The sequence below is a fragment of the Bos indicus x Bos taurus genome, chromosome 7 (assembly GCF_003369695.1).
Source record: "Bos indicus x Bos taurus breed Angus x Brahman F1 hybrid chromosome 7, Bos_hybrid_MaternalHap_v2.0, whole genome shotgun sequence".
NCBI lineage: Eukaryota > Metazoa > Chordata > Mammalia > Artiodactyla > Bovidae > Bos > Bos indicus x Bos taurus.
Genome location: NC_040082.1, coordinates 89972086 through 90109314, shown reverse-complemented (window position 1 = coordinate 90109314; position 137229 = coordinate 89972086). Strand labels below are relative to the sequence as shown.

At 52.0% G+C, this 137229-nt stretch overlaps 3 protein-coding genes across 10 annotated transcripts; all 3 read right to left on the bottom strand.

The window, feature by feature from the left end:
* Positions 1–41607: 41607 nt before the first annotated feature.
* On the bottom strand, positions 41608–93009 carry CELF5 (CUGBP Elav-like family member 5). 7 transcript variants are annotated; one of them, XM_027547179.1, is made up of 13 exons: positions 92678–92966; positions 74310–74392; positions 63296–63347; positions 61370–61498; positions 59766–59845; positions 57964–58110; positions 56914–57055; positions 56664–56810; positions 54804–54866; positions 53920–54003; positions 50821–50964; positions 44875–45042; positions 41608–43518 (listed from the first exon to the last, which is right to left on the bottom strand). In XM_027547179.1, the coding sequence occupies exons 1-12, from the start codon at positions 92934–92936 to the stop codon at positions 44915–44917; spliced, it is 1458 nt and encodes a 485-aa protein (XP_027402980.1). In that variant the 5' UTR covers positions 92937–92966; the 3' UTR covers positions 41608–43518; positions 44875–44914. The 7 variants fall into 7 exon arrangements, with proteins under 7 accessions (XP_027402980.1, XP_027402983.1, XP_027402981.1 ...); XM_027547182.1 differs by having other exon boundaries at positions 41608–45042; positions 50821–50923; positions 92678–93009; XM_027547180.1 differs by having other exon boundaries at positions 41608–45042; positions 63299–63347.
* A 10452-nt stretch (positions 93010–103461) lies between these two features.
* Positions 103462–117447, bottom strand: NCLN (nicalin). Of its 2 annotated transcripts, none has more exons than XM_027547178.1 (15): positions 117151–117447; positions 111673–111863; positions 111437–111581; positions 110505–110599; positions 109592–109672; positions 109196–109299; positions 108222–108310; positions 107999–108138; positions 107602–107780; positions 106581–106668; positions 106451–106489; positions 106201–106361; positions 105259–105312; positions 105089–105167; positions 103462–104994 (listed from the first exon to the last, which is right to left on the bottom strand). In XM_027547178.1, the coding sequence occupies exons 1-15, from the start codon at positions 117332–117334 to the stop codon at positions 104938–104940; spliced, it is 1686 nt and encodes a 561-aa protein (XP_027402979.1). In that variant the 5' UTR covers positions 117335–117447; the 3' UTR covers positions 103462–104937. The 2 variants fall into 2 exon arrangements, with proteins under 2 accessions (XP_027402979.1, XP_027402978.1); XM_027547177.1 differs by having other exon boundaries at positions 104846–104994; positions 106201–106364; positions 117151–117446.
* Positions 117448–122602: 5155 nt separating this feature from the next.
* On the bottom strand, positions 122603–126030 carry S1PR4 (sphingosine-1-phosphate receptor 4). Its single transcript, XM_027547176.1, has one exon. It carries the CDS (start codon positions 125212–125214, stop codon positions 124057–124059), a length of 1158 nt encoding a protein of 385 aa, XP_027402977.1. The 5' UTR covers positions 125215–126030; the 3' UTR covers positions 122603–124056.
* Between the last annotated feature and the right edge of the window lie 11199 nt (positions 126031–137229).

The window sequence follows — 137229 nt, the reverse complement described above, 5'->3', positions numbered from 1 at the left end:
GTCCCGCTCCCGGGCCTTTGCACGTGCCATGACTGCTGCCCTGACTCCTCTCCTTCCAATGTGGCTTTTCCTCTGCATCTTCACTTCCTTAGTGCCCGGCACATGGCAATTGTTCAACAAGTATTTAGTGAATGACTTACTGAACGTTTAAGTATAATTCCGGCTTTGTTAAGGCGATAACAGCCCAAGAGCACACATCTGAGCAAAGATCTCCCTCAAACCAACTCTGAGGCCCACAGCTTAGGAAGCACCAGCAGAGGGATGTCTCTAAGGGACCAAGAGGGGTAGATTTGGCGGCCTAAAGGAACCCACTCCGAAACCCTTTGCTGGGCCAATGGGCTTCACCTGGAGATGGGGCGTGACTTGTTGGAGCATTGTCATTGGCCAGCATATACCCAGGCATGTTCTGATAGGCCTCGCGGCCAGGCGCAGGCTGATTGGCTACTTCCTCTCCACCCACCATACCCAGGCCCGGGATTCCACTGTTTGTGCTGGTGCCCAGTTCTGAGTTGCATTTTCTATCCTGATGGTGCCCTCAGGGCCAAGGCAGTGGCACTGCCCAGGCATGCCGCCCTCAGATTTTGCAACTGTAGCATGCCTTGGGCTCCTTCTACCAGTTCCTGGAACCCTGGCATGGCCGATCGCATTGACTGCCCAACCCTCCCCAGGTGGGACTAGTGTCCTGAGCAATGGGTTGCCCGGGGAGACTGTAGAGCCTGGTTGCACCCTGATGTGCTGTGCACTCTCTCTGAGCCTGAATTCTCTCCTCTGCTAAAGGACCTCTCTGAACGTGAGGGTGCTAACAAGGCTGTAGGGTTCTCAGCGGGGCGGTTCTGTCCTCCAGAGGACACTGGGCTGTGTCTGGGGACATCTGTGGTTGTCATGATGGGGGTGGGGGGTGGAAAGGATGCTGCTCCTTACTCACAGTGCCCAAGACAGCCCCACAGAGAATGACCCCCCTCCCCAAATATCCTCAGTGTCCACGGGGGAGAAACTCTGCAAAAGAGGGCTAGGTGTTTTGGAAACTGGAAAACATTGTGTGCAAGAAAGTCTGCCTGATGGTCACGATTTACTCAACAAGCATATATCCTCCTGCCGCGGGCCAGACCTTTACAGAATGGGCTTCACTTATCTTCCTGACAGCTAAGGGATGTGAGGACAATGAAAGCAGGACAGTTTTGTTGTGCACCTACTGTGTGCCAGGTACCTCCCATGCCTCTTCTACACGTGACCATCTCACATTCTACCCCTGCCACCGATGCTTCCATTACTCAGCCCATTTCACCGATGCACAAATTGAGGCACCTGCCCACAGTCACCACAGGTAGCATCTTTGCCTCTGGTGCCTGTGATGTAGACAGACTCACTCACTTGTATCATAATAAGAACATCAATAGCCAATGGGGCCCGACTTTGTGCTAACTCTTTTACAGACTCAATGCAGTAATTCTCAAAGCTGCCCTCTCAGGGGTGTAGGACTGTTGCCTCCATTTTATAGATGGGGAAATTCAGGCCCAGAGACAAGAGGGTCTGTTCCAGGGTTCTGTGCAACATACGGCTAGCTTCCCAGGTCATTTGTACTCATACCCCTGTTTCTGCTAAGCTAGGTCTGCTCCCCGGCCTTTCACCCTAATCTTCCCGGAAGGTGGGAGGCAGTGCTGTTGACCCACTCAGGGTGCAGTTCCTCCAGCCCCCCAGCTTCTCTGGGCTCATCCCTGCAGCCATCCAAACAGGAGGCAAGGGAAGCAAAGCAGCAAGAGAGACTGGGGTTAGACACCTAGTGGCACTTCCTGGCTTTGGAGACTGGTAGAGCAGGAAATGTACCTGAAATATTCCCCCTACTGGAAACATTTCATACCCTTGGAGCAGAGCAAAGAGCAAGTGAGTGACGACCCTTCTGGACAAGACAGGGAGACTGCAGTTCCAGGAGGCATGACCATTTCCCCATGGGCAGGGGATGCCCAGCAGCTGGGAAACTGTATCCCTGAGGGCTTTGATATTGTCCAGATGCCTTGGCTCTAGAGTCAGGCTGAACTGGGTTGGAATCCTGGTTTGGTCATTAGTTTGCCTGGTGACTTTGTGGGGGAGCTTGCCATTGCTGGGGACATTGAGAATGCCATGGAGGGTGGTAGCCGGAGTCAAGCCCAGACTTCCACAGAGGCCATTGGAGAAGGCCTCCACCCAGCACCTTTGCCAGAGGGCCTGGCACAGGCACCTGGGTGTGGACTCGGGCACCGCCTGGCACTCTGGAGCCTGCCCACACATGCCGACCTGGGCACAGCCTCCAGAGTCCCACTCTTGTGTCTCTGGCATCTCTCCTTCGAATGGAGAAACTGAGGCTGGGACCTCGTGAGGTGGGAGCTACTGACCAATTCAGGATGGCCATGGGGACACAGCCTACCTGGCCCCCATGACCGCCCAGCTCAGGGCTCCCCAGGCTGCTTGTCTCCCGCTGTTGCATGGGAACTCAGACAAGTTGCTGTTTTCTGGTCCTCGGTTTCCCCATTGGTCTGAGAGGAACTCACTGACGTGCCTGGGGGCGCTGCTGCAAGTAACAGATATCATGCACTTCCGTGCAGCAACAGGGGCAGGAGTGACACTGTGATTTCCGGTCCCACAGGGCCCAGGAGGCCTCTTCCCCTGAATCCCACCTGCCAGGCCCCAGCAGTCAGGCCACTGAAGGCTCAGACCCCAGCTCTGCTGCTCGAAGATGGTGAGGCCTCGGGCAGGAGGCATCCTCGTCTCAGTTTCCCCATCTGTAAAATGGGCACATCCACATGATGATCACAGTTGCCACTCTTTGCAGGCTGCCTTGCTGGCTAGAGGAGGGCCCCAGAGACAGACCTCCCACATCCCCTGAGTAGGGTTGGGGGTCTCCTCTTCCCACCATGGGGGCTCTCTCCCACCTCCTGCCAGCTGCTCGTAAAAGTCCTGCCAAATGGGAGGTTTCTTTGCCTTCTAAAAATTAGGGGGCAACTCCTGCTCCTCTCAGTCTTAAAAGGGAGCTCCTTGGACTTCGCCCTTTGCCCTCCGGACCTCCAGCAGCCAGGTAGGGGGAACCCAACAAGTAGGGAGAGCAAGTCAGAAAGGTAGTAGGAGCCTGGTAATTGGGCCCCAGGTCACACCCAAGTAGATGTGCCACTTAGGGGGGCGTTTCTTGGGAGTGGGAGCCTCAGGTGAGGACTGAAGTCCTAGCACTGCAGCCTAGGCTGGGGGGCGGGGAGCGGGTGGCTGGCACCCAAGGTGGGTCATAACGGCAGGAAGTCGGTTACAGAGGGAGAGAGTCGTTGGCACTGTGATTTCCGGCTGTGCTGCTGGGTTATGTAAAGGGCAGAGCCGCGGGGTGGGGAGGGCGGGCACCTCAACATTGTTGCCCACCTGGCCTGGCTGACAATGGAAGGACAGAGTTTCAGAGTAGGGGTTGGCACTAATTTGAATCGGACCATGGGGACTGATGCCCTCAGCTCATTTCTCCACCTCCTCAGCCTCCCATCCACTGGGCACCATCAGGTGGAGGGGTGGGAGGCAGCCCTCTGGGTTTCTCAACTCTCCCGGCCCTGCCCCAGAGGCAGGGGACCCCAGTCTTGGTTTGCCGGTCTGTGCAATAGGCCTGGCTTGCATATTTATTTACTTTTGTTGTTGTTCTTTCTTCTTTTTTTTTTTCTCAAGGATAAGAGACTTTTTAATTTATTTTAATTTTTTTTTTTTGATGACTACTATATGTTTGGGCTTCCCAGGTAGCTCAGTTGTAAAGAATCCTCCAGCAATGCAGGAGATGTGGGTTCAATCCCTGGGTTAGGAAGATGCCCTGGAGAAAGAAATGGCAACCCACTCCAGTATTCTTGCCTGGAGAATCCCATGGAAAGAGGAGCCTGGCGGGCTACAGTCCATGGGGTGGCAAAGAGTCAGACAAGACTTAGTGACTAAACCACCACCATCGTAACCACCATCACCACCACCGTACATTTATCCATCATATCATGTAGATACAAAGTTAAAGAAATAGAAAAAAATTTTTTTCCTTGTGTTGAGAACTCTCTGAACAGACTGGGCTGAGGGGAGGTGGCCTCTCCACTTCACAAAGGAACACAGTGAGTCTTGGTGAGGACCACCACAGTCATGAGGCCTCACGTCCAGTCCCAAGCTGTCCTGGCCCCAGTGTGGATCCCACCTCTTGGTTCATCAGCCCGCATTAACTGAGCACCTGCTATGCATTCACTCCTTCTGGGGCTTTCTTCACAACCTGGAGGCCAGGACCCCCACTTTCTGGAAGAGGAAACTGAGGGGACAAATCTGGGGTCAGAGAGGGGCCAGAGCCTGACTTGGGTGTCCTCACTTTAGGCCCTATGATTCCATCCTTGGTAGCTCAGTTGGTAAAGAATCTGCCTGCAGTGCAGGAGACCCGGGTTCCATCCCTGGGTTGGGAAGATTCCCTGGAGGAGGAAATGGCAACCCACTCCAATATTCTTGCCAGGAAAATCCCATGGACAGAGGAGCCTGGCGGGCTTTACAGTCCATGGGATCACAAAGAGTCGGACACGACTTAGCAACCACCATCACTACTCCCATCCCTCAGACACGCGCTGCACCCACCACGCCCAGCCCACCACCCCTGTGCCCCTTCCACCACCTAAACCTGGATTTGGGGGTGCGCAGAGGCCACTGAATCTTCACGGAGTGGGGGTGGGGCGGTGGCTAAGGTCAGGCTACAGACCCCGCCCCCTTCTGGGAGGGGCCTGGCCAAGAGCTCCGTTAACAGCGCGATTAAAGAATGACAGATGCGGGGGAAAGCCTGAAAGAATTAAGCCCGCGCTTGGAGAGGTTGGTTTATATAATCTCGGGTACGACGTGTCCTCTGGAGCCAGGATTAGGTGCTGCCGTTTCCCAGGCAGCCTTGGGGGAGGTAGCATTCCGCTCCTGCTCTGCCCTGCTCCACTGGGGCTACCCCCTCCCCAACCCAGCCCTCCTGGACACCTGCTGGGGGAAGCTTGGGGGCTGCAGGGGCCGGTTCCCCTGGGAGGGCGCCAGCTCTGCCCGAGGAGGGGGAGACGGGTCTAGGAAGTGTGCCACCTGGCAGATCCACTCCCAGGTTCTGCCTTGCACAACCGGCTCCTGACCCTGGACAAACCCGAGGCCTCACGTTCTCTTCTGGAGAATGGGTTTTGCAGGTTTAAACATTTGGAGCATGGTGTACAGTTGGTGCTGAATAATCCTAGACCTTGGGAGGCCTTGGAAGCTGAAACGTGGGCTAGCCACATTGTCCATTGGCTATCAACATTGCTGACGGACTTCCCTGGTGGCCCAGTGGTTAAGAATTCACCTGCCAATGCAGGGGACATGGGTTTGATCCCTGGTCTAGGAGGATTCCACATGCTGCTTGGTAACTAAGGCTGAGGGCCACAACTACTGAGCCTGTGCTCTAGAGCCTGCCAGCCACTGCAGTGAGAAGCCCTCACACCACAACTAGAGAGCAGCCCCACACCCACGGCAGCTAGAGAAAGCCCGCACACAGCAGTGAAGACCCAGTGCAGCCAAAAATAAAAAATATTTTAAAAACGAATGCTGACTGCAATAATAATAAAGTCTAACAATCATTTCAGTTTTCCTTATGCCATTCAGTGTCCCTTGATAGTATGTGTTGTTTTTCCTCTGTAGTCTGTCTCTCTCCCTGGAATGCCAGCTCCACAGGCACCCAGGAAGCACCCTGCATACAACTGCGGCGCTGTTCATGTGTACTGCACAGCCACTCGGGAACATGCTCTGTGCTGGGACGCTCACATGGGAACCCCTTGGCAACCTCACAAAACCAGGAAGGGGTGTTTTATGGCTCCTATTTCCCAGAGGCAGAAACTGATGCTCAGAAGGGGAGGCTCACCTGCTCAAGGTCATCCTGCAAAGAAGTGACGGAGCTGAGGTTCTCATCCAGCTCCCTTTGCCGTCCAAGGCTCCTGGCCAAGTTGCTGCCTGGCTCCTCCTGGACTCATACGCTTGCAGGACTAAAGCGCAAGGAAACATGGGGCAACCAGAGATGCCTGGACCTTTGCGTCCACCCATCAGGCCTTGTGGGGAGCTACAAGGGGGGTCAGCAGTGTCACTTTTTTGGAGGGCCTGTGTTGGGGGACTGTGGGCGCAATAGGGGATAGACAGTGCAGGAGGAGGGGAAGAGGAAACTTGTTCCCATCACACATCACAGCCATGGTACCCTGGCCTCCAACAACCAGGCTGGGGATCCAGAGTGACTCCCACCCCCAAGGAGGATGCGCTGCAACCACTCAGCTTTTTCCGGTAACTATTACTCAGCTCCGGCATCTGGGAGAAAGGTCAGGGATGTGGCCAGCAGCAGTAACTGGACTGGATGAGGGAGAGGGTGGAATTCCCACTCCTCCCAACTCCCGGGCTGGCTTCCTGCTGCCTCCTTGCAGGTGTTGGATGTCCCCAGAGGCAGGGAGGGGGCAGGAGAGACTCCCCGATCTCTATATGGCCCAGACAGTCATACAGGGCAGACTCCATGCTGGTCCAGCCCATGATCCGCTTCCTCCCATGCTGGCCACCTGTCGCCAGCCTTCGGGACACACACTCACCACTGTAACTGAATCTACCAGGCAGCTCTGTGGATCCCCCCACCCTGTGACTGGCGCAGACTCAGGGAGAGTGAGATGGGAGGGGGCAGGAGGGGCAGAGCAGGAGTTGGCAAGCAGGGCCAGGCTTCAGTCCTTCATCCTCTGCTCTCTCCCTCCTCCTGCTCTTCCATCTTCCAGATGGGCAGTTACCTAATTTCCTCCACTGCTCATAGCCTGTAACACCCCTGTGGGTCCACTGTGCGTGGGGCACTGACCGGGCACACATGGTTTCTAACTGCTCAGGATAGACCCCCGATCTGCCTCTGACTTTACAACCTGTGGGTATGAACATTCCACGCGCTCTTGCTTTGCTGTGGGGTTAAGTGGATTTCATGGGTCCCATTTTACAGGTGGGGAAACTGAGAATCTGAGAGGTGAAGAAATTTGCCCAGTGGGGGCTGATTCAGATCCTCTCTGGTTTCCTGGATTTCAGTCCTGCCTCCACCCAATCCCATCTGAAAAATGTCCCCCAATTTCTCTATGGCTCCTCATCGCCCTAAGAATAAAATCCACGGTCATCTTCACGGCCCAAGACCCTGCATGACCTGCCCCGTCCCCTGCCTCCCCTCCCCTCCTCCCTCTCTCCCCTTCACTCACTCTGCTTGCGCCTCATGGGCTTCCTTCCTGTTCCTCCAATACACCAGGACCAGTCCTTTGCCCAGACCTTTGCACAGACTGTGCTTTCTGCCAGGGACACATTCCCCCAATGTCTTAAAGCTGGCTTCTCATCTTTCAGGACACTTTCTCTATAAGGCCTTCCCTCCCTTCACCCCTTCCACTTGCCACCCACCTATCGTCCTAGTTTTGTTTGTTTGTTTGTTTCATAGCCTCAGCATTGTTAGATGCTGTGTCTGTGTACACCTGTCTTGGTCACTGCTGTATCTCCAGTGCCTGGAACAGGGCTCAACACCCAGTAGGAGTCTGATAAACATTTAGGCCAGTGATCAGCAGACTATGGCCCAGGGACCACATCCAGCCCACTGCTTGTTTTTATAAATAAAGTTTTATTGGCACAGACCAATCCCATTTAGGTACATGTCATATATGCTGCTTTTATGGTACAACTGCAGGATTGAGTAACCGTGACAGAGGCTGAATGGTCCACAAAGCTAAAAATATCGACTATCTACCTTTTAATAGAAAAACTTGTGACCCCGTCCCCCTCCCCCTGCTTTACAACTAACAGATGTAACAGAACCAAAGAAAACAACCTGCCCAGCTTCCGGTCCTGACTCTCCCCTTGGCCTCTGACAGTATGACTTTAGGAACTGTCTTCCCTCCCCCTGAGTCTCAGTTTCCCCCACTGTCAAATAGAGTAAGCTTTCACATCTCACCAATTGCAGCCAGTGGGTCAAGATGTTTAAAACAATCAAATGATGGGACTTCCCCGGTGGTCCAGGGCTTCAGAATCTGCCTTCCGATGCAGGGGATGTGGGATCGATCCCTGTTCTGAGAAGACTCCACTGCCCTGCAGGGCAACTAAGCCTATGTGCCACAACTACTGAAGCCCGTGTGCCCTAGAGCTCCTGTTCTGCGACAAGAGAAAGGCCATCGCAACGAGAAGCCTGCGCCCCACAACTAGGGAGTAGACCCCACTCATCACAACTGGAGAAAGCCCGGCCACAGCAACAAAAACCCAGGACAGCCAAAAAATTAACAGTAATTATACTAAAATACTCAAACAGACTCATCAGAGACATTTGAGAGCCTAGAGGTGTGTCCTCGGACATCTGCAGACGTGACATCACAAGCCAACAAGGAAAAGACTAGGGCGGCTGGACAAATGGTCTTGGGGAAAACTGACTTGCTCCATGAGAAAACTCAAACTGTCCCCCTGGCTGATGTCACCTACAGATGGATGCCTCCCTGGATTAAAGACCTAAATGTGAAAAAAAAGAATGGGACCATTGGCAGAAGAAGATGTAGGAGAAGAACTTTAGGACCTGGGGGTGGGAAATGACTCTTGGGATCCTGTGAACTGTAGCCTGCCAGGCTCCTCTGTCCATGGTTTGCTCCAGGCAAGAATATTGGAGTGGGTTGCCATTTCCTTCTCCAGGGGATCTTCCTGACCTAGGAATTGAACCCAGGTCTCCCACATTGCAGGCATATGCTTTACCAACTGAGTTACATGAGACAGCAAAGGATGTGTAAGTTCTAGGACATTAAAATGAAAGATTTCTGTTCCTAGGACACTAGGAACAGAGAGAATAGAGAGATGATGGGACAGGAGGAGAAATGGCAGGACCAACAGCTGGAGTGTACAGGAACTCCTAATCAGGGCTGCTGTATCGCATGTGGCAGGTGGAGTCATTCTCACTCTAGTCTAATTGAGTTCCAAGAAAATGTTTGCCCTGGAGGTGTACAATATGGTGGCCCTGCTCCTCAAAACCATTTCAAAAAGATGGTACCCCTAGAGCAGAGTGGACAATGTGTATGAACCAGCAGCTTTCAGAGGAGAGGAGAAATAGTCTGCCATAAGCAGGGCAGAGTAGCACAGTTGTATCATTTTACACCTGTCAGGGAGGCAAAAATGAGAAAGAGGGGGGATGCTGAGGGTTGCTGAGAGCCTGTGTGTGTGTGAGGGTGTGTGTGTGTGTGGACTATGGCAGCCCCTCTGGAAAGCAGCCACTTACTACCAGTTGACATAGGTAGATATATACAGCAGTGCAGCATCCCGCAAGAAGACATGCATAGGAATAGCCATAGCAGCTTCGCTCATTAAAAACCCCAAACTGGAAACAACCAAACGTCTAATCAGTCGAAGGATCCAATTGCAAATGCTGAGGTTTCCTGGTGAAAGGAGGAATTCTGCCACAAAACTGTCACACAGAAGTCCTGCCTGTCTTCAGCCTGCCCAGCTTGCAGATTTCAGACTCAAGGATGCAACATCATTTCTTAACTGAATTTCCAGCATGCTGGCCTGCCCTACAGATTCCAGACTGGCCAGATCCCACAGTACATGAGGCAATTTCTTAAAATAAATGTATTTATCTACTTATACCTATGTCTGTTTATGTCTACACACCCACACACCCCCTGTTGGTTCTGCTTTTCTGGAGAACCTTGACGAATAGGTAGCCCAGCCCTGCCTTTTATAAATAAAGTTTTATTGGCACACAGCCACACCATTCACTTTTGCATGATTTTCCCAGGCTTGTTAGCTTCCCTGGTGGCTCAGACAGTAAAGAATCCACCTGTAATGCAGGAAACCCAGGTTCGATCCCTGCGTTGGGAGTATTCCCTGAAGGGAATGGCAACCCACTCCAGTATTCTTTCCTGGAAAATCCCATCGACCTAGGAGCCTGGGGGGTTACAGTCCATGGGGTTGCAAAGTCAGACATGAGTGAGCCACTAACACTTTCACTATTCACTTTCACTTCCAGGCCTATTACCTATATGTGCAGCCTAACAAAATACATTTTCAAGGACACACAGACGTAAAGAAGATACACATTGACACTTAAGACATTTGCCTATGGAGGGACGGGGTTAGGAAAAAAGGACAGAAATCCAGAGGTAAATAAAACAAAGATAGGAAACAGAAAGGAAACCTTCGATAACGTGGGAATACGGATCAAAGGGTTAGGGCAGGTCTCCCGGTCACGTGCTGCCCTCTTGTGGGATCCATAAGCATTGCGGCCTCTATCACTTGGTTTGTCCTAACAGACGGATTCTACCAGGGCTCAAGCAGTAAAAATCTGTCTGCAATGCAGGAGATGCAAGAAACGCAGGTTCGATCTCTGGGTCGGGAAGATGCCCTGGAGGGGGAAATGGCAACCCACTCCAGTACTCTTGCCTGGAAAATCCCATGGGCAGAAGAGCCTGGTGGGTTACAGTCCACGGGGTCGCAGAGAGTTGGACACACCTGACGTGCAAGCAAGAGATGGTTACCGATCAATAACCAAAGCAACTTGTTAAGCATGAAGTCCACTGCATGCTGCTGCTGTTAAGTCACTTCAGTCATGTCCGACTCTGTGCGACCGCATAGACGGCAGCCCACCAGGTTCCCCCATCCATGGGATTCTCCAGGCAAGAACACTGGAGTGGGTTGCCATTTCCTTCTCCAATGCATGAAAGTGAAAAGTGAAAGTGAAGTCGCTCGGTCGTGTCCGACTCTTCGCGACCCCATGGACTGCAGCCCACCAGGCTCCTCCGTCCATGGGGTTTTCCAGGCCAGAGTACTAGAGTGGGGTGCCATCGCCTTCTCCGACTGCATGGACGCACCTTAAAAAATTGTGGTAAAATACATAGAACATAAAATTTACCATATTAATAATTTTTAAGCACACAGCTCAGTGGCATTAAGCACATTCATATTGTCATGCAAACCATCCCTGCCATCATCTCCAGAACTTTCTCATCTTCCCAAACTGAAACTCTATCCTCATTAAAAACTGACTCCCCGTCTCCTCCCCCAGCCTCTGGCCCCACCGCCTACTTTCACACCTGGAGAGGGTGTGAAGAAAAAGAAACTCTTCTACACTGTCGGTGGGAATGTAAATTCATACAACCACTATGAAGAGGAGCATGGAGGTTCCTTAAAAAACTAAATAAGAGTTACCATATGATCCAGCAATCCCACTCCTGGATATATATCCAGAGAAAACCCTAATTCAAAAGATACATGACAAACTTCTCTGGGGGTCCAGTGATTAAGAATCCACCTTGCAATGCTCAGTATGAGCATTTGATTCCTGGTCGGGGAACTAATGCAACTAAGTGTTTCAGAGCAACTAAGCCCATGTTCCTACTGTACATGTACCTACTGTAACTACTGAAGCCCACGTGCTCTGGAGTCCACACGCAACAACTAAAGACTGTGTGCCACACTGAAAGATGCCTCAGGACACAAGGAAGATCCTGCGTGCCACAATTAAGACCTTTGTCGTTGTTCAGTCGCTCAGTTGTGTCCGACTCTTTGCAACCCCATGGACTGCTGCACGCCAGGCTCCCCTGTCCTTCGTTATTTCCCATAGCTTGCTCAAACTCATGTCCATCGAGTTGGTGATGCCATCCAGCCATCTCATCCTCTGTTGTCCCCTTCTCCTCCTGCCTTCGATCTTTCCCAGCATCAGGGTCTTTTCCAAAGAGTCAGCTCTTTGCGTCAGGTGGCCAAAGGATTGAAGCTTCTGCTGCAGCATCAGTCCTTCCAATGAATATTCAGGGTTGATTTCCTTTAGGATTGACTGGTTTGATCTCTTTGCAGTCCAAGGGATTCTCAAGAGTCTTCTCCAGCACGACAGTTTGAAAGCTTCAATTCTCCGGTGCTCATCGTTCCTTATGGTCCAAATTTCACATCTGTACATGACTACTGGAAAAACCACAGCTTTGACTATATGGGCCTTTATCAGCAAAGTGATGTCAGCCAGCAGAGGGGGAATAAAGATGCTTGAGCTTGGAGAGATGGGAGTGCGTGACCACTTTGTCAGCCACATTATTTACATGATATTTATTAATATTCCTTTATTCATTTTTCAATACATAATTTCAGCGCCTCCTGTGTGTCATGCCTTATTCAGAACACTGGGAACCCAGAGAAGGCCAGGGCAGAAATCCCCGCTCCCACTTGTGGCACAGTAGGGATTACAGAATTACACAGAATATAATTGCAACGTGTGCTTGCTGCATTCAGGAGAATGGGGGAGGAGTAAGGACAGGACAAAAGTTGGGAAGTGGGGCTTTCTGAGGGCCATTTGAGCTGAAAACAGAGGAATGAAACTAAGCCAGCTTGGCAAAGGGGATATGAAACAGCATCTAGGGCGGAGGGCACGGTCCGTGCAAAGGCCCTGGGGCAGGGCTGTGACAGGTTCATTGGTGGAAGAGAGAGGGGCACTGTGTGGCTGGAGCAGAGTGAGCGAGGGGGAGAGGGAGGAAGGAAGGGCAGGCAGGCGGTGGGGCAGGTTATGCAGGACCTTGCGGTCCACAGGGAGGGCTTGGGTTTTCCCCCCAGGGAGTTAGAAGCCCTGGAAGTCTGTCGGGAACAGGGAGGGGCCGTGGTGGAGGTGTAATCTGACTCGGATGCTCACTGCCTCCCTCTGGTGGCCACTATGGGGATAACAGACTGTGGAGACCAGGATGGGAGCTGGGGAATCAGGACTGAATGATACAATGATGGTATCAGGTCAGTTTATCCAACTGTGGGTCTCAGTGACCCCCCCCCCACCGCCCCAAATGGCACTGCCCAGCATTTAGTACGTGTTCAGTAATTACCAGTTTGCCCTGAATAGCTCACTGAATCCTCCCAATAGCTCTATGAGGAAGGAGTTATTCTCATCCCTGTTTTACAGATGAGGAAAAGGAGGCGCCGAGAGGGAAAGTGACTTACTCAAGGACACACAGCTGACGAGTGGCAAAGTGAAGTGCTTGCTCTTAACTCCCTTGCATAAGAACCAGGGGGCTAAGATTATACACACGGGTGGGCAGGGCAGATGTTTCTAAGAGTGAATGACGGGAGTAGTGGATCTGGTCTGGGAGGACTGTCTGGAGGTGGTGGACCTGAGACTTAAAAGATGAGCTGAAACTACCAGGCACCTTTGCAGGAGGCACTGCAGGGCAGAGGTCCCAAGGGAAGCCCCACCAGGATGCGCAGCCCAGGTGGGTCCATACCTAGCATCCAGCGCCATCTTTTCCATGATATGGCCCTTCCCCTCTCCCCGACAGCGCTGCTTCCAGGGACCACCCTCTCCCTCTCCCTTTCAGATTGGGTGGCTTGGTGCTGACGCCCCCCCACCCCCGCCACCAGCCACCTCCAGCTGGTAACAATCCCCAGAAAGGGGTCATTAAGTGGCCCAGCTGAGGCCTCCGATAACCAGCACACAGGCACTAGTTTAATTTTCCACTGATTTGTGTGCGGTGGGCCCCCCAGAGCTGAGCCATGTGTGTGTGTGGAGAGGAGCATCCAGCCCCACAGCCATCTACAAGGAGGGACGGCAGAGGAGAGGGCCTGGGGGGCCTCACTGAGAGACAGTTAGGGGGCAACTAACATGATTTATGCCCCCCCAAACCTCACCAGCCTGGCCCTGCAGTGGGGATTTCCTGGGTTGTACTGGGTCCTCTGTCCTTCACACTCTGACAGCCACTTCTGTCTTCAACCTCCACCCACCCATCCATCCATTCAGCCATCCAGTTGTCCATATGTCCATCCATCCATCCATCTATCATCCACAATCTATCCATCCACTTATTTCCATCCATCATCCATCCATCCACCCACAGTCTATCCATCCATCCACTCATTCATCCATCCACCCACCCACTCAATCATTCATCCACCCACTGTCTATCCATCTACCCACCCACTCACTCATCCATCCATCCACCCACTTGTCCACCCCTCCATCCCTCTATCGCTCCCTCCCTGACCCCTTGTCCCTCCCTGCCATGGATAAGCAGTAACATGAACCAGGCACTACTTTGGGCCCCAGTGGTTTTCTCCACACCTTACCTAGGATCCCTCCCAGACCATCCCTTAGGGTCGCTAGACTCAACATCTTCCTCCACGGTCCTGCCTGCCCACTATGCTCCCATCTCAGGAACAATTCCACCCTTGCTTTCCGTCCCTGAAGCTGGGATCCCAGCATTAGCCTCACATCCTCCCCCATCTCCCACTCCACAGCTTGTGGCCCCCCCACATTCTTCCCATTCACCCCCTTGGGGCTCTCTCCCACCCATGCCCAGTTTTCATTTTCTGCCATGTGTATCACCACGTCCATCTCCCCCTGGCCTCATTCCAAATCTCACACCTGCCTGAAATCTGGTCACACCCCTCCATGTTCAAACACCCTCTATGGCTCCCTGCTACCCCAGAAGGAAGGCTTTGCTCTGCATCCCGGCAGGCTAGGCCCACCAGGATCTGGCTTCACACTCCCCTCTCGCCTCCCTCTGCCACCTCATTTCCTCCCCACCTTAGCTCGGTCACACCCAGCACATCCCCACTGCCACACCTGCTTCTGCATGGCTCCTTCTGCCAGGAATGCCCTCCTTATCATCTCTCTGAGCTGAAAGCCTTGGCATCCCCCCGCCCAGGCTTGGCTCACATGCCACTTTCTCCAGGGAGCCCTCCTGAACAGAGCCTGTTCCCTGGGTTTCCATCTAAGGACCAGCCTCTTCCACCCTGCCTTCGGCTCTGCCCCTCAGGTCTTCAGAGCCTCACAAGGCCACCAGGTGTAGAGGTGGACCAGAGCACCGTGTCAGCAGCTGGTGTGGGGCCAGGGTGTGACACTTACCACCTGGGTGACTTGACCTCCCGTAATAGCAGCCACTCATGGATGACAGAGACAGAGGCTGCTTCAGAAGCCAAGCCCTGCTCCACTATGTCGCCCTGGCACATCTCTGCATCCTCATACAGCTACCGCCCCTCTCTGAGCCTGTATCCCCATCTGCAATGTGGGGAACAAGCCTCCTTCGTGGGCTTGTTGGGAAGACTCCAGTTGGTTATTATCTTGAGCTGTCGGCTCAGCATTGTGAAGTTATGGCAATTTGCTGTGTGACCTTGGGAAAAGTGCTGTCCCTTTCTGGGCCACTCTGTCCCTTCTCTTGACTTCTAGAATGAGCAGCAGCCAGCTCTACCCTGCTCCTGGAGGGGCAGCCTCAGGAGCCCCCAGGGGACGGTCTTCACACCCCACATTTGCCAGCCCAGGAGAAGAAAGGATGGAAGAGAGGAAGGAGTCCTAGAAGGTAGGAAAGTGCTGGAATTTGGAGCCAGGGTGGAGGTGGGGGGGTTCATGCATGTGGTCAGGGACTAGTTGTCTCGGGCTGAAGTGAGAGGCGGGGCTGGCAGTGTCAGCTGCCTTCATTCACTCACTTATGAGACCATTCATTCATTCTTTCTTTCTTTCATTCATTCACAAAATATCACACTGACTTCTTTAGCGGTTAAGCCCCCAGGCTCTGCAGCCGGGTGGTCTGGGTTCGAATCCTTATGCTGCTTCAACCCTAGCTCTATGGACAAATCCATTTACCATCCCGTGCCTCAGTTTCCCCCTCTGTAAAGTGGAGGGTGGCATACTGTGACCCCTTCTGCCCTCTGTGCTGTCCGGGTCTGCACTGCCCAACCCCCCGCCCCGGCCCTGCTCTCTGTGTCTCCCCAACTCTCTTCTCCGGGGCTCCCCGCCCTTCCCCTCCTCACCGCCGACATTCCCGGCCCGGGCGCTCCGGGAAACATTCCGTGGTTTGCAGCAGACTGTCCGGCTCCTCAGTCCCTCAGATGTGGGCAGAGTGGGCGGCGGCCGGGCGGGCGCGGGCCGGGGGCTGGGGAGACTGCGTGCCCCCCGAATCCCACCCCAGCGCCGGGCACACGGCGGGGGAGGCAGCGGGCGGCACTCGCAGACTGGCAGAGAGACCTCCTCGGCAGATGGGGAGGCCCTCCGCTACTCACAGCCCTCCCAGGGCTCGCTAGTGTCCCTTGCATAAAACCCCAAGTCCTCCCCACAAGCCCACAAGGCCCTGCACGACCTGCCCCGTCCCCTCCTCCCTCTCTCCCCCTTGCTCGCTCTGCTCCAGCCAAAGGGGCCTCCTCGCTGTTCCTCCAACACACCAGGCACAGTCCTGCCCCAGGGCTTTTGCATGCATTGTGCTCACAACCTCCAGATCTTTAGTCCCTGAGATCACTCAGGTTGCAACTCAAAGAGACCTTCCTTGCGCACCCGGCTTCCTGGTCAGGTCCGATGCTCTCTTTGCTTAGGTCTTTACAGCTTCCCTGTCAATTTGAAATTATCTCCTGTGCTTATTCATTTTCTCTCTTACTCCCCACCCCCACCCCAAGCTGGACCATGAGCCTAGAAAGGGCAGGGCTGGGTCAGCCTGGTTCACTGCTCACACGTAGTAGGCACCCACTGAATAGATGGAGTGAGCAGCCATGGAAGTCCTCCTCGACTCTAACCACAATCTCTCCTGCTTTAGCTGTGTGAGTATCACACAGTTCCTGACTTGGGCACAGCCCTTAACAGCTTGCCAGACACCTCCACCGTCATAAGCTCATTGGATTTCCCACAAAGACCCTGTAGGAGAGAGGCCTTATCATTCATGCTCCCCTCCCCCATTTTACAGGTGAGGAAATTGAGGCTCAGAAATGTTAGCTAATTTGCTCTCTGAATGAATGAACAGAGTGAACAAACAGAGCTGCATTATGACTTTTGAGGGCCCAGTGCATTTTGCCTTCCTCCCTAAAAATAAAATTATTAACAATTATGCTTCCTGGCTGCGTTGGTAAACACATAAACATTATCTGGGCTACATTCATTGCTATATGTTCATTATTATCATACTCAGTGTTCTTCTGATTATTAAAAGAAAAAAAAAAGTTAAAATATTTCTGAGGACACTGGCAGTCCCACGGACCCCGGTCACTGTAGGAGACGTAGAGTCTGCCTGGGCCTGGGGACTGAGACTGAAATCTTGGACACCTCCCCACACTCCCCTGTCCAGACCCACATTTTGAATGCTGCCTGGTTCCTTCACCCACCTTGCGATCTTTGAAGCTTTGAGAGTAAAGGGACCTTTTTAGACTTGCTTGGTCCTCTCCACTTAAGAGGATGCAGTTCCCACCAGGTGGGGCTTGGATGCCTCCTGTGATGGACGCCTTATTACCTTTCAGCCTCCTTCCTAAGGATGAGCTGACCCTTGCAGAGGCTGAACCCTGCCCTCTGGCGTTAGGCAGACCTCAACCCCCTCCCCCACAACCTCCTCGGCTCCCAGTGCCCAAGGGCAGCCTCACCTGGGGAGATTTAAGACCTATCTTGGGTCTCACTGTTTCAGCTCTTGTGTTGGGAGCTCCATGTGGGTGGGGCTGGGGCAGATCTTCTGTGTGGGGCCCAGGTAACCAAGCTTGAGACTTGAGTCCAGAACAAGATGGTGAATTTGACCAAATTTGCCCAGGCTTTTTAGGGCTGAGGTCCCAAGTCTCAGTCTTTGCCTGCAGGCTGTTGAACCCCATTCTCTTTCCTCTTCCGGATATATCCTGGTTTGATACCTGTCCTTAGCTGATCCGTGAAAGTGAAAGTTGTTCAGTTGTGTCCCATAGACTATATAGTCCATGGAATTCTAAAGGCCAGAATGAGTGGATAGCCTTTCCCTTTTCCAGGGGATCTTCCCAATCCAGGGATCAAACCCAGGTCTCCCGAATTGCAGGCAGATTCTTTACAAGCTGAGCCACAAGGGAAGCCCAATAGCTGATCCATAACCTCCCCTGTATTGGGGCTTCTACCTCTATTGATAAGACCTCAAGTTTGCACAGAACCATTTTTCTTGTCACAAACTGCCAGTTGTGCTTGACTTTCCCAAGTTCCTGGCGGTAGGTGATGGGGAATTGCCCCCTCACTTCTGACTTTCAGCCCCAGCTCTCTCCAGTTTCCAGCTCTGCCTGCCACTTCCTGGGTGACTTTAAGCAAATTATGCCATTATCTGAGCTTCCAATCTAATCACCAGGTTCTCGCTTTTCTTCATCTGCAACCCACCCACTTCCCTCCACCCTCCAGGCGCCCATCATATCTTCCCGGCCTCCCCTTGGTACCAGCTGCCACGTCAGTCTCAGACAATCCCTTCTCCCCACAGAAGTCCAAGGGAACTTTAAAGAATGTAAAACAGGCCCCATCCCTCCTTTGTCCATAGCCCTTCAGGGCTCCGACCTCCCTCGGGGTAAAAGCCCGAGTCCTCCCCATGGCTCCCAAGACCCTGCACGACCGGCCCCATTCCCTCCCTGCCCTCCCTTCCTCCCTCTCTACCCTTTGCTCAGTCTGCTCCACACGGCCTCCTTACTGTTCCTCCAGTACACCAGGCACAGTCCTGCCCCAGGGTCTTTACATGGGCTGTGCCTGCAGCTAGGGCCACTCTTCCCCTTTTCTCGTCTAATGAATTCTGTCATCTGCCTGGTCTCAGATGATATGTCATCTCCTCAGTGAAGCCCTCCTAGACTGGACAGCCTAACTCAAAGCCTCCAGCTCCTTAGAACCCCTTCCACAATCATAACTAAGTCTGATTTTGCACACTGATTTTGCTTTTTTCCTTTATTGCAACATCAGCCCCAAGAGGAAAGGGGTCTTTGTCTGGGTCACTGGTGTGTCCTCAGCAGCAGAACAGGGCTAGAGGCACAGTAAGTGTTTAATCAGTGTTGGCTAGATGAGGAATGAAAAGTGAAAGTAGTGCACAACACTTCTCAGGAATGTGGGGACACCTCTGAACTGGTGGACCCCAAAACCTTCATACTCCAAGGTCAACCAGCTCCTCCTGCCCCCAACCAACTTGAGTCATCTCAACTCCAGGGGGCCTGTAATGAGGGATCAAAGGAGATCTCCCATCTAAGGCTCAGTTCTCCTTGGAGAACACTGGCTGCCAAGCCTGAGATGTCCAGGCCCCAAACCGTTTCCCTGATGGACCTGATGAAACCTGAAGACCAGAGAGGGCAAGTCACTGGCCCAAGGTCACACAGCACGCCCAGGTTCAGACCTAGAACCGTATAGGTAGGTAGAGGGTTTCACAATTCCACTTCGGGTGGTGGGCCAGCTGCTGGAGGGACAGATGGATAGATGGACAGTGGGGCAGACAATGGTGCACTGGCTTATGGCCTCATGCTGGTCAGAGAACCGCAGCAAATGTCCAGCCCCCAGCCCCCAGGTGCCACAGCCTACCCTAGAATGTCTCCTCTCCCATCGGCTGGAACCTGAATGTGGCCATCTACCTCGAAGCTTCCAGAAGGGTGCCCAGTCCTAGGAGCAGATACTATGGGGTGCCCATACCCTCTCTTAGGTCTGGGAGGACAGAAACGGGCAGAGGTGCGGCTGGGGTCCCACAGTGGCTCAGATCACAAGGCTCCCGCCTTCTGTCTGTTGATCTGGCCCCCAGAGCCCCCAGACCCCATACTTTCCTGCACTCAGAACTTCCCATCGTAGGCCCTGAGGGCAACTGAGTCTCGGCCTCTGCAAGGTTTCAGGTCCAGTCAACTCGCTGAAAACCTTCTCAGAGGATGGCCTCTCTCGGCGCCCTTGGCCACTCTGGACACAGTCGAATCTGGACTCTCAGCTGCCTCTGGGCAACCCGGCCATGCTTCCAAGTGGAATGACTTTCTCTCCATCGTCTGGCCTTGGTTTCCCCGCTTCTGATCACTTTTCCCCATTTTCCAAACACTCAGGGACGGGTCACCGCCAACCATTAACCATGCCTGAATTCCCTTCACCAACGTCCAAGTGTCCCCAAATCCGAGAGGCTGGAAAATGAGGCAAGAAGCGCCTGTCTGCCCGCCGTCCCCTCTTGCCCCCCGAGACGGCGGTCTGAGCCCCTGCCCAAGCCCCTGCCCGAGCCCCTGCCCGGCAATGGCGGGCACCTCCTCACTCACCATCCACCACATCTTGGCCGTCATGTCGTAGCAGAGCTGCCATTTGACCGAGGTCTCGCCCGGCTTGCTGGACACGAGGGGCCCGGGCACCTCCATGCTCGGACGGAGGGGAGGGCGGCCCGAGCCGCCTCACTCAGTCAGAAGCGCAGGCTGGGCCGGCCGCCAGGGGTGCAAGTCCGGGGTCCGGGCTTCCATAGCCCCCGGGGCGAGGGGCTTTCTCCGAGGGACACTCAGAGCTGGAGATCACAGGCTTGAGGGGGAGAGGGAGGGGCGCGGATGCACTGGTCTGAAACACACCAGGCCAGTCTCTTGCAAGTGGCCACCCACACCCCGAGGAGGCCGTCGCAGGCCCTGTGTGTGTGTGAGTGTGTGTGTGTGAGTGTGTGTGTGTGTGTTCATGTGTGTGTGTGAGCAGTCAGCACTGTCATACCAACCAAGGATTTGTGAATGAGCCTCTGATTGGGAATCCCCCTCCCACCCCCGGAAGGAGCGTGGCTTGTCTCCCCCCTCCCCTGCCTACCAGCCACCCATCAGCTCTATCAGGGAAGAAAGGCTGGACTGGGAGGGAGCTGGCGTATGTGCAGTGGGGGGCGTCAACCCCCCTGCCCTCCCACACACCCACCACCCTGTGCTGGATGCTGGCTGGGGTGGTGCTGGGGCCCCAAGCCTCATTAAGTCCAGGTGGGGCCCTGAAGCCAGGGACAGCAGATGGTACCTTTAGAGAGCTGGGGAGAGAGAGGCACTCCCGGTGCACAAACAAGGTGACATCCGAGGCTGGCTGTGTGATCCCAGACCAGTTCCTGGGCCTCTCTGGGCCTCACTCTCCTTGTCTTCAAGATGTCAGATGACGTCACTGAGGACAATGGTGGGGTGGGAGTGGGTGATGGGACAAAACACAGAAGCCCTTAGAAGGGGGTGCGATCGCCACTGGTCGACTTTTTCCCTTTCTTCTCCCAACTTCTGAGCAGAAGTTAGCCACGGGGATCCCTTTGATCTCATCATCTAATCATCGCTGTGCATTTATGGAGCACCGAGTGTGTGCCTAAACTCCATGAGAAGCGGCCAGTCGATTCTCTGTGTGAGTCAATGTCCTAGCCTCACTCTGGCAGCAGGAGAGACTGGCAAGACTTCCCAACCCGGCTAGGGGCTGCCAGGAGCTCTGAAGGGGCAGAGGTGAGGTCCAGCTGGAGAGCACAGGGCCACTAGGTTTCTGCTGGCCCTTAGGGCTTCCAATTAGGAGTGGATGAGGGAGGGGGAGGCGGCAGTGGGACTGGGTGCAGCCGGCACCGGAGCTGGCCCCCATGACACTGTGAGCAAGCAGAGGGGCACGCTGGGAGTGTGGCTGTCCCAGGCCCGCCTCTTCTGCCCTGTCTCCCACCAGCCTGGAGGATTCTGACTAAAACATGGCTCTCATGGGTTCTCTTTCCTGCCTGCCGCCCTCCATGCTCCCCAGTGTCCCCAGGTTAAGTCTCCCCCGCCGGGAATGGGACTGACTTCCCCCTGGCCTCTCTGCCTGACACACTCTTCCTCTTTGCATTACCTGTGGACTCCTATGCATCCTTCAAAACCCAGCCCAATATTTCCCACCTCATCCTGAGGGTGAAAGTTATACAGAGACAAAAAAGAAACAGAGATTCTCAGGGAGAGACAGAGTGAGTGAGAGAGACAGAGAGACCCAGCCATGCCCAGTACACTGTCTGGACTACACACTCTTACCACCCACCCTAAGAGGCTTGGACAATCAGCCACTTTTTTCTTGATGGAAAGACACTGTATGACACATACCTGCTGGCCCCAGGTTCCAACCCCCAAGCACACAGGACTGAGTTTCTGGGTCTGGCTTGGGGGCTCCCAGAAGACAGCACCTGGGTCCAAGCCCTCACTGGGACTCCAGTGAGGCACGCAGCAGGAACTAAAGATCGCTGACCAAGTGCAAGGGTGTAGATTAGACCAGATGATTCCAATCACCGCTATTGACACAAACTGCAGGCCAGGAGCCATGCAAGGTCAGTACAGACAGGAAAATGGAGGCTCAGAAAAGTTAAGTCAGGAGCCTCGGGACACACAGCAAGTAGGGCTCACTTCTGCGATTTCAGGGGGATGCTGGACACCTACCCAGCTTCCACCTTCGCCTCCTCAAGTCTCAGCTTAGATGACACCTCTGAGGAGCCCACCCAGCACCCGCCCACACCCGCCATTTAAAAGTACTCCCCACAGGACATCTCTGGTGGTCCAGAGGCTAGACTCTGAGGTCCCAATGCAGGGAACCTGGGTTCAATCCCCAGCCAGGGAACTAGATACCACATGCCACAACTAAGAGTTTGCATGACGCCACTAACACCCAGAGTAGCCAAATAAATAAATAATAAGACAAATATTTTTAAAAATTATTTAAAAAGTGCCCCTACTGTTCATGAGCATCCCCCCTCCCAATTTTAGTTTTCCTTTATCATTTTACTTATTGCTCATCTGTGGCCATCCCCTGGGCATGGGGGGAGGTGGGGAAGTCAGCTTTTGTCTGTCTTCTTCACAGCTTTGGCCTCAGTGCCTGGAACATCGCCTGGCACCGAGTAGGCGCCCGGTAATCTATTTGTTGAATGAATGAATGAATGAAAAACCGGTCAGGGTTTTGCAAACACTGGCATTTCCTGCTGACTCTCCCCAAAGGCATTTTCCTCTTGGCGCAAAAGCTGCAGGTCTGGCAAGGGGGTGGGGGTGGGGAGGGACGAGGGGCTGGGCCTGGCTGCTGCCAGGGCCCGAACAAACCAAAGGAACAAACGGGGCCACGCCTTGGCCAGCTAGCCCAGCTGAGGCCAGCAGGGCCCAGCCCAGCGGACGCGGGTTCGCCCACATGGAGGCCCCCGCCCCGTAACTATAATTTGCCTCAGTACCTTGTGGTCGTAGGAGACAATTACCCCACAGATGTGTGGTTGGAGTGAGGCATTCAGACGGCGGGTCAGAGCCCGGGCCTTGGCGGAAGACAGATGTGGGAGGCGGCTTTCAAATGGGAAGGGAGAGAGGGCAACTTCACAGAGAGAGAGAGAGACAGGGAGAGTGAGACAAAGAGAGACAAACTGAGCAAAAGACACACACACACAAACAGAACAAGGAAGACCTAGAGACCCAGCCAGGCTTCCCTGGTGGCTCAGATGGTAAAGAAACCCCCTGAAATGCAAGAGGCCCAGTTTTATCTCTGGGTCAGGAAGATTCCCTGGAGAAGGGAATGGCAACCCACTCCAGTATTCTTGCCTGGAGAATCCCGTGGACAGAGGAGCCTGGTCGGCTGCAGTCCATGGGGTCACGAAGAGTCGGCAGGACTGAGTGACTAACTCCTTCGCTTCACTTTTCAGAGACTCATCCACTCCCTGTTCATCAGGGTAGATGGTTGGGCTGCTGGGTCACCTACACACCAATTGAGGGGTCTGGTTTATCAGCTGCGCTTCCATCCAGGGAAACTGAGACCCCTGAGGGTCAGGGGATGCCCAAGCCTTCGGCACCAGCTGAGCTGGACTAGAACCCAGTGAGGGCCTCCCAGCACCTCCCCTAATTTCCCATGCCCTGATCCCGAGGGCAGAGGGCCAGGGTCGCTCTGAGCCTGTTTCCCTAGTTGCAAAAGAAGGAGCTTAGGGGGCTTCCCTGGTGGTCCAGTGGCTAAGACTCCAAGCTCCCAATGCAGGGGGCCCAGGTTCTATCCCTGGTCAGGGAACTAGGTCCCACATGCCGCAACTAAGAATTCGCGTGCTGCAACTAAAGATCCCACAAGCCAAAACTAAGACCCTGGCATAGCCAAATAAATAAATAAGTAAATGTGGTGACCCAAGGATGAAAGAGCAGATAAAGCCAAGGAGGGTCTTGGAATGCAGGAATGGAAAAACCAGACCCTTATCATCCTTCCCTCCAGCATATCGTAACTATTAACGGATTTCAGGTCCTCCTGAGCAGTACAACCTGTCTCCCCTCCTACCCTATAGGGAGAAGGTATTTGGCTTACTCTTCCCCACAGCCAGTATACGTGCCTCACCCAATCAGCAAATGACCCACAAGACCCCTATCCCACTCCTTGTACCCTGGCTACGGACTAAGAAAAAAAAAGTGGAGTAAGGACCCCTGTTCAATATTGGTTTTCTCTTGAGCTGGCCCACTGTTCTAGCAGCGCCTCCCACTCTAATAAACTTTATTTCCCTCTCACTCTGTCTCATGTGTGGAAATTCTTTTTCCAACCCCGCGCCTGGACCATGACATTTTTGGTGGCCCGTACGTGGACCTTGCGGTCTCTTTCCCCACCTCCTCACTTCTTTTTCATAGGGACCCTCTGTGAACAGGTAAGTGCTGTGGAAGCAACTGAGGAACTCTGGCCAGGGTTACCCTCTGGTGTGTTCCAAATGCCCCACTGCTCAATGCGCCCCAGTAGCTGCTGCCCGAATGGGAGAGGGTCTCTCCTTTTTCTTCTCTCCAACTGAGGACTAGGCAAACCGATAATGCGTGGGCACGGGTCAGGCACTTAAAAGCCATTAGGGCGCCTGCCACATGAAGACTCCCGTGTAAAGATAACAGGGACACAGAACGGATCAGGCCACAAGGGCATCCGCCCCCAGCAGGACAACTTCCGTGCACCGTGTCAGGCACACAGTGGTTGAAGCAAAACAGAGACAACTGTCTCCTGACCACCACCTCCCCGATAAGCTTGTAAGGTGGATTCCTCAGCCTTCTTCCCTGTCACTTTCATTTCTTTCCCTTTCGGTCCAGATTGATTTACAGGAGCCGAGGTGTTGCCTCTGAGCCATCCCAAGAGTGCCTTCCACGTTTCAGGGACTCGCCAGTGAGTCACCCGGCTGCTCCCAGGGAGCTCTGTCTTTCTCTGCCCGGGTCACATGGTTCGAGTACGTCTCGGGAGCCTCTCTCATTGACTACATTCTCAGAAACTGAGAAATTTGGACCCTTCAAAAGGCCTGGCCCCAATACAAACTGGGGGACCCAAAAAATAGCCTCTGAAAGGTACACTAGCTTTTGTCAAAAGCAGGGAAAGGACTCAGAATTTCCTTTCGTCCAGTCCTTCATGGCCCTCAGTCAGAATCCAGATTTGAGGGACTCACGCCACATGTGTCTTTCTGTTGCCTTCCTATCTCCTGTTCCCTTTGTCTCTCTCCATCAGATTTCCTAGACAACCCGTACTCGACCTTTCATATCCCCATGATCCCTAGGAAAGGATTCTGAGGTTCCCTTTGGTCCAGGTCTTTCTCCTCTATTCAAAAGCCTGAAGGATCAAAAATTCTCCTAACATTCTAAAGAATCCCCTTCTAACTAGCTTATCTCTCAGGTGGGGAGGGAACCAACCTTCCCCCATTCCTGAACATCCTACAGAATTCCCTTCTAACTACTCCTGTTTCTCAGGGTGGGGAAGGACCAAGCCTCCCCAACTCTTGCAGATTTCCTTAACCCTTTAGATTCTTCTGATGGGACGAAGACCTCATTTCCCACCAGAGAGACAATCCAAGACTTTATCAGCTGATCTGCCCCTGATATCAGAGTCAATTTCAGTACTATTTGGTCTATATTTTAGCTATAAAACTAACATGAATTTTTTTTCTTGGAAACGGCAAAACTGGTTCTTTTTGGATATGAAATTAAAAACAACTAGGTTGTTAAAAGGCCTGCCTAGAAAAAAACTTGAAGTTAACTCCGTCCATGTCCTTGAAATACACAGCCAACTTTAAGACCTCAACTTGAGGAAAGTAGAACTTCAAGCCAAAAAAGTGGGTGGGGGGTTGCTGTTAAAGAGACATTTTAAATTTCAAGCGGAAAACTATGAGATCTCTGTCTGCCTGTCTATCTGGATTTATCTATGTCTCAGTGTGTGTCCTTTGTTTTTTTTTTTAAAAGTATTGCTGAAGTTGTAAATGAGTTCTAATTTAATTGGCCTAACGTGCTGCAATTCATGGGGTCGCAAAGAGTCCGACACGACTGAGCAACTGAACTGAACTGAACTGAGAGAAAAGTAAGCGCTTACAAATCAGACAATTCTAAAAACAAGAGAAATTAACCTAAATGAATTTCAGATTCACATGAATGAACTTGGAAATACAATACTAAATATCTACTATAAATGTTTGCTTGCAAATCTAATATAGACATGTCTAAGAGTCGAGTCCCTTGGACTGCAAGGAGATCCAACCAGTCCATTCTGAAGGAGATCAGCTCTAGGATTTCTTTGGAAGGAATGATGCTAAAGCTGAAACTCCAGTACTTTGGCCACCTCATGCAAAGAGTTGACTCATTGGAAAAGACTCTGATGCTGGGAGGGATTGGGGGCAGGAGGAGAAGGGGACAACAGAAGATGAGATGGCTGGATGGCATCACTGACTCGATGGATGTGAATATGAGTGAACTCCAGGAGTTGGTGATGGACAGGGAGGCCTGGCATGCTGCGATTCATGGGGTCACAAAGAGTCGGACACGACTGAGCAACTAAACTGACTGACTGAAGAGTCATTAATCTTAAGTATAATATTTTCATTGCGCCTAGGTTTATTATAAGTTAAATACTGTTATATTGTTAAGTATTATTATATCTGTTACAAGTTTGTCAGCCAAGAAGGTACCTCCAGTGAAGAAACTTCAAAAAAAATGTAAATGAGATATGAGGTTTTAGATAAACTCTATTAAGATTAAAAATGTCTGTCTAAAACAGTCTCTCTAGATTTTGGTAACCTGAATTTCTAGGGTTGTGCTAAACTAAGTGACAGAAGTTTATTGAATAGCTATGCTATGCTATGCTATGCTAAGTCACTTCAGTCGTGTCCGACTCTGTGTGACCCCAGAGACGGCAGCCCACCAGGCTTCCCCGTCCCTGGGATTCTCCAGGCAAGAACACTGGAGTGGGTTGCCATTTCCTTCTCCAATGCATGGAAGTGAAAAGAGAAAGTGAAGTCGCTCAGTCGTGTCCAGCTCTTAGCGACCCCAAGGACTGCAGCCTACCAGGCTCCTCCATCCATGGGATTTTCCAGGCAAGAGTACTGGAGTGGGGTGCCATTGCCTTCTCCGATTGAATAGCTAGGTCATTTCCAAATAAGGTAAGATTCTGAAACATTCATTACTAAACACTAACTTCCTCTTACAGAGAAACTAAAGATTTTGGGCTATTAATGAATAATGTTTGATGCTATCCTGAGATGTTCTCTATCAGAAAGCAAAAAAAAAAAATTTTTTTTTAAGGAATTATCACTGGTTATTTGTGTTCACCAATCTATAGAATGCTAATATAAAAGTCAGTTCTTGGTTGCTTAAGGAAAGCGGGGTGTGTGTTTCCAGTAAAGAAGGTATGAGGAATGAAATTACATTTTATGAAGGGAAAAGGAAGTAGGTCTGACTTACAGGTAGCTGTTTCAGGATGGGAGAACAAAGTAATGGGTACAGAAAGTGATAAGAAGTTTTATGGAAAGTGGACCCCAAAGGAAGAGTTTTGTGCGTAAATACAAGTTTTCTTGAGATGTTGAACTGCCTTTGATAGTGGATTTTAAGTTTCTTTACCTCTGAAGTGATCTGTTCTATGTTTACCTTTGAAACCTTTGTTACTTTGGCTAAATGAATATATTGTTTCACAGTGTCCTATATGATCCTATCTGACTGAGTGTTATAAACCCTTTTGATATTTATTGAAAACACTTCCTAAATCATTTGACTTCTAGCTAACTTTGGGATGCTTCAGAGATCCCCTGAAACATCCCAAAGAGAGATATTAAACTACCTGAGTTCATTTGACATGTTAAATTACATGGGAAGTATTGTTGCAGGAGTGATGACTCTTCTCAGGTTATATTTTATGGTTGATGTTACTAATATAGATATCCTAGAAATTATGTGAAATTCATGAAAATATGATATGTCCTGGTAAAATGTTGTCAGTTATAATTCTAGTTATCATATTAAAGTGTTACATTTCACAGCAATGACCAGGCTACTTTGTCAATTGCAATTTCATCCGGTTTTAAGCATGCCTTCTATGGTTCCACTCTGATGCCTTTGCAAGAATATTGCCACTTCAAGATTTATGGAAAAGACTTCTAAGATTAAGCAAAAAACAAATTTTGATTGTTTGTTATCTGGTAAACTTACTGTCTATGTTAAGAGAACAAAGTTTTCTTAGAATGAAGCTTTTGATAACAGATTATGAATTTCTTTGCCTTTAAGTGATTTATATTTGTTTTTAAAATCTTTTGTTACTTTGGTAAAGTAAATAAACATTATTTAAGATTATGGTACATGTAGACAAAGCTTATTCTGCTTCTACAAAAAAATAACCCCTCGCGGTTAGACTTTTGCTATCCTGATGTCCTTAAAACATGGCTACAGTCTACTCCTAAATCAGGGAATTAAAAATGGGTGGACAATAACTATGAATCAAAGAGTCAGGGCTATGGGAAATCCAAGACGGCTCCTTGGATTTTCCTGGCTCCCTGACAAACCTCATTTTTATTTGATGGGTTAAAACCTTCCCTGGCTACAGGGTTAATGCCCTCACAATGACAAAAAAATTATATTTCACTTAATGTTAAGCTCTAGTTTTGTTAATTAAGCTCTGTGTTTACTACAATTCTCTCTTGAGATAGTTCCTTGTTGCTATGTTATATTGCTAAAAGGTTTAATTAATTATTAAAAAGGCCACTCTAAGTTTGTTTCTAAAACAAATTTCAATAACCAATCTTTGGATAAAGGTCAGATGCTCCATGAAGTACAACCAGGAGATTCACACCTGGCTATAATCATTTAACTAAGTCAGATGACCTGGGGAATACTAGGGTATACCTAATGAAATTTCTTGACTTAAATTCTTGCTTGTGACCTTACTAATAACTGAGAGCTATATTATTTGGAAGGAATGATGTTAAAGCTGAAACTCCAGTATTTTGGCCACCTCATGCGAAGAGTTGACTCATTGGAAAAGACTCTGATGCTGGGAGGGATTGGGGGCAAGAGGAGAAGGGGACGACAGAGGATGAAATGGCTGGATGGCAGCACTGACTCGATGTATGTGAGTCTCAGTGAACTCTGGGAGTTGGTGATGGACAGGGAGGCCTGGCGTGCTGCAATTCATGGGGTCACAAAGAGTTGGACACGACTGAGCGACTGATCTGATCTGATGTTATTTTCTGTGTCGCTTGTTTCAGAAGATTGTTTCTTACCTTACTCCATATGAGAGCAATGATTGTAATAATGTAACTCTAGATATTGGAAGAAGCAACAAGAGGGAATATTTTCCTGGACCAAGAGGCTAGTAAGACAGGTATGGTCCAGAGACTTCTGCTACTCGCAAGGCCTGGTCCAGTAACAGCACACCGAGTGGCCTGTCAGTGGAATCTTCCCTAGACCTGGGAATGAGCCTTCCCAGCACTGCAGGGCACAATGGCCATGAAATGTCTACAAAGCATGGTCAAATATGTGGCTATGAAGGGACCCAGCTGACTGGAAGTTGGCATTTGCCAGCTGCCTCTACAAAGATTACATCATGACCACTGCAAGCTGATGAACTTCAACACCCCCTGAAAGGAGTTCAGGGTGGAGATTAGAAATAAGGCACTCTGTGCTCTGGGAAAAACCCAGAAGAACCGGCCTTCAGACAGTCAGATGTTTTCAGATAAAGATTTTATGAGCCCAAATTCTTGCATCTTTTTGTACCTAGTGAAACACTAATGTCATGACCAATGTCTGGGCCTGGCTCTCCTGGTAGCCCCTGAGCAGCTTTTCTACTTCTATTAATCTTTGGGCCACGTACCTTTAACTTTCTTGTTAAGTTTGTTTCTTCTAGAATACAACAAATCTCAAGGGGTAGTACGACAAGAATATTCCCTGACCAACAGCCAGACGATGCTGAAACAAGTCACCTTATCATTCCATGGCCTCTCCTCTCCCTCCGTAAATGCACCCTGACAGAGAGCATGCAGAGGGAACCCAGAGCCCCACGACACCCCTGTACAGCCTGAAGAAGTCAGAGCGGTCATTGCCCCCTTTCCCCTGACACTGGGTTCCCAAATGCCTGAGAAGGGAAAGAGGTAGATAGTTAGACATGAGCAGGGTATCAAAAGGGGCCAAAGAATTGGCCCTAAAAATAAAGAGAGGGGGGAATGCGGTGACCCAAGAACGAAAGAGCAGAGAAAACCAAGGAGGGTCTCAGAATGCAGGAACAGAAAAACCAGACCTTTATCATCCTTCCCTCCCCCATGTTGTAACTATTAATGGATTTCAGGTCCTCCTGAGCAGTATAACCTATCTCCCCTCTGACCCCATAGGGAGAAGGTATTTGGCTTACTCTTTACCACAGCCAGTACACATGCCTCACCCAATCAGCAAATGACCCGCAAGACCCCATCCCACTCCTTGTACCCTGATTGTATAAGTGGACTAAAAAAAAAAAAAAGTGGAGTAAGGACCCCTGTTCAATGTCGGTTCTCCCTTGAGCTGGCCCACTGTTCTAACAGCGTCTCCCACTCTAATAAGCTTTATTTCCCTCTCATTCTGTCTCATGTCTGGAAATTCTTTTCCAACCCACGCCTGGACCATGACAATAAATAAATTTTAAAAATTTTAAAGGAGGAGGTTAAGTAGGGAAGCCCCCTTCAGCCTCCTGCTACTCAGACCACCCTCCATCTTTTGTCTGTATCCAAGTATGACTGAACAGTTTTCTTGCAATCCAACCACTTTCACCAAAAGACTTGGAGGTATTTAAAAATTACAGCTCACCACTACAGGCTGCCACCAGTCAAGGTCAGCTGAAAAGATAAATACCAAAAAAACCCCTCCTCAATCCTATCCAACTCCTAACCAGGGAACAAGCCTGAAGCTTGGTCTTGACATCAGTTTCAGGGCCCCAGAAGGCCACAGGACAAGATTAAATGATCTAATAGATGTGTGACTGGAATCCCAGAAGGATAAGGAAAAGCAGGCAGAAGACTATCTTAAGACAGAATGGCCAATAATTTCCCAAAATTAAAGATATGGAGTCACAGTTCCAAGAAGCTCAGAAGATACCAAATGGGACAAATATTCCCCCTAAAACAGACCGAGACATGTCACACTCAAAATGCATTAATTTTAAAACAAAGAGAAAATTCTTGAAGGCAGATGAGAAGACACACACATACAGAGGGCCAAAGACAAGAATGATCAGACTCAACCATGTAAGCAAAAAAAAAAAAAGATATCTTTAAAGTGCTGATAGGAAAATACTGGCCAGCCAGAGGTTTATGCCCAGTGAACATACCTTTTGAAAATGAAGGAGAAATAAAGGCTTTTCCAGCAAACAAAAACAGAGGAAATTCATGATTAGCAAGACACCCACTTTAAATATAAAGACGTAGATAAAAGTAAAAGTATGCAGGAAATATACCAAGAAAATAAGCATTTAGAAAGTACTAGAAGGACTTCCCTGGTGGTCCAGTGGTTAAGAATCTGCCTGCCAATGCCGGGGACATGGGTTCAATCCCTGGTTTGGGAAGATTCCACATGCTTTGGGGCAACTAAGCCTGGGTGCTGCAACTATTGAGCCCATGTTCTAGAGCCCATGCCCTGCAACAAGAGAGGCCACCAAAACTAGAAGCCTGCACACTGCAACTAGAGAGTGGCCCCCACTCCCTGCAGCTAGAGAAAAGCCCACACACGGCAAGAAGATGCAGTGCAGCCAAAAATCAATAAATCAAAAGGCACCAGAATACCACCCTATATAACATAGATTAACAGGGGACTTCCCTGGGGGTCCAGTGGTTAAGACTCTGAGTTCCCACTGCAGGGTACTCAGGTTTGATCCCTGGCTGGGGAACTAAGATCCCACATACACCAGGAGCTGCCAAAAGAGAGAAGAAAAAAAAAGAAGCCCACAAAAGACAACTCAGTAAGAAAACAATATTCCTACGCTATTTAAAAAAAAGAAAAGAAAATATAATACAAAAATCCATGATGAATAAAATACCAAGGTTTTTTTTTTGTTTAAAAAAGTAGACTAACAACAAGGATTTGCTGCAGAGCATACTATATTCAATACCTTGTAATAAATAGAATCTGAAAAAGAATATATATAACTAAATAACCTTGCTGTACACCTGAAACTGAATGATACTGTAAATCAACCATTATAACACGTTTTAAACTTAAAAAAAATGCTAGAGTGGCTATATTAAAATCAGACAAAGCAGACATCTTAACAAGGGACATATATGAGAAAAGGGCCAATTCGCTGATCTCAAATGTGTATGCATCTTGCCACATACAACTAGAAAACAATCCAACAATACACAGTCAAGACAAGAAAAAAAGCTGATGATTCTGCAAGGAAAACGGACATATCCACATGTATACTTGGAGACTTCAAACTATGCTCCCAGCAGTTGATGGAAAACAGCAACGACATTGTCCAGCTCTTTGCAGCCCCAGGGACTGTAGCCCACTAGGCTTCCCTGTTCATGGGATTCTCCAGGCAAGAATCCTGAAGTAAGGTGTCATTTCCTACTCCAGGGGATCTTCCCAACCCAGGGATCGAGCCTGTGTCTCTTGCATCTCCTGCATTGGCAGGCAGGTTCTTTACCACCAATGCCACCTGGGAACCCCCATGGATAGAAAAAGTAGACAGAAAATCTGCAAAGATCTAGAAAACCTGAACAATACTATCAACCAACTTGAAATGGCATTTCTAGAATATTCCACCCAACAACAGCAGAAGACACATTCTTTTCAAGTGAACATGGAACATACACCAAGACAGGCCATATTCTTTAATCATACTCATCAAGGTGGGTCATAAAACAAACCTTACATTTAAGAGAAGTCAAACCAAAGAAAATATGTAACAAAATTAAGCTAGATATCAGTAATAGCTATGCGGAAAAAAATCTCCAACAACTTTGAGATTAAACCATAAACTTCTTAATAACCTAGATGGAAGTGCCATGAGAAAACACTTAATTCAGTGAAAATGAAAATCAAGGTTTGTGAGATGCAGCTACTATAAATCAGGTAAATGTATTTAATGTCATTGGAGCTACACTCTGAAAATGGTTAAAATGGTAAATTTTATGTTACATATATTTATCTACAATTGGAAAAACCACAAGAGAAGAGGGAATGAGGCCATCACCTTGATATATCACTTTGTGTATTCCATTGGTTAGAACAGGTCACAAGCTTCGTCCACACTCAAGGGGTGGGGTGATGCCAGGGCTGTGGGTGGGACTGACACAGAAGCTCATCTCTGCAGAGACCTTCCCAGCTCAGGACCTTCTCCCTGACCATCCAGCCTTGCCCATCAGATTTCCAACTGGCTTTCATCCTCCTTCCATCACACCACTTGACACTGGCTCATGCCTTTTCTATAGCCAAGAGTGCCCACCTCTGGCCCTTGACCTTCATCCTCATTCTTCTAGGCTCCACCTAAATGCCACCTGGCCTCTGGAAACCTTCCATGACCGCCAGAGGACTTGAGTCTTGAATCAGCCTGGGTTTGCTCAGGCAATTCCCTTCTTTTGTTTGAAACTCAATTTCCTCATCTGTATAATGGGTCCTACAATGTCCTCTTTGCAGCTTTGTTGTGAGAGTCAATCCAGTGTCAAATGTTTCCAAGCCAAGGTTCTGGGCATGGGATGTTCCTTCCTTCTTTCCTTTATCAGACCTTTGTTGAGCACCTGCTGTATGCCAGGTCCTGTACTGAGCTCTGGGGAACATAGCACAACCAAGGCAGACCCCAGATTCTGCTGAGGGGAGTTCTGGGGGGCCCTGACCTTATCTAAGCCACAGCACTGCCCACTTGGGAGCTGGAACAAGCCTCTTCTCTTTACACAGTCTCCCCTGCACTATGTTCTCCACACAGCAGCCAGAGGGAGACTAACCAATGCAGACGTGACTGCACACCTCACCTCTCCCTCCTATAAAACCCTTCATGGCTCCCTGTTGCCTTTGGGACAGAGACTGACATCCCCCACCAGGTCTCCAGGGCCCATGATGCCTGACAGTTAATCCCCTGCTAACTTATCCCACCCCCACTCCCTCCATGCTAGTTCCTGTGAGAGGAAAGGAGGTGATTATCTAGGGAAAGTGGGTTCCAGGCAAAGGGTCAGCCAGTGCAGAGACTGCGAGCCATGGCTGGCATGATGGAGAAGCAGTGATGAGGCCTGTGTAGCTGGAGCAGAGTGAGCGAGGGGGAGAGAGGGAGGAGGAGAGGGCAGGGAGGGGACAAGGTAGGTCATGCAGGGCCGGGGGCAGGACTTGGATTTTACCCCCAGGAGGTCTGTAGGCAGAGGAGGGTTGGGGCCTGACTCAGGTGCTTGTGAGCACCCTCTGAGGAGTGTGCTTCAGGTAGGACAGATGGGTTGGGGGAGGGGGTCAGTGAAGATGAGCCAAGGACCTCGCTGGAGGGGACTGCACTGGTCCAGGCGGGAGATTCTAGGGCTGGGTTAAGTGGAGGCAGAGGAGCAGGGGAGAAGTGGGCAGATTTAGGATATTTGAAGGCAGAGGCGACAGACTTGCTAATAGATTGGTTATGGAAAGAGCAAGCAAAATGTCAAGGATAACGTCAACATACGTGGGCCCAGCACGTGGAAGGATGGCACTGCCATCTGTTGACATGGAGCCGACGTGGGAGTAGCAGGACTAGGGACCAGGAACAATTTTGACCTGAGGAACTTCCACTTGAAGATGAGTGGACTCATGCATCTGGGCTTCTTTGAGGATTTCTATGGGGGTGGAGCAGACAGGCAGAGAGAGAGTAGGCCTTTGTTCCTGGGGGCTGGCTGAGGGCCTGGGACGCTCTTCCTGGACCTTGTCCCCAGAACCTTCTACACACGGGTACACCCACCCACTCAGGGCCCTCCATCTGGGCTCTGGAGCTGTCCGCGACCCCAGGTGCTGAAACTCCAGCTCCAGTGCCTGGCAGGGGGTGTGCGCTCCAAACGTATCCCTGACTTCGTGCACGACGGCAATGCTCTTTCTTCGCTATTAGTATGCGCTGGTTTCCCAACCTGTATTGTACAGACTCCTAAAAAGAGGCAGGTATATGTGTTGCTGTAAGTCAGTTCCAAACTCCCTGCTCTTCAGGAGGTTACTGCGCCTTTAAGTATCGCTGACAGCGTCACTTCTGAGGTCACAACTACCGAGGCTCTAAAGACAGGCCTGAGTTTAGGCTGTGGATTGGCTGATGGGCTCATGAATATGTAGATAATCCCCACCTCCACCTCGTTCTGGTAGGCTCAAGAAAGAGAGGGGCGGAAATGAGGCGGGATTGTGGTGAGGGGCTGGGGGCGTGGTCAGGGTTGTGTGTATGTGTGTGTGTGTGTGTGTGTGTGCATTCTGTTCCCGGCTGTGTCTCCAGGACCTACCTACAGCAGCGCCTGGCACACGGCTGGAGCTCAATAAATGCCTGTTGATATTCGAATCCACAGTGTTCACTTTCCTGATTCAGGAGATCTTGTCTTGTCTATAAGTGTTGTATTATAATGACAACGGCTGTTATTCGTATGCATTAATCCTGATTGTCTCAACAATCCTGGATGATGCACAGTATTTTACAGATGAAGAAACTGAGGCTGGGAGAGAGAATGACAAATACTGAGGATCCAGACGTAAGCATACTGGTCTCTGTCCTCGTGGGCTTCACATCCTATGTCACCATGTTTAACCACCACGTGCCCTGCTTGCATCCTCCGTGTAGCTCTGAGGCCAACCAGGGTGAAGGGTTCCCTGTTCTGTCCCTAGGATCTAGACCATTGCCACCTCTCCACCTCGGCCAGTTGTGTTCCCTGTACTCGGAAGATTTCCTGTGCCCTCATTCCAAGCCAGCGTCTCAGAACTCCAGGGTGGGAGGGGTTTCCCGGTGGAGGAAACCACAGATGGAGAGGCCTGGTAGCTGGAGAGATGAGGGGACAGAAGGGAGGTGGGACTGATGTCACAGGCTTTAAGGGACAGGCTAAGAAATTTGGGCAAGGTAGCTTTCACGTCCCAGGAGAGAGCCCAGGGATCTCCTTCACCCCCTCATCCAGCCCCCAGCACGCGTGCAACACGCATTTGCTGTTTAGTCTCTTAAGTCGTGTCTGACTCTTTTGTGACCCCATGGACTGTAGCCTGCCAGGCTTCTCTGTCTATGGGATTTCCCAGGCAAGAATACTGAAATGGGTTGCCATTTCCTTCTCCAGGAGATCTTCGCGACCCAAGAATCGAACCCGTTTCTCCTGTTTGGCAGGCGGATTCTTTACCACTGAGCAACCTGGGAAGCCTCATTGGGTGCTCAATAAATGCTTGTTCCATTTCAAGTGAAGGCGCCACTATTTCTGAACGAAGGCGTGAGTCTCTGTTGCCCCCTGCTGGTGGCCAGGAGCCAAGCCTCTGGAAAGTGAATTTTCTATGGGATTGATTTCTTTTCCACACTCCAGTGTTCTTGCTTGGAGAATCCCAGGGACGGGGGAGCCCTGGGGGTCGCACAGAGTCAGATACGACTGAAGCGACTTAGCAGCAGCAGTAGCACTTACTCTGGGCTTTATAGATATTAACTTACTCATTCACACAACGCTCAGAAGTGTGTGCCCATTAAGCCTCATATTCCAGCCGTGGGGGCGACTGAGCCTCAGAGAGATGAGCCACTGGCCTGACAAGTGTCATAATTGGGATTCAAACCCTGCGCAGTCTCTAGATTTAAGCTTAAGCTTCCAGATTTAAACGCTGTAATTTTAGGACAGTCAGTGAGCAGATACTATGTACTGGGATCCAGGGAACAGAAGAGCAAATAAAACAGGACAGGCACTGATGATGTATAACTTTAGTTACTATAGTTTTATAACATGTCTTTCTGTTCAGTAGAGCCGTGTGGATTCTTTATCACAGTTCAGTGGGCAGACTGTGGCCAGTCACCCAATCTCTCTGTATTCCCCATCTGTGAATGAGATCCCACCTCCTGGGGTGATAAATGAGTTAAACCTAATAGTGCACCGGGAATTGTGCCCGGCACATAGTATATGCTCAATAACAGCCATTCATCTCAGGACATTCCAGCCTTGCTTCCCTTACAATTCAAAGATCCACATGAATTTGAGAATTGGCCTACCCAGTTCCAAGCAAACTTTGTAGGGATCTGAATTGTGATGAAGTTCAATGTTCATCCAGGAGAGAACTGATCCCTTAAGATCGTGAGTTGCCCCAGGTACCTCTGTTACCCAGCTCACCACTTGTCTGCTTTTCCATTTATGTTTTTCAGTAAGATCTTACCGTTTTCTCTCTACAGGTTTTTCTGAAGTTTATTCCAGGTACTTAGTAGTCTCTGTCATAGTTGACGAGCTTTTGCTGATGTGTTATTTACCACTGCCGCACGATGAATTACCTTAAAACTTCATGGCTTAAACCATTTCCTAGTTTCAGAAATCTAAGGGTGCTTAGCTGGGTTCTCTGCTTTAGGGTCTTCCACAGGCTGCAATCAAGGTGTGCTGGGGTGGTGTCTCATCTGAAAGTTTGACTGGGTCAGGATCCTCTTCCAAGCCCAAGTGGTTGCTGGTAGGGCTTCAGTTCCTTGCAGGCTGTTGGCTGGAAGCGGCCCCCACTCCCCACCCCATTCCTTGCCCTGAGGGCCTCTCTGAAGGACAGTGGAGCACTTGAGTTAAATGTAGGTATTTTCCCCCAAATAACTCTCATACCTGTCATTTCCATTCTTTTATCTTCAAAAAAAAAAAAAAAAGAATATTTGGGGACTTGCCTGGTAGTCCAGTGGTTAAGACTTCACCTTCTAAAGCAAGGGTTGTGGGTTCAATCCCTGGTCAGGGAGCTAGGATCCCACATACCTTGTGGCCAAAGGACCAAAACATAAAACAGAAGCAATGTTGTAATGAATTCAATAAAAGACTTTAAAGATGGTCCATATCAAAAAATCTTTTTTAAAGAACATTTAAAACTAATTCTTAATTTCCTAAATAATAATATATTCACCTTGTAAATATTGCAGCTGAGGTTCAACTCTGCTTAATCTTGGCCTCCAATTCTTCACTTCCCCAAAACCACCCCCATCATTATTTTGGTAAATATACTTCTAGCTTTTTCTTCTCATTCTTACAATCATATACATGTCCCCAGAATGTTTTAAATGCATATATTCTTTTTTCTCTTTCTAACTCTCTCTCTCCCCCATGTTGGATCATGCGATCTCTGGGAGAAGCCAGCTGTCATGTCATGAGCAGCCCTGTGGGCAGGTCCATGCAGTAAGGAACTGAGGCCTCCAGCCAACAGCCATGCGAGGGTGCCAGCTTGGACGCAGCTCCTCCAGCCTCAGTCGAGCCTCAGATGGTGTCTTAACTTTGACTTTGTGAGAGACCCTGAACCACAGCTCAGTTAAGTTACTCCTGGATTTCTGATCCATAGAAACTGGGTGAGATAATAAATGTGTGGGGTGTTTTAAGCAGCTAATTTGAAGATAGAATATTTGTTATGCAGCAACAGCTAACTGATACACCCTGGGTGTCACTTAGTCTACTTTCCCAGGATGAACACCCTACCTCACAACCAGGACTCAGCCATCCCAAGCACACCCCTAAGTCACTCTATGGAGATACTCAGGTACAATTGCTGTATTGTACAGGTGCACATTTTAATTGTTTAATGTCTTTGAGTTAAATTTAAAAGCTTATATTGGACTATCTCAAATAACAACTTGAACTAAGATCTAATACATCTCATTTCAGCCACTACACAGTACAGGGAAATGGGATAGCACAGTGGTTGAGACCAACCCGAGGTCCTGGGTTCACCTCCAGCTGTGCAGCCTCAGGCAGGTTAGTTAACCTCTCTGAGCTTCAGGCTACTGACTCATAAAGTGAGGCTATTGATAGGACGCACTCCACAAGGTTGTGGCAGGTTATGTTATGTACAGTGTTAAGACTGGTGTCGTCCGAGAAAACTCCAGAAGTGATGAACACGTGGCTCTTGAGCCCTTGAAATGTGGCTTAGTGGGACTGAGGAAATTATAGATTGATAAACTGATCTAGATGTAAATAGCCACAGGTGGCCAGTGGCTACAGTATTGGATGACAGGCTTGAAACAACACTTGGCAAAAGGTAAGTGCTTAATAAATGCTTGACAGAAATATTACCCTGCCCAGTTGTTCTCCAGAATGCCAATTTACACCTCAACAGCAGCACAGAGGTCACCTGAGGTGTCCTATCATGCCCCTCCCCTGCTCAAAATCCTCTGTGACTCCCTATTGACATCAAGATAATGTCCCAGGAAATTCCCTGGTGGTCCAGTAGTTAGGACTCCCCATCTCCACTGCAGGAGGCATGTGTTCGAGCTCTGGTTGGAGAACTAAGATCAAACATGCCGTGTGCCATTGCCAAAAGAAAAAAAAAAGGTAATGTCCCAGATTTGTTGGTTTCATTGTGATTACAACTTTTAGCACATTGCAAATTAGTTTTTCTTGTGGGGATGGAGTACTTTGATTTTTTTTTTTTTTTTTGGTCCTATAAGTACTTTCTCCTCAGCTGCAACTTTGGAGGGGAGAGACAAGGTCCAGCACATGGTAGTGCTCAGTCACAAAAGAACCTCTGTAACCCATCACCTCTGCATCCATCTCTTCATCCAATGCTGTGGTCTTAGCCAGTGGCCCAACTAAAAACCACATCCCAAGACTTTGAGCCTTTGCCCAGGCTGTTCCTTCCACCCAGAAAACTTTTCCAGGTGGACTCGGACTCACCTTTCCAACTCCCACCCGAGCTGGGCCTCTCTGCTGGAGCTGGACCAAGCATTTCCTGTCTCTGAGCCTCAGTTTCCTCAACTGTAAAATGGAGTCATTGATAAAGATTAAAAGACATAGTTTCTGCAAAGCCCCTGGCAGGACATGAGTAGCTCATTAAATCAAGTGCTTAGTATTCCTCCCATGAATTTGGTAAGGCTCAGCTTGGGTGTGGCCACCCCCCTCTACTCACATCCCCACTACAAGCTCTTACCCTAGAGCCCACTCTTCTGCATCCCAGGTCTCAGGATTTTCTTTTTTAGGACCTTTGAAGACTTCATTGGAATGGGGCAGGGTCTGCAGGCTGTCTTATATGTGCTTTTTCAGCCGAAGTCAATTCCTCTTTTGGATCTTACCTCCTTCAGGTCTCACCTCTTCAGGACACTTCTGGGTCCTTTACTACCTCAGCTCCAATGGGGGGATTTCTCCCTCCACATTCCAATTTGAATCTGTTGTGTAACAAGTATTGGTGAGGATGTGGAGACATGGGAACTCTCATGAGTTGCTGGTGGGAACACAGAGTGACCAGGACCCAGGAATTCTGCCCCTAGGTATGTGCCTTAGAGAACTGAGATGGGTGTTCAGACAGAAACTTACACATGAATAATTATAGTAGCATAATTCATAGTGACCAAAAAGCAGACCCAAATGTCCATCAATGGATGAATGGTCCATCCATAGATGGACCAGATTTTTAAAGGAGAGCACTGACACTCGTTACAATGTGGCTAGACCTTGAGAACACGATGACAATGCTCAGTGAGAGAAGCCAGACACAAGAGGACACACAGCCATGGGATTTATCTGGTGGTCCAGTGGCTCAGGCTCCGTGCTTTCAATGCAGGGAGGGGACCTGGGTTCTGCCCTTGGTTAGGGAACTAGATCCCATATGCCGAAATTAAGAGTTCAAATGGCGCAACTAAAGATCCCATGTGCTGCAACTAAGACCCAGCACAGCCAAATAAATATATTTTTTAAAAAGGACACGAGGTCATTTTGCTATACACCTGAAACTAAAACAACACTGTAAATCAGCTATACCCACAATAAAAATTTTTTAAAAGAAAAAGAGGATACACAGTGTGTGATTCCCTTGATGATAGGAAACATCCAGAACAGGCAAATCCACAGATACTGGTTCCTGGTTGTCAGGGGCTGGTGCGTGAGTGTTCATGGGGACAGGGCTTCTTTTTGGGGTGATGAACTCTATCGTCTGGGACTAGATAGATGTGATGGTTGCACATTGTGAATGTACTTAATGACACTGAATTGTACACTTGAAAATGGTGAATTTTACCCCAATTACAAAAATATGTATTGTACAGTGTCTCCCCTGCCCCCACCCCTGGCTGCCTCCTTGAAGCCAGAGCCCAGAACCATCTGGTCACTGCTATGTCCCTGATGGCCAGCATGGGGTCAGTCATTCAGTTGTTGCTGTTTTAGTCATTGAGTGGTGTCAAGTCCTTTGGAACCCCATGGACTGTAGCTCGAAAGGCTCCTCTGACCATGGCATTTCCCAGGCAAGAAAACTGGAGTAGGTTGCCACTCCCTTCTACAGGGGATCTTCCCTATCCAGGGATTGAACCCTCATCCCCTGTATTCACAGGTGGATTCTTTACCACTAAGCCACCAGGGAAGCCACAGTCACTCAGTTGGCATTCAATAAATAGTAGACATTTGTTGAATTAATGAATGAACGTGTGAATCAACAAACTTAGGCACCTGCTTTTCATGAGAAAAGAACGCTCCATTTCTTTAGCGTCTGGATGATTCTGTCAGAATTCAGCTGTGGGGACATCAAACCCTTCTCCCCACACACCCCTCACTCTAAATCCGGATTCATCTCTAGCCCAGGCACCCAACTTGACCGGAAGCACATGGTCTTTATCGAGGAGAGGAGGGCAAATGAGGGAGGGCCCAGTCCTTTAGCAAGTAAAACTTTTATTAAATAAACTTTCAGTTTCTCCAGACCAAAGAGAGGTGTTTTGGACATGAAGGTGATGACTGCAGCTTCTCACCTGAAACACGCCACAGTGACAAGGACCTCGAGATTCAAAGCAAGTCAACTCAAAGTTCCCTCCAAGTCTTTTTCTCCTCTTTGTGTGTGTGTGTGTGTGTGGCGGTTTGTCTCCAAAAGTCAGTTTTGCAAGTTGAAACTTCATGAAATTACTCGTAGCAGAAATAAAGTACATCGTACAAATCACGTCGGTCTTTGATGTGGAGTATAAAAATGGTATTTACAGCCAGTAAACATGGACCAAAGGACACACACCACTGCACGCCGGCACGCAGTCCCAAGCAGGCCTGGCGGGGGCCGGGTGGGGCAGGACATAGCCGAAGCCCCGCGACCCCTGAGCACACACACACGCAGACTCACAGAACACAGGCACACTAGAGAGGGTCTTGGAACAATTATCAAACTGGAATATCGAAACAGGTTTGTCAGAAGATTTTTTTTTCTTCTTTTTTTTTTTTGCTATGTTTTTTTTTTCTTCCTTTTTTTTTTTTTTTTTTTTGCTTTTTTTTTTCTGGGTCCGTCAACACATTTTGGTAGAAACAAAAGGGAATGCTTTTTTTTTTTTTTCCTTTTCAAAAATTTTTTTTTCTCTTGAGCTTATGAAGTTCTCTGGTGCCTCGTCTGGCATGAGGCCCCACCGGATGTCCAATAAAAAAAAAAAAAAAACTTGACTCTGTGCTTCAAGGGGGGTTTTCACGGTTTGAGTAGCTATACAGAGGCGCCCCACGGGATATCCCTCCCCGCCCCAACTAGGAAACAAAAAAATCCATTGTTGTTTGATTTTCCCCCCATTTCTTCTTTGTACCTGCTCAGAAAGACCAAAAAAAAGAAAATTCTTTGTAGAGGTATCTCCGGTGAAGGGGTGCTGGGCCAGCGCACACTGGGCTCCTCCGGTGCACGTGGCGATCTTGGTCATGACATTGTGAATTCCAGGCTGGTGATCCAAAGGCAGGGAGGGTGGCTGCCTGCCCTTGGGAGGGGGCTCGAGGGGTGGGGGGGGGCTTCCCCCGGCCCTGTCTGCCCCCGACGGAAAGCTAAGGGCTATTGGCCACATGAGTAAGGCTATGACTGGGGGTTGGGGGAAGGGTCGGGGGAGGCCAAGGGGTCTCTTTTGTGCCTGCATCCGGAGAAGGCAGGGCCCTGGGACGCGGGGGCGGGGGCTCAGGAAGCTGCAGCTAGGACCAGGGACACTGAAGCCGGCTGAGCCCTCAGGCCCATGAGAATTATCGGTGGTTGGGGGGGGGGGGGTCAAAAGTCCTGGAGGTATATCGCGTTCGTTGGCTGATTCCCAGTGCTTGACCGGCGCCCTGGTCTGACATGACAGCGGGAGGTGGGGGGACACTGGGCTGCCCCGCCAACCTCAGCCCTTCTGAGCGTCCCTGCTGGGTGACTGGCCCAGGGTCACCTTCTCTTGGATGGAAAGAAGTCGGAAAAGTTTGGTCCCATGATCTATACTCAAAAAATATATATACTGTCTATAGCTCTATATATATATGCATATATATATATAGGAAAAGTTGCGATTTTGTTTGGGGAAGCCATGAAGTTTGTGTGTGTAGGAAGCGGGTGGAAGCGAGGAAATCTCCGTGGAGGGGGTAGTGAATCCTTGGCCCCCACCTCAGGAGTCCCCCAAAGACCACGAAGCCCCTTCCCCACTCCATGGGGCCTTGGGTAGCGTTTCACATTTTGGGAAGGGGAGCAGAGGAGTAGGGAGGGGAGGGGAGGGGGCTGGTGTCCAAACTCTGTTGTAATTTACGGAAAAGTCCTGGATCAGTTGGAAGCGGGAAACCCTCCTGGGGTGGGAAGGCCCCTCACCTGGCGGAGAAGGGAGGGGCGTTAGGGCGCCGCGTGAAGAGAGGGGGAGTGTGGGCACGTAGGCCAACAAATCACCTCCCACCCGCTCCCCTGCCCTGGCCAGACTTGGATCTGGGATCCCCAAGGACCCCTATCTTTGCAGAAAGAGTCCATTTTGGGGTTTGGAGGTTGACACACACGGCTTGGAGGGGTTGCTAAGCCCCGTGTCCCCGTCTGGCCACCGGGCACAAATATTTGTTTCTTTCCGTCTCCTCTCCCCTGCTCCCTGTCGCTCCATGAAGCAGCATCCCGCCCCCATTTCTGTTCACTCGTGGTGCCGGAAACAGTGCCTGGTGCACAGTAGGTGCTTAGTAAAGACTTGCTGTCAGTGTTCAAAGCGCGCGGATCACAGATGTTGGTTTCAGGTGGCGAGTCTCCGAGCATGCCCCCAAAGACCCACAACCCTTGAATCTGTGGGTGCTGAACACCCTTGAATCTGTGGGTGCTGCCCTGGCAGAGGGTCTGGAAGCAGACCCTCACTGAACACCTACTTCACACCAGACCCCAAGGTGGGGAGCCTCTGTGATGACCGCGGCAATGGTGGGTTTAGTGGAGAAAAATCAAAATAAGTTATCAAGAGCTTTCCAGGTGGTGGGTCCTGGGCTCAGCTGGAAAAACACGGAGTGCCCCGTGTGAATCCACCCCACAGCCCCTGGGGGAGGCGACGTGCATGAGCCCATTTCACAGATGAGGCTTGTCGAGGCTGGAGCACAGTTATAAGTTTCCCCACTGGCCCTGGAGGCTCAAGGTTCATGCCTCCAAAGAAGTGATGAGTTGACAGGGTCGTTCACTCTGATGGTGCAGACATCAGGGGATTTGTTCATTTGTTCAGGGGATTTCCGCCCCCACCCTCACCCCTGGCATGGCCTTGGGTGGGGCAAACATTTCACTCTCTCATCTACCCACTGGGTGTGAATTGTGCCAAAGGAAGGGCTCCCAAAGGGGCCTAGCTGGGAGAACTGATTCTTAGTACAGGACAAAAGCCCCTCCTCACGGCCCTCCTCACCCCAGACCATGCCCGCTTCTCAGGTGAACTTCTATTCATCCTTCAAAGCCTTCTCCAGGAAAGATTACCTAACTGCCCTTCCCACCCCCATCTTACTGTTCCGGCTCCAGCCCTGACCATGGGGTGAGGGTAGGGGGTTGAGGGGACTGGGGGGGTGTCTTTGTCCAGCTCTGTCCCCGTCAACCAAACCTGGGGGCTCCTTGAAGCCTCTTGCATCATCCCCCAGCCTGGGGAGGGTTTGGAGAATGAGGAGAGGGTGCGGACAAGACAGGGTGGGGGTGGGGCAGGGGCAGGGCCGCCTAGCGGCTCACCTGGGCCAAGCCCGCAGCCTCTGGGTGGCTGTGGGCCCGGTCAGTAGGGGTGTCCCGGGTCTTTGGGCCGCTTCAGCTGCACTTTGAGCCTCTTCATGCCGATCTGAAAGCCATTCATGGCCTGGATGGCAGTCTGCGCACTGGCCGGGTTGTCAAAGCTCACGAAGCCTGCGGAGACCGGGGTGGACCCACGATGGTGGGCAACGCAGGGGTCCTCGGCTCGCTCCAGTGCTGCAGCCCTGGCTGCCCGGCTTGTGGGGTCCTGGGGGCAGGGGTGTGCGCTCGCAGGAGCAGACGACCCAGGGGAGGTAGGGAGGCTTCCCAGAACACACACAGCAGTCCTGATGTGGTTCTGACACCTTGGTGGCTTGCATGCCTCTGGGGATAGGGCACTCATTCCTTACCTGGGCTCTGCTCTGATGAGGCTTCCCAACTGATAGGGGGAGAGGGGGACAAGTGGGGCTTCTGGGGGTCCAGGGAACACCACGGTCTCCCTCCCCCACCCCAGGCCCACCTCCTTCTAGGCTCTGGATCCCTACCTTTTGCCTCCTCTAAGCCCTCCATCCATTTGGGGTCTTGTCTGTCCATCTGACTCTTCCTGTCTGTCTCTGTGTCTATCTGTCCTTGTCTCTCTTCTTCTCTCCTTTTGTGTGTGTCTTTGTGTTTCTTGTCTATGTCTCTCCCTCCCTCTCTTTTCTCTTTTTGTGTCTGTCTCTCTCTTTGCCACCATCAGTCATTCCAGCCACAGATATCCCCCAACGTGGACCATCAGAAACACTCCAGCGCACCACCTCCTGACACATATACCTTAAACTTCCACCACATAATTCCCTCCACCCAGCCCTACTCCTACCCCTTACCTGTTGGTTCTCATAGACTTTCTGGGGGGCTCTGCAGAGGCTACAGGGGCTGGGGGCCACCCCAGGGGGAGGGGAACCACATGTGTGAGCATTTGGGGGCAGGGTACCTGAGATCTGTGGGAGAAGCAGAGAGGTCAGGGCAGAGAGATGGTGGGATCAGGGCTGAGGGGTCTGGCTGAGGCCCACAGGGAGCCATAGGGGAATCTGGAAATGGGGTAGGGGGGGTGTCTTCATATCACTCACACCTCCCATTATACAGACGAGGAAACTGAGACTCAGAGAAGGCATGTGACCCCCTGACTGCTGAATGTTATGGAGGTTTTCTTCCAGAAATTTCTTTATTCTTCCTAGAAGCAGGATGCTTCCAGAAGCAAAAACAATAGCCAGTTAAGGATGTGACTGGTGATGGAAGTAAAGTTCGATGCTGTAAAGAACAATACTGCATAGGAACCTGGAATGTTAGGTCCATGAATCAAGGTAAACTGGAAGTGGTCAAACAGGAGATGGCAAGAGTGAACATTGACATTCTAGGAATCAGTGAACTAAAATGGACTGGAATGGGTGAATTTAACTCAGATGACCATTATATCTACTACTGTGGGCAAGAATCCCTTAGAAGAAATGGGGTACACCTACAGTCAACAAAAGTGTCTGAAATGCAGTACTTGGATGCAATCTCAAAAATGACAGAGTGATCTCTGTTTGTTTCCAAGACAAACCATTCAATATCACAGTAATCCAAGTCTATGCCCGAACCAGTAAAGCTGAAGAAGCTGAAGTTGAATTGTTCTATGAAGACCTACAAGACTTTCTAGAACTAACACCCAAAAAAGATGTCCTTTTCATCACAGGGGACTGGAATGCAAAAGTAGGAAGGCAAGAGATATGTGGCAAGGCAAATTTGGCCTTGGAGTACAAAATGAAGCAGGGCAAAGGCTAAGAGTTTTGCCAAGAGAACGCACTGCTCATAGCAAACACCGTCTTCCAACAGCACAGAGAAGACTCTACACATGGACATCACCAGATGCTCAAAACTGAAATCAGACTGATTACATTCTCTGCAGCCAAAGATGGAGAAGCTCTACAAAGTCAGCAAAACCAAGACCAGGAGCTGACTATGGCTCAGATCATGAACTCCTTATTGCCAAATTCAGACTTAAATTGAAGAAAGTAGGGAAAACCACTAGGCCATTCAGGTATTACCTAAATCAAATCCCTTACGATTATACAGTGGAAGTGACAAATAGATTCAAGGGATTAGATCTGATAGACAGAGTGCCTGAAGAGCTAGGATGGAGGTTCGTGACACTGGTACAGGATGCAGTGATCAAAACCATCCTCAAGAAAAAGAAAGGCAAAAAGGCAAAATGGTTGTCTGAGGAGGCCTTACAAATAGCTGAGAAAAGAAGAGAAGCTAAAGGCAAAGGAGAAAAGGAAAGATACACCTATTTGAATGCAGAGTTCCAAAGAATAGCAAGGAGAGATAAGAAAGCCTTCCTTTGTCAATGCAAAGAAATAGAGGAAAACAATAGAATGGGAAAGACTAGAGATCTTTTCAAGAAAATTAGAGATACCAAGGGAACATTTCATGCAAAGATGGGGACAATAAAGGACAGAAATGGTATGGACCTAATAGCAGCAGAAGATATTAAGAAGAGGTGGCAAGAATACACAGAAGAACTATACAAAAAAAAGATCTTCATGACCCAGATAACCACGATGGTGTGATCACCCACCTACAGCCAGCCATCCTGGAATGCAAAGTCAAGTGGGCCTCAGGAAGCATCACTATGAACAAAGCTAGTGGAGGTAATGGAATTCCAGTTGAGCTTTCAAATCCTAAATGATGATGCTGTGAAAGTGCTATACTCAATATGCCAACAACTTTGGAAAACTCAGCAGTGGCCACAGGACTGGAAAAGTCAGTTTTCATTCCAATCCCAAAGAAAGGCAATGCCAAAGGATGTTCAAACTACCACACAATTGCACTCATCTCACACGCTGGCAAAGTAACACTCAAAATTCTCCAAGCCAGGCTTCAACAGTACATGAATCGTGAACTTCCAGATCTTTAAGCTGGATTTAGAAAAGGCAGAGGAACCAGAGATCAAATTGCCAACATCTGTTGGATTACAGAAAAAGCAAGAAAGTTCCAGAAAAACATCTACTTCTGCTTTATTGACTATGCCAAAGCCTTTGACTGTGTGGATCACACAAACTGGAAAATTCTTGAAGAAATGGGAATACCAGACCACCTGACCTGCCTCCTGAGAAACCTGTATACAGGTCAGGAAGCAACAGTTATAACTGGAGCTGAAACAACATACTGGTTCCAAATCAGGAAAGGAGTACATCAAGGTTGTATATCGTCACCCTGCTTATTTAACTTATATGCAGAGTACATCATGAGAAATGCCAGGATGGATAAAGCACAAGCTGGAATCAAGACTGCCGGGAGAAATATTAATAACTTCAGATATGCAGATGACACCATCCTTATGGCAGAAAGCGAAGAACTAAAGAGTCTCTTGATGAAAGTGAAAGAGGAGAGTGAAAAAGTTGGCTTAAAACTCAACATTCAGAAAACTAAGATCATGGCATCTGGTCCCATCACTTCATGGCAAATAGATGGGGAAAGAATGGAAACCAAGAGAGACTTTCTTTTTTTGGGCTCCAAAATCACTGCAGATGGTGATTGCAGCCATGAAATTAAAAGACATTTGCTCCTTGGAAGAAAAGTTATGACCAACACAGACAGCATATTAAAAAGCAGAAACATTACTTTGGCAACAAAGGTCCGTCTAGTCAAAAGCTATGGTTTTTCCAATAGTCATGTATGGATGTGAGAGTTGGACTATAAAGAAAGCTGAGTGCTGAAGAATTGATGTTTTTGAACTGTGGTGTTGGAGAAGACTCTTGAGAGTCCCTTGGACTGCAAGGAGATCCAACCAGTCTATCCAAAAGGAGATTAGTCCTGAATATTCATTGGAAGGACTGATGCTGAAGCTGAAACTCCAATACTTTGGCCACCTGATGCGAAATGACTCACTGGAAAAGACCCTGATGCTGGGAAAGATTGAAGGCACGAGGAGAAGGGGACAACAGAGGATGAGATGGTTGGATGGCATCACTGACTTGATGGACATGAGTTTAAGCAAGCTCTGGGAGTTGGTGATGGACAAGGAAGCCTGGTATGCTGCAGTCCATGGGGTGGCAAAGAGTCGGACATGACTGAGCAACTGAACTGAACTGAGAAGCAGGATGTGGGAGCAGGGGGGCTGGGTACTGGGCCAGGGGCAGGGGGGTGGGTGTTGTTCCTAACTTGCTGTGTGACCTCAAGCATGTTGTTTGACCATCTATACCTCTCCTTCCTCCCCATGTAAATGGGGACAATTCTTCCCTTTTATGGTTGGACAATGAGTATATACAGCAGGACTTCCCAGGTGGCTCAGTGGTAAAGAATCTACCTGCCAGTGCAGGAAACCTGGGTTCGATCCCTGGGTCTGGAAGATCCCCTGGAAAAGGGAATGGTAACCCACTTCAGTATTCTTGCCTGGGGAACCTATGGACAGAGGAGCCTGGCAGTATATAGCCCATGAGGCTGCAAAGAATTGGACACAACTTAGTGACTAAACAGCAGGAGCTTAATAAGCAGTCAAGAATCAGCCCTTCCCAGAGGACAGGGTAGGGTTCAGAGTCCAGATTTTGGAGTCAGATTGTTTCTAATTTAGGTTCTTGCCTGTGACTTTGGGCAAGTTACACATCTCTGAGCCTTAACATCCTTTGTGTCTGGGGACAAGGAAGTCCTCCCCATGGCCCACAAGGCCCTTCATGACCTGCCCTTCCCCTCCCTGCCTTCCTCTCCTCCCTGTCCTCCCTGTCTCCTCCCTGTCCTGCCCCAGGGCCTTTGCACATGTGGTTCTCTCTGCCTAGAACACTCTTCCCCTAGACACTCCTATGATTGGCTCCTCATCATTCAGGCCTCAGTGAAGCACTGCCTCCTCCTATCAGTCTGTATTTTCTTACTGGTTTTATTTTTCTCTATATCATTTATAACACCCTGGCCTATATCCTGGGCTTTCCTGATGGCTCAGACAGTAAACAATCTGCCTGCAATGCAGAAGACTCGGGTTCTATCCCTGGGTCAAGAAGATCCCCTGGAGGAGAGAATGGCACCCCACTCCAGTATTCTTGCCTGTTTATTTCCACCTCCTCCCCCTGGACCTGTGCTTTTCAATTCAGTTGGCAGCCACTGGCCATGAGTTGTTACTGAAATTGAAATTCATTAAAATTAAGTAAAATAAAAAATTCAGTGCTTTGGCCACAATAGCTACACTTCAAACGCTCAGCAGTTACATGGGGTGGATGGCTCAGACAGTGGGGATATAGAATATTTCTATCCTCAGAGAAAGTTCTACAGGCAGGGTGGCAGGGCTCTGAGCTCCCAGAGGGCAGTGATTTTGTTGGCTTCCTTTACCAATCTGTGCCAGGCACTGTGCTGGGCACTGGCACACAGTAGGTGCACTGTATGTCTATTTGGGTTTTTTTGTTTAATCTTATACAGGGCTTGTGTTATTGATTTATTTATTGGCTGCACCCTGTGGCATGCGGAATCCTAGTTCCCTCACCAGGGATCAAACCTGTGCTCCCCACACACACACAGTGAAAGCTCGAAGTCTTAACCACTGGACCACCAGGGAAGCCCCTATGTGTCTATTTGTTGAATGAATGGATGAATGAACAAGGGAATCTTAGAAATGACTCATGCTAAGTGCTGGGTACACAGTAGGTGCTTAATAAGTGCTTGTTATGATCATAAATGTGATTCTTTCTTTCTTTTTTGCCCTTGACCCTGCTGCACAGCTTGTGGGATATTCCTTCCCCAACCAGGGATAAACCCGGGCCCTGAGCAGTGAAAGCACAGAGTCCTAACCACTGGAGCTTCAGGGAAGCCCCAGAATGTGGTTCTCTCAGACCAGATCTGTCTTGTGGCTGACCACACCCGACCCCCCAACCCCACCCAGGGCAAGGGGCCTGCGGTTCAGGGAGTGGCAAGCAGGAAGGGGCACCCACAGCAAGGACTCACCAAAACATTTGCTCTGGTTGGTGGCCCGATCCATAAACACCTTGGAGGAGATGATATTGCCGAAAGGCAGGAACATCTGCGTCAGCTCCGTGTCTCCAAACTCCTGGGGGAGGTGGTAGATAAACAGGTTACAGCCTTCGGGACCTGCAGGTGGGGGGAGAGAAAGACATAAAGCCCCCAAGGAGAGGAGGCCGACCCCCGGGGGAGGGGCACGGGTCCGGAGCCCACAGCTAGTGTCTCCAGCTATTGGGGGAGGGGTGCACCCTGACACCCAGAAAGGAGGGGCGTGGAAACAGCGGGGAGGGAAGGCAGGGTGCCCTGAGCCCTTGTCTATAAAATTCCACATTCAGACACTCCACACCTCTGCTGATCCTCAGGCCCCAGAGAACTGACAAACTTTAGATGATCCCTAGCCCCCCAAACTGAAATAAAGCCTTTCATCCTAGACCGCAGATAATCCAAAACTCCCAGATAACCTCAACACCCCCCAGAAAACCCCTAAACCTCAAACTCTTGGTCATTGACAAAAATCAGATGAACTGGTTGTAGGGTATAACAGAAACTCTGTACTGTCTTTGCCATCATTCCATATCTTTAAAACTGGTTTAAATGGAAAGGTTCATTTTTGGAAGTCTAATGATCACAGATTAGAATAAGACAAGTAACTCCCCGGTCCCAAACCCCAAACATCCAGATAATTTTCAAAACCTTGGATAACCTTCCAAACCTTGGCTAATTTTTAAAAGCTTGGATAATTTCAAAACTGATGCAAAAATAAAATGTAGAGAAATAAAAAGATTATTCTTCAGTCCCAAATCTCAGATATCCTGAAACCACTGGTCACGTTTAAATGATTTGCTGTACCAACCAGAAATAATTTTTTAAAGCACAGCTAACCATCAGAATCATTCCTTCCCGAAGAATCCCCAGTGCATGGCTCATATAAGAATTATAAATAATCAGAGCATTTTAAAACCTTAATTACCCAGTTTAGTCCTCAAACCTGCTGCTAATCCCGAACCTACAGACGATCTTCTCCTAGGTCTCCCCAAACAAAGGTAACCCTCAAACCACCAAGAAATCCCAACACTCATGATGAACATTCCCCACCCCAGAAAATCCAAAATTCAAGATTACATTACATTCACATCCACCCTTACCTTCCTGATGAGGACCGCAGTTCTGCTAATGTGCTTGTCTGCTGTTGTTGTTTGCTTACTTGTTTGTCTGGCCCTGTCGCAAGGTTTGCCTGAATTTAGCTCCCTGCCCAGGGATTGAACTCGGGGTCACGGCAGTGAAAGCACCGAGTCCTAATCAGTGGACCTCTAGGGAATTCCCTAATGTGCTTGTTTTTAAAATACAGGTGTGTTTCCACACAACTGATATGTTACAGAACAGTTGTGAGCAAACATGAATTTTGTGTTTGCTTGTGTGCTAGCTCAACTCCAAGAAACACTAGGTGAAGGCAGAAAGCCACACCTAGCTGAACTGAACCTCATAAGAAAGCAAAATGCACACACATATGCAAAGGCAGCTTCCACATTCACCACCTTTCTCAGCTCTCCAAGTGTATTAGGAGGAGGACCTGTTCCCATCTGAGGTTCGGACTCTCCGTCTAATTTCAGACAAAACTTTCCATCACTTCACGGTAACTCACATGCTACAACCCATCTGACGCCACTTTCCTGTGCAAACTTCTAATGCCCAATTTATTGTACTATTCATGGATTTCTTAATCATCTAACATGAATAAAACTGTGCTACCATTTTTATTAGGGTCTTTTTTTTTTTTTTTTGCCATGTCACAGCCAACTTCTAAAAAAAAATTTGGCCACACCAGGGCTGCATGAGATATCTTAGTTTCTCAACCAGGGAACTTGTGCCTCCTGTAGTGGAAGCACAGAGTCTTAACCACTGGGCCACCAGAGAACTCCCACAGGCAACATTTTGAGTGGTGTACCCTGACCCAACTTCCCCCACGAGCCCTGCAGTTGGTATTGTGAGGCTCTGGAACTCGGGTGGCTTTCCAGAAAGCAGATATCCTGTTCTGTTACAGCAGCACAGACGGCATCGGAACCAGCTTTTACCCACAGCGCCCTGCTGGGCAAGGAATTGAACAGAACCTCACAGAACTCAGTCTACAGGCCAGGCCATCCATAAACTTCCCATGTCCTGGGGGAGTCGGGGGACTTTTCTGGCTGGTCGCCTGGCTCCAGCTCCCCACCCCCACCCCCACTAGATGGATTAAGGCGAGGAAAATCTCCCAGGCTGCTGCTGCTAAGTCGCTTCAGTCGTGTCCGACTCTGTGCGACCCCATAGACGGCAGCCCACCAGGCTCCCCCGTCCCCGGGATTCTCCAGGCAAGAACACTGGAGTGGGTTGCCATTTCCTTCTCCAATGCAGGAAAGTGAAAAGCGAAAGTCAAGTCGCTCAGTCGTGTCCGACTTTTAGCGACCCCATGGACTGCAGCCTACCAGGCTCCTCCATCCATGGGATTTTCCAGGCAAGAGTACTGGAGTGGGGTGCCATTGCCTTCTCCTTCCAGGCTGAGTGCCTACAATGTGTCAGGAACCGTGCTGCTCACTCCCCAACAAGGCCTCGGCACCGGTGGCCTTGCGGCCAATGAGGAAACAGAGGCATGGGGCAGGGAGGTGCCTTTCTGACGATGCCTCAAGTCAGCACTAGGTGGATTTGAATCCCCGCGGTCCGACTCCAGAATCTAACTCCTCTCCCACTTGACTTTACTGAGGAACTCCCATCTCACCAGAGATACCTCATCACCCCACCCCCTGACCTCAAACTCAAAAAAAGTCATTCCACTCTGGAGAGAGCTCGTGGTGGAGACAGGGTCACTGCTATCCCTATGGGGTCGGGACTAGCCCGGGTCCCACTTTCCGGAGGAGAAGACGGAGGCTCAGAGACCAAGAGTCAATTGCCTCCCAAACACCCAGGTGATGCTGGGAACTGAAGGCAAGTCTCTCCGGACCTCAGGCCGAGCAGTTCCCTGAGGCTAGGTCAAACCCGGCAGGAGGTCCTGGAGGTGGAGGGGGGCGGTCAAAGGGCGGGGCTGGCGCCCAGGGGAGGTCGCGGCCCCCTCACCTTCTCGCTGCTGCTGCTGCAGGAGGGGCGGCGGCTGGGGGACGCTGTGCGCGATGGGCGTGATGGCCGCTGTGGGGTACATGGCTGCAGAGACCGGGAGCGAGACATAGGGCGGAACGGGCGTGAGGCCGGTGGGCGCATGGGGCGGGGCTAAGACTGAGGGGGCGAGGTCACAGCCTAGGGTGGGGCCAAAATGGGTCTTGGGACGGTGGAGGGGGGTGGTCACAGGGGAGAGTTGGTCTGAGGGAAGTACTAAGACCTTAGTACAGGGAAGAGTAGAAGGGAAAGAGGTCATATTCGAAGGGTGGGGCCATGGCTGAGGGCAGAGCCAAGGCCAGATTTTAGGAAGAAGGAGGGGGCGTGGTCACATGGGAGAGACAGTCTGAGGAAGAGGCCACGGCCACAGGAAGGAGTAGAGTGGACGCGGTGGTGGCTGAGGGTGGGGCCACGACAGGTCTTGGGAAGGTAGAGGGGGCGTGGTCACATGGGAGAGACGTATGAGGGAGGGAAGCGTTTAATGGGCGGGGCCATATTTGAGGGGTGGGGGACCACGGCTGAGGGCGGAGCCAATGCCCGGTCTTGGGAAGAATGAGGGGGCATGGTCACACTGGAGAGCGGGTCCGAGCAGGACACGACAAGCGGGACCAAAGGCAGGTTATGAGGGGCAGGGCCAAATGTCGAAGGAGGGTGAGGCGGGGGCCAAGCCACAAAGTAGGAGGTATGGCTAGACAGAAGAGGCAAGGTAGAATGAAGAGGGCGGCCCTGAGGGGTGGAACCAGATCTAAGTGCAGCTAGGTGCGTGGAGTGGCTAGTCCAGGGAGGAAACTGAGGGCGGGGGGGTTGGGGGGGGTGCCACGCGTGGGGGTGCCGCACTGCCTCCCTACCTGTGTACTGCTGGACTCCAGAGAAGGCAGGATGGAGGGTCTCGGCTACCGTCGGACTCTGAGCTGCGGGGCAGACGGAGGGGCTTAGTGGGGCGGGGGCAGCAGAAGTCTTCCATCCACCCCACAGCATCCACCCCGGCTTCATTTCTGCATAAACATTTTATAGGTATGACCCTCATTCCACAGGTGAGGAAAACTGAAGCTCAGGGAACCTCTTACAGGTGGGAAAACAGCAGCTGGCACAGGGCCACTCAACTCGAATCCAGTTTTCTCAGACTCCAGAGAGGTTTAACTCCCAACTCTTTGTCCCCATCCAGACCCCCTTGCTCCTCCCCCTTTTTTCTCTGGATTCTCTAGGGCTCCAGGTCTCTGCTCCTGATCACCACCCATTCACATCTCTTCCTCCTTTTCCCTCCCCACACCTTGATCAGACAGCCTATGGATCCCCTATGTGACTGTGACCTTCCGATAGTCCCTAGTGGAGGACACAGGGGGAGGAGAGGGCTTGTCGAGGCAACTAAAAATCTCCTTGAATGGAGAGAGGTTGTTAGAAGATAGGGTAGTGAGGGCAGAGAGATAAGCCAGTAAAGGGGTCACATGAATGAATTACTTCGTAGTAATGGAACAGTGCTGTATGTTGATTGTGGTGGTGGTTACACAAAACTATACCTGTGATGAAATGACATAAAATGAACGAACCACACACACAGACACAAGTGCCTGTAAACAGTGAAGTCTGAACAGGGTCTCCAACACCTGTTCAGTTCATTGTACTGTACTGATGCCAGTTTCCTAGTTTCGACAACATACTGTTGTTACGTGAGGTGTTAGCATCCGGAGACACTGGGTGAGGGGTAACCAGGACCTCTCTGTACTATGTTTGAAACTCCCTGTGAGCACCAATTATTACAAAATAAAAATAAACAGATTCTCAGTGGTGGAAACCCAGATGACAAACTTCACCTAAGCAAGGTGTGGGAAGACATTTGCCTTGAAATCAGGGTATAGGGTAGAGAAAGGTGAGACCTCTGCTTCAGTAGGGCAGAGTCCAGTGCCACAAATCTGTGCATGGTCAATCCTGGATGAATGAATGAATGAATATGGGCACTGATCCCAAATGGTAACAATTAATAGTGAAGATTGATGGCACTCTTCTTGGTACCAGGAGATGGGTTAGCATCTTACAGACTGATTGCCTCATCCGAGCAACATCATGAGATGAATGATACTATCTGTCCCATTTTCCAGATGAGCAAATTGAGGCTCTGAGATGTAAAGAAACTCCCCACAAGGGCCACTGAATTGGAATTTGAATCCAGGAAGGTCTGACTGCAAACTTCCTATGTTTAACCCCCTTCTCTGTGCCCATGTGTGTGTGTGTGCTTAATTGCTCAGTCGTGTCTGACTCTTTGGGACCCCACAGACTGTAGCCCTTTAGGCTCCTTTGTCCATGGGGATTCTCCAGACAAGAATACTGGAGTGGGTTGGCATGCCCTCCTCCAAGGGATCTTCCCAACCCAGGGATTGAACCCAGGTCTCCTGCATTGCAGGCAGATTCTTTACTGTCTAAGCCACCAGGGAAGCCCATGAATACTGGAGTGAGTAGCCTATCCCTTCTCCAGGGGATCTTCCTGACCCAGGAATCAAACCGGGGTCTCCTGCATTGCAGGTGGATTCTTTACCAGCTGAACTACCAGGGAAGCCCCTCTGCACCCATAGCTAGTATCTATTAACCTAAGAGTCCCTGCTTCCTGTACTTTTGTTCCCTGGACACCAAGGCAAAGGGATTCATGCTTGTCCCAGGGACACCCTCCCTGTCCCCTGCCACTCTCCTCGGCCCCAGGGGACCACCCAAGTTACCTGGGTAGGGCACAAGGCCATTGGCATATACAGTTTCTAGGGCAGGGTGCCCGCCAGGGAAGGGCACGACACCTGCGAAGCCGTTGGTGATGGGGGCCACGAGGCCGGGCACGGTGGCGGTGCCGAGCAGCGGGGGCGAATGCAGTCCTGGGGAGTGGAAGAGCATCATGGGTAGCCTTAGCCCCAGCTAAGGCTAAGAGTCATAGCCCCGGCTCTGCCCCCCAGCTGTGGGCCCCTGGCAGACTCTCACCAGAGGCAGGGGCGATGGGCGTGGCAGGCAGCCCGTTAAGGCTGACAGCGCCAATCTGCTGGATGTGGCAGGGTGAGAAGGCCACGCCGGGGCTCAGGTAGCTGCCTGATGTGGACAGGACCGTCGTCTGCTGCTGCATGAGCTGGGGGTGGAGAGGGAGTCAGGTACACAGTCCAAGTGGCACCTGGCCTTAGAGCATGGCTCATGGGGTTGAGGGGCCAGTCCTCCAGAAACAGGGGCAGGGGGTCAGGCCAGGTATCTTGGCTCAGGTTGGGTTAGGGCTCAGTTAGGAATTGGGGCTTAGCCTGGGATCAAGGCTCAGCATAGGATCAGGGCTCAGACTATGTTCAAGGATCATTTAGGAATCAGAGCTCAGCCAGGGACTGGAGCTCAGTCTATGATCAGAACTTAGTCTGGGACCAGGGCTCAGCCAATGTTTTTTTATGTGTTCTGCTTGTTTTGGTTGTGCCATGCATACGGCATGTGGGATCTTATTTCCCCAGCCAGGGATCGAACCTGCGTGCTGTGCACTGGAGGCATGGAAGCATGGCAACTTCCAGGGAAGTCCCAAGCTCAGCCAATGTTGAACTCACTCAGGGCTGGGTCTCAGTTTGGAGTTAGCCTGGAGGTTTAGCTAGAATTGGGGCTTATCTAGATTTGGGGAACAGCCAGGATCTGGGGGTCAACCCAAGACTGGGTCTTGATTTGACATTCACCCAGGGTTGTGGCTCAGGCTGGATTTGGTGGCCGAGCCTGGGGTCCTGTCAGTTGGGGTTCAGCTTGGGCTCAGAGCATAGTTCATGGTGGGGGGCTAAGCTGGGGTTGAGATCAGGAAGTGGACTGGATCTGGGGACTTAGCCATAACCAGAATAAGGCCATGAGTCAGAGATTGGGCAAGAGAAACAGAAAGATAGCACTCAGAAAGAAACAGAAAGAGGCACTCGACAGAGACTAGATGGAGAAAGAGAGAGAGAGACACTGAGCTAGACCCTCAAAACAGTGGTGTCAGGAGCCCCACTGGAGACAGGAGTGTGTCCGCCGTTCACTCACAGCCTGGGCGTAGGCACTGTAGGGGCTGAAGGGCAGGGTGAGGGACGGAGTCAGGATGCCCAGCTGGCCCACCATCTGCTGCATGCGCCTCAGCGTCCGCTCCTTGTCTGTGTCGGCAAACTTGACCACCAGGCTGGAGGAGGCACCCTGCAAGGGCAGCCGCAAGCAGGGAAGGAAAGAAGGGGGACATTGCCAGGACTCTGAGGTACCTTGGGGGGAGTGTAGGGGTGTAGGTGGCAGCAGCTATCAGCCCCTCCCTCAAGGTCCCAGGGGCCGCAGTGAGACTAGTCTGGAGATCAGCATCCTGGGTCTCGCACTTGACCTTGTAGGCTGCCATGCACACAAGTGGGGCACCCACTTGTCTAGTGGGGGCTGCCTCTGGGAAGCAGAGGAGGACCTGACTGTCAGCCATACTTTCAAAAAAGATGGAGAACCCAAGTGCTGGAGAGGAACAATGAAGGCCCATACAGAGGATTCTATAGCTGCCCACACCTGAGAACAGGTGAGGTTCCAATCATTTGAGAAACTGAATACCTCCTTTGATGGGGAGCTCACTACCTCTCCACTCACCAGCTCCATCAGTGGACAGCTCTGAGCAGGAGAAAGCTTGACCTTGGATTGAGTTGATTCCTCCCTCTCCAGGGACTAGAACTGATGCCCAATGACCCAGAGAGCAAGAGAAGGGAGGATCTGAGACTGCCCTGCTCTTCATACCATGTTGCAGAACAACAGAAAGGAGAGTGGGTTCCCCAAGGCCTGTCTTCCCTGCGGCAGATTCGGACATTTTTGTACAGTGATGGAGGCTCCCAGGGCCACTTTTCTGGGTGGCAGGGCCACCCCCAAGACCCCAGTGGTCTCCTCCAGCCTCTCACGGCTGCAGGCCCACCAGCTCCCAGCTCTAGACTTGCCGCCTGCCTATCTCCCACACTGGCCCCACGGAGACATTTCCAAATGGCCTGCCCCTTCCTTCTCCTGGGGATACCCTGGGAGGCTCCCCATTGCCCTGGGAGGAATCCCAAGCTTCTTGGCTTTGAACTGCAGGCCCCTCCAGCCCCATCCCCTCCTGTTCCTCTGGGGCTCACACACATCTGCACACACACATGCATTCCACCCACAGTGACTCACACCCACCATCCACACTCATACACATACATACACTCAATAATACATGCACATATACTCACACACACATGTACACACATATTTGTCTACATTCACACACATGTGCTCACCCCTCCACACATACTCACACACTCTTACAGATGCACACACATGCACTCATTCCCCCCATATCACTGGGGCACACTCACACACAAACACACATGTGCACTTACCTATATAACTTACATATGTGCACTCACATGAGCACACCCACTCAACACACTTGCATGCATGCAGTCACAGCATATACATGTGCATATGCATCAGCATACATGTGAACATTCATGTGCACACTGACACCCACCTACTCACAACCACACACTCACATACAGGCATGGAAGCACACTCTCAGGCACATGCACATGTGTGCACACCAACACACACAGTGGCCCACACATACTCACACATGGGCAGCCAAACACTGGCAGGACATTCTGCATAGTCTACACTTGCACGCTCACACACACACACAAATACATACATATACCCAGTCATACCACCATCAGAGATGCACTTCTTTCTCCCTACCCTGTCCCCTCTCTGAAGAAGGGCCAGGGGTTACCAGATGGCTGGGATGGTCAGGCCAGGCCCCTCCCCCTTGCCTACCCTGACCCAAATTGCCCAGGGCAGCTCTGACTTACCGGCATGGTCTGGCTGCCGTGCAGAGCGTGTATGGCCGCCTGAGCCTCGGTGTGGGAGGAGAACTTCACGAAGGCACAGCCTGCTCCAAGAGAAGGGGAGGGGTGAGGGGACACAGGAGAGGGGCTGGCAGCCCTGCACAGCAGGTCAGCATGGACATGGGCAGCCCACAGGTTGGACAACAGAGAGACAGGCAGCCATATGTTCAGACAGACAGTGGGACAACAAAGAACCAGACAGTAAGACAACTGTTTGTCCAACACATCATCAGAGGGTGTGAGATGGTGCCCAGGGTAGGGAGGCAGGAACTGCCCATTAGAACAAGTGAAGGGGACAGGATTAGAGAACACCCACCAGCCACCAATACCACAAGATCCAGAGTTGTAATCAGGCAGAATTAAAGTGACAAACCATCAGACACAGAGAGAGATATGGACACACTCGGGCAGAGGTACACTCAGACCCAGATGGATACGCCCATGTGACCAGAGTTGGATAGATGGGGATGAAGAGTCATCGGGCAAGGGCAGAATCAGGCAGACAGACAACCAGAGACCACCAGACACAGGCAGATCCAGACAGATGGTCATAGGATACAGTTCCAGACAGAGGGCTATGGAAGGGTCACACAAATTTGGGGGAGAGGAGTGAAGACATCCTGGAATTCAATAATGATGACAGTTGCACAGTTCTGTGAATTTTGTGAAGCATTTCACTGTCCACTTTTTTTTCCCACTGTCCACTTTTAAAAGGTGAATTTTACAGTATATGTGTGTGTGTGTGTGTGTATGTATAGTCAGTCTTGTCCAATTCTTTGTGACTCTCTGTACTGTAGCCTGCCAGGCTCCTCTGTCCATGGGATTTCCCAGGCAAGAATACTGGAGTGGGTTGTCATTTCCCCCTCCAGGGGATCTTCCTGACTCATGGATCAAACCCACGTCTCTTGCGCCTCCTGCCTTGGCAGTATGTGATTACAGTATGTGACCATATCTCAATTTTTAGAAAAGAGCCAGGCAAATAAATAGACAGGGACCATCAAATATATTCGGTCCTAGTAAGATCAAGTCACAAGGGCAGAGACAGGCCAGTTCTGGACAGATAAACCTGAACAAGTAGAATCAGGTAGACAGAGATCACCAGACACCTGAAGACCCAAACAGAGCAGACCAGAAAACAAGTTGCTGGAGATCATAAAACAATCATTCCTGGATGGTACAACCTTATAGGAACGGTGGAGCAAGTAGGATCAGGTACACCGACAGTCCAGGAGACACAGGCAAATCGAGACAGAAAGTCTGATGGACACAGACACAGGAGGCAGCCCCGGATGTCCTGGGCCGGCGAGTGGGACCAGGTGAGACTAGACGGCCTCTGCTCGCCCCGCCCCTGGGCCAGCCCCGTCCTTTTGTGTGCCTAGAGGAACCCCATCCGGCCGGCCTGCTTTCCACGTGCCAGGCCACGCCCACTGCGGGCCAGTCCCTCCCCACAAGCCCGGCCCCGCCCCCCGGATCCAGCCCCCCTCTCCGGGGCCCGCGCCGACCCATCCCACCAGCCGCGCCCTCCTATAGTCCCGCCCCCAGAGCTAGCCCCGCCCCCAGCCGGTCACCTTTGCTGCTGCCGTCAGGTCCCCGGAGCACGGTGCACTCGTCGATGACCCCGAAGGGCTGGAACAGCCGCAGCACGTCCTCTTCTGACTGCTGCTTGTTCAGCATCCCCACAAACAGCTTCCGGTCCCCTGTGGGAGGAAACACCACCTCAGCCAAGTCCTAGCCTCCGGGAACTTCCGCATCCCTCCAGCAGAAAGCGGAGGCACCGGGGCGTGGAGTGGGGCCCCTGGACCTCCCCGGGGCCCTCTTCTACGCGTGTGAAGGAGGACGCAGCCTCGCGCTTTCCCTGCCTTCTCACCCGCCCACGTCCCTGAGGCCTACCACCTCATTCAGTGCCCTCTGCCTAGAATGCCCTCTCTGCCCAACTGCTCCCCATTCTAGGCAAAACGGCTACTCCCGCCTCTGTATTCCTCCCACCTCTCTGAGTTCTTCAGAAAGCCCACACACAGTACTAGGGTCTATGCCTTGCCTGGCCTGGGTCTATGTCTGTCTGCCATCTAAATTTTCTAGGCAGGGGTGAGCACTGAGGGTGCCTGCATTCTCACAGTACCCAGCAGAGCTCCCCATCGGACTTTCCCAGGGCTCCGGAGAAGCCAAAAAATCAATGTCTGATGAGTGAATAAAGGCATGTGTGTGCAGAAGACCAGTTGTCTGGGGAGCCTGGGATTGGCTGGAAGCCTGGCTGGGACCTGCCCAAGCCTAAGGCCAGGGGCCAGTCTGGCCCAGCCTCTCCCATGTGAGGGACTAGAGCCCTCTCCCGCCTCCCGGGGGAGTTGCACTGCTCTCCTGTAATCAGGGACCAGGCAGCTTCCTCTGTGAGGAATGGTGAGTTGGGTTGCTATGGAAACCCGTTCTCTGGCAGCTGTCATTCATGGGGGTGGGAGGGAGAGAGAGGGACAGGGAGAGACCAAGAGACAGAGATAGGCAAAGAGAGAAACAAGAAGAGACAAAGAGAGACACACAGAGAGGCTCTGAGAGAACCAGAGAGATAGGAGGAGAGAAAAAGATGAGAGAGAAACAGATAGAGAGGGAGATAGAGATTGAGAGAGAGACAAAGAGAGACAGACAGAGATGAAAACATGCAGAGCCCCCTCTCCAATCCCTAACCTTCAATGGAAGCCAGGCTGAGAGTGTGAAAATGGGCTCCCAGCCCAGATGGGCTTTACCACGCTCCTATGCATACACAGAGGTCCTAACAGCCCTGCCCCACACACCATTTCCAAGGCTGAGTGCTCTCCTTCAGGCCCGTAATCCATCTGAGATGGGGAGGAGGGGTCAAAGTATCTAAGAATGGCTAGTCTTGGATCCCATGGGGGACAGTCAAGCATCTCCTGATGGCACACACCCATCCTGAGGTCCAACTTCATGTAGACACAAGACAGAGCCTGCACACCCACACTCCCAGCCTAGAACAGTCAAGCACACATGCTTGCACATATACACCTACGCACCTATGCACAGCCCAGGCACACAGATGTGCACACAGACAGGCACTGAACCAGCCAGAAAACACATGCCTATGTGCACACACCCATACACATCTGCACACAGGCATGCCCAGGAATGCATGCTCACATACACACATATGCACTGGCTCATATATCCAATTGAGCACACACACAACCCAGAAAGCCATCCATAGTCCTTTGGGGTCCCCCAGTGCCTCTGCATCTGAAGATATCCATCATTGCAACCTGAAATGAATCAGGTATTTCAAGTTCTAGGGGAAAGCAGCAGGGCCTGGCCATACCCTCCACAGCTGGGCCTGTGGCCCTGCAGTTAGGAGGGACCCATGCCTTCCTTCTCTATCACCTTGCCCCACCCTCGCAGGGGCCTCTGCCTCTCCCACCACCTTTTGTGCAAGGGTTTCCCTCCTCCCGTTCCTCCATCAACCCACAGTCTGGCAGCCATGGAGAGATGACAACTACCTCCACGGCTTTCGCTGTCCGCAGGCTTCACCTGGATTGGTCGCGCCATCTGTGAAGAGAAGGGGAGGGAGGTCAAGGTGGACAGTGTGGGCAGCATGGTGGGAGCTTCTTCTGGGCCCTGCCAGGCACTCCTGCCCACTTCCCCAGCCTCAGCATCCCACCAGCTTCTGGCAGCAACCAGCACCTCAGTCACCACTGGGTATGACCAACTCAGTCACACCAAATGACACATGGTCCTACCTCCAGGGCTTTACTCTTGCTACCTGGAAAACTCCTACTTTGCCTTCAAGCCCCAGGAACAATACCCCTTAATCCAGGAAGTCTCTCTGCTGCACCCACCCCTCCTCCCCAAAGTTTGATAGATTGCTTGCCAAGATGGCACAACTCCTGTGGTCCCTGTATATAATGGGATATTGTGGCTCCTCTCATTGAGAACTGGAGTCTGTTTCTTTACCTCTTCTATCTGGACTTGGCCATGCAACTTGTTTTGACCAATAGAATATAGTGGAAGTGAAGTAGTGGGAGTTCCAAGCCTTGGCCTCAAGAGACTTGGCCATCTTGGAACCCTGGAGATTTCAGGGTGGACAATTCCAGGTGACTCACTGGAGGATATGATATCTCATGGACAGAGATGCCCTGCTGACAGCTCATGGGGGTCCCAGCCCAGCTAACCCCAGTCAATCCCCAATTGACTACAGCTGCATGAATGACTCAGGATGAATCAGCCAAATTGTCCAGTTAAGCCCACCCTGGGCTTGCCAACCCATGGAATCATGAATAAATAAAACGGTTGAGGCAGCTTATTACTCAGCAGCAGCTGACTGGTACACCAAGGCAGCTAGTTTTAGCCAGCCCCCTGAGCCACAAGTCAGGAGAACTGTCATACTTGAATGGACCAGCCTTCAATCTGGCCTCATTGTTCTGGACATGTCTGTCCACCACCCTCCAGCACTGAAACTGGAAGAAACCAATGAACTATTCAGTGGAAGAAATTCTTCCCTAACTCCAGCTCCTGCAACTTACCCAGTCCTGGGTATGAGCTAATGCAAGTATTTCAGAACAGACTTGAGGGATGTGGGGTTGGGTGGCATTTACTTCTCTCTTGGCTCTAGGACAGAATCTTCTTCCCAACCCGGTGTCTCTGGTAAACTGTTCATCCCAGTTCAAAAGCCCCCAGGCAGGCAATCCTTCCACCTTTTGGGGCCTCCTCCTCTCTCTGCCTCAGGGCAGGAGGTGTCTCCATGTTTCTGCTTCCCTCCAGACTGAGACCATCACATTACTCCCCATCCTTCAGGGCAGGGTACAGGAGAGAATCAGAGGAGTTTGCTGAACTGAAGTGACCAGAAGGAAGTGGTCAACACCTGCCATCATAGAAAGGCTCCTGGTCCCTCTCCACCAGGCCTGGGGTCGGAACGAGTGCTGGTCCCAGCCCCCCTCCCAAGTCAGTCTTGGAGTAGATCCCCACAGCCATTCGGAGGTACTTGATGATACTTGATAAGTGTCTTCTAATCACAACACAGCTGCCAGGCAAGTTTTCAGAGAGAGAGGCACAATTTTTACCCTGTTTTTTACGGATGTCAAAATCAAGGCCTGAAGAGGTATTTTTCTGCTCCCCCTCCCCTGGTGGGCCCCCTCATCTGATATGCTCCCCCATTTCAAGTGTGTGTCTGAAGCATATATGGGCCTCCTCAATGTGAACTCAGCCTTGGGAGCCCCAGAACTCAAAGGGTTTCTATTTCCCCCATCTTGGCCCCCATTTCCCCCAGCGCAATCATCCTGCCACCCAACCACACCCTCAGAGGGACCCTGACCACCTGGGAAAGGCCCAACCACATCTCCCTTCCCCCACCACACACACATACACACAAACACACATATGCACGCGTGCGCGCGCACACTCATCTTGGACCCTCTTCACCTGGGTACCACACCCCTCTAGCTGGAGGCCTGAGGAGAGATTATTTCAACCATATGGGACCAGTTTCTGGGCTGAGGGCAGACTGAAGTGGTGAAGGGAGATGGGAGGGAGGGGGCACCTGGGCTCCAGTCTCCCTCTCTTCTACCTCTCCCACCCGCCTCCGCTGGCCCTCACCTCCTCCCTCCCTCCCAGCACCTTGGGCAGATGAGGATGGGGTTGCCATGGCAACGCTGATTCACCACACGGAAGCTGGCAATTGTTGTTGCCATGGAAACAGCCTCTTAGGGGCGAGCCCAGCTCCTGCCTTGCACAAAAGAGATATTTAAATATAATCTTCTGGAGATGGATGAGCCGAGGGAGGGAGCGAGGGAGGAGGACCACAGGGAGGGAACCTGCCCCCATCAGGGTACCCTCCACCTTTACACCGTTCTCTGGGTCTGGATACCTGCTTCCCATCTCCCCCCACCTGCTGCAGAGCCTGGGACCTTCCGCCTACTAGGAGGCCCCTTCCCCCTCCTGGGTCAGCTCAGCGAGAGGAAAGGGGTCCTGGCCTGGCTCTAAGAAGCCTGGTGGGCATCCCCTTCCTCTCCAGTCCCCCACTCGAAAGTCGAGGTTCTGAGGCCCGGCCATCCACATCCCGCAGACCCGCGCCTCGCCTTACCCACCGGCCTAGAGATGTGCGCTAGGCTGGCATCCATGTGCCGCCGCCCGCCCGGCTGGCCCTGAGAGCACAGGCGCGCACACGCGCGCACGCTCGGGCTCTGCGCCTCGCTCTCCGCTCTCCGCTCTCCGCGCCCAACGCCCAGGCAATCCGCACGCCAGAGGCCGGGCCCTGCCCGCCCGAGCCGGGAGGAGGCGTGCCGGGGAGAGCTGGGTCTCCCCTCACCCCACCCCTCCTGTCGCCCCTGCCCACCCATCTGGCTCTGCCCACCTCCTTCCGGCTCCCTCTCTCCATCTGTCCCACCAAGGTCTCTGCTGAATGCCCTTCCTCGCTCCTCTACCTTCCCTGGCTCCCCACTGTTGTATCCTTTCCCTTCCCTTTCCCTCCCTCTTTACACTTATTCAACAACATTCTCATGTGCTTCCAGCTGAGTAATTCTGCAACCTCAGGGAGCATTCCACTAGTAAGGCAGTGGGGGAAACAGAAGGATATGCAGTTATTTCCAGACTCATGGGGTCAAGTGCTGGGAGAGCCTAGAGCAGAGAACAGTGAAGAGCCAAAGACTTTCCTGGAGGTGCACTGAAATGGAAAATGTGCAGTGGGTTTTAAAGTATGAATAGGAGTTCATGGCAGGGTGAGGGGTGGTGAGGAACAAACTGGAGCAATACCTATGTCCATTGATTCATTTAATCTGCAAACAACTTTATGAAATGGAAACATACTCCTTTTAAAGATGGGCAAATCAAAAAGGGAGAGGAGAAAATCAGAAGCAGAGACCAGATCTCCTGCCAGTTTTCTCAGGGGGAGTGGGGGTCTCTGAGAACCCAGCCATCCCTCCAGCCAAGGATCAGGTGGACTAGGGCTCTGGGCGGGCATACGTTAAGTGACTGGAATCCAGTCCTTGCTCTGCCACCCAGCTCTTGCTAAATGACTACAACCAAGCCATACACCGTTGGGAAAATAGGGTCCTTTATGTCTGACTTATGTATATGCTGCTGCTGCTGCTGCTAAGTCGCTTCAGTCATGTCCGACTCTGTGCGACCCCATAGATGGCAGGCCACCAGGCTCCCCCGTCCCTGGGATTCTCCAGGCAAGAATTCTGGAGTGGGTTGCCATTTCCTTCTCCAACGCATGAAAGTGAAAAGTGAAAGTGAAGTCACTCAATCGTGTCCGACTTTTAGTGACCCCATGGACTGCAGCCTACCAGGCTCCTCCGTCCATGGGATTTTCCAGGCAAGAGTACTGGAGTGGGGTGCCATTGCCTTCTCCATTATGTATATGAGAGATGAGGAAACTGATGCCACTTGGGGGAAGGACTGCAGGAAGACCCTTTGGTAGACAGGCTGGGGCCCCAAATATTCTCCTGGGTTTGCAAAGCTGTGCCTTTTGAAGGTGTGGGGGCCCAGAGAAAGCCCTGACTAGGTTGTTTCTGGATGGTGTGGAGGGGGATGAAGCAGGTGGACCCCTATCTGGGCTGTCTGGGCTAGCATTCCATGCTCTTCCTCTCTCATGCAAGCCCTTCTCCTGTTCTAGATTCTGCCGTGGCTCCCTATTGCCCTTGGGGTGGCGTGCCAACTCCTCATCCTGGCATCCGAGCCAACTTTGTTGCTCTGTCCCAACCATTCCTGCCCCTTTCTCCTCCCCCTCCCTGAGGACAATGGACTGGAGCACACCCCTGTGCACCCCATCCTTGCCCAACAAGCCCCTTGGAATGTAACCTCCCCCCGAAGCCTTCCCCTCCATCCTCCCTGCTTCAGTTGCTTTGCCCAGTCATTGCCTTGATGACAGCATCTCCCCCCACCCTTAGCACACATTCTGTTCCTCTCTAGGAGGGGTTTCCAGGGTCAGGGCTGAGGTGAGGGGCTCTAAGACCTCCTCCTGAGAAAGAACCAGCATAGGGTGCACAAGCGGCAAACAGGATGAGACAAGACAAGACCTATGGTTTCCAGACTCCTGTCCCACAGGCAAGAGTTGGGCAGGCGTGCTGGGCAGAGTGCCCGGCACGGGAAGTAACCCAAGAGCTTGTGCCAGGCGTGTCTGAGCTGTCCCCATTTCACGGGAGAACACGAGCTTGGGAAGAGACGTGACTGGCCAGAGTCCCACAGCTCGACTCCTGGGATGATGAGTTCATTCATTCGGCTGTGTATTTGCCAAGTGCATGCTCAGCCTCTGGTGTGTCCCAGCTCACAGGACCCTCAAACACACCACAAACCCATTTTACAGATGAGGACACTGAGGCCTCAAAAACCATATCCTGAGACACTTGGCTCCTCAGGGGCCTCCTGCTCACTCCCAGGACTGGCTTGACTCTGAGCCAAGTCATGAAATGTGGGGGTGGGTTCTGCAAAGGGACCACTTCAGATACCCCTATGTACACAGAAGGGGGTTCAGGGTTTCAGGGAGGGGCCTCTGGTGGGGTGCTCACAGTTTGACAAACTCAAACTCATCCCTTTCCAGAATGCTCCGATGCGCTGCATGGCTGCTCCCTGATCTGGCTCATCCCTCACTCCCAAGAGCTTCACAAAGAAAGAGATAGTGTTGCCTCAAATGGCCACCAGCCCCTTGCCATCCTCGAGGTGGGAACTGGACCTGTTGCCTTTTGTCGCCAGAGTGGGACTTTCTTCCATCCCCAGGATCCCCACCGTGGGTTTGACAGGCCAGCGGAGAATCCCTGTAACAATCGGAGGCGTCGGCCCCGTGTGGATTCCAGGGTCCTGTGGTCCATGCTGGGTTCTATTCTTGGATTCTGTTATTCATTGTAGGATCTTATTCCAGAATGCTGAGATCTGATTAAACTGCATCCCCCATGGACTCTGCTGTCACATTCGAGGTGGGAATTGGAAGGGGTGTGTGTCACTTGCTACAGAAAACAGCATTGCGGGGGGGAGGGGACGTCGGCTGTGCCAAGGTGGGGGAAGATGCACTGAGCTGGCAAACCACTGGGACCACTCCCTCGTTCATCAAAAGATGAAGAGACAGAGGTGTCGATCTGTACTGTGTCCCCCAATGCGTGCGCGTGCACACACACACACACACACACACACACACAGGGATAGGAAAGGTGCTGGCAGTCTTTGTCTCTAACATGGCCCAGCCCAGGGCCCCTGTCTCCCGGGCAGTGCGCAGGCATGTGCAGCATGTGACCCTGCAGGGCAGGCTTTCTTCCACAGCCAAGACTCCATTCTCTGGCATTGACACCTATGGGGAGGCTTAGACTCCTGTGCTCAGACATGCTGACAGGTAAAGGGTCCTCCTGTCCAATAGACCCCACGTCTCCTTGTGCGATTAGTGAGCAAGCCTCCAGCTCTCCTACTGTAAGACTGGTTCCATTTCTGTGGGTGTTCTTGTGGAGGGAGGCTCACCCCCAAAGACAACCCCTTCTCTCATCAGAATTGGAAGACACACATATTCAGGGATCCCGAACTCCTGTGTATGAGACTGACCCAAACGTGGCATGTGTCCACCCAGAGCAAAACACTGGCAAGGATCTCTGTGCCTTAACAGCAAAACTAGAGACAACTCACATGTCCACCAGCAGGAGGATGGATGAATAAACGGTGCATCCAGGCTGTGGAATACCACACAGCAATGACAAAGCACAAAGCTACAAAGCATCATATTGAATCTCATCCGCATGGTAATGGAAGAAAAGGAAGGGCTGATTGCCATAAAAGTCAGAACAGGGGTTCCTCCAAGGAGAAGAGAGGGGCTTGGGCTTGGGGACGTGGGTCGGGGTGGTTTCCGGGTGCACAGTGTAATGGGTGCTTGCTTTATAGTCAGTTGGGTTGCATGCACTTTTCACTAAATGTGCAGTATTTTTCAAATTTTAAGAAAAAATTTAAGCTGAGCCCCTCTGTCCCCAGGATCTAGCTCTGAGCCTCCTCTTTATTTATCAGACATCTGCCCTCACCTCCAGGGCGCAGGGAGCAGCTTACAGGAAACTCCAGCAGAGAAGCCACAGGTTCAAGGTCTGTGTAGCAGGGTGGGTAGAGCCATAGTGCTCACCCTCCTGGGTGACCTAGGACAAGTCCCCTCCTCTCTCACCACAGTTCCCTTGTCTGTCACATGGGGCCAGAGCAGACCCAGGGCCCTGCTGACATGGCAGCTGGATGAAGTGCCCCCAAAGTGCTGGGGGACAATGATAACACGAGGGAAACTGAGCCCTGAGAGGAGAAGAGGTGGCTTGAGGTCCCTAATCCCTCCTCAGCTGTGATCTGGTGTCAAAACGAGACAGACAACTCCCTAACCTAGACGTATAATGATGCTGCACCATGCTCCTGAGTCTAGAACATTCTAGGTCTACACTGTTGAACAGTCTAGAACATTCTAGATCTGCACTGTCTAACGTGGTGGCTGATCCCTGATCTAGAACATTCTAGATTTTGCAGTGTTCAGGACAGTAGCCTCTAGCCACATGTAGCCAGTGGAAGTTTAAATTTACATCTATTAAAATTAAATAACATTAAAAATTCAGTCCCTGAGTCACACTCACCCCTTTTCAAAGGCTCCATAGCCAAACGGAGCAAGTGTCCACCCTACTGGACAGTGGAGACAGAACATCCAGTAAATTCTATTGGATGATGATAGCCCAATATGGGGATGGGCAAACTACAGCCCTTTTCTGCACCCCGCCCCAGCCAGTTTTTGTCAATAAAGTTTTATTGGCACTTAGCCACACTCAATGTGATTGTTTTGTGCTTTCAACAGATGCAACAGAGGCTGTATGGCTGGCAAAGCTGAAAACATTTGTTCTCTGATCCTCTCCAGAAAAGTCTAAAAACTGACTCCATTCTTGGAAAAGCTCTGAGTAGGTTTACAACAACTTGAGGAAAGGAATCTACTTTTTCAATTGTCAATTTTATAAAATTCAACTCCACATTGAGCATCTCTGGTAACCACTAAGTGTTCTGGTTGAGAGGGATTGAGGGTGTGCAAGACACACACCAGATTTTCAAACACTTGCTGCTGCTACTGCTAAGTCGCTTCAGTTGTGTCTGACTCTGTGCAACCCCAGAGACAGCAGCCCACCAGGCTCCCCCTCCCTGGGATTCTCCAGGCAAGAACACTGGAGTGGGTTGCCATTTCCTTCTCCAACGCATGAAAGTGAAAAGTGAAAGTGAAGTCTTAGGATGAAATAAAAAGAATGTGAACTATCTCATTAGTAAGTTTTACATGGGCCCTACTGACAGCCTCTTGATAGGATTTTGGGACAGTGGGTTAGAATAAAAGAAAGCATTAAAATTCATTTCACCTGTTTCTTTCTACTCTTTAAACGCTGCTCCTAGAAAAATCTAAATGCTGTATGTGGTATGCATTCTACATATTTCTCTTAGTACTGTTCTAGAACATTCACCAGCTCCTTATTCTCCTAAACAGGGTTCCTCAACCTCAGCACTGCTGATTTTGGCCTGAATCATTTTCTGTTGTGGGGGGCCGTCCTGTGCACTGTAGGGTGTGGAACAGCAGCCCTGGCCTGTACCTGCGAGATGCCATGGTCAAGATGATCATCACAAATGTCCTCAGACATTGCCCAGTGTCCCTGGGGGCAGTAAACTTCCATTAGGTTCTCGTGCGTTCCCACACTCAGCTTGCCAGGCACACTCCTGCCTCCACGTCTCAGTATGCTCCGTGCTCACATCACCCCCATCTGCCAACACCCTCCCAGTCACTCAAGACTAGCTCCAATGCTTCCCCCTCCAGAAAGCTGCCCTGTTTGCCCTCCATGAGGTCATCACCACAGGTCACCTGGTTCTCCCTTGAGATGCAGTTCCCCAGTCACCCTTCCATCCAGCTGTTCATTTTGTGGTCACCCCCTGCAGTGAAGTGAATGGCTGTCCTGCCCCAAAACGTGTCCAATACCTAACCCCTGCAATCTATGAATGAGACCTTATTTGGAAATGGTATCTTTATAGATGTAATTAAGTGACAGATCTGTGCACAAGGTCATCCTGGATTTAGGTGACCAGGACTGGACTGGTGTCCTCATAAGAGAAAGGCAGTGGAGATGGCAGAGATGTAGATATGGAGGAGAAGGCCACCTGACAACAGAGGCAGGAATTGGAAGGATTACAGGCCAAGGATTGCCAGCGACCACAAGAAGCTGGGGCAGGGCAAGGGGAAGGGAGGAAAAACTGGTTCAAAGGGGATGCTGTGGGCAGTTTGAGCTCTGCTGGGTATGGGGTGCCTGAAGGAGTCACCAAGGGGTATCTTCTGTACACAGAACTGGTAAGAGAAGTGCAGCATCAGGCCTACTAAGTAGGTGCTTAATAAAAGGTTGCTGGCTGGCTGGCAGGATAGATACGGATGAAAGAATTGGATTGTGCTAGGAGAGTGAGCAGAGAGAGGAGGACAAAGAGCCCTGAGACTGGGACTTCCCTGATGGTCCAGTTGCTAAGACTCCATGCTTCCAATGCAGGGGTCCAGGTTCTATCCCTGGTCAGAGAACTAGATCCCATATGCTGCAACTAAAGATCCTGCATGTTGCAACTAAGACCCAGTGCAGCCAAATAAATAGATAAATACATATTAAAAAAAAAAAAAAAGATGCTGTGGCTTCTTCCTGGCTCACTCTCAGATCACATGCCCTGAGGGAAGCCAGTCACCATGCTATGAGGTCCCTCAAGTAGCAAGCACTGGGGAGATGCCCACAGAGAGGAGCGGAGGCCTCCAGCCAATAGCCATGCACTGGGCCAGATTTGCCAGCCACAGTAAGCTCTGGCTGATGACTCCACTGCAACCTCAGGAGAAACCAGAAGCCAGAACCATGCAGCCAACTCATGTCCCAGTTCCTAACCCCTGGCAGCTGTGAGACAATGCATGCTGATTGTTTGAAGCCACTAAGCTAAGGAGTAATTTGTTATTTATTTTTATAAATAAAAATCTTGGCCACATAGTGAGGCATGCAGGATCCTAGTTCCACAACCAGGGACCGAACCTGTGCCCCCTGAAGTGGAAGTGCAGAGTCTTAACCACTGGACTGCCAGGGGAGTCCCTGAAGAGTAATTTGTGACACATCGGGAGATAACTAATAGAATCCACTGAACCCCACTGTGCCCCTGGGTGCTACGGACAGACCTGCCCTCCAGTTTCCTGTTGGTTTGGGGAGGTGTTGGCAGAAGGTCCAAGTGAGGGAAAAGAGTGAATCCAGATGGTGTTTGTTCACCTTTGCGTATCTGGTCCCCTCTCCTAGCATGTCCTTCCTCCTCATCTTTCAAGTCTCTTCTCAAATGCCACCTCCTCAGTGAAGCCCTCAGTGACCTCCTCAACAGTTTCTTCCCTCTACCCCACCGCATTATACTCTTCCGGTGCTGAAGATCCGGTGCTGGTTCATCGTCACATGGCAACACCAGGTGGAAACTAAACAAGGAGCCCGCTGATGTGGCCGCCAGAGCGTATGCTCTCGCTTCTGCCACTTCATCTTTCAAAGAGGGGCTCTTTGCTCTGCAAGGTAAGGTTGAGGCCACCCCCCAAACCTTTGGATGCTTGCTCAGAGTTGAGTCAAACTCATGCCACAGCTTCCGGTTCCTGGCAGGTGAACCCCAGATTGTCCACTGTCAGCCGTGTAGCATCCATGCTCCCAGCAGGAATGGCAAGATGCCACCCTAGCATCCTCTGAAGCCCCTTGATACTGAAGGGTCCCTGAGATTTCTAGAGGGAAAGGCGACACCCCCTGCCCCCAAACTCACGGGGTGGGGTGCTACAGATCTCACTGAAGACCTGGCTTGGCAGGCTGAAGGGGACCTTCCATCCTTTCCTGGGGGCAGGGACCTCCTGCCCACCCAAAAAGGACAGGGCTGACAGGAGAGAACCAGCAGGCCCAGAGCTTGGGCCAGCCTCCCCTGGGGAGGAAATACCACATAAAGAGTCATAGCTTTACTTGCTCCATAAGGACAAGGGGAAAGAAAATCCCCTCCCTTCTTATGGTGAGAGGTAGGTAGGGTCCTACCAGGTAGGTAGGCCTCCCTGAGGCCCACAAGGCCCTGAACATCTGCCTTCATCCTCTCCTTGCCCTCCCCTCCTCCCTCTCTCCTCCTCACTCTCTCTGCTTCAGGAACACGGCCCTCCTGGTTGTTCCTCCAACACACCAGGCACCATCCTGCCCCTGGACCTTTGCTCCTACTGACCCTCTGCCTGCTAATGCTTCCTCATCCTCCAGTGACACTCTCATGTGAAGCCAGGTGCCCTCAGGCAGTGTGCAACCTCCACAACCACACAAAACCACCCTGACATGAAGTGCACAGCCAGGGATGCAGTTAACACACAAGAAATGCCCATCTGGGTGATGATTTCTGTGTCTCTGCTCCATTCGTCTCTTTCTGAGTTCAGAGGCAGATGAGCTTCACAGCTGACCCCAGGAAGGACCTTAGCCTTCCCCAAACTGACAGCATCCCCTCCATCTGCCCCTTCACTTCCCAGCAACATCCAGCACTCACCCCGGGCAAGGTCTTCTGTTCGTGCAGGGCAGTCTGAGCTTTGATGGCGGAGTCCCTGGCACAGTAGGTGAGAAAGGCACAGCCTGGAGGGGAGAGAAATAGAAGTGTTAGGAGAAAAGGAGGCTGTGCACCCATGTTCACAGGAAGATCCACTGTGAACCACTCACAGGAGATCCGTAGAGGAGTCAGATCCACAGAGACGGAAGGTAGATGGTGGGGGCCATGGGCTGGGGAAGGGGATGGGGAGTCAGTGTTTAATGGGGACACAGTTTCAGTTTGGGAAGATGAGAAAGTTCTGGAGATGGATGGTGGAGATGTTCGCACAACAATAGGAGTGTACTTAAAGCCACTAATTTCTGCACTTAAAAATGGTTAAAATGGCAAACTTTCTGTTATGTATATTTAACCACAATTTTAAAAGCTTAGGAAATAAAAGAAGGAAAAGTGATTAAGGTGGTAAATTTAAATTATGTGTATTTCACTATAATTTTAAAAATAGAGAAAAGGAGGCTGGAGCCCCCTTTGGGGTGGGGCAGTTAGGAGTAGCTCAGCTCTCCCCTCCCATACCCACACTTCCCAAAGGGTGAGACGGGAAAGGCAGAGAGGCGAATCAGCTGTTAATTAAATCTGTGGCTGATGCTAAAAAGCGGGGTGAGATGGGGGGTGGGGGAAGGGGGAAGCGGCAGAGCTGCCGCCCCAGGGAGGAGGATAGTGAGGGGCACCAGCAGCCCCAAGGAGCCAGAAGAAGCCTCAGCACTGGACTGAGGAGCACAGTAACTCTGCCACTAACCAATTCTGTGGCCTCGGATGGCCCGTTGCACCTGTGTGGGCGCCTCAGTTTTCCCCATCAGAACAGATGCTCGGAGGGTGCAGTGGAATGGACCAACCTAGATGCGGGGGCGGAGCTAGAGGGGTGGGGCGTGGCGTCAAATGGAAGGACCAATCAGGAGAGGCAAGGGGCGGGGCCGGCTCTAAAGTGGTCCAGAGCCGGGGTGTGATTGGAAGACGTCCTGAGTGGGGGCAGGGGGTGCGAGGCATGAGAGCCATAGAGACAAGAAAGGTTGCAAGACAGAGACCGTAGGGAACTGAGCAGAGGGAGGCGCCCAGAGAAAGGCCAATGAGATTAAAGATATTTTAAAAGATTTTGTGGGGTGGGAGATGGCAGGCAAGTTCTTTGGGATGGACACAGGGATCCGGGCCTCAGAGCTGGGTTTGCCTCTCTAACCCCAGGGGACCTCAGTTTCACCGACTGAAATGAGACCATCGTTGGCTGCTCTGATGCTGTCGAGTCCTGGGTCCTCCACCCCCAGCTCCCTTCCCGTGGTCTCTCAGCTTCCCCCGACGGGGACCCCCCTGTGCAGAGCCCCTGGGAACAGCTCTGGGGGCACCACTTTCGCCCCAGGCTGGAGTTAATTAAAGCTGCATCCTGCTGGGCTGCGCTCACTTCTCCGGCTGCTCCCACCAGCTGGGCCTGGTGGTGGGGAGGAGTCTCTGACCCAGGCCTGAGAGGTGCCCTGGGGCCCTGGGGAAGGGGCACCAGGCAGAGCTGAGGACAGCTTCTAACATTCATTTTTTTAAAAAATTGTGTTGGGAATGTAAAATGGTGCGGCGGCTGTGGAGAACAGTTTGGCAGTTCCTCAAAAAAGTTAAACATAGAATTACCATATGATCCAGCAATTCCACTTCTGGGTATATATCCCCAAAGAATTGAAAGCAGGGACTCGAAAAGAAACACTCGTGCTCATAGCAGCATTGTTCGGGACAGCAAAAAGGTGGAAAAAACCCAAATACCCATCAACAGATGAATGGATAACAAAAAGCTGTCCGTCTATACAAGGACCACAAAGAAAGGAGATTCTGACACCTGCTACAACATGAATGAACCCTGCAGACACGATGCTCAGTGAAATAAGCCAGACACAGAAGGACATTTACAGTATGATTCCACTCAAATGATGTCCTAGAGGAGTCAGATCCACAGAGAGAAGGAAGTAGATGGTGGGCCCAGGGGCTGGGGGAGGGGATGGGGAGTCAGTGTTTCATGGGAGACAGAGTTTGGGAAGATGAGAAAGTTCTGGATGGTGGGGATGGTTGCACAACAATATGAATGTGCTCAGTGCCACTGAGCTGTGGACTTAGAAATGGTCAAGATGGCAGATTTTGCTATGCATATTTTACCAGAATAAAAATTTGTAATAGGAGATATTACAAATACACCCTCTTTATATATTGTGTGTGCTTATCCTTTTTTGGTTATATTTAACGCCCATATCTTCTCCCAATACACGTCTTCCTGCCTTTTTTTTTTTTTTTTTGAGATTCTATTTTCTGAATTGAATCTCCAGGGTCTTCAAGGAATGCAGAGGCACTAAGAAAATAGCCATAAGGCCTGAGAAACATTAGGCATGGCTGGAAAGAAATTGGGAGGTATAAAAGAGGGGCAAAGCCCTTTCTCCTTGGGTCTTTTCTTGCCTGTGGAGCCCTATATGCAGAAGACAGAATGTGTCGGCTCTAGGAGTGTAGGTATAACCCTTGAACAACATTTTGCCAGCCTGTGGGTCTGTCTGGAAGGCTTGCAGCCAGATAGACGGAAAAAAACAACCACCAAAAAAAAAAAAAAAAAAGGCAAAACATGCAAGCTGCTGTCCCTGGTACTGAAATGTCTCCTTGTTTTCTGGGCCCTATCTTCCCAGCCTCTTAGCTTCTTTTTCTAACTGGTGAAAATGTGTCATATTTACCCATTTCTTGATAAACAGAGCCTTGAATTTCAGTTTCTATTAGGGCTGAATTGTTTCCCTTCTCCATCAACTCAACTCATTCTCCTAATCTCCAGGACCTTAGAACGTGATCTTATATCATTGCAGATATAACAGTAAAGGTGAGGTCATACTGGAAGTAGGGTGGACCCTAATCCAATAGGACTGGTACCCTTATAAAGGGGGAAACTTTGATCCAGAGACAGGCACACAGGGAGAATGGCATGTGAAAATGAAGGCAGAAATCTGGTTGATACAAGGATTTCCAGCACCACCGGAAGCTGGGAGATTTGCATCAGATTCCTAGTCACAGCCTCAGGAGGAGCCGGCTCTGCCAACAACACCTTGATCTCAGACTTCTGGCCTCTAGGACTGTGAGAAAATACATTTCTGTTTTTTAAGCACATTATTTCGGCAGCCCTAACAAATACAGTTCCCAATGAATACAGACCTCTAATGATGTTAATAAAGCTCCCTAGATTTTTCTTTATTATTATTATTTGCCACACTGCACAGCATGTGGGATCTTAGTTCCCTGACCAGAGATCAAACTCAGGCCCCTTGCATTGGAAGCGTGGGGTCTTAACCACTGGACCACCAGGAAAATCCCTAAAGCTCCCTAGTTTTTAATGCTAATAAGCTTATACTCAATATTGATTCATTTAATCCTCACAACAACCCCACAAAGGAGCTGTTAGCATCGTCCTTGTTCTGCAGATGAGGGGTTGCAGTACCAAGAGGGGAAGCGACTTGCCCAGGGTCACACAGTGGAACATCAGAGGCACTGTGAACTGTGTGCCAACCACTTGGATACAACTACCTGGAATTTGTATCTTTTCTAAAAATTTCTCCTAGGGCCTATGGGGAGGACCACAGGCCCTTGCTTTACCTCGCCCTGAAAGGAACCTTAAAATAGTCTCACCTTTCTGAGATAATCTGGGACTGGATCCAATGGTGAAGAGGCCATGGAGCACATTTCAGTTGGGGATTGGGGGTCTGGTTTGCTGTGTCCTAGTCCTAGAGTGACCCTCCCAGGGAACTCTCAGCCCAGCCAGTGCCCACGATGGGTGAGCCTCTTCTCAGAGATTCCAACCCTGGTTACCCTCACCCCACACACCAGACTTGTCCACCATAAAAGTGTGTATGTTAGTCTCTCAGTCATGTCCGACTCTTTTGTGACCCCATGGACTGTAGCCCACCAGGCTCCCCTGTCCATGAGATTTCCCAGACAAGAATACTGGAGTGGGTTGCCATTTCCTTCTCCAGGGGATCTTCCTCACCCAGGGATAGAACCAGGGTCTTCTGCATTGTAGACAGATTCTTTACCATCTGAACCACTAGGGAAGCCCCATGATAAGAGTAGGGCCAGGTATTCAGCAAAACACACCTCAAGCCCCATGCTGGCCAAGCCCTGGAGTTCTGTAGAGGTGAGGTGAGTCAAGAAGGCAGCCCTACCTCCAAGAACCAATTGCCCAAAAGGCTCAACCCTATGATTTCCTTCACACCCACCCTTATTTTCAAAGTCTGGACAAAGGTTGACCTCTTGACACCCAAGGTGGAGCACCCAAGGGACTAATGGAGGGGGGTGGGTCTTTGGAAAACAAGAGATTTCCTCAATGTATGAAAGCAGTCTACCAACTGATCTATCTCATCATGCTTGCTCTTTGTAGGGAGGGAGCTCCCTGTCACTGCTGCTTAAGCAAGCAGAAGATCCCCTAGAGAGGAAATTTCTTTGCTGGGAAATCCTGAGGATCCCTCCTCTCGCCAAGATCCTCTGTTCTCTGCTCCAAGATCAGGGCTTTTGGGATTTCATGAATCAAAGTTGTAACAATGCTAGTATGATAATAATTGAAGTCCAGTGAGTGCCAAGCATCTTACAGGGACATCACTCATATGAACCCTTTGAACCCTCAGCCCAGCCCAAAAGAAAGAATTGATACCATTGTATCTTTCTTGTCATTTTAAGATGAGGAAACTGAAACACCAGACAGACATTGAGTTGTCTGCCCAAAGTCACACAGAGGTGGGATTTGAACCCTTGAAGTTTAACCCCAGTCCTAATCCTTCTGCACCACAATATCCCCCATTATTATAAGATAATGATAATAGTGCCAGTAAACAGCCAACTCACTGAGCCCCTAGGCCAGTTGCTGTCCTAGGTACTTTACTTCACACCCTCCTTTTCTCTGCAAGAATCCTGTGGGGGGTGGATGTGATGCACAGTATGGAGGAACTGAAGTTCAGAGAGGTAAAGTGACTTGCCTATAACTGCACAGCAGGTAAGGGGTGGGGATGGAATTTGAAGCCAGGAATATCTGATGCTGAGGGCTTCCCTCCCATCCACTGCACCTCTAGGATTTTGGTCCCTGGAGTACAGAGTGGCAGAGGCACCCAATTCTACCATCTTCCATAAAACTCACTTCAAACCTTTCATACTCCAAGACAAAGGTGGCCTTAAGTGTTTCCATGAAAAGACCCTTCTGGGCCATGGACAATCTAGACACCAATTGTTTGATGCATGAATAAACTGAATCATTAACGATACAGGCTTCCCAAAAGTGGAGCCCCACGGTGACCCCACAGAGCCTTCAATGGTGGGGAGAAGAGTGTCCACCTTATAGATGAGGAGGCTGAAGTTCCCAGTGGCCCAGGTCACCCACAGAAATGACAGGGCTGGGACTTAAGCCCATATCTGCATGACCCATGACAAAGGGCTCTTCCCCCAGCCCACAAGGATGCTCCTCTCTCCAGTCCTGGAGATGCTCCTGAGAAAGGGAGCAGAAGTAGCCATGGTCCCTTCACGGCAACAGGTCTCTGTTCAGCTGGGGCTCTGGGGACAACACTTTGACTGATGGGAGATGCTAAGGTTCCCAGGCTGGGTAGAGACAGAGATGGACACACCTCCCTGTGTGTCATCAGCCTGGAAGACAGAGTGAGGGATACAGGGCTGGGGGAAGCCCAGAAGATGAGGAGCATCTTCAGGCACTCAATAGTGATCCCCCTAGAAAAGATACATCCACTCCAGGAATCTGTGAATGGGACCTGATCTGGAAAAAGGGTCTTTGCAGATGTAATCAAGGATCTTGACATGAGGTCATTTTGGACAACCAGGTGGACCCCAATCCAATGCCAAGCATCCTTATTTGAGACAAAAGAGGAGAGACAGATGGAAGGACAGGGGAAGATGAAAGCAGAGACTGGACGGATACAGACACAAGCCAAGAGATGTATGGAGCCTCCAGAAGCTGGAAGAGGCCAAAGGGACCCTCCCTGAGCCTCCGGAGGGAGCAGAGCTTTGATCTCAGACTTCTGCCCTTCAGGGCTGAGAATCTGTGGTCATTTGTAACGGCCACCCCAGCAAACCAGTACAGATGGGAACCCAGGAGGAGAAGCGGTTTAGAAGGAAGACGTGGAACCCAATTTGGGCCCTGCTGAATCTGAGGGTTTGCAGGTCTTTATGGAAAGGACCCTCCAGGACTGACTAAAAAACCCCCCAAGTGGCCCAGGAAGATGTACCAGCTGTGTACATGGAGCCAAGCTCTGCTGAAGCCCCTCCCCCATCATCCCTGGAGCTTCACACTACTTTTATCCTCATGTTACAGGTGAGCAAACCCGTGTTCAGAGATGCTGAGCCGCTTTCTTGATGTCACACAGCAAGTCGGAAACAACCCCTGCTACTAAAGGCAAACTGGGGGTGGCTAAAGGGCTTCTGAGTCCCAGAAAATTCCACAGCACTGGGGATGACTTAGGTCTTGGGAGCCTAATACCCTGATTTAATGAACTAACAACAACAAAAAAATGTTTTAAAGATGAAAACAGGGAATTCCCTGGAAGTCCAGTGGTTAAAACTCTGTACTCTCACTGTGGAGGGCCTGGGTTCAATCCCTAGTCAGGGAACTAAGATTCCACAAGCCATGCAGTGTGACCAAGAAAGAGACAAAACAAACAAAACCCCACCAAGAAAACACAAAATAAACTCAAAAAATAAATAAAAGGAAAAACTATTTTTCTTTTTACTATTCATAGCTGTCATGTTCAGGCATAAGTCTGGGATATTTGTCACTTCCCAGGGAGCTTGACACGTCTAGGAACTGATCCTGATGGACACTGGTGTGTCCCTGTCTGCACCCTGGTCCCAGATACACCTGGCCTCTCGCTGACCTGCCTTTGAATTTGCCATTTCCTTGGTCCATACGTCCTCACCCTCATCTTTACCTGGCTCATTTCTCCTCAACCTGCAGGTCCCAGCTGAGTCACTCTTCCTCCAGGAAATCTCCTCATCCCCGACTGATGCTGGGGCAGGAGGACTGGCGACAGGTAGCGTGCATGTCACTGATGTGTCCCCAGTGCTCAGCGTTGGCCCATTACACAGCCCGTGCCCAGGAAGAATTTGACCACTGTACATGGTCTCCATCCTAGTTCAGCCCCACCTGGACTGCTCATTTCTCCTCCCCACTGGTCCCCGGCTCCGCCCTCGTCCCCCCATTATGTCCTCCCCAGAGAAGCCACGAGAGGGCGCCTATGAGCGCCTGAGTCAGGCCCCGCCCCTCCTTTGCCCACAGCCCTCCAGGGTTCCCACCTCCCTGAGGGAAATGCCCAAGTCCTTCCACAAGGCCCTGCACAACTAGCTCCTTCCTCTCCCTGCCCTCCTCTCCTTCCTCTCTCTCCCTCGCTCACTCTGCTCCAGACACACAGACCTCTTGACTGTTCTCCACACACCAGGAATGGTCCTGCCCCAGGGTCTTTGCATGAGCTGTTCTGGGATGTATTTCCCCTCTGATCTCTGCAGTTTACTCTCTTACTTACTTAAGGTCTTGGCTCAAATGTCACCTCCCCCAGTGAAACCTCCTTGGAGTACTCCGTTTCAAATGACAGTCCTCAAACATGCCCCCCTCCCCGTTCTATATTTTCCAGTACCCTTAGAACCATCTCAAATGTCACTTTTTTTTCCCCTTGTTTCTCCCCTACTGAAATGTCACTCCAAGAGGATGGGGGGGGGGGGGCAGGTTTTTCAGTTTTGGGTCCCTAGTACCTAAATAGTGTCAGACACACAGTAGGTGCTCAGTAAATACTTACTGCAAAATGAATGATTTTGCTTCCAAGATGACCTGCTAATATCAAGACCACCTTGTGGGCAACGACCCCATTGATATGTTTTCCTGCCTCCCCTCCCCCACCACGCCCAGCATGGGGTCAGTCAGTATTTCCGAAGTACCGATCATGCGCCAGGTGTGCAGGGAAAACAGAGGCAGGAAAGACAACCTGTTTCATTTCTCTCTAATCCCCAACATCTCCCCTCCCCAGCTATAACCAACTGTGTGAACCTCTCATCTCAAACCCTTTTGAGCCCACCCCCTCACCACACACTGACACCCCTAATTCTAGTTCTTTAAATTCAGCTCTAATCTGGTGACTAAAGATGGGATCTAACCCTGCCCAATGCCTTCCTGCTGTGTGCTCTAGGGCCAGCCACTTAACTTCTCTGAGCCTCCACTTTCTCATCCATAAAATGACAACATCATCCACTCAGCACTATAGGCGACACTCCCTTCTGCTGTGTGGCCACCTCTCCACCACCCCTGCCCCTGGCTGCCCTCTCCATCTCCTCCTCCATCCTCTCATCCTGAAGCAGTCCCCCACTTAACTGGGAACAGAGGGGCTGATGGACCCCACTCCCCTATTCACTGTCCCTCCCTCCACTTATGAACTCATTGGCTCCTGTCCAGGAGGGCAAGACCTAGGACCCAGGGCTCATGCTTCATCAGGCACACTGTTCTAGCCTTACCTCTATCTCCCTGGCTGCTGCTCCTTAGCCTCTGTTGCTGCCTCCTCCTCTGTCCCCACGTTACAAACAGGGCTTCTCAGGGTTCATCTGGACCTATGACTTTCTGCCTGCACCCATGTCGACTGCTCCCATGGATTTAGTCACCATCGCTGCACCAGTGGTTACTCCATCAGGGCACCCACCCATCCATCCACCCATTCGCCTGTCCATCCATCCACCCATCCATCTGTCCATCCTTATATCTATCCATCCATTCACCCATCCTTCTATCCATTCATTATCATCCATTCATGTATCCATCCATCATTCACTCATTTACCCATTCATCCATCCACCCACACATCAAGCTATCAAGCTATCTCTCCATCCACCCATCCATCCATCCACCCATCCATCTATGCATCCACCCATCCATCCGCTGAGTTTCAGGCACTCACTGTTCTGGGCACTGGAGACATAGCAGTGAACACAAAAGGCAAAAATACCTCATCTTAATAGGGCTTCTAGTCTACTGGGAGGAGAGAAACACAAATAAAATAAATAAACTCTATGGTATGTCAGAAGTTTTCATTTTCACAGAGGTAAAAAAAAAGGAAGCAGGAAAGAGGGATGTGGAGTGTTGGAGAGTGGCTGAGATTATAAATCAGGTCCACAGGATGACTTCACTGAGAAGGTGGGGTTTACAGAGGATAGGGAGGAGGTGTGGTCCAGACAGTGGGCAAAGCCTGTGCAAAGGCCCTGGGGCAGGACCATTCCTGGTGTACTGAAGGAACAGCAAGGAGCTTGTGTGTCTGGAGCAGAGTGAGAGAGGGAAAGAGATGGAGGAGGGGAGAGGTCATAAAGGCGGGGAGAGGTCATAAAGGGCCTTGTGGGCTGTGGGGAGGACTTGGGGTTTTACCGTTGGGCAGGTGGGAGCCCTGGAGGACTGTGAGCAGAGGAGGGGTGAGGCCTGACTCAGGTGCTCACAGGGACCTTCAGCTTGCTGGGAGAAGTTCAGACTGTGGCTGGTGAGGGTGGGAGCTGGGAGATCAGGGGAGAGGAGACTAAGCTAGTCCAGGGGATGTGATGGGGTAGACAGAGGAGTGGGGAGACATGAGTGGACTGGAGAGGTTTAGAAGGCAGAGCCATCAGGAGGGAGGGATAGGGGAGCAGAGGTGTGAGACAGGGAGAGTCAGGGTGACTCTGCGGTCCTGTTCTGACACACTGAGGGCTTATCTCCATGACACTACGCTGACCACCAACTGCTCAGGCCAGAATGTTAGTGTGATCCTAGATCAGAATCCCCCTCGGCACTGCTGGCATCCAGGCTGGGTCATCCTCTGTGTGTGTGTGGGGGTGCTGTCCTGGCCACTGTGGGGATGGAGCAGCACCCCTGGCCCCACCCAAAGCCAGGAGCCCCCTCAGTCATGACCACCACAGATATCCCCAGACATTGCCCAGTGTTCCCTGGTTAAGGATCGCCCTGGGTGAGGCCCACTTCACCAGATCCCTCCCTATTGGATCCCAGCAAGAGATGATGATTTGACTTTTTAAATCACTACACATCACCACTCTTAGGACTGCTCAGCGTTCTGTCCACTTTCTCATAGTGCATCGCACTCCTCTTGGTCACACAGTAGGTCTGGTTCACTCAAAGGTGGCACATAGCAGGGACTCAAAAAAAAAAACAAAAACCAGTTGAGAGAAGGGGTGGGTAAGTAGGTGAATAAACAACCTTGCAGCTCTGCCTAACCACATGGGGTAGCTCTGCTGTTGCTGCTGCTGCTAAGTCTCTTCAGTCGTGTCCGACTCTGTTTGATCCCATAGACGGCAGCCCACCAGGCTCCCCTGTCCCTGGGATTCTCTAGGCAAGAACACTGGAGTGGGTTGCCATTTCCTTCTCCAGTGCATGAAAGTGAAAAGTGAAGGTGAAGTTGCTCAGTCGTGTCCGACTCTTAGTGACCTCATGGACTGCACCTTACCAGGCTCCTCCATCCATGGGATTTTCCAGGCAAGAGTACTGGAGTGGGGTGCCATTGCCTTTTCCAGGGGTAGCTCTAGATGACGACAAATCCCTTCCAGCATAGACACTGCTGTGATGAACTTGTTGTGTGTCCTTGGGGAGGTGCTCTCCCCTCTCTGAGCCTGCACTTCCCACATATATCATTTTGCTCTGGAGACCCCTAGCTGGGGCGGGAATGAGGCCTCGGGTTCCTCCTCCTAGCAGAGGGTCAGGGACAAGGATGTGATGAGTGCCCCCTTCTCACCTCTCGGATGTGGGGAACTCCACCCCCGAAGGTTGCTGGGGGAAGCCAGAGGACTGGTGAGGGAGCTCACACAATCTACCCTTGTGGCACCTCCAGGCAACCTGCCACCTTTCAGAAGTCCCTCAGAGGAGCTGAGCTCACCTGTGGTGGCAGAAATGTCCAGCCACGTTCTGGGACTCTTTGTGCCTCAGTCTCCCCACCTCAAAAACGGAGGACCCAGAGTTCACTTTCCCCAGATTCAGAGCTCCCTAAAGGACCCTGACCTTCCCCTACCCACAGCCCTCCAGGGCTCCCACCAATCTACCTGTAAAAGCTCAAAGTCCCCTCCCTGCCCTTCCCTCCTCCCTCTCTCCTGCTGACTCACTCTGCTCTAACCCCGTTCTCCCAATGCTGCAAACTTATTCTGACCTCAGGACCTTTGCACATGCTGTGCCCACTTCCTGGCATGCCTTTCTCTTGGCTTTAGAACAACCTTTTTCATCTGCCATGCAGGGCTCATCCCAGATGTCACCTCCTGACATCTTTGGTCACCCGCAGTAAGTTTTCACCCTTCAACACACATCCCTCTTTACTTCCTCCATAGCAACTTGCTCCTACTCAAGTCTTAGCTGTTTGCTCATTTAGTGTCAATCCCTCTTCTCTCCCAGACTGATTTGCGTCCTCCCAAACCAGGCACAATGCCTGGCACACCCCAGAGACTGGACAGAGGTTGTTAACTGTCTGGCTACCTGACCATTTATTAACACCAATGATGTGCAAGACGCTATTGACAGGGATTGTGTTAACTCTGTCATTATTTGCATTCTACAAATTAATGCTAATTCTTACAACTACTCTGTAAGAGAACTCTCAATACTCCTTCTCTTTTACAAGTGAGGATGCTAAGGCTCAGGAAAGATAAGGCGGCTTGTCCAAGATCACACAGAAATGAAAAGCAGAGTCAGGAATAGAAACAAAGCCTCTTGGGCTGCAAAGCTGATGGTCATTCCCATTCCCCTGATGGGGAGGAAGGTGGTAAATGTTGAGAAGGTATCCACCCAGCCACCCACTCACCCATCCATCCACCCATCTACAAATGCATACCTCCATCCATCCACCCACCTACCCATGCATCCCTCCATCCATCCACCCACCTACCCATGCATCCCTCCATCAATCCACCCGTCTACCCATGCATCCCTCCATCCATCCACCCGTCTTCCATGCATCCATTCCTCCATCCTTCCAGCCATCCATCCACTCCCTTAGTCCAGTCCTCTATGCTTCTATTCCTCCATTCTCCATCATCTGTCTACCCAACCATCTTTCCATCTATCATTCCTCCATCCATCCATCCATCTATTCATCCACCCATTCATCCACCTAGATATCTATCAGTCCATTCAGCCTTTCATCCACCTACCCACACTTGCATCCAGCAATCCACTTATCCACCCACCAAGTCATCACCATCCATCCATTCATGCCTGTAGCCGTCTACACATCATCTGTTGGCCAGGCCACACCCAAGCACCCCCTCACCCTCTCATCCTCTCCTTCCCCTAGGCCTTTGTTCATCCACATGCTCCACTTCAAAATGGTGAACAGGACACGGTCCCTACCCTCACAGAACTTACATGTCAGTGATGATCACCATGACCCCAGATCAACAGGACTATTGCTAGGTCCATGTCTTCCAAACTTAGCAGCCCCTCCCTCTGGCCCTGGTCACCTTCAATCCAAGGAGAACAAGGAACCCTGGATGGCTTTCACCTTGAGTCTACATCTCCACGATCACATCTCTTTCCCTACTTCCCTTATTTATTTTCCAAGGTGGGTCAAGTCTCAGGCTGGGAGACTATTTTGTTGTGTGACTTGGGTGTGGGTGTTGCCTGTCTCTGAGCCCCAATTCCTTGTCTATCCATGGGGGAGGGGCTGGTTCTCTAAGAACCATTGTGACCTAAGCATGTGTCTGTTTATTTGTGTCCTTTTCATCCCACACTGTGAGCCTCAACCCCAAGGGGAAGCTTCTGTTGTATCCGCCCAGGTGTGTGAGAAGTGTGCATATTACAGATAAGGCTAGGAGGCTGGCAAGAGGCTGATGGTAGCAATGACAGTTAACAGGACATGAAGCTTTCTTTCCACACGGGTCTGAGATCCTCCTCTGCTCTAAATTCTTCCATGGCTCCCCAGTGTCCTCAGTAAAGATCCAAGCTCAGTGCAGCATAAGAGGCCCTTCAGGGTTGAGTCCCTGACTTCAAGGTTGACTCCCTGGCCTCAACTACCATGCCTCACCTAATTCCTCCTCGACTCCAGCTGTGCTCCTTCACACCTCCAGGCCTTTGCAAACCCAGTTCCCTCTGCCCACATCCACGAGGACAGAGACAGTCACCTGGCTGGCTCACTGCTGTGTTTCACATCCACCATAGGGCTCAGAACATAGAAAGCGCTTCTGTGAATAAACACATGAAATGCTTTCTCCACCTAGCAAATTCCTATTCACCCTTCAAAGCCCCAGTTCTAATCCCCCTCCTCCACCCAGCTGGATTCCCTAGGCAGAGCCTTCAACTCCCTATCCAGTTCTCTCAACACTGCACCCCTTCCCTTTGAAACACCCTGACCATTCCAGCTGTAGGTGCCAATGTGTAGCTCTGCTCATTAGGGGGGTCTCAGATCTCTCTTGCCTAGTACAAGGCCCCAGAAGGCTTTCAGGAAGTGTTGGCTAAATGAATGAGTGTGGTCCTACTGAGTGCTCCTAATGGCCAGGGTCTCATCAGCCAATATCAGGGTTTAAAGAGACAGCAAATGTCATCAAAAGGGAACCATGGGGCTCCCAGGACCCTCTGCTGTTTCCCCACCAAGGCAAAACTCCATCCACTCCTAACCTGGAGGGTCTTTGCACATGCTCTGCCAGGATCACCTTTCCCCATCAACAGATCCTTCAGGTCTCAGCTTAGTAGCATAACAAGCATAGGCTCTGCGCCCAGCCCTGTGTCAAGAGCTTTAACCACTATTCTGGCCCTCATCTCCCTTAACTCTCCTCAAGATGGGAGGCCCCACTGGTCTCACAACTCTTTTACAGATGACAACACTGAGCCTTGAAAAGTTGAAGGCAGCTGCCCAAGTTTCCATAGCCAAGAAGATGCAGAGAAACCAGACATCCTAACTGCTCTCCCTTATCAACTGCCTCCTCCAGGAAGCCCTCCTGGGCTCCACACCTGCAGCAGCTGGGGCCTCCTCTGGATTGTCCCTGCGGATGTGCGTCCACCATCTCAGCCCTGACATCAATGCCTTGGAACTTCCGGTTCCTAACTGTGTGGGCCCCCCCTCCCCGCCGCCCCCCCCCCAACTCCCCCGCAGCACATCACCACCAAATGGGATCTGGGGGTGGGAGGAGTCTGGGAGAGGATATTTCTCTATTTTGCCAACACTGTATCCTGGGTCTGGAAGAAATAGTGGTTCCATTAATAGATGGCTTCACAGCCTGTTGACTCCATCATGCCCCCCAGGAATTCCTGTTTGCCTGCACTCTCAGACCCGCACACAACAGGCGCTCAACCAATGCACTCTGCCTAACGGAAGGCAGAAAGGATGTCATGGTCACCCATAAGGTCCCCAGGGCCTCATAAAAGCCTGTTAGCCCCCTGAGGATGGAGTGGTTGGGGAAACTAAGGCATGGAGGGAGGCGTGCCCAGCTCGAAGCCACACAGCCAGCCCTGGTGGCTTGCCCCCCGCCCCCTCCCTGCCCACCCGCCGCTGTCCCCTCCCTTCGTCCCTCCTCACCGGGCAGCGCCTGCCGGCCGCCCAGCCCGCCGGCTCCCTGGGGCTGGCACGTCACACACGGAATTTCATGCCTGGAGCTCGGCGTGCTCCAGCCTCTCCCCCCACCCTCCGTCACCCCCCAACCGCCAGCCGAGCAGCTGGTGCTCCCATGGAAACTGCAGGCCCCCACCCGGCACCCCCCCTCCTTACCGGCCCCCTTCACAACCTCCGCTTTAAGACAAATATTGTCATTAACATGCAAATGCATATACGATTACCATAAAGGGGGCCGCGCAGCGGTGGCGGACGAAGCGATAGCGGGCTCCTGCCCCGGGCAGGGCGGGTATTAATATTCAAGCCGATCGCGCGAGAGAGGGCCCGAGCCACATCAGGCACCTGGGAGGAAGGGAGGGCATGTGTACCCAGCCCTCTCCGAGGGAGGGTCCCAGAGGGGGCCCGTCCCCCCAGCAGGTGGCTGGAGGGGACTATGACGGGACCCTGATCAGTGGGAGCCCCTCCAATTCCTGGCCTGAGCCCCTGGCTGGGCTGGGGGCACCAGGCAAGGCCTTTCTCTAGATGAGGCGCAGATCTGAGCAGAGGGGAAGCAGTCTCTTGGCCTCCCTGCCCCCCCAACTCTCTCCCCAACTCCCGCCCTCTCTCTGCCTTCCCCTGTGGGTGGGGATGGGGGGAGGCTTCGTCAGTCTCCCCCTCCCTCTGTCTCTGTGTATCTCTCTCCTCTGCTCTTGCCAAGCCTCTCCACCTCTGTCTCTGTCTCCATCTCTCGATCTTAAAAACAAAAACAGCCAGCACCCATGGGTCTGCGCTCTTCCAGAGAAACCTCCACTTCTTCCCTGCCTTTCTCTTGGTCCCAGCAGGGAGGCCCCCCGCACAGACCCTTAGGAATGGGGGTGCCCCCACCTCACCCCTGGCTGGTGGCTGTCAGATGTCATAGCCCCACCCCCTCCCTTCCCCTCCCCAGCACCACCCCTGGGGAAGGTGGGGGTCCCGGCTCAGCTTGTCACTCCTTCACCCCACAGATACACTTCTGCTTCTTTGGCCTGGGTGGGAGACAGGTGTGTGACAGCTGGGTGAGGGGCACCTCTGGTCAGTCCTTGGGACCCAGTATTTGCCCCTCCAGCCTCAGTTTCCCTTCCACATGAAATGCACAGATGCTCACAAGCCTGTGGGAGTCACGATCCCATCAGCAGCAATCAACCAGGCCCCCCATTGTAAAAATTAAGGGTGAGACAGTGATCATGGGAATAATGCAATACTGGATGTCCATTCTCCTGCTGGCTGCAGGGGCCACAGGGCCACAGTCAGTGTTCTCAGCGCCCCTGGTGCCCAGCCTCCAGGGGCCCCCCAAGGCTCTCTAGGGATTTCTCTCCACAACCTGAGGTCCACATTCCCACCCCTGGGCTCTCAGCCAGCACCCTCAGTAGGCACCCTGCACCCTGCAGGTTCCCCAGAAACAAAACCAGATGAGTGTTAGCAGGAGGTGCCTGGACCTCCCCACGCATCATTCCACTTCCCTTTGGCTGAGGCCCAGAGAGTGACAGCCACTGGCCAGAAGTCACACAGCTAAGCACCCCCACAGCAGGCCTCCAGCCCAGCTTCTGGCCCTTGAGACAACTCCCATCTTCAACACCCCCTCAACTCCCTCCCACAGATAAAGTCCTACCAGGCCCAGCACAGGTGGGATAAGGAGGAGCCTCCATTGGTGTCCTGAGGGCACTGGGTTGGACAGGTGGATATGGAGAGAAGGCCCTCCACTCAATTACCCCCAGGCCCTATATCTGGGGCTCCAACCTGCCTAGGGCTCCTGCAAAGTGGATGTGAGGGACACCCAGCTCCTTAATTTTCACCCTCCAAGGAAAGACTGCAAATGGGAAACACACTGAGGCACCCCCTAGTCCCAACATTCTCCAGCCAGAAAAAAAAAAACCTGCATTCATGAGACCCTGTTCTGTCGACAACAGGTAAACTGAGGCTCTCAGGTCAGTGAAAATCCAGCCAGTCTCTCCCTTACCCTTCTGTGGGGGTGGTAGGGTTCTCCAGGAGAGATTTAAAAATGAGAAAAGACGGGAGGACCGCCGGGTGGCTCCATCTCCCCACGCCCCATCTGTCTCCGAGACCCAGAGCTCGCCAGCAGCCTTTCATTCAATGTTTGGGGGGGGCACGTGGACACCACCTCCATCAGAATCTTTCTAGAAATGAGCCCTTCGGACACACTGGGGGTTCGGGTTGTGGAAAGACCCCTCACACAGCTGTGGATCCCTCAGCTTGACTCATGGGTGAGCACAAGCCCTTTGCCCTCCTAGGCCACAGGGAGCGGTTAGATTTTCCAGGCCGGTTTTTTTTTTTTTTGGGTGATGGTTGGATTTGAAAGAGATGGGGGATGGGAGGAGCTGCTTTCCTCCCCCTGGGTATCAGCTGGAGGGGCTAGCTGAAGTGGCAGGCCTGGACTTCAACCCACCAGATCCTCCCTATGGCCAGTCCCAACCCATCATTCACTGATTCATTCATTTGTTCATTATTCATTCATTCAACAAACACGTATTCATGCTTACCATGCCTGCCACACAGAGAGGAAGATGGGGATGAATGCAGTCTGAAATAGGTCACGGGCCCTGATCCAACCCCAAGGCCCCTCCAGGGTCTCACCGAGGGTGTCAGCACAAAGTCTTCACCGTCCCCACCCCTCAGTCCCCATCCCCTGCCAGGAGAACTGCCAGGGCCACCCCAATCCAGACACTGTGCCGTGATCTGAGCCCAGGGCTGGGGCCACAGTCCCCAGCACCCCCTGTCAGCATGCCAACAGAGAATCAGGTGGCAGGGAGGCAGGCAGGCCTTCCCACCCGACCTGCCTCCTCTGCTGGGCTCACAGGTCGCCCACACCTCCCTGTCCACCCCAGGATCTGGGCTCTGCCAGATGGACAGCCCAAGCTCATCATCTTTGGCCTCAGCCCTCAACACACTGCTAACAGGCTTGGCCAGTTTTAACTTGAGCCAAAGGTGGAGGCGGCAGTCTGGGTGCGGAGGGGGCGGTGGGTGGCACAGAGAAATGGAGGGGGAATGCTGATCCAAACAGAGAGGGTGGGCATGGGGGAGGGTACACGGTAGCCTTTGAACCACCCAAGAGGCCGGTGCTCCCCCTGACTGGCTTAGCTGCCTGCACCCCCACCCCCCCACCCGCTTTCTTTGTAGTTACCGATTAGCCCGAGATCCTGAGCATCCGTGTCCCCCGCGGCCGGCTGGACCTGCCCCGCCGGCCTGGCTTTGTGCAAATGACCAAAGCAATGAAATCCAGTGGTGCAAACTTCCCCGACGGGCCTGGGGAGGCCGAATGAATGGAGGGGGGGTGCACAGGGAGGGGTGGCAGTGTTTAGGCAGCTTCCCAGCAAAGGGGCAAGAAAGAGTGGGTGAGGGAGGAAGGACGGGGTGGGGGTCTAGAGGGAATGAGAGGGAGAGGGAGAGAGGGAAGGATGCTGGGGCGGGGAGGATGGGAGGAAGGGGGAGATGAGAGAGGAGAGAAAAGGGAAGAGGAGAGAGAGGGAGAGGGAGAGAGAGACAGAGAGAGAGAATGCCGGAAGGTGGGGAGGGAGGGAGTGGGGGCGGAGGAGGGGAGGGGGCCAGCTCGGATCTGTCAGCTGCACCCCCAGAGGGGGGAGGAGGGGTGGGTAGACCGGGGTTGGGGGGGAAGAAATGATGCCGTGGCAGAGGCAAGCGGAGGGAGGAGGTGAGGAGAGGAAGGTTGGTGGCGGGGAGAAGATGCCGGAAGGTGGGGTGGGGAGGCCGAGGGAGGAGAGGGGAGGGGAGGGGAGCGAGCCGGGCGCCCACCTTTGTGCATGCCCGTGTAGGGGTCTTTGAGCACCGTGAGCTCATAGATGCGGCCGAACTGCTCGAAGAGTGGCTTGAGGTCCTTCTCGTCCAGGTTTCGCGGGATCTGGCCCACGAAGAGCTTGATGGCGTCCAGGTCCTTCGTGCCGTCGGGCTGCCCCCCGGGGGGCTCGGGCCCGCTGCTGCCCACGGGCGAGGGCCGCGGCTGCAGGAGCTGCTGCTGCTGCCGGCGCGCCTCGCTCTCCGTCAGGCGGGCCATGGCGGGCGAAGGCGGGCGGCGGGCGCGGGACCGAGCCGGCGGCGGCGGCGGCGGGCGGCGGGCGGACTCGCAGCTGGAGCGACGGACACCGCCTCCCGCCTCCCTCCCGCCGGGTCCCCGCGCCCTCCTCCCTCCTCCGCGCGCCCGCTCGCGCCAGCATCAGGACCACAAAAGGGCGGCTCCGCAGCGGCCCCTGGCGGCCAGAGAGCTCCTCGCCGCGGCGGCGCCCCCGCGCGCAGCGTCTATCCCGAATCGCACTTGAACATCCTGCATCCCACACATCCGGCATCCTTCCTGGCCGCCCTGTCCCAGCCGGAAAACTGAGGCCAGCGGGCTCGTAACCCCTGCCTTCTGGGTGGGTGACGGCAAATCTTTAGGCAGGACCGACCGGGCTTCGAGGTGGCTCGAGGTCTTCCCACTGATAACACCAGGAAAAACACAAAAAGTAGCACACAGTTCTACGGGGCGCTCACTTGGCTTTTACAGGACTGTCCATGGAATGGTTAAGCAGACAGAATAATAACATTAATAATAATAAAAATAATAGCAACAAGAAGGAGTATTTTGATAATACTATGCTCAGCACTTTTACGTTTGTAACTTACGGAATAGAAACAGCGATCATTGTGTTATATCCTCAGCGACACTTTTGGTCACACTTGCCACGGGCACATACTGTTCAAAATATATAGAAAGAAATGGATGCATTTGAGCCAAGTGCTCTATGGGCATCACGCCATCCCTGCTAAAACTCTCCATCAAAACCCAAGGAGGTTGTCACCTCACACTGGCCATCATCAAAAAGCCTACAAATAATAAATGCTAGAGAGGGTGTGGATAGAAGGGACCCCTCCTACACTGTTGGTGGGAATGTAAATTGGAGCAGTCACTATGGAGAACAGTATGGAGGTTCCTCAAGAAGCTGAAAATAGATCTATCATATGATCCAGCAATCCCATTCTTGGGCATATATTTGGAGAAAACTTGAATTTGAAAAGATACATGCATTCCAAAGATACATAGCAGCACTATTTACAATAGCCAAGAAATGGAAGCAAGCTAGATGTCCATCAACAGATGAATGGGTAAAGAAGATGTGGTATGTACGTCTGTGTGTATACACACACACACACACACACACACACACACACACACACACCAGAATACTACTCAGCCATAAAAAAGAATGAAATAATGCCATTTGCAGCAACGTGGATGGACCTAGAGATTCTCATAGTAAGTGAAGTAAGTCAGGCAGAGAAAAACAAATATCATATGATATCACTTAAATGTGGAATCAAAACAAAATGAGGCAAATGAACTTATTTACAAAACAGACTCACAGATATAGGAAACAAATTTATGGTTACTAAATGGAAAGGGGGGTATAAGTTAGGAATTTGGGATTAGTAGATACAATAAATTATATTATCTATATTAGTAGATATATTAGTATTATATTATTTATATTAGTAGATATATATCTATGTTATATCTATATAGATATATATAATATATATATAATTAGTAAATATAGAAAATAGATAACAACAAGAACCTACTCTATAATACAGGGAACTATATATATTCAATATTTTGTAACAATTTATAATGGAAAAGAATTTGAAAAAGAATATATACATATACATATGTACACAGCCACTTTGCTGTACACCTGAAACTAACACAGCATTGTAAATCAACTACAATTCAATATAAAAAAATATCCAAAGATGTCTCCAAATTAAAGCCTGAGTTTCCTGCAGCACCTCCCTGCCCTCCCCTCCACCTTCTCTCTCCCTTGCTCAGTCTGCTCCAGACACATGCACCACTTCACTGGTGCCCCAACACATGAGCTGTGGTGCTGCCTCAGGGCCTTTGCACAACTGTGCCTGGAATGCCCTTCGCCCAGTCCGCTCCTTCAGTCTCCCATCACTTTCTGTGTCTACCTGATCTAAAATCATTTAGCCACCATTACTTCTTTTCTCAGGCTTCCTTTTTCTTCCATAGCATTTATACTCATGATAATTTAATTAATTTAATTCTCTGTTCAGTTCAATCACTCACTCATGTCTGACTCTTTGCAACCCCATGGACTGTAGCACACCAGGTTTCCTTGTCCATCACCAACTCCTGGAACTTGCTCAAACTCATGTCCATTGAGTCGGGGATGCCATCCAACTATCTCATCCTCTGTCATCCCCTTCTCCTCCTGCCTTCAATCTTTCCCAGCATCAGGGTCTTTTCAAATGAGTCAGTTCTTTGCATCATTATATATTGATTGATTGATTGATAAGTCACTTTGCTCTCTTTCCAACACCAGGCTCTGTTCTCAGTGCTTGACTCAATCCACAGCACAATGCCTGGGATGAGTACAGACAAATAAACCAGATACCTTATTATTATTAGCCATGCTGCAAGGCGTGTGGGCTCTTAGTTTCCCCACCAGGGATAGCCCTCCGCAGAGTCTTAACCACTAGTCCACGAGGGAAGCCCCTAAACCAGATACTTTGGACTGTGTTCAATGCAATGGAGGAAACAGAAGTAGAGAGATGGCTTTAGGAGGCAAATTCAGGGAAGGCTTAGAGAGGATGGCCTTTAAGAATGAAAAGGCAGATGCAAAGGCCCTGAGGCAGGGTTGGAGGAACTGGGGTCAGAGGTTGTAAGATAAAAAGCACCACACAGCCACTGGAGGGGTCAGTCTACTGACCCTGACTTTAGTTTAAATGTATTTTCTTTGTTTTTTGTTTTTTCTTAATACAGAAGGCTTCTTTTCTCTCTCTCTCTCTCTCTCTCTCTCTCTCTCTCTCTCTCTCTCTCTCTCTCTCGTTTTTTACAATTTATTTTTTGGTCATGTAGCATGTGGGATCTTAGTCCCCTGATCCAGGATCAAACTCATGCCCCTGCAGTGGAAGCATGGAGTCTTAACCACTGGACCACCAGCGAAGTCCCTCTTTTTTTTTTTTTTGAAACAAAAACAGGATCAGTCATAGTGCTGTAATGAGCCAAAGGAAAAATCAGTAATTCTGATTCTATTTAAAATGTTGACCTTTTTGTTCATCATGGATTTTTTTCAGCATTATTTTTAGTTTTTGAAAACTATTATATTAAAATATTCTCTATTTTTCTCTATCCTTAAAGTTTGCTCCTCAGTAGAGGTCACCCTCATAGCAAGCATAAGAGGTGGGTAATGTTACTATACCTACTTTACAGAGGGGGAAACTGAGGCCCAGAGAGGTCAAGTCACTTGGGCAAGGTCACACACTGAGACTGCTGGGATATGAACCCACATGCTTCCCACAGTCCCACAGCATCTTCCCCATGTTTTAGACAGCCAAGCTCCAATTTCCTTATTTGCCAAGTTAGGACTAAAGAGGGTGAAGCCCCTGGCATGGATTCAGTGATGCTAATAGGTGAGGCTCAGCATAAAACCAGGAGCACCTTTAGCATTCAATAAATGGCTGTTACCCTGCCTGATACCAGCAGCCACCCCAAGACAGGATTGAGGGAGGAGCAGAACCCGGGTAAGGGATCCAGTGTCCTCCTAGAACACCCCACCCCTTGACCCTGCACCCCTGGTTCTCAGCTCAGCCTGGGGCTGAGCTGGTGGTGCTGGGCTGGAGACAGGCTCTGTCTCCATGGAGACAGGATGCTGAAGCCCTGTGGCCCTCTGATATGCTGGGAGAGTCATTTAAAAGAATAAAAATAAAACCCCACCAGCTCTCTTGTGAGTCAAAGAGGCATTTTCCTCAGCCTCTTTCTCCCACTGGGGACAAGGAGTGGGGAAGAGCCCAGTATAACTTGAGTCTGAACTCCATGATCTAAAATTCAGTAACTGTGTGTGATCAGTCGTGTCCAACTCTTAGTGACCCCCATGGACTGTAGCCCACCAGGTTCCTCTGTCCATGGAATTCTCCAGGCAACATTAGTGGAGTGGGTTGCCATTTCCTTTTCCAGGGGAATCTTCCTGATCCAGGGATCAAACGCTCATCTATTGCATCTCCCACACTGGCAGGAGAATTCTTTACCACTAGCATCCCACCTCCTGAGCAATCTTCACCCCTGGCGTTTATTCCCTGACACACATCAGCCATATCAGGGAACAGGTCATGGCAGAGAAAACCAAGACTGTGTAGCTGAGGGCACCTAGAACACTTGAGGCTGACTTTGATTTTATTATCAGCAGAGGAAAGCTGGTCACACCGGCTTCGTGGCAGGAGGTCCTTGGTCTGGGCTGTTACTTAAAAGACAGTGAGGGTGGGAACAGAGCCTGATGGGGAATCTGGGGCTGAGTTACTTCCCAGCCGGTTGACTGGCTCTCAGGATCTGCTGTCAAAAACCTGCCCGAGGACCTTTGCACAGTCTCCCAGAATAGAGTTTCTCAAAATAATTAAACAGACTTAATTTATCTTAAAGGAAAACTCCCTACAGTTGGGATCAGGTCATTCTCTGTGCAGGGGAGGTGGGGGGTGCTGTTGAGCAGCTTCCCTGCCCCACCCTCTTGGTGCCAAGGGCACCCCCAGTTGTGACAGTTGTCCCTAGATGTGGCCCAGGGTCCAAGGTGAGAACTGCTGATGTGAATGGGTAAGGTGCTTACTTTGGCTTACCTTGGCAGAGGGGCCAGACTGGGATCAGGGGGGCAGTGTCCAGGCGGCACTGCCCCTCAGATGTGCAGGAGACCACCTGGGCAGGCATTCCCTTGAAAACACAGAACCGCCCCCAACCCCATGGGTATGATGAGGGGCATGGGACTCTATTTCAAACCAGTCTCCAAGTGAGGGGCAGCAAAGGTGTGAGGAGACAGCCACTGTGTCCCCGTCTCGACGTTTACAGGCAAGACTCTCATTTCACGGGGTGTGGGTTCATTTCACAGGGCGTGGGTGTGATGACGACTGAGCCCATGAAGGGAAATGTCCTTTCTGGGTCCTGGTCTTGCCATCCTTGGTTTGGGGGTTCATCCGGTGGTGGTGGGAGGGTCAGCCAGTGGGACTGGGGGCCCAGCCTGGAGCACCAGTGCCAGTGGTCTCTGCACTGCCAGCCCAAGTGTCATCCTGGGTAAAGGTCAGCCATGCCCCGTCCCCTTGGACCCTGTGTCCTTCGGCCTCATCCCTTCAGTGCCCCCAAGACCCTCATTGTCCAGGCTGTGTACACCTCCTCTGGCACATCCCCAGAGATGTGCCCATCCGACAGGGCTTAGGGGCTCAGGGTTTGTCCCCCAGAAACACTGTACCACAGTCCCCACCCGCCCGAGATGCCTCCTGCCTTCACACATTTAAGGATACAAGGCACCCGGGGCTGTCCAGGGCTCAGTGCCCCCAGCCCCTCTGCCCTCCCTCTGCTGGGATGGAACTGCCCAGATCCTCTCTGACCCTCGCCATTTGGCTTCAGGGATGGGAAAAGGTTTTTCATCGAGCCAACCCCTTGCTGCCCCCTGTCTCAGCAAACCGCACTCCCTGGACACAGCCAGGGGGTGGGGGTGGGGGGAATCTGAAACACAACTCTGTCACCCCCTGAGCAAATCTCTCTCCCGTGCGGAGGTGGGGGAAGAAAAGGAGGGGCTGGAAATAGGAGTAGGGACCCAGCCATGCACCCCTCAGTGATCATGGTCTCTTCCCCCCATCCCTCCTCTGCTGTGGCTCTGCCCCTTTGGCCCTAGGAGTGGACACCTGCCCCTCAGGGCTTCTTCCTTCCTCTTCTGAGCCTGGGAACAAGAGGGCCTGGGTGTTGAACTAGGGAGTTTGTCAGAGGATCTTCCCCCTCCCCAAGTTAGAATGAGAAAGAGATGAATAAATGCTCTTTTCTGAATGAGCTAGCCTTACTGTGTTTCTGTAACTCGCCATCAAAACGGCATGAGAGTCTGTATTGCAGGATTCCATTTCTGTGAAATGTTCAGAACAGGCAGAATCCAGAGACATACAGTGCGTTTGTGGTTACCAGGGGCTGGGACAGAGGCTGGGGAGGTGACTGCTCATGAGAGCAGGGTTTCCTTTCAGGAGTGGGATAGGACGTTCTGGAATTAGATGGAGCTGACAGATACACAGCTCTGTGAATGGACTAAAACCCACTGAACTATACACATTGAAATGGCAAATGTTATGGTGTGTAAATGTATCTCAATAAGACTTAAAAAAAGAAAAATAAAAAAGGTGGGAGACTTCCCTGGTGGTCCAGGGGTTAAGATTCTGCACTCCCACCTGGGGGACACGGGTTCAATCCCCAGCTGGGGAACTAGGATCCCACATGCTGCAGGACGCAGCCAAATAATAAAAAAATATATATTTTTAAAAGTGACTGCCAGCAGCGTCCTGTTGCCAAGGGACCTTAAGGCAAGATACTTCTCCTGCCCAGAAACCCTTTTGTCCTCTGCAAACTGGACATAGATGCAAGTATGTGATCCTGACCCGTGCCTTTAGCAGAGGAATGGAAGGAGGGTCCCCGCTGGGCACCAGGTCCCGGTGGTTTCAAGCAGGAGCTGTCAGTGGTTGCCGACCCTTGGACTAAAGGATCAACCTTCAACTTGCTCATTAATCACAAAGGGGGAACAGTGACTCTCTTGTGGGACACCCAGCAGACACATCGCCCTGAGCTTGGCAATGACACCCCCACTTCATTCCTGGTTCCTGTACCAGCGCCCCCTGTACCCCTGCTCCTCCTCTCCCTTAATTTTTTTCTGGACCTTCTGTAGGTCAAATATGATTAAAATTATCAATAACTCTCAGAACTGAGGCTGAAATGTCAAAAGAAGCCAAGGATGTGTGTGTGTGTGTGTGTGTGTGTGTGTGTTAGTCACTCAGTTGTGTCCAACTCTTTGCAGCCCCATGGACTGTAGCCCGCCAATGGAATTCTCCAGGCAAGACTACTGGAGTGGGTAGCCACTTCCATTCTCCAGGGGATCTTCCCGAACCAGGGATCGAACCTGGGTCTCCTACATTGCAGTCAGACTCTTTACTGTCTGAGCCACTTGGGAAGCTCCTGAACTGAGGCTGAAATGTCCAAAGCAGCCCAGGACGTGTGTCCCCTGCAAAAGGACTGTACCACCAGTCTGTTCTGGTAGCTGCCAGATGTGTCCTATGGTGAGAAAGGGGAGAAACCAGAGGGCAGTGGACCCCCCACAGTGGGGGCCTGTGGACTTCTGGGGGGCTGGAACAGTAAGCATTTGAGGGTTTGTGGCCCCTGCAGTGAGAAAACAGCTGAGGGTGATTCACAGCTGGGTGAGTCTGGTTGTGGCCATGTGCCAATAAAGCTTTATTTACAAAGATGGGCAGTGGGCCAGACACAGTCAAGGGCCACAGTTCTCTGGCATCTGGTTAAACACACTCCCTCCTGAGAAGCACCTATGAAGGCTTGTGATGGTATGAACATCAGCAGGGCGCCAGTAGATAAGCCATTGTCCCTTCTGAGTTCAGAATACTACACAGCAGGGAAAAGGAGCATGGAGTGTAAGTGAGAGATACCAAAACAAGAGTTAATGCAAGAGAAGGACAGTACAATGTGACTCACAGATGTGTAGGCCACACACAAGCAAAGCTGAATATTGTGTACATATCCATAAACAAGACGCTTGTTTCTTGTAAGGAAAGCTATGACAAACCTAGACAGCATATTAAAAAGCAGAGGCATCACTTTGCCAATAAAGGTCTGTCTAATCAAAGCTATGATTTTTCCAGTAGTCATGTACAGGTGTGAGAGCTGGACCATAAAGAAGGCTGAATGCCGAAGAATTGATGCTTTCAAACTGTGGTGCTGGAGAAGACTTTTGAGAGTCCTTTGGACTGCAAGGAGATCAAACCAGCCAATCCAAAAGGAAATCAACCCTGAATATTCATTGGAAGGACTGATGCTGAAGCTGAAGCTCCAATAGTTTAGCCACCTGATAAGAAGGGCCAACTCATTGGAAAAGACCCTGATACTGAGAAAGGTTAAAGGCAGAAGAAGGGGACAACAGAGGATGAGATGGTTAGATAGCATCATTGATTCAATTCAATGGACATGAGTTTGAGCAAACTCTGGGAGATAGTGGAGGACAGAGGAGGCTGGTGTGCTGCAGTCCACGGGATTGCAGACTTGGACATGACTGAGTGGCTGAACAACAACATAACCTTAAACACACACATAAACATTTTTAAGAGTGAGAAAGTTACAGTGGGAGATGCCTCTGTGCAGAAAGAGGAGAGACCAAGGTGGTTTCACCAGATGCTCTTCCTGCTTTATAGCCTTAAAACACAGACCCTGGAAAGAGATCGATGCCACTGGGGTCCCAGTAGGGGACTGCACTTTTGCCCAAATCATTTGCTGCTGCCCAGGGTTGATGGAGACCTGCGGTCATGTTCACTGATGCTCAGGGAGCCCACAGAACAGGGTCATCTTCCCAACTGTCCCCTGGGAGTCAGTGGCCTTGCCGCAGCCCTCCTCTCCTCTGCCCTTCCTTCCCCACAGCTTCCCATCACTCTCACAGCATGCAGCAAATGCCCACCAACTCCCCAGGGGCCTCTTGTGCCCCACCTCCTTCCTCTCTCCCCCTCCATCACTGCCCCACCCACACAGGCCCCCTCCTCACTGCTCCTGCAACTCGCCAGGCCTGGTCCTGCCCCAGGGCCTTTGCACGGGCTGTGCACTCTGCTTGGACCACTGTCCTGAATTTCCATATGGCTTAGTCCCTCCTGTCACCCTGATTTCACTCAAAAGCCCGCTCATATCCACCTGGGAGGTTTATTTTTACTCCAGTGGACCGCAGGCCCCAGGGTCTCTGCTTGGCAGCTGCATCTGTATGCCCAGCAGGGCACCTGGCACATGCTGGGGAAATACAGGCTGACTCCACAGTTGAATGAGACTGATCTGCAGTGGCGGGACCAGAGGGCACCTGGGGACAAGGAGGCCACAGGGAGGGGTCATGGATGGAAGCCAGGAGCGCTGAGGGCGATGCATACACCATGCCTTCCATGTGGCAATGGTTCCATGGGTGTAACATGTGTGCACCTCTCACCGCCTAACATGCCTACGGACAGAAATACTGTTTTCACACGTGGATCTCATTTCCAGAATGTGACTTGGTGTACACCCATGTACACACACCACATACCCAGGGTGGACATGACGGGGAAACACCAGCACATACATAACGGCAGCTGTGTCTGCCTGCCGGTGTTGTTGTGGTTTTCATGTTTTTGGTTATAATGGGCAGAGTTTCGTGGAAAAGGAAGAGGAAGTTAACAGCCTGTGTTGAAATAAGGGAAGGGGCTGGCTTTTCCCCTGAAACGTGGGGAGTTTTACCTGAGTTCGAGCTGGAGCCAGAGCCACCTTCCAGCCTCGGGGTAGTGGTGTGGGGGACATGAGGGTCTGAGAAGAGGCGGCAGTGACATTGACCCTGAAGATGGGAGTCACTATGAAGACTTGAGCAACTGTGGTCAGGCCCACAGAGGTCCAGCCCCTCCTCTGGGTCCAGGGAACCCAGCCCCCTTCTCCCCTCATGTGTTCCCCACCTGGACAAGCATAGCCCCCTGACCTGCTGGGGGTACCCACTCCCAGTCTGCCTTCCCCAAAGCTGCCACCAGAGGGCGCCCGTGAGCACCTGAGTCCAAGCCCTCCTCTGCCCACAGCTCCCCCGAGGCTCCCACCTCCTGGGGTCAAGGATCTCACAGCCCTCTTTCTTGGCTGAAGCCGTGGAGTTCAAGCCACACCCCCTGTACTGCCTACCTCCCCCCCCCCCACCGGCTTCCTCTCCCCGTTGCACACGTCTCTGTACTCTGCTCTCTGCTCCCCAAAACCAAAGCCCCTGAGGCAGGAACCCTGACACAAAGGCACAGAACGGTGTGGACAGGCAGAAGCCAACAGGGACAGGCCCCAGATCAGGGGTCCCCCCCAGTGGAGCTCAGGAAGCAGGCAGACCCCTCGGGAGCTCCCAGGCCCAGAGCACGGAGCCCGCTGCTGGAACCCCAGTGTGGAGCTGCACCAGGCACCCCGATGACTGGCCAGGGCCTCCCCAAAGCCTGGGCTGGGGCTGGGGCTGGCCAGTGGGCTTGACCTTCATACAGCCATCACCCTTCCCCCCATATCAGGTTGAATGGTGTCCTTCCAAATTCACAACCATGCAGAACTCCAGAACGTGTCCTTATGTGGAAATGGCATCTGCAGGTGGAGTGAGTTGGCACACTGGCTGGAGCAGGATGCGCCCTAAACCCAAAGACGGACGCGTGCTTATGAGACGTCAGAAGAGATGGCCACGCGACCCTGAGGCCAGGAGCCGGGGGACACACAGGACACACGCTGCCTCCAGGGCTGGGGGGTAATGGATCCCAGCTGTATTGTGGTACGCCACCCCCACCATGGTCTATCGGCTCTGAGCTGGCTGCCACCTTCATGTTGCCATGGGGCGGGTGACGGTCCCAGCTACGGGCAGGAGGCACACCGACTCTGCTCTTTATACAGACATGAGGCTCTGCCCCCAACCCTCCCCCAAGAAATGCATATGACCCTCAGGGGGTCTGTCCAGATCCTGAGGCCCCAGCCCCGACAGGACACGCGATGCTGTGGTTTGTTATGGCTTTATTTCTCATCGTCTGGCCGCATCCCACAAGCAGCCTGAGCTCCACCTAGTCAGTGGCCCTGACCATGCCCCCCGGGGAGGAAGGACACTCACTCGGCATCCCCAGCCGGTCCCTGGCTCACACATTCACACCCGTGGAAGGGTGGGCCACCAGCCCCGCATCGCCCTAGAGGGGGCCGGGCACTGGGTAAACAGTCGGGCAGACAGGCCACTGGACAAGGAGGGTCAAGGAACCTGCAGTCCCAACGGCTGCCCCTCCCAGGCCTGCCAAATAGTCACCTGTTCCCTCCAGTGGGTGGTAGGTGGCTTCGGGGGGGAGCCAGTCCCCAGCCCCTCGGAATCGGAAGGCTAGTGAGCGTTCCCTGGTGGCCAGTAGGCCCCTGGAGTCCCTCCTCCTGGACCCTGAGTCCCTCCTCCTGGACCCTGAGTCCCCAGCACTGGACAAGTCACTGATTATATTGCTAATGAATGGTTACACCTGGGTCTCCCTGAGGTCACTCCCAGCCCTGCTCGCCTCCCCCATCTCACCCCTTCCCAGGGGCTCAGGCCTGGACCTGGCCCCTACAGGTCCCAGGAAGAGCTCCCCTGTGGTCACGTCCCCTCCGGGGATATGGGGGAACATGCTTCCCCTGAATGCGACCTCCTCCTTGCAGATGAGGAAACCGAGGCCCCGGGACAGGGGCAGAGGGGCTGCCTCCGCCCCCAGGGCTCCTCAGGAGAACAGGCTGAGCAGGAGCTCCAAGGACTAGGAGAGGTGGGCGGGGCCGGGTGGGCGGGGCTCCCGGGCAGGGGACGGGGCAGAGGAACCCAGAGGCAGGGTGAGAGGGCCGACAGAGAGGGTGCCGGGTGTCCAGGGCGCCAGCTCCCCAGGGGCTTCAGGGAGTCCGGAGGCGGCCCCTTGAGCTGGCTCCCCTCAGCCAGGCTGGGGGGTGTGGAGGCGGTGCACAAGGCTGCGACGGAGGGGCTGGAACCGGAGACCCAGAGGCCCTGCGGCGCACTCTCCAGACAGGAAAGAAGGGAGAGCCCCGGGGGTGGGGTGGTTGGGAAATGCGAGGGCAGCCTCGAGGTCAGAACAGAGCCAGCATGGTGGAGGGCTAGGGGTTTGGGGGGTGGCCTGGCCCGACTTCCTTGGCCTGCAACTGCCAGGTCCAGGATCAGCGTTTTGGGCGGGGGTGATGCCCAAGGCCACACTGGGTGCGTTTCCTCTTTCCTGGCCATGGCTTATGCCCCAGGGTCATGGGGCCGACTCCAGGGTGGGGGGCTCATCCACACATTTGTCCCCGAGTCTGTGGCCTGGCCCCAGACCTCCACCGAGCTCCTCCAGGGGAGCGCAAAGGACAAAAAAGAGAAAGAAGCCCCCAAGTCCTCAAGAGCAACACAGAAAAGCTCTGTAATTCAGGGTTTCGGCCACCGAGGGGGAGGCCCTGCCCTCCAGGTGAGGCGGGGATGGCAGCCTGGTCACTGCGTCTTGGCCTTCAGCAGTCTCTGAACTGTTTTGTATAAGAGGTCGAAGTGCTGGGGGGCGGTGGGAGGACTCCAATGAGACCAGGGAAAAAGGGCCACCCGTTGGGCTCCCACAAGGACCCACCTCCCACCGCCCCCTGCTTACCTGGACTGCCGTGTAGGCCATCCCGAGGTAGGCACCAATGCAGACGGCTAGGAGCAGGTCGAAGATGGCTGGCTTGACCCTGGGGATGGGAGGGGGCGGTGGAGGCGGTCAGCCAGCTGCTCCCAGCTGTCCCGAGGACCCAGGCCCCTGGGCGGTGACAGGGCGCTCACCTGTAGGCATTCATCACCTGCTTCAGCTGGTCGTAGAAGACAAACTCGGGGTCCCTGGCAAGAGAGCACTTGCTCAGCGGGCTCACCCTGACATCAGAGCCACCCGAAGTCCCACTAGCCCAGGAACACAGCAGCGGGGAGGACCCTGGGTATGTGTCTACAGGGGGTTGCCACTGTCTGTCCTAGGGAAGGACGTCCTTTATTCTGAACTAACATCTTTTCTATGGTTTTCTGGGCCAACAATTCTCTAAGAACAAAGTGTGGTGACTGTGGAAATTCTCTGGTCTCGTTTCTATAGAGGGAGAATGATCACAGCTGAGGACTCGCAAGCCCCAGCTCCACAGCTGTGGGTCCACTGTGACCCTCAGTTTCTTCTTCTGTTCAAGAGCTCTGTCTCCCTGGAGTGCCACAAATTGGGAGCAAGATGGAAAGCCAGTGAGTGGCACTGACCTGTCTGTGGAGGAAGAGGGGTGTCTCCTGCTGAGGGTCCCCCAACACCCTTCCTCAGTCCTCATTCATCCCAACCAGGGTACATGGGAGCATCAAACAGAAAGACAAAACCCAGGAGGCCTGCAGTGGGCAGGAGCATTCTGAGGGCAGGAGGGGGCCAGGGGTATGAGTCGCCTGAGGCCCAGGGCACAAGAGGGTGGGCAGGGGTACAGGGCTGCCAGATAAAACACGGGGCTTCAGTTCTGTGAGGACTGAAGATAGAGACGACACGGGCTTTCAGGGTAAGTGTGTCCCAGACCACATGAGAGGTACTTATGCTGGGATAATTCGTCGTTCACCTGGAGCTCAGATTTAATAGGGCGCCTGCACTGCTCACTCATCCTGTTACATTTCGCCCTGAGTTTCCATTTGCTCCGTCTGGTTCCAGGGTGGGCAGGGAGACCCTGGAAGGGCCCTCTGCCAGCTGGGGGCAGGGGCTGCGCCTGGTCTCACCGCTTGTCAGCCTTGACGTGGTGCGGCTTGACCTCCTTCAGGTAGCGACTGAGGTAGTGCTCCAGCGTGCTGAGGAACGTGCCGTCCTTGTCCACTAGCTGGGCGGCCCGTGGCTGGGTGGTCAGCCAGTCCATCACTGAGTCCAGCTGCTCCTGCTGGATCTGCTGTGGGGACGCGGCGGTGGTCACAGGACCCCCCACACACTCCCACCAGGCGCCTGAGCCCACCCACCCGCCGGCCAGGCCATTACCATCTGCTCCGTGAAGACTGGCATGTCCGGGGGCGTTCCCTGCAGAGAGAGGCGGGGCGGGGCTGAGTTCAGACCCACTGGGGGACTCAGGGGGGCGGAGAGGGCGGCTAGCGGGTGGCCGGGGGCTCACCTTCTCTGTCAGGTTGTAGATGACACGGGTCAGGGCCTCAGCGATGAGCCTCGTGTTTCGGGTAAGGGTTTTCGAGTCAACCCGGGACCTTCGAGGACAGGTTTTTTTAATTTATTTTTACTTTATTTATTTAATTAGAGGCTAATTACTTTACAACAACATGAATCAGCCACAGCTGTACATGTGTCCCCTCCACCGCCCCATCCTGAACTCCCCTCCCACCTCCCTTAGAGGGCAGATTTTAAAAACATACATATTTGGAAGTGACATCAATCACCCAAAACTAAAAATGATCACATATGTATCTGATGATGAAAAGACAGAAAAAACAACAGCTTTCCCAGCGGATGGTCCCCCACCCCACACCTCGGTCAGGCCCACCCACCAAGGGGCTGCCCCGGGTGCCCAGCTGAGCCCTGAGGATGCTGTGGGCCTCAGTGACCAGACGGCTCTGGGCCCGTGTGCTCCTCCAGAACCTGGGGGTATGGGGGGACTGGTCAGGACATCTGCCTCCGCCGGCTGCTGAGGGCAGAGCTGAGGTAACGCCCCATGGAGGGGCTACGGTGTCCCCCACACCCACGGCCACCCAAACCCCGGGACGGGACCCGAGCTGGCAGCAGGCTGTCCGCAGACATGACTGGTTAACACGCGGTCACAGTGGAGCAGGGGGTCCCGAAGTCCACGGCTCTGTCCTCATAAGGAAGGAAGCCTGGACACAGGCATGGGGAGGGGACCCATGACAAGGGAGACAAGGGCAGCAGCTCAGCCACAAGCCCAGGGTCAGCAAGGGCTGAGGCCACACAGGACCGGGAGCCTCAGAGGCGACACATCCTGACCTGAGTGGGCGTGGGGTGCAGGCTGCCATGGAGGCAGGGTGAGGTGGCGGCCGCTGGCTCTCCCAGCACCCTGCCCAATCAATTCTTCCCTCTCTTCTGCTGGCTCATGCCCTCGGTTCTGGTGCCCCCTCCTCCAGGAAGCCTGACGGGCCCCGGCTGGCTCAGTCTGATGGGGGGGGGCTCACCTCACGTCCATAATGCTGCTGCGCTGGCCGTCGCGGTGGCTCTGCAGGTGGGACAGGGTGAAGGCGGGCAGCCGGCGGACGGCAAAGCGCTCGTGTTCCCAGGCCAGCATGTCCTCGGCCAGGTTAATCTTCTTGTGCACCATGGAGAACCGCACCTCGGGGAACTGGTGGGCGGCCACCTGCGAGCGGAGCCATGAGGCTCTGCCCGGTGCCCGTGCGCCACACCCTGGCTTCACTGGCCTCTGCAGAGGTGGCCCCTGCCGCCCCACGGATCCCCAGTCCCTCCCCAACCTCCTGCTTCTGGAGCCTGAGGATAAGCCCACCTGCCCGCTGGAAACCCAACTGAGGCCCCAGGGCTCACACAGTTTGGGGGGCGCAGCCCTCACGGGGCGCCTACCGTTTCGAGCTCCCGCAGGAAGGCATGCTGCAGCGTCCCCTCCCTGGGCGGCTTGGACACATGCAGGTGGAGGCTGTCACCCCGGCCCACAGTGTCCAGGCAGAGGACGAAGGCCACGTTGTCCTGGAGCAGGCTGGAATCTGCAGACAGTGAGGGCTGGTGGGCAGGGGGTGTGGGGGAGTACCGGGGTCCCGAGGCCACCCTGGCCGCGGGGGACGCTCACCTGTGTGGTCCAGGTTGTCTTCCAGCCAGCGCTTGGTGCCCTGGTAGTTAAACTTTCCTCCTCCGGAAGCAAAGAACAGGAGGTTGTACCTGGCAGGGAGGAGTGGGGCCAAAGAGTTGACAGGTGGGAGTCCAGGCTCCCAAAAAGGAGGGGTGGTCTCCCCGCTGAGTACCCAATTCCACCCTGTCCTGGCACTGATGACATCGGGGCATCCTGAGTGCTGCAGGCGCTGGACACATCCCTGGCCCCCACAAGTGAGTGCCAGGAGCCCCCTAGTCCTGACAACCACAGACATCCCAACTTCACCCAGTGTCTCCAGGGTGAGAAGGGAGGCTCCAGAGACCTCTCAGAGTAGAGAGGTGGGCTACTCAGAGTGGTCCACCCACTCAGACTGGGTGGACCAACCAGGAAACAGAAGTGATGGGAACTCAGCACCACCTCCCTGAGCAGGAGTGAAGCCAGCGGGGTGGTGAAGGACCAGGTAACTGGGCCCCGCCCCAGCTGTATCCACCTCACCACAACCACAGCAGTCCTTATAAAAGAGGCACAGCAAGTGTGGCCCTGCCAACACCTTGATCTCAATGCCCACCGCGCCCCCCCCCCCCCCCCCCCCGCCACCCACTGGACTGTGAGCACAGTGCTTCTCAAGCCATCTGCCTGACAGCAGGCGTGGGGCCTGGAGTGTGAAGTTTGGGGAGACCCGCTGGCTACTAGGGCCCTGCTCTCCCAGGGCACCGTGCTGTGTGGACAAGTGCCCCTGCGAGAGACCGCAGTGTCCGGCACTAAGATGGGGAGATGCTCGTCTAAGTGATGACGATTTTGCAGGGGTTTCTGTTTCTTGCATCTGGAAGCAGCCCCCTGGTGGGATTTCCGGGGAGGGGGTAGGTGAATGGACCTGGAGGGGCGGGGCCTGACTGAACCAACTCTGAGATCACGGGTCGGGCCCGCCCCCAGCCCCGGGCCCTGTCACTCACGCTGCGTGCGTGCGCTTGTAGGTGTACAGCCTGGAGAAGAGGCGGGCGAGCTCCAACAGCACCGAGATACCACTCCCGTTGGAGTCCGCACCGTGCGACAGCCACTGCAGGCAGGGACAAAGGGCACGCTCACCCCACCTCAGCATGCACCACCACCCACCTCCACCCCGGCCTGTGGCCCACTCTGAACCCCACCCCCACAATCTTACCTTAGGTCCTCGTTTCCAGTCCAGCTGGGATTGCTTCCTCTCCCCGCTAACCCCCAGCTCTGCCCAAACCTGACTGATGCACCCTTGGCGTGGCCCAATCCCTGCACACGTGGGAAGCTCCCCCAACCCTGCTACCCTGCAGCCTGAAGCCAGACTCCCCAGCTGGGCAGGAGGGGCATGGACATACCGGGGCCACCCCGAAGGCATCGTAGTGGGCCACGATGACAATGGTGGGCAGGTCCTCTCCACCCAGCCCAGTCAGCCGCCCCTGTAGAGACATGGATGTGAAGGGCCCCCCCATAGGAAGCAACAGCCACCCTCACCTCAGGGGGCAGGGTTCTAGGCTCTGCCGGCTACACCGTGGGCACCAGTGGACCAGTGGGCATGGTCACTTTCCAGTAAAACTTTATTTACAGAAACAGGCTGGCCAGACTCTGCTGGGGGCCAAGGTGCCAGCTGTTTCTCCACCTGGAAACCAGGCCTACCCTTTACAGGCTGAGCTCCACTGATGGAGACCCCACCCGTCCGTAAGACCCTGGCCGTAAGGACAGCACAGGAAGAGCCCAAGAGTCAGGGTCCTCTTGTGTAAACCGGCCCTCCGTCAAATCCAACGAGGAGCAGTTGGGAAGACAGCCTGTCCAGAGCACTGCCTAAGGGCATCAGGTGCTAAGGCCCTGCAGCCTTTACTCTCTGGATGGAGAGCTGCCCTGCAAGGAGACAGCGGAGGCCTCCTGGTGCGGGGAGTGGGAACAAAACTGCTCAGAGCTTTTTGCTGGGGGGAGCAGTGATAAAACCCCATGTTTGCCCGTGGAGAGAATGGAAGTGGGGGAGGACTTGGGAGCTTGCTCTGGCCTGGACGCCTCCTGATGGGAGATGGGTGTCTGGATTTTTCTGCACTCTGCTTTAATTGCTGCCCTGAGCTCTCCTCTCTACCAGCTTAGTGAATGTTCCATGAAGGGAAAGGGGTGGCCATTCCAGGAGGCAGGGGTCGGGGAAGCAGGAGGAGCTGGAGGAGCCCCACCTCCTCAGAGGCAGGGACTTGATCCCCTCACCCAAGAAGCAGCCCCTCCAGTGGGGACAGGCAGGTGCCAGGCACTTACCTCCACGCTGGTGATGAGCCAGTCGCTCACGGCCTTGCTCTGGACCCCGCTGGTGACCATCTGGAAGCCGTTGGCAGTGGCAGTGTGGAGCAGCACTGGATACAGGGCCAGGGAGGGTCAGCCTGAGCCCCGTGACTGCCCTGCAGCAGCTGGGGGGGTAAGGGGGGGGTCCCAGACCAGAACCTGGGTCCTCGTCACCCCAGACTCTAAGCATTCAGTCTGAGTAAAAACGGGACTGTTCATATGGACAGAACACAATGTGATAACTGGACATGGGAGCAAACCTGGGCATCCAGGACAAGGGCTGGTGAAGGTCTCTGGTTCCGACACGGAGCCCATGTGCGCCCTCGCTCTGCTCTGTAGGGCCATCAGGGCCCCTTCCTAAATCACAGAGGGGTGCACACTGCCTCTGACCCAGCTTCCCAAGGATCACTTGAGCAGGGATGCCAAAACATGAGTTTCCCATCAGACAGCTCATGACCCTCCAGCCCATCCCCCAAAGTGGAGATGGTATGAGAACCCAGAGATTCATAAAAATTAAAGTTTTGTTCTCTCCAGAATCAGGAGAGGGTGTGCCCACCTCCCACAGTGTGAGCTAATGGTCCACTTCACCTGGGGGCAGGGGCTGCCTTAAAACGCCCAGGAACTCACCCTGCCTCAAATCCTTCTGTTCTTTACACATCTAAAAACACAACTGTAGGGATTCCCTGGTGGCTCACTGGTAATGAATACACCCGCCAGTGCAAAGGACGAGGGTTCAATCCCTGGTCCGTGAAGATTCCTCCCTGCGGGTGGCGGCTGCAAGATGTGATCTGTGATGCCCGGTGCCCCCACGGTTAAGCATATGTTGGCTTGGAAAGGGAAGCCCCTGAAACAGCACAGCGCAGCCCATCCACGCACCCTCCGCCCTGCAGCAACCCTCACCAGCCCACCTTCGGCGGCGGAGGCGGAGCCCTGGGAGGCGGAGGCAGCCTGTGTCTGCTCATAGATGGACAGCAAGGCATCGTCCTCTACGGCAAAGTACACGGGAACGATGGTCTCCATGGCCAGCATCTCAGGCTCAATCTCCATGAATTGCTGCGAGAGAGGCACGCGTTCGGTTTGCGGTGTGTGTGGGCGAAGGGGACCCGGAGGGAGAGAGGGGACCCCGGGGCGAGGCAGAGCTCACCCGGATGACGTCCTGCGGCACAGCGGCCATGGTCCGCGGCAGGATGATGACCACAGCGCCGGCAGACTGGCGCAGGGCGCGCTGGTAGCGCTCATACGAGAAGTCCAGCAGCCGCACGAGCACGCAGCGCCGGCTCAGCACGTCCGCGTCGATGGTGCGCGCCTCTGTGTTGAGCACCGCGTTCCGCGTGCCTGTGGGGACGGGATCCTGAGTGGGGTTCCGGACCCCCACCGGCCTCCAGCCCGCCGCACACCCACCCCAACCCCGGGGACTCGCGGGGCCTTCCAAGAACCGTCTCCCTGGGCCAACCTCCCCTCCACACCCACATTCCTAGACCACGGCCCTAGCGGCCTTCGCTGCTCTCGCACTCGCCTCTCCGAACTACACCCCTGCTGCAGTCATCCCCCAGAAAGCGATGTCCCTGTCCACTCAGCCACCCTGTGACCACGTGCGGGCTGCCCGCTGGGCCGGGCAACGTGTCCCCACCCCACCCCGTGTCCCTGAAGCAGCTCAGGGGGCTGGTGCCCTCAACCCACCCGACAGAGGCAGCCACCCCCGCCCCCACCCCCAGGCAAGACCCCCAGCCAGAGCACTAGGACCGGAACTCAGTGGTCTTGCTCCCCGAGTCCTTCACCACTGGCTTCCCCAGGGCTCCAGGACCCGCAGGGCTGACAGGCGCCAGCTGAGCAAACCCAACCCCTAGCCCCCTGCCCTGCCCAGATTGTTCTGAGATGCCCAGCAGTTTCCCCAGCCCCCACACCACTCCAGGGTCCAGACACCAGCAGAGGGAGCCCCCAAGCTAGGAGGCTGCACCTCCCCACCTCCAGGTTGCCAATGTCCTGGGGAAAACCCAAACCCTGCCCTCTTCAGGCCAACCCCCCGCCCCAGCCCCCAGGCAACTAGCCTGGGGTTCCAGGGGCACAAACCTTGTTCATTGCAGTGTGAACCCAGCATCACCTAGCAACTACCAGCGTAGTGCGCTCAGGACATGGAATGAATGAACAAATGTTTGGTCTCCCCAAGGCCCCTCAGGAGGGCAAGCACCAGGGTTTGTGCACCTTCTTCCACAGTCAGGGCCACACTGTAGCCTGTGGGCCATCCTGAGCGCTGTAGGGTATAGGGCAGCCTCCCTGGCCCCCACACCCTTGTTGCCAGGACCCCCCTAGACGTGGTAATCACAGACGACCCCAGACATGGCCCTGTGTCCCCTGGGAGCAGGGCCACCCAGATTTTTCTCAAGAAAGATCCAGAGAATCAGGTAGGAAGTGAGAAGCTGCTTCCTGGAGTGGACCCTGCCTTGCTCATAAGCTTATTCCAGGCAACTGACTCCTTCCCACCAGAGTGGAAGGGGCAGGTTGTAACCAGGATTGTGCAGCCAAAGTGAAAGTCGCTCAGTTGTATTTGACTCTTTTGCGACCCCATGGACTGTAGCCCACCAGGCTCCTCTGTCCATGGGATTTCCCAGGCAAGAATACTGGAGTGGGTTGCCATTTTCTCCTCCAGGGGATCTTCCCAAACCAGGGATTGAACCCAGGTCTCCTGCATCACAGGGAGATTCTTTACTGTCTGAGCCACCAGGGAAGCCCACTGTTCTAAGGCTGGTGGGTCCCCACACACACAGAGCACCGCTGCCCTGAGAGCTGAAGGGGCAAGAAGCAGTGCAGACATTTGATGCAGCACGTGGACTCCCGTGGTTGCACTGCCTGGGTGCACGGCCCCCAGCAGCCAGCCCTCGGGGCCCTCTATCCTCCCTGGACAGAGTGGGTGGGGAGGTGGGGCTCAGGCAGGCCTCCTCAACTGCCAGGGCCACTAGCACTCAGCAGGATGCTGCCGAAACTCCAGATTCTTAGGTCAGACCTCCCAGATGACAAAGGCACACAGTCCCCAAAACGTCTCAGGCCCCGGCTGAGCTGGGATGAACAAAGCAAGCACACGAATCCTCCTACTCTGGGGGCAGATGTGGCCCCAGGGCCTCCACCCTGAGCCCCTCACAGCAAATGTCAAGACAACAATGCAGACAAACAGGTCTGTTTCCACACAGGAGCTGGACCATGCTGCCCGGAGGATGAGGCGGCCGGGCGAGGGGACACTGGTGTCCTTGAGGGACATACCAAGCCCCATGAAGCCTCAGGCTCAGACCGGGGGCAGGGTCCCCCCCACTGCTCTGCAGGAATGCACTGGCCAGCAGGAGAAGGGTCGCTTCCTACAGCCTGTCCTGAGGGCCCGTCCGGGGGAGGGGACCAGCAGGTCACAGAAGGGACAGTGTCCCAGGTGAGAAAGGGCAGGGCCGTCTTGGGGCAGGGGCCAGTGACCAAGGGGGCCGGGCAGTGCACCCCAGGCAGGGGCCTCCATGCCTCTCCCCACCCCTCTGGGCCCCCACTTCTGCTTTAGGGTGACAGGGGAGCCCCCAAGGGCCTGGTAGGAGAGGGCAGCAGAGACCTTCAGGAGCCCTTGAAACCCTGAAAAGGCGGGTGGGCCCTTCCCCTGTGCCCCACCTGTCCCAGCTGCAGCCTCCCGGGGGTGGCTCAGATGTCACCTCGGGGTGGGGACACACAGGGCCACCTGTGGAGCCTACTGTGACCCACTTTCCAGAAGGAGGACGGCCAGAGAGAGGAAGGAGGGGGTAAGAGCAGAGTCAGGCTAACGCCAGACCCCCAAGTGCCCCCTCAGAGGCTAAGCACCCCAAGAGCAGAGACTGCCTTGGTTGGTGCGAGGCTGAAGTCTGCAAGGCCTGTTGCCCCTGCGTCATGACGGGCTCTGGACACCTGGACAGCAAGTTGCAGGTCCCCACGGCGGGACCAGATCTGAACGGAGGTCGCAGACTTTTCAATCGAAGGCCAGTCCTCTCTCCCTGCAGTGGCACTAGTCTTTACGCAGTGCAAAGCCACTGACTAGGTGTGGCAGAGTGCCAATAAAACTTTATTTACAACCAGGGGTGGAGAGCCCGTCCCGGTGCCCGGCATTGGTGCCCACATCCCCGCCTGCCAGAGCTGTTTCTGCAGGGGACCAAGTGGGATGGGCATGAGCGGCCCAGCCCAGGGAGGCCGGAGTCCGTTGTGGGAGGGCAGGGAGGCAGGCCACACCCAGGGCCCAGCTCACACCCCAGCTCAAAGAGCACACGCCTCTCCTGCCGATTTCTCAAGAGGTGTGGAGAGAGGACAGGAAGTTGGGAAATGAGGCTCAAAGCAAGGGCATGTGCGATGCTGGGGACACTGCAATCAGCGATGACCCAGCAGAGCAGCTCTCAGATGCTCCACCACTGGGAGGGAGCTGGGGTTCCCTGCTCCACCAAACTATCCCACAGCATCTCCCCAGGCAGTGGCAGGCACCCCACATCCCTGCCAATGTGGACACTAACAGGTGGGACCAGGGTGGGGGTGCAGATGTGTAAGTCGAGATGGGTGGGTGCCCCGCCAGGCCCCTCTGTTCATCCCTGAGCCCACTCAGTGTCTGGCAAAGATGGGGGCCGGGAAGGAGGGCGTGTGGGGTGAGGGAGTCACGGGGTCAGAAAAAAGAATAGGAAGGAATCAAGGACTGGGGGCAAAGGACTCAGAGAGAGGAGGTGGGGAGGACAGGGAGAAAGTATTGAAGGTTCCGAGGGCCCACGTGGAGGACGAGGCAGACATGGCTCTGTGATCAGGGTCGGAGTGTCAAGAAGCGCCCGTCTGGGCAAGGACAGGGGGCCATATCAGCAAGCAGGCCAGCGCTGAGCAGGCAGCAGGAGACACGGGACATCCAGATTACAGCTGCCCAAGGGGCTGGGGCAGAGCTGGGTGTGCTAGGAGAGCTCGCAGCAAGGCTCCCAGTGTGAGACAGGACAAGGGCGTGAATCCCATCCCAACGGGATGGCGGAATCCTCCAGACCAGGACAGAGCCGCCAGTCACACATGGCTATTCAAAATTATGATGATGAAATGCCAAAAGTCATCCCAAAGGGCCACCTGCGACACCCCTGGCATAGACCCTCTTCCCAGGAGGATGCCAACAATACATATAAACTGCCCACTCCTTAGGGGCTCCTGGCCCACCACCCCACCGGTGAGAAGCCTGGGGTCTGCAGCCAACACTGTAACCCTGAGTTCTCCCCCTTGGCACTGCTGACAATCTGGCCCAGATAATTTTCGGAGTGAGGTTGTCCCGGGCACAGTGAGGTGTGGGGCAGCACCCCTGGCTGGGCCCCACTGAATGCCAGGAGCCTGTCAATCATGACGACCCAAAGTCATCACTCAGGGACCCGTGAACTGGCAACCACTGCACTAAACAGTAATGCTACAACTCTGGGGTGAGAGGGGCCTGAGGGGGATGTCTCCAGACCCCGGGGCTCCCCAAGGACCTGGCAGCGGCAAGGGGTCCGGGGGACTCAGGTTGGCCCTAATGTTCCAACAAGAGAGGCCAGTCCAAGAGAACCAGGGCTCAGATATGAGGGGACAGGGGCACTGGGGAGGGGAAGCCCTCATGGCATGGACGGGCCTTGCTTGCCAGGGGCCTAAGACACCAAGTTGGGAGCGCAACCAGAGGCCAGAAGGTTCTGGAACACAAGATACAGCAAGGCCGGGAAGAGAGGACACTTTCGAAAGACTTTAACAGATGAGAGGGCGGGGCTGAGGAACAGAAGCTAGGCAGGATCCAGGCCTGGAGGCCTGCAATCCTGGGGAGAAGGAGCAGCAGGGGGGCTTCCAGGAAGCTGAGGGGTGGGTGCGCTCCCAAGCAGGGAGCAGGACATGGGGTCCAACGGATTTCAGGAGCCCAAAGGCAGGAGAATTTCTGAGGAACCGAATTCATTAACTGGGACCAGGGAGTAGGGAGGGCCTCCACATAGTGACAGGCTGGGGTGAGCGATCAGAGCTCTGAGCCCTAAAGCAGAGCAGAATGTGAGCACTAGATAAAGCGCACCCGGGTGCTGAAGGGCTGTGCAGGGTTGGCCAGCTTAGCCTGGAAAAACGGCGCTGAGAGGCTCCACTCCAAATCAAGGAGGCCCAAGGCGGGCGTTCTATTCCAGCTGGGGACTGGAGAGAGAGAGGGGACCCAGGAGGTCTGGAGAAGCGACAGTATGGCCTGAGGCTGGGAGGGAGTTCTGCGTTCTGGAGCAGGTAGCCCTTGTCGGGGACGGGGCCAGAGGGCTGTGGGAGCCAGGCGGTGGGTCCCCGGGACACTGGACAGAGAGAGCTAGGGGCCCAGCAGCGGTCCAGGTATCCAGGCTCGGACTTGCCTGGAGCTCCGGTAAAGGGGCTGGCAGCCCAAGTGAGGTCTGCAAGCTGGACTCCTGCTGGACGTGTGGGAGAGGCAGGTCCTGAAGCCCAGGAAGCAGAGACCGAACCGCGGGAAGGGGCATCCTGGCCGGCAAAGGCCGGGGCCCTAGGGAGGCGGGAGGCTGGGCGGGAGGTCAGGGCCCCAGCGGGGAGGCTGAGCTGGGGGAGACCAAGAGCCCAGGAGAAGAGCTGGGCCCACGGGGGAGGCCAGGGGCCCGGGTCCACGCACCGTAGGGTTGCCCCTGTAGGTCGTACTGCTGCATGCGGTACACGGTGAACTCGTGCGCCGCATCGGCGGCGGGCAGCGGCGGTGCGACGAGCAGCAGCACAGCGGGCAGGAAGACGATGAAGCCGAGAGGCAGGCACGACGCCTTCAGCATATTCTCCAGCACCTCGCCCGCTTCCTCCAGCATCCTGGCCGGCAGCTGGGCCGCGCGGGGCGGCGGCGGGGTCGGAACGGCGGTGGCGGTGGCTCCCGCGGACTCACCTCGGCATGGGTAGGCGCCGGGGTCCTGCGGGCGCCGCGCGGGACAGCCCGCGCCCGCCCCGGGGTCCTGCCGGCACAGCCGAGGGCCGCCTGTCCGCCGCGCTGCCTACTGGGAGTTGTAGTCTTCCCGGCGCGCGGAGCCACATGGGAGTTGAGGGCCCATTCTGTTACTCCCTAATAGAGAAAGCTGTGGTGGACTGTCTGGCTAAAGTTTCGCTTAAACTCCAAGTCAGAAAATACAGAGACTTTAAAACAAACTATTAGCAGTGTAACTTACTGAAACCCTGCCTTTGCTGTGGGAGAAAGGCGAGGGACGGAAGGAAGAGAGGTTGTACAGGAGGTGACCTTGCGACCCGGAAGAAAGTTAGAAATAAGGAAGAGAGGGGCGGATCTGTTGCGCTAGGACTCCTGGGAATTGTGGTCTCGAGCAAGCACAAGGGATCATGGGAGCTGAAGTCTTCCTGGCAGATGTCTGGGAAAAATCACTTAAAACTCCCAAAGAATATAGATGTTAAATTGCCTGAGGGCAAAGACTTGTGTTTGCTTTGTGCACCGATGTATTCCTCAGAACTTGACCCAAGGCCTGGCACACAAGGGGTGGGTTATATAATTTTTGGATAAATGAATGAAAGAAGAATCAAAAAATGACAGGTTCCTAAAAGGGAATGTCGCAATGGATTATGGGACTTGTAGTCTGCAACCTGGTGTTGTGCTGCGGTTGAGGATATATTATTTATACTTAGGCTTAACTATATTTGGAGCATACTCATAGTAAAAAAGTTACTCGTTGATAATGAGAAATTCAAACTCTACTGAGTGTCTTAAATTAATATTTTCTAATCTGCCCACCCTAAGAACCCAATTGTCCCTGGGTCAGAGGCCTTAAGGGTCATCAGTAACTCATATCCTCTGTACGGATGAGAAGTCTGAGGCCACAGGGTGCAGAACATAATGGCCCTGGCCCCTAGGCTCTGGTACTGTTGCCTAAAGAGTTGAGCTCCACCTCTGTCCCAAGTGAGAGGAGGCAGTTGTGTTGATTAATAACATGAGTTCAAGTCCCAGCTCCTCCACTTCCCAGCTGTGTGACCTTGGGCAAGTCTCTTCACCTCTCTGAGCCTCTATTTCCTCAACTGCCTGCCGAATACGATAATAAATAATCTAACACTCTTCCCAGGCTCCTCAGGGGTGTTTGAGGATTCAGTAAGATAATTCATGTGAATGCACTTTGAAAGGATGAGGCATACATGAAGCGCTCAATAACTGCGGGTATTACGAGAATGCACCAAGCTCCCGCAGCCTTGGAGCTGCTGCATCTGCTCTTCCTGTAGAATCCTCATGGACCCCTCCTGCTTTCTCATGGGTAGTTCCTCACCGAAAATGATGTTGGACTTTTAGTTTGGTGTTTGTCACCCACGCCAAACTGTGACCTTTGTGCAAGCAGGTGCCAGATTGTTCATAGCTGCAACCCCAGTGCCCAGAATAGAGCCTGACACACAGTGTTAAGTGAATGAGTGAGTGAATAAATGAGTCATGAAAACCCTAACACACCAGCCCATCCCTCCCAGCTATGTTACCTGCTTCTGGCCATCCCCAGGTCTCTCGGGGCAGGGGGGCTGGTCCCAGGCTGGAGAAGTCAGGAGTGGCTTGGCAGGGCAGGGAGAGGGGTAAGAACTCATTCTGGCCCATGTGATCTTCATCAGCAAATATTTATTATCTGCTTTTCCATCTACCCCTGCTCCTCCCAGCCAGGCTATGAACAGGCAACACACACACACACGTACACTCACCCAGAGATAGAGCAAGAAAGGGGCCTGAACCTGGCTCAGATAACGAGGCTTGGATCTTAGGGCTGCCTGTGCCACCTCCTCCCCTGAGCCTTGGTTTTTCTGTCTGTAAAATGGGGAGTTTCAACTAATCCTGCTTTGTGGAGGTGAAACCTTGGGGCAGCCCAAAGAATAACTTGGAACATTCATTCTTAGTTTTTCAAAGAGGGAAGGGACTGGTATTCATTCATTCATTCATTCAAGAGGCAGTAACGAACAGGGATCAAGAAGTCACCTGTCTGAGTCTGAATCCCAATTCTGCCTCTTCCCAGCTGTGTGAACTTGTGTGTTACCTAACCTCTCTGGGTCTCAGTTTCTCCATCTGTAACATGAAGTTAATGACAGTATCTGCCTCCTGGAGGTTTTGCAAGGATTAAATAAATTAACACACAGGTGATTAGAACAACACTGAGTGGTCTTTAAGGCTCCGTTGTTATTATTCATTTAACTATGTTACCAAAAGCAAGTTTATTCACAACCAGGACAAACCAAAACCTTGGGAGTTGGAGTAGAGAAAGGTTTGTTGCAGGCCATGCAAGTAAACCAGTGGCTTATGCCTTATAAACTCATACTCCCCAAAGGGTTTCAGCAAATCAAGCTAAGAGAGGGATGTGGTTGATTGTTGCAGACTTCTTAGTGTTGGAATCCTTTGTTCTTGCAGCTGGCCACGAAGGACAGGATGTTCCTGTAAACCTCCAATGAGACAAATGTTATTCTCTGTTCTGCAACTTTTTACCTCTGTATGAATAGATTCAAGTGTCAGAGCCTTGAGGACAGGCTCTCCTGTATATTTCAGGCTCTAATGCAACATTCTTGTACAAAAGGTGCAGAATCAGCATGACAGGCAACAGGGCACAAAGGTGAAAGAGGAACAGATCTAATACGGAGTCAGATTTGTTCTTCCCTGTTACAAAACCACGCTTCCCAAGTGGTGCAGTGGTAAAGAATCCGCCTGCCGATGCAGGAGACATAGAAGACACAGGTTCAATCCTGGGGTCTGGAAGATCCCCTAGAGGAGGAAATGACAACCCACTCTAGTATTCTTGCCTGGAAAATTCCATGGATAGAGGAGCCTGACGGGCTGCAGTCCATGGGATCACAAAGAGTCAGACACGACTGAGAAACTGAGCACAGCGCATTACACAAACATACCTAGTTTGAGAGCCTTTATATTCCTTGCCTTATCAACATCCCAGGAGGGCAGGAGACATCAATATCTCCATTTTACAGATGAGGAAACTGAAGCCCGTGGTGCATGGCAGAGCTGGGGAACAGCAATGGGTTACAGACACCTGAGCCACCTAAGAGCAGAGGACCGCATTCATGACGGCTCCACCTCAGTTAGGGAGGTGGGGAATAAGGAGGTGAAGAGGTTTCCCTGGAAGGCATGCTGCTGGGACCAGTTACACCAGAGCTCTAGTTCATGGAGCATCTCCTATCTGCTGGGCCCTGTGCTGTGTTTGGGACACAGCAGTGACCCTAACACTGTCACTAACTCCACTCTCATGGAGCTCCAAGTCCAGGGGAGAAGGTGGATGTGTGACCAGGTGTGACTGAAGCTGTGATAGAGATGCACAGGCAGATGTGTGAGCCTGGAAGAGGGCTAAGGAAGAGGAGAAATCAGGGAGATTTCCTGGAGGAGGTGATGCTGAAGCTGAGACCTGAAGGATGCGCAGGCCACTCTAGTGGGGTTAACAAAGACAGGTGCAAAGGTCCCAGATAGGAAGGAGCAGCAAATGGTCCAGTTCAGTCAAAGCAAAGTGTGACACTCACAGGGTGGAGGGGGCCACGGGGCCAACAGGCCCAACTCACACAGGCCTGGGGTTGCAGGTCAAGAGCTTTAAGGCAGCCCGGGCTTCACTCACCCCAAATTCCACCAAGACCCCACCCACCCTGTGACTGTTCCAGATAAACACATGTGGTCAGGAATCTGGAAAATGTAAGTATCCCAGGTTATGAGTTACCCAGGGGGTGCTCTGGGAAGGGAGAACCCCCCCCCCCTGCCAATGTCCAATGCAGGAGACACAGGAGACATGGGTTCATTCCCTGGGTCAGGAAGATTCCCTGGAGAAGGGAATGGCAACCCACTGCAGTATTCTTGACTGAGAATCCCCTGGACAGAGGAACCTGGTGAGCTCTACAGTCCATGGGGTCACAAAGAGTCGGACATGACTGAGTGACTGAGCACGCAAGCACACAATCCTAGCTTATACATGCTTAGAACTTTCCCCTCCCTGTCCCATAGCACTTTCTGTGATGATGGATAGATTCTGTGTCTACATTATCCAAAATAGTAGCCACAAGCCCTCAAAATGGGGTTAGCGTGACCAAATGTCATGGGCTGAATTGTGTCTCCTCCAAAATTCATGTCTCGAAATCCTAATTCCCAACACCTCAGAAGAGGCCCTTATTTGGAAATAGGATTTTTATAGGTATAATTAGTTAACCTGAGTCACACTGGAATAGGGTGGCCCTAATCCAATAGGACTGGTGTCCTTATGAAAAGGGGAGGGATTGCCCTGATGGCCCAGTGGTTAAGAATCCTCCTTCCAGAGAGAGGTCGTATGTCATCGCTTACATGTGGACTCTAAAGAGAAATGATACAAATGAATTTACAAAACAGAAAGAGACTCATAAAGGACAAACTTATGGTTGCTGGTTGGGAAGAATAGGGGGAAGGGATAGTTAGGGAGTTTGGGATTGACATGTACTCACTGCTACACTTAAAATGGATAACAAACAAGGACCTACTGTATAGCACATGGAATCCTGTTCAACCTTATGTGGCAACCTGGATGGGAGGGGAGTTTGGGAGAGAATGGATACATGTAATGGATGGATACATATATGCATGGCTGAGTCTCTTCCTTGTTCAGCTGAAGCTATTGCAAAGTTGCTTGTTATTTGGTTATACCCCAATACAAAATAAAAAGTTGAAAGAATCCACCTTCCAATGCAGGGGACCTGTATTTGATCCCTGGTCAGAGAACTAAGATCTCACATGTTGCAGGACAACTAAGCCAGAAAACTAGAGAAAAGCCCTTGTGCCACAGTGAAGACCCAGAACAGCCAAGAAAAAAAAAAAAAAAAAAAAGACTTGAGAATTTGGACACAGACGTGCAGGCAAACAGAACCCATGTGAAGATGGAGGCAGAGATGCGGCTGATGTGTCTACAAGCTGAGGGATGCAAGACTGCCAGCAAACCCCCAGGATCCACGAGAGAGGCCTCAGGGGAACTAAGCCTGCTGGCACCTTGACCTCAGACTTGCAGCCTCCAGAGTTGTGAGCAAATACATTTCTGTTATTCAAGCACCCCCTCCCCAGTCTGTGATACTTGGCCACCGAAGCTCTGAGAAATGCACCGAGAAACTGAATTTTTAAAATTCATTTTAATTTTAAGTAGCCACATGTGGCTAATGGCTACTTTATTGGACAGCACAGTCAACATGTCCATTATGCCATCTCCTATCCGGCAGGGGAGAAATGGAGGCTCAGAACACAGCTGTCCCTTCTGGAGTGGCAGACAGGATGCTGCCCCAAGGACTTGGCAAGACATAGGCAGAAAGACCTGTGGGCGCTGTCTCAGCTGGGCGGATGGAAACAGAGAACTTCCCACTAGCCAAAAGTGTCTACATTCAGAAGGTGTCCCCCTGTAGCACTGTCTGGTACCATTGCTGAGAGTCCTGTGGAGTGCTTAAATTCTAATGCATTCAAAGTTGATTTCTTCAGTCCCATTGACCTCTTATTGAGGGCTCAGTAGCCATGTGGTAGGGAGGGTTCCCATACTGGGAAACACAGATGTAGAACATTTCCACTATCGCCGGATGTTTCTTTGACACACTGATGCCTGCTCGCCACAGCAAAAGCACTGAGCAATCACCGACAGCTCCTGCGGTGAGTTTCGTCTGCCATCAGCCCATTTTACAGATGGGGAAGGGAGAGGCAGTTAGTACTAAAGCATCTCCCTCTCTGTTGGACTCCAGGCTGAGTCCCAAAAGATGCAGAAGCCAGAGGTGGGGGGAGGAGGCTGCCCAGAACCCAAGATGAGAGATAGGGCAGGCAAAGGGGAAGTGAATGGGAAGGGGTGGGTGTCAGTGTCACCGCCCCCACTCCCCCTTCTGGTAGCCTCCCAAAGCTTACACACACCTTCAACAGAGTGGATCGGTCACACACATGTGTGTACAAGCACACACCCTCAGACAAGAGGCCTGCTACACGCAAGGATATCTGCACACCAGCGCACTCTGCTCACCGGCACAGCTTTCTCTGCCCTCAACCTCTCTATCCCTCTCTGTCTAACACACACAGATAGTCTCACCCGCACCAAACCCCTTGCCATCACAACCACACCCCCCAGCACACAGACCCATGTCGCTCCCTGGACACTGGCCCAGCTCCAGCAGACCCACAACCCTCATGCATTCACCCTGACACCCCCTGTGAATAAAGGACCGCACCATCTCATCCCACCACTGAATTTCCCTGTTCCCAGGGCATCCACCCACTCCCCCCCAGCCCACCCCCACCGAGGCCCAGAGAGGGGCTGGGACTTCCTCTGAGTCACACAGGAGCGGGGTGCACACAGCAAACCCATTGATCTCCAGTCCAGCGTGCTCTCGGTTCCAACCAGCTGTTGCCTCCCACTCCACAACAACCATAGGAAACCCACTTGGTGACAGCAGCCCCAGGAGGCTTCCGGGAGCATGGCGGGGCCCTGGGATGCAGGCCCCTGGTGGCTAACTGGCTCCTTCCTCTTCTTCAGGCCCGACTGCAGCATCCCTGCACGGGGATCGAGGCTGCTGAGCCTCCACCCCGACTGTGCCTTCAGACACTCCGCACGCTAGAGACACTGGTCAGGGGCTCCCGCATCCGGAAGCTGTGCGATCGAGAACCCCGAAAGCTGTCCCTCGGCCTCAGTGAGCTGTCGGTGTTGGAGGCTGCAGAGTGGGCCTCGACGGCCTGAGCCAGGCAGTCCCCAGGCCCTCGAAGCCCTAGCCGGAGACATGCACCGCACAGGAAGCCCACCACGGCCCGGCACACCTCCCGGCTTTGGAAGGAGTAGATGATAGGGTTGACCGCCGAGTTGAGCACGGCCAGTGCCAGGATCCAGTCCATGCCCCTCAGGTACTCCTGCGCCCAGACGTTGGAGCCGAAGATATCGGCCAGCAGCAGGCCGAAAAGCGGGCCCCAGCACACCACGAAGGCCACCAGAATCATAAGTACCGTCTTGAGCAGCCGTTGGGCCTTGCGGCGCGCCGGGATGCTGGGCGCCTTCTGCCCATTGGCGCGCACCACTCGGAAGATGGCCCCGTAGAGCACCATGATGGTGGCCAGGATGCAAGCGAAGACCACTACGCAGAAGAGGATGTAGTCCTTGGAGTAGAGCGGGAGGAGACTGGAGCAACGTTGGAAGGCGCACACGCAGTTCCAGCCGAGCAGGGGCAGCAGGCCGAGGAGCGCCGCCAGCAGCCAGCACAGCCCGATGAAGCTGCACACGCGGCCCCGCTTGGTGGCCCCGCTCTCGGCCACCGGCCGCACCATGGTGGCGAAACGCTCGCCGGCCGTGAAGAGCAGGCTGAAGGTGGAGGCGGCCAGCGCCATGAAGAGCAGGCCCTCGCGCAGGAACCACTGGGACGGCGCCAGGCGGAAGGTGTGCGCCCCCGACAGCAGCACGTTAGCCAGGTACGCGGCGCCGGTGAGCAGGTCGCTGAGCGTGATGTTCACGAGGCAGTAGTAGACCCAGCGCCGGGAGCGCATGCGGCTGGCAATGGCCACCAGCACCAGCATGTTTTCCAGCACCACCAGGCAGCTCACGGCCACGAACAGCCCTCGAAGCACCCCCAGGCCGACCTCCTCCGCCCCGGCGCGCCCCGCCAGCCGCCCCGAGTGGTTGTAGTGCAGGACGATGAGCCGGCTGTGCCCACCGGCCGCCAGCAGCTGGCAGGACTCGGGGTCCCCCGTCGGGGTCCCCGTGGCGTTCATTGCGGTCCCCCTCCCCGAGGGCAACTGAGGCCCCGGGGTGGGGTGGTTCGTTCGCCCCAGGCAGGGTGGAGCCGCGAGCCTTGCCCGGCCTTGGTTTCCTGTTGTTTGAAATTTCCTGTTATGTATAAGGTACCCCCCTGGGTGGGGGTGAGGCTGAGACGGGGAAGGGCATCCAACGGTCGGCTCCCATCCTTACTCCCAGAGGGCAGGGCGCTGCGGTCACCCCCTGTCGCCCCCTTCCGGTCCTTGAAAGCCCATTGAGGGTGGGGTCCCCGCCCCCACCCCCTCACTCCCTCTAGAGGGTGGGTAACCGGTTCCTTTGTGGCACCCAGGCTGGACGACTCTCCCGCCCCCACCAACAACTCCTTGCAGGCCGGACCCACTGTTCCATCACCTGCTCCTCAATCTATCCAGGCCCGCCTGGCACATAGTAGGTGCTTAATAAGTGTGTACCGAGTGGCCGCACACACAGAAGCACTGCCAGCTCCCTCATTGGTGCAGTTGTACCCCCATTTTATCCTCACAATAGGGCCAGGACCAAACAGTTCTGAGGGGAAACTGAGGCCTGGAGAGGGGCAGTCCCTGGGAAACCCTGCAGAAGACAACACAGTGGGGAAGTGAACCCCACGCACCCACGCGGGTCTGGATGGGAGGACCCTCCTTACCCGGGTCTTCTGTTGCTTTCCAGCCCCTGAGCTGACCTTGCTAGCAGCAAAGCCGCAGGGAACCCCCACCCAGGGCGGCGCCTCACCTCTGGAGGGAGAAGGGGCTCACAGAAGTGGGGAGCTCACACCCCAACTGCTCGACCTCCCTCAGACTGACTCAGCCTGAGAAGGTGGAGGACCGAGGTGTGTGGGGACTAGGTGGGGGAGAGGAAGTGGGGGGTGACATGTGAAGTGATGCTGGGGGAGCCTGAGGGGGGAGGCACAGCCCTGGCCAGTGTCTGAGGGGAGTGGCACAGGCATCTGCGGGGCTCCCTAGCCCCCGTGAGTGGAGGATGGGCAGGACGTGGGGCTGGAGGGCAGCCCTGCAGCCCTCCCCTGAGTTCACTGTTCAGCCTGGAGCAGGACAGTTACAGGGAGGGAGGGGGGCTGCACTGAGAGGCAGCCACATATAATCACTGGAGGTGACCAAGCAGAAACAGATCTGAGGTGGGAAGGGGATGGGAGGAGGGGCTATGCAGGCAGGTCGGGAGAGCGAGGAGGGCAAGAGCAGCGAAGTCTTTGCTCAGGTACTACCCTGTGCAGTAGGACCACCGAGCCCCAGTCCCAGCCTCACAAGGGACCCCTGACCCAGGCACACTCAGAGAGAGACACATGTATAGTCTGAGCCTGGACCCTGGACTGAACCTTGACCCCAGGCTGAATCCTGTCCTTGGTTGAGCCCATGACCATAGGCTGATTCCAACCCTGACCCCTGACCCTTGCTGAGACTTGACCCTGAACTGAGCCCTGATTGCAAGCTAAGCCCTGATCCTATTGAACCCCAACCCTGACTAAACCCTATCCCCAGGTGAGCCCCTGACCCAGCCTGGAAGAGCAAATTGAGAACTAGACTGAAATGTTATGAGAGAGCAGGATTTGACTAAATTGAGGCCAAGCTGTCCAACTGTGGTGACCTTATGCCATGGATTACCTGCTGCTTAGGTGAAAAGCCATATGTGCATTATAACTTATTTAACCTTACAATTATCCTTATGTTACAGAAGAGCAGTCCTCCTTCAGAAATTAATCCTTAAGACACAGCTCTAACAATACCCAAGTGAATATGGAGACAATTATTAATTGTCATTTGTAAATGCAAAATATTGGAAGCAACCCACATGTCTGTATACAGGAGAGAGACTGATGTACTACACTGCACTTCAGAGTGGAGTACTACACAGCCATGAAAAAGAATAAGGTCTATTTCTGTGATGGAATGGGGTGATTTCCAGGACATATTGTTAAGTTGAGGGGGAAGTACAAGAGTATAGGTAATATGTTACCTTTTGTATAATAAAGAAGAGGGAATAAAATAACCACATATCTGCTTGTTTTTGCAAAATGAAAGGTAAAGCAAAGAGCAATCAAATTGGTTACCTACAAGTGTGGCTGGGACTGAAATTTAAGAAAGGAGGGGATACCATCGTTTGTATTTTCCTTTTTGTATAATTTTTAAACTGTTATTGCTTTCTATATTCAACAAAAATTTATATCAACAACAATGGAGGACAAAAACTTTAAGATGGAATATAGAGACATCCCTGGTGATCCAGTGGTTAAGGCTCTGTACTTCCACCGCAGGGAGCATGGGTTTGATCCCTTGTTGGAGAACAAAGATCCCACAGTCATGCAGTGCAGCCAAAAAAAAAAAGGGGGGATATAAGTAGAAAACAAATGAACCGAATGATATTTCAAATGAAAACCATAACCCCCAGAAATAGAAAAGAACCAGCTTATGCAACTTGTGGACACGGTACTGATTCTAAAGACAAAAGGAACTGCAAAAAATATTTTAAACTTGGTTCAGTACATTGGTGTGTTCCGGAGTGGCACAGGCATAGTGATTCTGAAACTCTCATGTATATTATGGGACTGAGCAAACTAGCAAGTGTGTTGATATTATTAAGAATCAGGTCTTTCCTGGGGGAGAAAGAAAGTGCAAAGATGAAATGGAAGAATCCCATGGGAACAGAACGAGATTAAAGTATCTGTGTGGACTTGATAGTTAAACAAAAATCTACTTCCTAACTCTGTCCACTGAGACAACCCAATAGGAATGAGTGCACCTAGCACCTAATCTTGGCTTCTAAATATCATCCTCTCAGAAAGGTGGGAAGGGGAATGCAGGACTCTTGGGAGAAATGGCAGAATCCAGGATACAAGCTATATACAAGGTGAGGCTGGAATGTCTTGGTGCATCAAAGAGTAAGGAAGGGCTCCCAGAAGGATGGGACCCATCAGAGAGATACAGGCTGGACAAATCTGGGACAATTGATTGTGAACAAATGTTCAGTCACTAGATCGTGTCACCGTGAACTGAAGCATGCCAGGCTTCCCTGTCCTTCACTATCTCCCAGAATTTGCTCAAATTCGTGTCAATGGAGTCAGTGATGCTATCTAACCATCTTATCCTCTGTTGCCCCCTTCTCCTCCTGCCTTCAATCTTTGCCAGCATTGGGGTCTTTTCCAATGAGCCAGCTCTTTGCATCAGGTGGCCAGAGTACTGGAGCTTCAGTTTCAGCATCAGTCCTTCCAACGAATATTCAGGGTTGATTTCCTTTCGGATGGACTGGTTTGTCCTCTGTGCAGTCCAAGGGACATTCAAGAGGCTTCTCTAGCATCACAATGGGAAAGCATCAGTGAATGATCTTAAAATCATATAGACAGAAAATAGGATGGTGGATGCAGGGGAAGGGGAGGGAGAATTCAGATTTAGTGTTTAATGAGAAGAGAGTTTCAGTTTTATAAGGTGAAAAGAAAGAGTTCTGCAGATAGAATATGGTTGTGACATTTGCAAACATTAAGAATGTGTTCATTCAGTCCTATCTCTGAAATGGATGCTCAGCATGGTTCATTTATGTTATGTTTATTTTACCACAATAAAAAACAGTTTTGAAGGGACTTCCCTGGTAGTCTAGTAGCTAGGACCCCACGCTCCCAATGCAGAGGGCCCAGGCTAGATCCTACATGCCACAACTAAGACCCAGTGCAACCAAATAAATAAATATTTTTTAAAAATTAGAAAAAATAAATGATCTTTCCATATGATCCAGCAATTCCACTCCCAGGCGTTTACTCAAAAAGAGTTAGAAAAAAATCACCATTCGATAATTATCCCAGCAGTAATGGACCCAAACAAGATTGACCAGTGGAGGGCTTCCCTGGTGGCTCAGTGGTAAAGAATCTGCCTGCTAGTACAGGAGACACCAGTTTGATCCCTGGTCCGGGAGGATCCCATATACTGAGGAGCAACTAAGCCCGGGCACCACTACTATTGAATTTGGGCTCCAGAGCCAGGGAGCCACAGCTACTGAAGCCCAAGTACCCCAGATCCTGTGCTCCACAATAAGAGAAGTCACTGCAATGAGAAGCCCAGGCACTGCAAGTAGAGAGTACCCCCACTCGCTGCAACTAGAGAAAGCCTGTGCTCAGCAACAAAGACCCAGCACAGTGAAAAATAAATTCATCAGTGGATGTTAAAATGATTGGGTGGAAGTTTGAAGGGGAGAAGTAATCTCAAAGTATGTTCCTACAGATGACTTAGCAATTACAAATGCCTTACTTAGAACCCTAGTGAATAGCTTCTTAACCAAGCCATGCAGGTAAACACACTGGGAATGAGGACAAATGGTCTTTGTGGGCCTCCTGATAGGAGGCGCCAAGGAGGACACATTGCTTCCTGGATATTCCTGCCAAACACAGACCACCTGCATTTGATCATGGGAGCCATCAGACAAACCCACACTGAGGGACAAGGTCGGAACAGCTATTAAGTGTGTGTGTGTGTGTGTGTGTGTTTGTGCGCGCGCTAAGTCACTTCAGTCCTGTCTGACTCTTTTGCGACCCCATGGATCATAGCCCACCAGGCTCCTCTCTCCCTGGGATTTCTCAGGCAAGAATACTGGAGTGGGTTGCCATGTCCTCCTCCAGGGGATTTTCCCCACCCAGGAGTCAAACTCACATCTCCTGCGTCTCCTGCATTGGAGGTAGATTCTTGACCACTGAGCCACCTGGGAAGCCTGAAAGGTATTAAGAGACAATAACAGCAACAACAAAAAGCCTGAAGCTGACTCAGAAGAAAGGAGATCACAGATACATGAAATTATGTGCAATAAGTGATCCCCAAGTGAATATACCACCGGTGGAGAGTGAGGGGTGGGGAGGGGAGCATTGCTATATAAGACAATATTAAAACAACTTGTGACACTTTCATACAGGCTGTATATTAGCTACTATTATTGTATCAGTGCTAGATTTCCTGAATTTGACCATCCTGATTACTTAACAAGACGTGTTTTTTTGTTTTGTGGGTGGGTCTTTGTTTTGTTTTTCCAGTGCATGAAAGTGAAAAGTGAAAGTGAAGTTGCTCAGTCGTGTCTGACTCCTAGCGACCCCATGGACTGCAGCCTACCAGGCTCCTCCATCTATGGGATTTTCTAGACAAGAGTACTGGAGTGGCTTGCCATTGCCTTCTCCGTCCTTTAGGATTAACTGGCTTGATTTCATGCATTATTTGTTTTGTTTTTGAGTCAAAGTGCATGATGTCTCCGGCTCACTGTCAAATTATTTAGAAAAGATTAAGAAAAAGAACAAAATTATTTTGTGCATATTCTTTAGGGAATAGATTATATACTTTTAGATTATGATTATAGAGAAATGTAAAGCAAAAGATGAACTGTGGGAAGCTCTAGCTCAGGGATGGGCAGACTTCTTCTGCAAAGAGCCAAACAGTAACTGTCTTTGGTGTTGAGGGCCAGTCTCTGTCACAGTGATTCTGCTGTCATGGAGAAAGCTGCCCCCCATGATGTGTAAATGAATGGGTGTGGTTATGTGCCAATAAAAATTTATTTACAAAGCAGGCTTAGAGCAGGTAGGGAGCCCTGCTGACCTAGAGGAAGCCTTTATGGGGGTTCATTATCATCATCTTGCAACTTCTGTTGGCCTGAAATATTTTCAAAGTCAAAAGATAAGTGAAGAAAATGTGGATTTCCTAACTTGCGGTCAAGTGATGGTCTCTAAATATCAAGAAGAAGCAGGGGGACTTCCCGGGTGGTCCAGTGGATAAGACTCCATGCTTATCTCAGGGAGCCCAGGCTCAATCCTTGGTCAGGGAACTGGATCCCACGTGCTGCAACTAACTAAGACCCAGTGTAGTCAAATGAACAAAATTAATATGTTAATTTAAAAAAAAAGGAAACAGGGCTCCTTGGGGAAACAACCGGATCCAAGGCTGGGGCTGTGAAGTATGAGATGATCAGAAAGCGTCTCACTATGCCAGAACTATGAGCTCTTAAGACCACTGCGTCACATCACAAGGACTTAGGGGCCAACTTGAAGAGGCTTCCATTGGCCGGAGAAGGAAAATAGCAGAGACACCACCTTGCAGAAAAATGTCCATATTGTCAAAAATATAGATTTTCCAGTAGTTATGTATGGATGTGAGAGCTGGACCATAAAGAAGGCTGAGCACCGAAGAATTGATGCTTTAGAACTGTGGTGCTTTAGAAGACTCTTGAGCGTCTTGGACAGCAAGGAAATCAAACCAGTTAATCCTAAAGGACGGAGAAGGCAATGGCAAGCCACTTCAGTACTCTTGCCCAGAAAATCCCATAGATGGAGGAGCCTGGTAGGCTGCAATCCATGGGGTCGCTAGGAGTCGGACACGACTGAGCAACTTTACTTTCACTTTTCACTTTCATGCATTGGAAAAGGAAATGGCAACCCACTCCAGTGTTCTTGCCTGGAGAATCCCAGGGACCGGGGAGCCTGGTGGGCTGCCGTCTATGGGGTTGCACAGAGTCGGACACGACTGAAGTGACTTAACAGCAGCAGTAGCAGCAATCCTAAAGGAAATCAACTCTGAATATTCTTTGGAAGGACTGAAGCTGAATCTAAAGCTACAATCCTTTAGCCACCTGATGTGAGGAGCCGACTCATTGGAAAAGACCCTGATACTGGAAAAGATTGAGGGCAGGAGAAGGGGGCAACAGAGGATGAGATGGTTGGATGGCATCACTGACTCAGTAGACATGAGTTTGAGCAAACTCTGGGAGATAGTGAAGGACAGGGAAGCCTGGTGTGTTACAGTCCATGGGGTTGCAAAGAGTCAGACATGACTGAGCGACTGAACAACAAAGGGAAGAATAAGATGTACACTGTGTAGAAAAACATCTAATGTTACATCCATGAGTTCATAGTGACACAAAGGAGAAAATAAAACCCTTTGGTGATCTTTTGTGGCTATTAAGGAACTAACTCATTATTATGAAAACTGCTAAAGAAAATCAAGAATCAAGCATTAAACTTTTCTTTCCTGCACAGCTTTTATTTCTGGGTAACCAATTACTTGATAGGGGAAAGATATTTTGATCATACTACATTAAAAAATTTTAATTGTGGTAAAACACATGTGGCATTAATTATCACTAACCATTTTTAAGTGCCCAGAGTGGCTTTAAGCACATTCACATTGTCTTGCAGCCACCACCACCATCACCTCCAGAGCTTTCTCATCTTCCCAAATAGAAACTCTGTCCCCATGAAATATTGATTCCCCCTCCTGCTCCCCCAGTCTCTGGCCCCACCATCTCCTTCTGTGGATCTGACTCCTCTAGGGTCCTCCTGTGAGTGGAATCAGTGTGTGTCCTTCTGTGTCTGGATTACTTCACTGAGCATAGCATCCCCAAGGTTCATGCATGTTGTAGTGTGTGCAGGGTCTCCTTCCTCATTGGGGATGAATCACATTTCATTGTATGGATGGACCGTATTTGTTTAACCATCCGTCTCTCAAGGGACATTTGGATTGCTTCCTCCTCTTGGCTACTAGAAATAATGCTGCTGTGAAGATGGGTGTACAAATATCTCTTCAAGACCCTGCTTTCAGTTCTTTTGAGTGAGCTGGGTTGTTGAAAAATTCAAGGCAATAAATGCAGAAGGAATGCAAGTATTCGAAGTCACCATTTTTGCAACCCCGATTGATGTATGTAAGTGATGATCATCAGTGGCCACTAAGATTATTAGTAGAGAGAAATTTCTCATTGGGAAGTTCACAATGGATGAGTCAGACCGATGCCCCCTGAACCCACTGGTCCATTTTAATGAGAAGAGAGAGAGACATACACACACACACACAGAACCAACTGGCTGTTGTGTTGTTACATGTTTCATGGAGAGAGACACACGGATACACAGAGAGAGAACCAACTGGATGTTATGTGTCATCTGCTGGAGCTCACACCACCTAGAAAGTCTGTTCATGTATCTAGGCAGATCATTCGCAGGGGTTACAGGGCACAGAGGAGCCCATTGAGCCACAGCTGGAAAGCAATCCACCAGTTAGGAAGCTGAGAAACTACCAGACAAGTGATCTCGTTTATTCAATAAATAAATGGCACACACAAAAAAGGTTGGGTGATAGTTATTGGTGAAAAGCTGCTTAAGAGATAGAAAAACCAAGGGGATTCCCAAGTGTTGCAGTGGTAAAGAACCCACCTGCCAGTGCAGGAGATGCAAGAGACATGGGCTCGATCCCTGAGTCAGGAAGATCCCCTGAAGAAGGAAATGGCAACCCACTCCAGTGTTCTTGCCTAGAAAATTTCAAGGACAGAGGAGCCTGGCAGGCTACAGTCCATGGGGTCCCAATGAGTCGTACGTGACTGAGCGACTGAACTGAACAGCAACCAAATGCCACATGTGGGCTTTGTTTGGGTCGTGACTCAAATGAACCAACTGTGGAAAAAAAACACAGGTAGCATTTCATCATCTGTGATGAGGCATTTCCCCACCAGGGCCCCAACTGTCTGAGAGGAACCCTACAGGACTCTTGCCCAAAATGCATGGTGTTAATCACATTGTGAGCAAACCTCAGACAAACCCAAATTGTGGGACTGTTCTACAAAATAACCAGGTAGAATTCTTTAAACAGGCCATGACAAAGGCTAAGGAACCATCAGCCAGGAAGAAGACGAAGATCAGGAGGTGCAGTGTGGAATCCTGGCCCAGACAGAGGACAGAAGAGGAAAAAACTGGCCAAATTCTATCAAGTCTAGAGGTTAGGTAATAGCAGGATGGTTGATGTGAATTCCCCGGCTTCTATAACCTGGTTTGTAGCATGTTACCTAAGAGGTTCACGTCAGAGGAAGCTGGGTGAAGGGTGTTCTGGAACTCTGCACTATTGCTGCAACTTTTCTGTAAAACTAAAATGATTACAAAATGAAAAGCTTTAGGGAATCCCTTGGTGGTCCAGTGGTTAGAACTCCGAGCTTTCACTACCAAGGGCCCTCATTCAATCCCTGGTGGGGAAACTAAGATCCCACAAGCCATACAGTGGGGCCAAAAAAAAAAAAACAACCTTTAGAAAAGATATTTACAAGACACATGGGGAAATGTGAGTACCCAGTGGATATTAAATACACAGGGATCATTGCTAACTTTTTTAGACGTGTTCACGTTGCATTATACTTTTTCTTTTTAGAAGTGAGTTTTGTCTTTTGCTTTTTACAATTCTGATGTGCTTTTAAGCTTTATTGGTATTGTCTTTTTGCTTGTTTTTGGCAGTGCCATGAGAGGCATGTGCGATCTTACTTCCCCTGCAGGGGCTGGAACCTGAGCCCTCTGCATTGGAAGCTGGGAGTCCCTAGAAAAGTCTTTATATTCTAAAAAGATGTGAATGAAATGGTACTATATCAGGGAAAATGAAAGTAACCAAGAGGCAGATTTCTCTGGTGACTCAGACAGTAAAGAATTTGCCTGCAATGCAGGAGATGCAGGACATGAGGGTTCGATCCCTGGGTCAGGAAGATCCCTTGGAGAAGGGAATGGCAACCCACTCGGACTTTCACTTTCAAGAGGCAGAAGGGGCAGGAAGGGAGGATGGAGAGATATGCATGGAACAGGCGTGACGAACTGTCACTCGTGGGATGACAGGGTTTGTGTACTAGGTTCAAGGTCAACTTAGCCTTCAAGCTTAGGGCTCGCAGCACTTTCAGGGGTCCATGGAATGTGTTAATTTTCATTCCCTTTTAAGATCTAAAGAGGAAAATGAATAGGCTAATCATGAATACATAACAACAAACCCAGTCTGGATTTCATCCTTCTGTCTACCTTCTTCTACTTCTACTACTGTCTACCTTCTTCTACTTCTACCTACTTCTACTGAAGATTTCCTTCAGTCTACCAACAGGGTTGTAAAAAATAATTTTAAATATTGTTTTATCAAGGAAGAAGCCTATGAAAACAAAAGTGCCTCAGACTCATGAGAGTCTTAATGGCTAGTCTCCCTGCTTTGGGAGCTTTGATATTTTCCATCTTACAAAGGTTTTATTTTATTTTTAAAAAATTTATTTACTTACTTGTTTACTTATTTGGCTGGACCAGGTCTTAGTTGTGACATGTGGGATTTAGTTCCCTGACCAGGGATTGAACCCAGGCCCCATGCGTTGGAATGCAGAGTCAACCACTGAGAAGTCCCTCCATCTTAGAGAGGTTCTAAAAAGAGTTGGGTGCCTGACTCAGACAGGGAACCAAGGTCATGCTGACAGCAGGTACTCTCACTATAGGGGCTTCCCAGGTGGCGTTAGTGGTAAATAACCTGCCTGCCAATGCAGGAGATGTAAGAGATGAGGGTTCAATCCCTGGGTCAGGAAGATCTCCTGGAGGAGGGCATGGCAGCCCACTCCAGTATTCTTGCCTGGAAAATCCCATGGACAGAGAAGCCTGCAGTCTACAAAGAGTCAGACACAACAGAAGTGCCTTAGCACACATGCCTGCACTCTTGCTATAATGGGCCAAAATTTTCTTCACCTCTCTGCTCTCCTGGTCAAAAAATTAAACTTCAGTCTAATCACAAGAAAAAACATTAGACAAAACAACTAAAGGACGTCTGGCCAAACACCTGCTGGGAGACGGCTGAGGTCCTAACCCAGGTATGGTATCTGGGAATACGACCTTCTTTGGAAATAGGATCATTGCAGATACAATCAAGTTAGAATGAGGTCAGGTTCATCTAATTCAGTATGACTGGTGTCTCTGTTGTTGTTCAGTCAATCAGTTGTGTCTGACTCTTTGTGACCCCATGGACTGTAGCCCACCAGGCTCCTCTGTCCATGGAATTCTCCAGGCAAGAATACTGCATTGGGTTGCCATTTCCTTCTCCGGACATCTCTGTAAGAAGAGCAAAATTGGACACAGACACACACAAGAAGAAACGGCCATGTAGGGACAGAGGCAGAGACTGGAGGGATACTGCCACAAGCCAAGGGACACACAGAGCCACCAGAAGCGGGAAGAGACAGGAAGGACCTTCCCCTGGAGCCTCAGTCTCAGATGCTGCCTCCAGAACTCTGAGAGATTACATTTCTGTGGTTTTAAGTCCCTCTGTCTGGGGTACTTCATTACTGGAGCCCTGGACAAGCCACAGAGCTGACCAGCACTCTTCAAAATGGTCAAGGTCATCAAAGACAAGGAGAGTCTGAGAAACCATCCCAGCACAGAGGACCTTAAAGAGATGCGATGACAAAATGTCATGAGGGATCCTGGATGGTGTCCCAGGACAGAAAAAGGGCATTAGGGGAAAACAGGAAATCAGAATATAGAGTAGACTTCAGTTAATAATGTTTCAATGTTTGTGTGTGTTAATCACTCGTGACCCCATGGACTGTAGCCTGCCAGGCTCCTCTGTCCATGGGATTCTCCAGGTAAGAATACTGGAGTGGCTTGCCATTCTCTTCTCTAGGGGATCTTCCTGACCGGGAGATTGAACCCATGTCTCCGGCATTGCAGGTAGATTCTTTACCATCTAAGCCACCATACCATATTAATATATTAATAATATGGGAAATCAGATGTGGTTTTATAAGGCAACTCTGTATTCACAATTTTTCTATAAACCTAAGACTATTTTTTAAAAAATAGTTAATTAAAAAAAATTAAAAAACAACAGACTTCCTTGGTGGTCCATTGGTTAAGATTCTGGGCATTCACTGCAGAGAGCACGGGTTCAATCCCTGGTTGGGGACCTAAGATCACCCACACTGCACGATGCAGGAAAAAATTTTTAAAAAGAAACCACAAAACTGTTGAATGAATAATAGAGTCTTGGCTCAGCCATCTTCAGGTGTGTAGCCTTAGTCAAATTATTCAGTTTCTCATGTGCCTCAGTTTCCTCATCTGTAAAATGGGGGCAATGAGATTTGTGCCACATGGGGCTGCCCTGAGACCAGGATATGGTGAGTAGAGTCATCATTGTCTCCATCAGAGATGGCTGGTGGCTGCTGCTGGAATTTTGGGTGAGTAGCAACAGAGGGCCCGCTAA

Coding starts and splice junctions, on each gene's coding strand:
- CELF5 (XM_027547179.1), bottom strand. CDS start 92,936: ATGGCCCGCCTGACGGAGAGCGAGGCGCGCCGGCAGCAGCAGCAGCTC. Junction 56,811..56,913: donor GCCCATCGCCCCTGCCTCTG/GTGAGAGTCTGC, acceptor TCCACTCCCCAG/GACTGCATTCGCCCCCGCTG. Junction 50,965..53,919: donor GCAGCAGCAGCAGCGAGAAG/GTGAGGGGGCCG, acceptor CCCCACCTGCAG/GTCCCGAAGGCTGTAACCTG.
- NCLN (XM_027547177.1), bottom strand. CDS start 117,334: ATGCTGGAGGAAGCGGGCGAGGTGCTGGAGAATATGCTGAAGGCGTCG. Junction 106,490..106,580: donor TCTACAACCTGACAGAGAAG/GTGAGCCCCCGG, acceptor CTCTCTCTGCAG/GGAACGCCCCCGGACATGCC. Junction 105,168..105,258: donor CAGGTGATGAATGCCTACAG/GTGAGCGCCCTG, acceptor TCCCATCCCCAG/GGTCAAGCCAGCCATCTTCG.
- S1PR4 (XM_027547176.1), bottom strand. CDS start 125,214: ATGAACGCCACGGGGACCCCGACGGGGGACCCCGAGTCCTGCCAGCTG.